The 144,179-nt window shown below is 43.1% G+C and overlaps 1 protein-coding gene across 1 annotated transcript; it reads left to right on the forward strand.

The window, feature by feature from the left end:
* The first annotated feature begins 43,742 nt into the window (after positions 1-43,742).
* LOC124789337 (UDP-glucosyltransferase 2-like) lies at positions 43,743-115,953 on the forward strand. Its single transcript, XM_047256656.1, has 7 exons — positions 43,743-43,810; positions 54,240-54,426; positions 61,014-61,201; positions 61,294-61,753; positions 94,010-94,232; positions 109,279-109,498; positions 115,427-115,953. The coding sequence occupies exons 2-7, from the start codon at positions 54,250-54,252 to the stop codon at positions 115,701-115,703; spliced, it is 1,545 nt and encodes a 514-aa protein (XP_047112612.1). The 5' UTR covers positions 43,743-43,810; positions 54,240-54,249; the 3' UTR covers positions 115,704-115,953.
* The last annotated feature ends 28,226 nt before the right edge of the window (positions 115,954-144,179 follow it).

Consider the following 144,179-nt stretch of genomic DNA (forward strand, 5'->3'; position numbering starts at 1 on the left):
TAACTTCAAACATTGTTGCATGTTAACAGTTTCTTAAGTCTGACAAAGCATACTAGAAATGTGAAGTGAAAAATTTTATGGCAAAGACTAAGTTAAAAAGCAGATTATCTTTCAATAAACGGTTTTACATGTGAAATGTGGTGCAATCCTTTACTCTTCATAGTACTCACAGTTTGATTTGAATGCAATTATCATGCGGTATACGTCGGTAAAGAATACTGGAATTTCTCTCAAGGTTAGCGTCTATGTTATATTTCTCTGAGCCAGCCGGCGCACGTGGCTGCCTGCGGTGCGAGTCATTGTCTGTCTCTTTGTTGGCGCGCGTCGTTATTGGGATTAGGAGACCTAACTTCTACAAATTCACCTTGTCGAGAGTGCCCTGCTCTGTTTGAATCTCGCCAGTTCTGATGGAATTCAGGTCTGTCGTTTTGTCGGTAGTTTACATAGTTTCTTGTTTGTCAGTCATGTGGTGGAGAATTTCTCCCGGAATCGTATCTGCGCGCTGAACTGTTGCGTCTGAAGTTATTCTGTCTCTCTTGATAATAATTGTTTTTGTTCCCATATTGTCTGTTTCTATGGTAATCTCTGTCATATTCATTACTACGGAAATGCGATCTTTTTCTGTAACTATTATTACTCTGCCAGTGGTTGTCGTATGGGTGGTGTCTGTTTTGGTCACGATTTGCGTTGTAAGAATAGACTTGTCGCGTCCAGTTATTGTTTCTGTCGTCACGGAATTGTAACGGATGTGACCTGTAGTGATTGTTTTCCTGTTTTCGCATCCCGCGACTGTCTGTGTCAATTTCTAATTCTTGTAAGAGTCCCTGAAAAGCTTCAATGTCGTCTTTGCAACGTCCTGCCAAAATAATATTTCTTAAATGTTCAGACAATTTCATTAAGCAAATGCAGATGAGTTCTGAAGGGGTGTATGGGTTTGAAAGATATTGATTCTTATGCAACATGTCTTCAAAATATTTGACAAGACTGGAAAATTCAGATTGTTCAAAGTGTTTCATCATCATGATGCTATGTTTTACTCGGTCTTGTGTAGCTTGAGACCAATATGCTGAGAGGAAGGCATGGTAAAATTCTCCTTCACTGTGACAATCGTGAATGACCGACCGCATTCTTACAGCTGGTTCATTCTCTAAGTAGGCACACATAAATTCTAATCTGTGTTCTAACGACCAGTTGGGAGGAAAACAATGAGAGAATTGATGGAGCCATGCTTGTGGATGAATGTCGTTGCCAGAATTCTTAAATGTTTTGAATTTACTGTAGTAATGAACAGCTTATAGTCAAAATCACCATGTCTGCGAGTCGCATATCAGTCATTGTTATGTCGTTTCGGTGGTTCCATCTCAAAATTCGGTGTACCTTGCCAATTTCTTTCATAATTTCCGAAGTGCCCTGTGTTATTATTTTGTGGCTGTTCAGTATTTCTATGTCCCTCTTCCCGTATTGGAGCGCGAGTGTCCTCTGAAATACGTAATTCTTGTATTACTTGTGTCAGCTGATCTTATACTTCCCGGATTTCTCTTTGGTGTCGCGTATTAATTTGATTCTGATTTTGTTTGAATTTCCTAATTTGTTCGCACTCTTCTGTGTCATTAAAGACTATCGGTTTTGTGTCATTCAGATTATCATCTACCTTCGTAGACAAATTATTTAGCTGATCCGAAAGTTCAACTACTTTCTCTGATAATGAATTAAATTCCTCCATGTGTCTTTCTACTGTGTCCTTTAAGTTTCCCTGAGTTTTTGGAAGTTGCGTAACCGAATCGGATGATGCAACTGAGTCAATTTTAGCTTGCAAGGTCTCATGATTTTCATGAACAATAGTTTGCAGTTCTTTTATGGCTGCTTCGTGATTCTGTAATGCATTTTCATGCCGCGAAAAAAATTGGTTGAAAATGCTCACAAATTTGTGTTTTTACGTCGTTACAGACTTTTTGACATTTCGATTCGATTTTATGTAACTCGGTAGTTAAATCTTCACGTGTTTGTTCAAGCGTGGTGTGAAGATTTTGTTCCATTGCGTCTAACTGTTGCTGTGTTGTCTCTGGTGTTGTTCCATTGTGTCTAACTTTTGAAGCTTTTGCTGTGTTTGTCTCTGGTGTTGTTCCATTGCGTCTAACTTTTGAAGCTTTTGCTGTGTTTGTCTCTGATTTTGTTCCATTTGTTGCATTAGCTGTAATAACAATGCATTAGTGTGTCGAATCTGTTCCTCTACGCTTTTCGGCAGTGCATTTGCACTGGCAACATTCACATTTTGACAAGCAGAAAATGTGTCTTGACTTACTTGAGAAAACGGTGAGGACGCAAAACCTGAATCTACAGTATTTGCAAAATTGTGTCCTGTCATTTCGGATTCCTGAGGCGAGCTCTTGCCGACCGATCAATCGATAATGCTTCCCTGTTCACTAATTGTTTCACTGCCTACGCCATTGTTTGCCGCCCGCTCCATTTCCCTATGCACAATTACCAAATTACTATGTTGAACATTAGTTAATTCATTACACGGTGGCGCTAACACACTGCTTTCGTCTTCACTGTCATTTCTCAGTTTACTTTGGAGTCTAGTATTACGTTTTTCACACGCCATTATTGTCACAATATTTCACACGACAACACAGAAAAACAAAATTTGAAGAGCAAAAATAAGAGAACACATTAACATAGCATTGAAAATAATATCTAGTTAATTGCAAGCGCAGCTGCGAAATACTTGCTGCAAATCTACATGCATGCCACAACTGTTTTACTGTACAACAATGAAAGACTGCAATTGCAAAGGAAATACTCTCTATAATTACGCGCTAGCAATAAACAAAATCTACACTAATTACACAAACTACAAGAAAAAAATCAGAAGATTCCAGGGAGGTATCCTCGGCTAAGAGTCGCCATATGAAACGTCCCCTTTGAAAAATTATACACGTGACTGGGCTTAAACTGACACACAATATTTTTAGCGCGACGCAATCTGACTTTCAATAATCCCTACAAAAGAATGGCCCTGACTAACATTAACCTATACGTTTCACAAATCGCTTACCTCACAAAAATCTTGGTTACTCGAACTACTGCAATACAGCGAGCGCCACTACTGCCAGCTAAATAAAAGATTCAAACTACGGAAGGCACTAACTACTGATAGGGATACTTAACAAATGAAAGATTTTTAATAGAGAACAAACAATGTATTTACCTTAATAGTCATCAAAAGTCATAATGTATATAGGAGTTCATAACATCCATTCTTACAAATATCAAAACTCCGCCATTTCTCTCCCCACATCCACCACTGCTGGCGGCTCACCTCCAACTGCGCAACGCTACGCGCTGTTCATATCCAGCTGCCCAACACTACAGTGGCAGACAACAATGCGAAACTAGCCATAGACTGCACACAGCACAGCCAGTGATTTTCATACAGAGTGCTACGTGGCGTTTCCAATATAAAAACTTAAACCGCCTACTTCCGGCTGTTCTCTTAGGCATCAAAATTCCGCACATTACCGGCCACGTACTCCTTGTCTCAGCACATGCACTCTGCTAGATCAGTCGCCTCTGCAGAACAGCCTTGGCGTGGCGCTGGGCATGCTAGGATTCGGCTCTACATCAAATTCACCTTACCTCATAGCAGTTCTAGGCGGCCAATTATCTCACCAAATATCCGTAACGTCATCTTCAGGCAAGGTGTCAGGTTCATGTCCATTGCATGTCATTATAGCCACTGGTCCACAAGCTCCCCTGCCATGCCTGCAAAGGCTATGTCAATTGCGTGCCTCCAGAAGGTGTGTCACGTAAGGTCATAGGGATGGATGTAGATGGTGTTGGGGGATAACACCGGTGGGCTGGAGGATGCAGTCATCACTACCTGGCATTGCCCATTTGTTCCATCTGCTGCCTTCATCGCCTTCACATCAGAGTGCTCTTGGTGTATTCTTGCAACCACCACATCCCTTGTGGAGTTCAACTGGAAACCGCTATCCTGGTTGACTAAGGCATTATGACCCCATACCTCCACTACCTCTTTGATTATTGAGTTCCAGATCCTGTTTGTCTGGCACAACACCTTGATCTGTTCAAAGTTAAACATACTACCTCCGTTGAAGCTGTGATATGCAACTGCAGATTTGTCCATTTGGCCAAGGCGAGTGTTTCTCACATGTTCTGCACAGTGCTGCCAAACACACTACTGAGACTGTGTAACGTATTATTTGCTACAGTCACAATTGATGCTATAGACGCCAGGTGTCCGTAGTCCTAATTTCTCTATCATTGAGCCAAGCATATTTTTTATCTTAGCCAAGAAATACAAAATGGTTCTGAGGCTATTTTTCTGCAAAGTTCTCGAAATGTTGGCCATGGGTGGGTCTGAGAAATGTTCAACAGAGATGCTGCAACTTAGTGAGTATACTCCTTGTCGCATATGTCTCGTGCTCTGCGCATCGAGGTAGTGAGTACGGATTTCCAATGCGCTGGATGGTGGCAGCTACTGGCATTTAGGTATATGTTCGTCTGAGTCTCTTTTCTGTAAACAGAGTGTCCCAGCGAGCCATCAGGTTTCTCACAAGTTATCTTCGTCGTGCAGCCACATCATGATGACCTTTGTTTCAGCCCTGCAGTTTCAAGAGCCATTTCCTCGAAGTGCTGCATATATACACTCCTGGAAATGGAAAAAGAACACATTGACGCCGGTGTGTCAGACCCACCATACTTGCTCCGGACACTGCGAGAGGGCTGTACAAGCAATGATCACACGCACGGCACAGCGGACACACCAGGAACCGCGGTGTTGGCCGTCGAATGGCGCTAGCTGCGCAGCATTTGTGCACCGCCGCCGTCAGTGTCAGCCAGTTTGCCGTGGCATACGGAGCTCCATCGCAGTCTTTAACACTGGTAGCATGCCGCGACAGCGTGGACGTGAACCGTATGTGCAGCTGACGGACTTTGAGCGAGGGCGTATAGTGGGCATGTGGGAGGCCGGGTGGACGTACCGCCGAATTGCTCAACACGTGGGGCGTGAGGTCTCCACAGTACATCGATGTTGTCGCCAGTGGTCGGCGGAAGGTGCACGTGCCCGTCGACCTACGACCGGACCGCAGCGACACACGGATGCACGCCAAGACCGTAGGATCCTACGCAGTGCCGTAGGGGACCGCACCGCCACTTCCCAGCAAATTAGGGACACTGTTGCTCCTGGGGTATCGGCGAGGACCATTCGCAACCGTCTCCATGAAGCTGGGCTACGGTCCCGCACACCGTTAGGCCGTCTTCCGCTCACGCCCCAACATCGTGCAGCCCGCCTCCAGTGGTGTCGCGACAGGCGTGAATGGAGGGACGAATGGAGACGTGTCGTCTTCAGCGATGAGAGTCGCTTCTGCCTTGGTGCCAATGATGGTCGTATGCGTGTTTGGCGCCGTGCAGGTGAGCGCCACAATCAGGACTGCATACGACCGAGGTACAGAGGGCCAACACCCGGCATCATGGTGTGGGGAGCGATCTCCTACACTGGCCGTACACCACTGGTGATCGTCGAGGGGACACTGAATAGTGCACGGTACATCCAAACCGTCATCGAACCCATCGTTCTACTATTCCTAGACCTGCAAGGGAACTTGCTGTTCCAACAGGACAATGCACGTCCGCATGTATCCCGTGCCACCCAACGTGCTCTAGAAGGTGTAAGTCAACTACCCTGGCCAGCAAGATCTCCGGATCTGTCCCCCATTGAGCATGTTTGGGACTGGATGAAGCGTCGTCTCACGCGGTCTGCACGTCCAGCACGAACGCTGGTCCAACTGAGGCGCCAGGTGGAAATGGCATGGCAAGCCGTTCCACAGGACTACATCCAGCATCTCTACGATCGTCTTCATGGGAGAATAGCAGCCTGCATTGCTGCGAAAGGTGGATATACACTGTACTAGTGCCGACATTGTGCATGCTCTGTTGCCTGTGTCTATGTGCCTGTGGTTCTGTCAGTGTGATCATGTGATGTATCTGACCCCAGGAATGTGTCAATAAAGTTTCCCCTTCCTGGGACAATGAATTCACGGTGTTCTTATTTCAATTTCCAGGAGTGTAGGTTTGGGATGCCTGGCGCTAAGGGTGATCATATGGTGCCTCTGTCTAACTGTTGGTAGAACTTTCCACCACACTGGAAGTAGGAGACAGTGAGTGTATGGCAGAACAGATGCTCGGTGTCTTGGTCAAAGTGGCTACTTAGTAATGTCAGGGAGTCCTTTAGAGGTACCAGTATGAAAAGGAAAGTTACATCAATTCTGACCAGGGGATCACCCTTCTCCAGGTATACTCCCTGAACCACCTTCACAAATTTCGTTTAGTTTTTGATGTGGTGTGAACAACCGTGGGAACAGTGACCCAGGAGATGTTGTAGTAGTGGCACCAAGTGTTTAGCTATCCCATGTGTTGGTGAATTTATCATGTGCACTATCGAGCATAGTGGAACTTCCTTTTTTGGGGTGGGGGCCATATAGCTGCGGCAGTAATGGCGGTCATGGGTACAGACTTCTGACCATATCCTTGTCCATTCCTTATTTTTTAGAACGAGACTGAGACGCTATTACAAGACCCAGCCTATAAGCAAGTCGAAAAAGTCATACACCAACGGGCCGCGCGGTTTGCGGCACCATGTCACGGACTGTGTGCCCCCTCCCGCTGGAAGTTTGAGTCCTCCCTCGGGCATGGGTTTGTGTGTTGTTCTTAGCATAAGTTAGTTTAAGTTGGTTTAAGTAGTCTGTAAGTCTAGGGACCGATGACCTAAGCAGTTTGGTCCCTTAGGCATTCATACACATTTGAACATTTTGAGCATCATACACCAACAGTGACAAGACTTTTGAAGGCGTGCAATTGACACAGTCATTGCGGACAAGGCAGAGCAATGGACAAGAACCTGATACTTTGCCTGAATTTAATGAGTGGGAAACTTCTCGAAACGTTGCTGTAGAACAACGTCTTGACTCAGCTAACAAGCTTTATGGTCAAGGAAGTATATGTTACAATGCGAGGATATAAATACCTCGCAGCCATCTTGGAGCGAACTGTCTGATTTTGGCGGGGCTAGGAGCTGAATAGATTCATTATGGAGAAGTCGTTGTGGTGAATTTTGTATGTGTGGAATGACAGTTGCTTCGTGAAAGTGTTGAAATTTTTATTATGTAAAAGTAGACTTATAACTTTTACGCATGTGTCACTAGCAAAAACTTACAAATATTTCCGGACTGTGAACTTTGAAGACCTTTTCGTCAGGATTCGACTCTGTAGTCTGAAATTGCACCACCGACCTTAGCGAGTGATTTACGGGACTTGTAATTTTTGCCAACTCGCAACTGAGGAACTTTAACTTGAATTTTAAGTGCGTGGGACTCGGAATTGTTGCGAGATTTTGGATTGCACGAGGTACTGCCTGGGTTTATTTAAGTTCTCGCATTGGCGTAATAACGTTCAGTACTGGCAATTTATAGACTTATTATTGTAACAAAAACAGGAAATAACTCCAATTTTTTTGATTAGCTTTATTCTGTGACTGTAGTGAACGCGCTTTCCGCAAATTCCTCCCTTCATTTAACTGAAAGTTCAGTATTTTGGTTGAGGATTTTAAGGCGAATGCGACGAGTAATTGGTTAGCCACTACACTTAACGTAACCAAGTTATAAAAGAATCCAGCCGTTCACGGTGTCTCAACTGGAACATTGATACGGTGATAATCTGCACAGTAATGCTGGGACTCTAAGCTAGTTCCGTTTTTTTTCTTTGAACATAAGCTTTTAAGGGACGGTTTCAATTCCTTTTTTTATTTATTTTTTACAAGTTAGTGTGTACTTGAATTGAACAGTCAAGTCGTCCATGTCAAAATTTTATCTGTTCAAGACCTATCTATTTTGCGCATAAAAAGTTATATTGGTGTGATATTGAACTATCAAAAGGATTTCCTTCGAATCAAGTACTGCATTCAGTACATTTACAAAACAGAAGACGCTAGGAAAGCAAATGAGGCAAAAACAAGGTTGTACATTCTGAACAAAACTTGGAAAAAAATTGAAAGGATTGGTCAATTTTATTTAAATGATTTGTCTAACGGTAAGTAATAAAGAAAATAATGAAATCAGTGGACGCCCATCTGAATAATGCACGAAATAATATACAGCAAATGAGGTGCATCAAATGCTTCTCTAAGCTATTTCATTTCTTACTTTTAGACAAATCATTTCGCAAAACATCTGAACGATTTTTTTAATCTTTCCTTTCATTTTCGTCATTGCTTCTTCGATGTTTAGAGTGGGCTGCTTCTGTGTTGGCAGCGCTGTGGAGCGCTTTGCATTGGATCTCTGACTGCGCTTTCTTTGTAAGAGACTCTGTGGCTGGTTGGACTCGTTGGAAATCGCAAGTAGTGTTGGGCAGTTGGAAGTTAGTCGCCAGCGGTGATGGAAGTACTGTTGGACAGTTGGAGGTGAACAGCCAGCAGTGATGGATGTTAGATGTTAGAATTTAGCATTGATGGAGAGTAGAGGTCTGAAGTGTTAGTGTAGGCTAACGATCTGTACAGGTTCGACTTGGAGACTGAATATTATTCATGATTATATACCTTTGTACTAGATCTCAATCACGATCTATATTCGTATCTGAGCTGGATGTCACATTATTAAGGTAAAAAAAAATACATTATTTGGTTTGCAACATCTTTCCTTTGCTAGCCACATGCCTAGTAGTAGTTAGTGGCTTTAGTAGTTAGAATATTTTATTTAGCTGGCAGTATTGACGCTCGCTGTATTGTAATAGTTCGCGTAATGAAGATATTTGTAAGTGCTTAATGAAATGTATAAGTTATTGTTAGGATTTCTTTTTAGTCGGGGCCATTCTTTTGAATTAATTATTTGAAGTCAGGTTATTCTTTTTTTGAGCAGTCAGATTGCGTTGCACTAGTATATTCTGGGTCAGTGTTGTCATGATAAGAAAAAGTAAAGAGAAAGTAGGCTCAGCACGTTCAGTTTTACTCAACTGTTTCAGAATCAAATAACTTAGAAGTTTCATCTTCTCAGTCATTCTGCAACTTAAGTACAGATTCACACATTTAAATAAAAAAGTTTCAATGTATAGGTTGAACTATATGGGCGAAAACCCTTATTTCTTTCTTATACCTTTCTTAAACCGAGTACTTCGTTCTTAGTTTTCCATTCTTATTGTTCGCTCTTGATTCTTGTAGATAGTGTACGTTACTGGTCCTTCCCTGTAGCTTATACCTATTATTCTGAGATTTTCGATGCACTAGGTCAACAAATCCTATGAAGTATCTTAATTTTTTATTCTGTATATTGTTCTTCTCAACATGTTGGATATATGAGCTGTTAAGCTGACGTGCTATAGTTTTCGCACTTTTCGGCAGACCTGCTCGTACAGCTTAACGCGCTAGCTTGTAAGACAGGGAGTCGAGACATATGCTTTAACTACCCCTCGGTCTGGTACATTGGTCAGAGTGCGGTTTTCAGACGTTTTCCCGCACTCGTTCAGTCGAATGTGCAATGTCCCACAATCATTGCTTCAGAAAATGTGGCACGCAAAAATTAAAATACCATAACACACAGAACAGCGTTTACACGACTCACAGGTGGATGGACCACACGACAGAAAGGCTATCCAGCCACGGGGTTATGTAATTCGAATTACATGAAATAAATCTGCCAAATCGTTAGCAGTCGACCCTGCACTATGGGCTGAGCGCACATACTGGCACATACAGAATCATAATGCCATCTAGGGACAGGTGATATTTAAGATAAGTATTAAAATAGCACTGATGATGTGTCATAACTATGAAGCAAATAATAAACACCCGCTGGACCCTGTTAAACTGTTAATAGGGTAGGATTCACAACAGAAAAGAAACTTTTCACCGTTCTCTTTGTTTATGGATGTAAATGAGTGAACTATTTAGTTTTCATTACAATGCTGTTCTTCCTGCTGCTAAAATTTCTGCAATTTTAAGCAAGTAAGCATTATTCTTGTCCTGTCACTGTAATAGACAGTCTGTTATGCTGTGAGGACTGGGTTATATTCACTCACCTGTAACGCGTTATTTCTTTCTGACTGTAATGCTGCACTCACGTATTGCGCAAATGTGATATAACATAGGAAAGTGAAGTGTAGAAATTTTACATTCAGTCTTGTGTGCGGTTGTTACAGGGTGTTTCAAAAATGACCGGTATATTTGAAACGGCAATACAAACTAAACGAGCAGCGATAGAAATACACCGTTTGTTGCAATATGCTTGGGACAACAGTACATTTTCAGGCAGACAAACTTTCGAAATTACAGTAGTTACAATTGTCAACAACAGATGGCGCTGCGGTCTGGGAAACTCTATAGTACGATATTTTCCACATACCCACCATGCGTAGCAATAATATGGCGTAGTCTCTGAATGAAATTACCCGAAACCTTTGACAACGTGTCTGGCGGAATGGCTTCACATGCAGATGAGATGTACTGCTTCAGCTGTTCAATTGTTTCTGGATTCTGGCGGTACACCCGGTCTTTCAAGTGTCCCCACAGAAAGAAGTCACAGGGGTTCATGTCTGGCGAATAGGGAGGCCAATCCACGCCGCCTCCTGTATGTTTCGGATAGCCCAAAGCAATCACACGATCATCGAAATATTCATTCAGGAAATTAAAGACGTCGGCCGTGCGATGTGGCCGGGCACCATCTTGCATAAACCACGAGGTGTTCGCAGTGTCGTCTAAGGCAGTTTGTACCGCCACAAATTCACGAAGAATGTCCAGATAGCGTGATGCAGTAATCGTTTCGGATCTGAAAAATGGGCCAATGATTCCTTTGGAAGAAATGGCGGCCCAGACCAGTACTTTTTGAGGATGCAGGGACGATGGGACTGCAACATGGGGCTTTTCGGTTCCCCATATGCGCCAGTTCTGTTTATTGACGAAGCCGTCCAGGTAAAAATAAGCTTCGTCAGTAAACCAAATGCTGCCCACATGCAAATCTCCGTCATCAATCCTGTGCACTATATCGTTAGTGAATGTCTCTCGTGCAGCAATGGTAGCGGCGCTGAGGGGTTGCCGCGTTTGAATTTTGTATGGATAGAGGTGTAAACTCTGGCGCATGAGACGATACGTGGACATTGGCGTCATTTGGACCGCAGCTGCAACACGGCGAACGGAAACCCGAGGCCGCTGTTGGATCACCTGCTGCACTAGCTGCGCGTTGCCCTCTGTGGTTGCCGTACGCGGTCGCCCTACCTTTCCAGCACGTTCATCTGTCACGTTCCCAGTTCGTTGAAAACTTCGTCTTGTTGCAACAACACTGTGTTCTAGGCGGTGGAATTCCAACAGTAGAAAAATCCTCTGTCGTAAGGAATAAACCATGTTGTCCACAGCACACTTGCACGTTGTGAACAGCACACGCTTACAGCAGAAAGACGACGTACAGAATGGCGCACCCACAGACTGCGTTGTCTTCTATATCTTTCACATCACTTGCAGCGCCATCTGTTGTTGAAAATTGTAACTACTGTAATTTCGAAAGTTTGTCCGCCTGAAAATGTACTGTTGTCCCAAGCATATTGCAACAAACGGTGTATTTCTATCGCTGCTCGTTTAGTTTGTATTGCCGTTTCAAATATACCGGTCATTTTTGAAACACCCTGTAACAGTGAACGAAACACGAAAATATATTTATCATTTGGGATATATGACGAGACAAAAGTAACTACGTAGTGCGAGAAGGCATCCAATAGCAAGTTTAAAGCTTTACAAGGCCTGGCAGCTGTATCGCTAGTTGCATCAAGCAACGATGATGTGAAGACGTTTCTGATTAACTGTCCTGAAAGTTAGACTTCGATAACTCACTTCCCACACAAAAAACTTCTGTTTAATTGTCCTTGGTTTTGCAGCCTTTCTCAGTTGTTGAGGAAGAACGTTTCTTCGAGTCCAGCATATTGCCTGCCGAGCAGCAAAATAATTTCTGTAAGTATGGCCCCAGCAGGATAGGAAAGGTACATGAATGCTGTACGAGAACTTACCTGTAGCTGAAACCGTCTGCTTGGCCAGAAACGTATAAAAATAATGTAAGTTATGTAGGTGTGGCAGCACAGTTCATAACAGAGTATTCTGAAATCCAGACAGTTTTGTTAGTGTTTGTCAATGGACGATCTCGTATGAGTGTCCATTTGGCGGAAGAAATCAGGAAGATTAATAAGCACTTAAACGTTTCAGATAAGCTTCTGGTCTTAATTACTGATAATGTGATGAACATTAAAAATGAGATAACAAATGAAGTCGAGTGGCAACATTTTGGGTGTAAACACCCAACAAGCTAAACCGGTGACAGAATACAGAAAGAGTGTTGTTTCTTTTTTCACATGCAGAATTTGAGGTACTTGAATACGTACTGCCGGTGAGAAAAACCTGGGTTTAAGTCCAAAGCAGCTCATTCAAGACGTTCCAGCGAGATGTAACTCCACTTATTATACGCCTCAGCGTTCAGAAAAACTGGCAGATGCTGCAAGAATAACTGCAACGCTAATAAAGAGATTCAAGTTTTACCAAAGAAGGAATTGATAAATTGCAAAGAACTGAATGGAATGTCTGAATCACTTGTAAAAAGTATGTGGCAGACAGTCGCGTTCTACTTCTTGCTGATGGTCTCGTGAATGTTTGTAAGAAAACATGAAATGAAAATTTCTCCATGGTGGTCCATAATGTGGTCACCATTCCTGGATAAAGAATGGATTAGACGAATGAAAGATATTGTTTATAAAACAAAAACTGCAGTGTCCGTTTTTTAGAACCCAGATTTAAGTTACTGGCTTGTATTGATAACGTTTCTCTCCATTCAACCACAACGCATAAATTAATGTCTTGCAAGAGAAGTTTTTCAAAAGCAATCTATGCAATAGATGGTGTCGCACTCACTTAAAGCCGCGCGGGATTAGCCGAGCGGTCTTAGGCACTGCAGTCATGGACCGACTGGTCCCGGCGGAGGTTCGAGTCCGCCCTCGGGCATGGGTGTGTGTGTTTGTTCTTAGGATAATTTAGGTTAAGTAGTGTGTCAGCTTAGGGATTGATGACCTTAGCAGTTAAGTCCCATAAGATTTCACACGCATTTGAACATTTTTTTGAACTCACTGAAGTAGAAAACATATTTAAAAGGTTCTTTTTTTTAAAATACGTACTCTTGTTTGTTGCAGGATGCATGAACACAGTGTTTAGTACTTCAATATATTTCTAATAAATCAAATTTCCAAATGATTTCTTTAACCAAATGATATATTTAGAAAACATTACTACAGTAACATTATGTATTTCACTTGTTTCACTATACTTTACGGCCCATGTGGAGTATATCACCTAGCAGGAACTGGAGCGTTGTAACCTATTGCTCGTAATTACTATTTCAGAGTATCCCTACTGCCATCTATCCTGCATTAGCAGCGCTATGGGACTACTCGACAGTTAGTTCCCGAGCATCGTCCGACGATTTCTGCGTTTCAGTTTCAATATTTAATTAGTTTTGAACAATAATTTAAAACCGTGTGCCACGTAACACCATTGCAAAGAAAAAAAAACTAAAAGCTCAGAAGCCATTACAAGTCCGCATGCCTTATTTCACCTCCATTGCACGTTCACTGTAAGCATATTTCTTACACTTCAGTAGCTTATTGGAATATGACAAGGCCACTTTCAAAAACACGTAGACTTAAAAATTAAACTTCGAAGGAAAGACTGACGCAAGCAGCAATCGGACATCTACGTAATTCGATGATGAGAGGTGAAACTTTGTGCTGGACCGGATCTCCTCCTTAACGTGAGCGGTTACCTTAACTTCCTTTTTTGAAAATTTATTTTATTTGTTAGATAATAGGAGGTAATAAGTGGTATTACATATGGTGTAACAAATAACAGACATAAACTTCATCTTTCTGTACAAAACAATCACGGACCGCGTCCGTCTTCGTGGGTGTGTTCCTCAAAATGGCTCTGAGCACTATGGGACTTAACTTCTGAGGTCATCAGTCCCCTAGAACTTAGAACTACTTAAACCTAACCAACGTAAGGACAGCACAACCATGCCCAAGGCAGGATTCGAACCTGCGACCGTACCGGTCACCCGGTTCCAGACTGTAGCGCCTAGAACCGCTCGGCCACCCCGGTCGGCTGTGTGTTCGTCGCCGATCCCGTTGTACCTCGTGTTGGAGCCACACACCTCTTCGCGTGTGACGATGAATCTTCTCTACTGTCTTAGTCCTTCTTGTTCGGAATCATCACAGGCAGTAATTACATTCTCCCAACTGGTACATCCCAAGTGCGTGTGGGATCAAGCAAAGCATTGCCTAAAAGATTAGCGTAATATGCTCGATATCTCTCTAGAATCACTGAGTGCCATTCTTGTAGCAAGACCCATGAGTCTAGCACATTCTTGCCGCCCTCTGGAAAGGGGTAAAGTTCAGTCATATCAAGATAATTCGACTTGCACCGGTGTGAACAACGGCCAACTATTATATTATGTAACTATAATATTAACGTTAACCTGCTGAAAACATACGTTATAAGAAATGTAGTAGCATTATAAAGTTTATAACTTAAATACGGCAACTAGTTACCAGTTGTGTTTAATTTATAATTCTTGTAATTATTATTTTTGGTGTTCCATCTTAGCTCTGGAGCAACGGCAGAAACCTGAAGCAAACTTTTGGAGCACACACGCCGTTGTACCAGGAGACAATCACGTCTCCAACCACTCCTACTTGCAGTGTGGAGGTGGGGAGAAGGCACTTCGTAAGGGAGGTGCTGGGCAGTTTCACTGAAGCGATAGTCTAAACAGGCAGGGCATATGCTAGAACAGGACATTTTCCGTTTCGAGAAAGCTGGAGAATGTGCTGGCCAGGTCAGCAGCTGAACATTTTCTGTATCGAGAGAGGCCCGTACAGGACCTGCAACATGCGGTCGTGCATTATCCTGCTGAAATGCAGGGTTTCGCAGGGATGGAATGAAGGGTAGAGCCACGGGTCGTAACAAATCTGAAATGTAACGTCCACTGTTCAAAGTGCCGTCAATGCGAACAAGAGGTGACCGAGACGTGTAACCAATGGCACCCCATACCATAACGCCGGGTGATACGCCAGTATGGCGATGACGAATATACGCTTCCAATGTGCGTACACCGCGATGTCGCCAAACACGGATGCAACCATCATGATGCTGTAAACAGAACCTGGATTCATCCGAAAAAATGACGTTTTGCCATTCGTGCACCCAGTTTCGTCGTTGAGTACACCATCGCAGCGCTCCTGTCTGTGATGCAGCGTCAAGGGTAACCGCAGTCACGGTCTCCGAGCTGATAGTCCATGCTGCTGCAAACGTCGTCGAACTGTTCGTGTAGATGGTTGTTGTCTCGCAAACATCCCAAGGTTTTGACTCAGGGCTCGAGACGTTGCTGCACGATCCGTTACAGCCATGCAGATAAGATGCCTGTCATCTCGACTGCTAGTGATACGAGGCCGTCGGGATCCAGCCCGGCGTTCCGTATTACCCTCCTGAACCCACCGATTCCATATTCTCCTAAGAGTCATTGGATCTTGACCAACGCGAGCAGCAATGTGGCGATACGATAAACCGCAATCGCGATAGGCAACAATCCGACCTTTATCAAAGTCGGAAACGTGATGGCACGCATTTCTCCTTCTTACACGCGGCATCACAACAAAGTTTCACCAGGCAACGCCGGTCAACTGCTGTTTGTGTATGAGAAATCGGTTGAAAAGTTTCCTCATGCAAGCACGTTGTAGGTGTCGCCACCGGCACCAACCTTGTGTGAATGCTCTAAAAAGATAATCATTTGCATATCACAGTATCTTCTTGCTGTCGGTTAAATTTGGCGTCTGTAACACGTCATCTTCGTGGTGTAAGTTAGTTGCTCAACACTGGGTTCAGCCGATAATTTATTTATCCTTGCACACGAAGGAGTGATTAAAAACATTATATCTATATCTATACGTATACTCCACAAAGTCACTGCCCAGTGCGTGACGGGTGGCACTTTTTACCCTTGTTGGTTATTCTCTCTTCTGCTCCACTCAAAAATGGAGCGAGGGAAAAATGATTGCACCTATTCCACTGTATGAGATCTAATACCCCTTATTTTGCCCTTACGTGAAATGAACTTTGGCGACAGTTGGACCATTTTACAGGTCTGTCACAAATGCCTGTTGCCAAAATATTCTCATTAACATTTTACGAAAAGAACGTCCTCTTCCTTCCAGCAAGTCCCATGTAGGCTCACAGAACATTCCCGTAGAACTACCGTACTGGTAAAACCGACCAGTAATACATCTATGAGCACGTCACTTAACTGTTTCCAAGGTTACCTTCAATCCCAGATAGTGCGTACTTCAAGCACTCGACTAGTATCCAGATACATGAGCAATAATCAATGTCAGGTTAGATAAATACTAAAGCAAATATGTACAAAGTTTCACTTTATAATTTGCAACATGGAGTTACACTTTTAAAAATTTGAAAATAAACTACGCTTGTATTTACACAGTATGTAAATTTAATTTCTTTTGGTATACAACATAGCTTAGAGTAAATAAATAACCTGGCAATTGGATAATCAGCTAGTCTGGTGAGCTCACGAATCATTTAGTAGACGATGTTGATTGCTGCCTGAGCTGCTCGAAAGAGCTCTGATATGTGTTCTTGAGCTCTGATATTAAATCTGCATCCCGATCATGCTACCTAATAACTGTCAGAGACCCCACATTTAATGTTGTGCAGTCTGTATATTAAAATGGATGTAAGACAAAGATGTAGTCTTTCACCGCTACCGTTCAGTCTATACATCGAAGCAATGACGGAAATAAAAGAAGGTTTCAGGATAATAGTATATCTACAACTACATCTACATCCATACTCTGCAAGCCACCTGACGGAGTGTACCTTGAGTATCTATATCGGGTCTCCGTTCTAATCCAGTCTCGTATCGTTCGTGGAAAGAAGGATTGTCGGTATGCTTATGTGTGGGCTCTAATCTCTCTGACTTTATCCTCATGGTCTCTTCGCGAGATATACGTAGGAGGGAGCAATATACTGCTTGACCCCTCGGTGAAAGTATGTTCGTGAAATTTCAGCAAAAGCCTGTACCGAGCTACTGAGCGTCTCTCTTGCAGAGTCTTCCACTGGAATTTATCTATCATCTCCGTAACGCTTTCACGATTACTAAATGATCCTGTAACGAAGCGCGCTGCTCTCCTTTGGATCTTCCCTGTCTCTTCTGTCAACCCTATCTGGTAAGGATCCCACACCGGTGAGCAGTATTCAAGCAGTGGGAGAACAAGTGTACTGCAACCTACTTCCTTCATTTTCGGATTGCATTTACTTAGGATTCTTCCAATGAGTCTCAGTCTGGCATCTGCTTGACCGGCGATTAATTTTATATGGTCATTCCATTTTAAATCACCCCTAATGCGTACTCCCAGATAATTGATGGAATTAACTGCTTCCAGTTGCTGACCTGCTATATTGTAGCTAAATGATGAAGGATCTTTCTTTTTATGTATTCGCAGCACGTTACATTTGTCTACATTGAGATTCAATTGCCATTCCCTGCACCAAGATTGGCTGAGTGGCTTTACTATCTTGAGTAAAAGCGGAGGAGGATTACAGGACGTGTTGAATGGAATGATCAGTCTAATGTGTACAGAATATGGCCTGAGAAGAATCGAAGAAAGATGAAAGTAATGAGTAGCAGCAGAAATGAGAACAATAAGAAACTTAACATCGGAATTGGAGATCAAGCAGTAGAAGTAGTTAAGAAATTCTGCTACCTAGGAAGCAAAATAACATATGATGGACGGATCAAGGAGGACATAAAAAGCACACTGGCACAGACGAAAAGGCCATTCCTGGCCAAGAGAAGTTTGAGGAAGACATTTCTGAGAATCTATTTTCGGCGCACATCATTGTATTGTAGTGAAACACGGATTGTGGGGTAACCTCAACAGAGCAGAATCGAAGCATCTGAGATGTGGTGCTACAGAAGCATGTTGAGAATTAGGTGGACTGATACGGAGGTGGAACGAGAAATATGGGACATACTAACGATAACAAAAGACAGGCTGACAGGACATGTGTTCAGACATCAAGGAATAACTTCAATGGTACTAGAGTGAGCTGTGGTGGGTAAAAACCGTACAGGAAGACAGAGTTTGGAATACATCCAGCAAATAATTGAGGACGTCGCTTGCAGCTGCTGCTCTGAGATGGGAAGTTTGGTACCCGGAGATAAATTCGCATCAGACCAGTCAGAAGACTGACGAGTCATAAAAAGAAGTCCGTATAGCCTGTGACGAAATATGTGAGATGCAAACAAACTAGTCTTTTGTCCGCAGCTCGTGGTCTCGCGGCAGCCTTCTCGCTTCCCGTGCACGGGGTCCCGGGTTCGATTCCCGGCGGGGTCAGGGATTTTCACCTGCTCCGAGATGACTGGGTGTTGTTGCGTCGTCTTCTTCATCATCATCATCATCATTCATCCCCATTACGGTCGGGGGAAGGCAATGACAAACCACCTCCGCTAGGGCCTTGCCTGGTACGGCGGTGCGGTTCTCATGAAATGATGATGATTAGGGCAACACAATACCCAGTCCCGGGAATCGAACCCGGGCCCTTAGGACTGACATTCTGTCGTGCTGACCACTCTGCTACCAGGGGCGGACAGTACTTCGATGTAAGCTCACTAAAAATATAAATTACCACTAAACGATGGAATGCGACTTGCACTGTCCATTGTAACAAGGAAACAAAATCAAAAACTGCCTAGTTACTGATTTATAATTTACATTTCGCAGTGTCGTTTAAGTCTTTTCTTACTTCGAAATTTGCTAAAACCTGTGAAAGAAGTAGTTACACTTCAGTGGCGCAACGTGGCGCAACCGGATTCAATATTCTAGTTACAGTTTTGCAGCATTATCACCAGCAGGTGGAGTAGATATAGGAAAGCGATAAGACATCTTCACTGTGGAATTGGTCACGTGTTACAATCACTGAGTGGTTACCGAAGAGCGATAACGGTGTGACATGGTGCCCTTTGCTCCACCAAACTACGACGCAGACATACCTCCCCAAGTTTGAATGGCGAATGTGATAACAGGGTCCTGATAACACCAACACGAAAGAAGTGCTGCGCACTCTATTCAACAGACTACTGTAATATGCACTCACTAGAGTTGGCAAACTACTGTAGGCTACTGTAGATTATGGTAAATCACCGTAGACTACGGTAATTTTCCTAGTAGCTTTGGTCTGTTAAGATATTAACGACATTACCTATGCTTTATGTGTTGCATACCTATCGGTCGCAGGTTCGAATCCTGCCTCGGGCATGGACGTGTGTGATGTCCTTAGGTTAGTTAGGTTTAAGTAGTTCTAAGTTCTAGGGGACTGGTGACCTCAGATGTTAAGTCCTGTAGTGCTCAGAGCCATTTTAAATGACAGCGGTGAACCGTTTAGAAACTGAGTGAGGATATATCGTGGGATTACTGCAAAAACGTGTTAAGTGCAGATTTCTTGATTTTTAGGTTATGTATGCAATCTGTGTCAGAAAATTAATATCTTTCGTCTGGAGAAACCAGGTAAGACTAGTTCTCATTCTAAGAAGTTCACCAGATGTGGCAGAAATCTGTGAAGTGCATGGTTAAATGTTCTATACAGCAAAAAATATTTAAGTACATTAAATGCTTTTCGTGAACTTTGTCGATAGGCTTCTTAAAATTATTTGAACAACAACAATCCATCAAGTGCACTTAATGGATTCCAGCAGAAAACCGCACACGATGGAAGTGAGATAAACTTTTTAAGTATATCGTTGTATGGTTATGATTCTTAGCTTCAGCTACCCGAAAAGTGATCTAAAGTTGGTGTAAAATAATATTACCATAAGTAAACAGTGTGACATCAATATTATTGTTCGTTATCTGAAAGATATCGAAGATTCACTGGAACGCCAAAGGAATTGGTACAGGGATGCGTATTCAAATCCAGAGATACGTAAACAGATAGAATACGGCGCTGCGGTCGGCAACGCCTATATAAGACAACATGTGTCTGGAGCGGTTGTTAGATTGGTTACTGCTACTACAATGTCAGGTTATCAAGATTTAAGTGAGTTTGATTGTGGTGTTATAGTCGGCGCAAGAGCGATGGGACACAACATCTCCGAGGTACCGATGAAGTGGGGATTTTCCCGTATGACCATTTCACGGGTGTAGCGGTACTGTGAATATCAGGAGTCCGGTAAAACATCAAATCTCCGACATCGCTCCAGCCGGAGAAAGATCCTGCAAGAAAAGGATCCTTTATTGTATGATTATATGATAGCGGAACAAACACTGGTAGCAGTTACTTCTGTAAAATATCTGGGAGTATATGTGCGGAACGATTTGAAGTGGAATGATGATATAAAATTAATTGTTGGTAAGGCGGGTGCCAGGTTGAGATTCATTGGGAGAGTCCTTAGAAAATGTAGTCCATCAACAAAGGAGGTGGCTTACAAAACACTCGTTCGACCTATACTTGAGTATTGCTCATCAGTGTGGGATCCGTATCAGATCGGGTTGACGGAGGAGATAGAAAAGATCCAAAGAAGAGCGGCGCGTTTCGTCACAGGGTTATTTGGTAACCGTGATAGCGTTACAGAGACGTTTAGCAAACTCAAGTGGCAGACTGCAAGAGAGGCGCTCTGCATTGCGGTGTAGCTTGCTCGCCAAGTTTCGAGAGGGTGCGTTTCTGGATGAGGTATCGAATATATTGCTTCCCCCTACTTATACCTCCCTAGGAGATCACGAATGTAAAATTAGAGAGATTCGAGCGCGCACGGAGGCTTTCAGACAGTCGTTCTTCCCGCGAACCACACGCGACTGGAACAGAAAAGGGAGGTAATGACAGTGGCACGTAAGGTGCCCTCCACCACACACCGTTGGGTGGCTTGCGAAGTATAAATGTAGGTGTAGATGTAGAACGAGAACTGAAGACAATCATTCAACGTGACAGAATTGCAACACTTCCGCAAACTGCTGCAGATTTCAGTGCTGGGTCATCAACAAGTGTCAGCGTGCGAACTATTCAACGAAACGTCATCGATATGGGCTTTTGGAGCCGAAGGCCCACTCGTGTACCCTTGATGACTGTACGACACAAAGCTTTACGCCTCTCCTGAGCCCGTCAGCACCGACATTGGTTTGTTGCTGGCTGGAAATATGTTGCCTGGTCGGACGAGTCTCGTTTCCAATTGTATCGAGCAGATGGACGTGTGCGGGTATGGAGACAACCTCATGAATCCGTAGACCTTGCATGTCAGCAGGGAACTGTTCAAGCTCGTGGATGCTCTGTAATGGTGTGGAGCGTGTGCAATTGGAGTGATATGGGACCCGTGATACGTCTAGATACGACTCTGACAGGTGACAAGTACATAAGCATCTTGTCTGATCACCTGCATCCATTCATGTGCATTGCGCGTTCCGACGAACTTGGGTACTTCCAATGCTCGTGGGGGCCCTACACAATATTACATAGGTGTACCAGTTTCTCTGGCTCTTCAGTATAAATTTTGTTAGTAGACTGTGGTAAATTTGTGTTTAGTATTATTCTCAACAGACAGCAACAAAGCTGGTGATTCATTGTTGGCCTCTAATAAAGTCAGATTACCTCAACAATGTGACATCAATGTTATTGTCGATTATTGTAACTGATGTGCATGAACAACTGAACACCCATTGCAGTAGAAGCTGCTGTGAGTTCAGTTAGTGCAGTAGCATTGTGCCAATTGCCTACAGTGATTTTTATTCTAAAAAATGTTTTCAAGAAGCGTCCTGCATGTGCCATAGCCCAATAAAATGATACACACAGAAGATGAAAGTTCAGATAAGCAATAAAATGATACTCGAAACATAAAACTTAATGCTTACGATACACTGACTTTTTAATATGCATGAAAGAATTTTATTTCTTTTTTTATTTTAAGGAAATGGATTTGAATCTTCAAGTGCATGAACTGGATGAAGATCAGATGATGCAAGCAGAGCATACGATGAAGACCCCACACACACAATGGCACAAGATAAATCAAAGTAGAAACTGTATCAGCAGAGCCCGAGGGAAGGAGGGGGGTAAGGCTCTGAATTTTCAAATTATTTAAGTGGTGCTCTGACATACCAATAATGCCAGAGTCAATATCTATAAGTAGTTCACCAACTATATGTCAAATACTTCTTATACTTTGCTAATTCTTTCACTATTTGGATACCTGACCTTGAAGGTGGTTCCTTTGTTAGAGATACTTCCTTTAAGCGGGGATATATATCAGCTGACTTCAGTCTAGAAGAGGAGTAGCTCTAACACCAACGACTTCAGGAATTTTCCCATGAGTGATCCCACCACCGCCCACTACGCTGTCACTTATAAGCTTTGCCAACCTCCCATTCCCATACCTGTTGAGGTGCAGGCCATGCCATGTCAAACCAGATCTATTGATAAACTCAACTGGTAGCACTGCAATATGAGCCATACCCTCCGCCATCAGTGTCTTCTCAAGACCCATGTTAACACTCCTAAGAGCAGCATTAAGATGAGGCCGATCATGACGCTGAAATTTCCAGGTAACCACCTACATCATATTCCCGGCCCTATCAAGACTATTCCCAGCTCCACCCACAGTCACTATCACACCCTCTTTCGTAAAATTCTTACATAATTCCCCTAAGTCAAGTCACCTGAGCCAACCCAGCATTAGGCTTCACAATGCTAGTGAACTGGTACTCACTCCCCAACACTTCCTGCAACTGCTGGCCTACACCTCTGGCATGTGAACTAGCTAACAGCAGAACCTTCTGCTTTCTATTTGAAACAGTAACTGTCTTAGGGTCCTTAACTAGTGAGGTCTGCTGTGCATTTCCTACACCTACAGCTACGAAAGGCTTCTCTCCTCTAAACTGTGACAATCGGTCAAGTCTACTGGTGATACGTATGGTACAACTGTCTGAATATCTCCTCCTCCTGGCTGCGTTCTAACCAACAGCCAGTTCCCATTCCCCAGCGACCTTCTCCCTCCTCGTTCTATCTAGTTTCTCCTCTGCACCTGCAGAGTACAAATCTTACGCTTCTCCTCCTCTATTAACTTATATCTGCTACAAATTCTGCATTTTCAGGAGAAGATCTCGCTTCCCCACTGCATTCCCCACAGTAAAAGTACTTTGAACAAATGTCACACCGTAACCCGCTACTCACAAATCTATGACGAGGTCCACACTTCTCACTCATGATGAAATGTTAATAATTACTGAAAAATCTAAAAGTCTACGTTTCTTAAGTTCAAGTACTACTGTAGGACGAGTTAAAGAAGTAACAATAGTGATCTCAAATTTCGCTGTCTATTAGAAAAGCAACTACTTCTATTAATACTACTAAACCACAACCAACACCAATATCACCAAAAGTTCACACAGTTTCTTATCTCAAAACCAAACATTCAAGCGTCCACTGCATCACTCAAAGAAATTAAACACGATGAGCGAAAGATTTCACAGAGAGAAATGCCGGCTGAAAACTACAGCACTAAATTTAATAAATGACTACTATGCACAAACAACTTTATAAAACACAGTGCGTGAAAGTTTCCGAAAGTTTATTAAACTATTATTTCACCAGAAACAGCATAAGACACGTTTGAAAACTACTAACTACTAAATTTAATAACGGATTAACAGTACACAAACAAATTTGTCAGCACTTGGATGGCTGCAACTGTACGCCACGAAATGCAAACACACTGCTGTTCATTCACTTTCTCCTGGCTGAATGTGTCAGGGGATCCTGCACTGAATATTCTGAGGTAAGGGTCCAGTTCTGCAATGAGCAGCACATATGAAGGATGTGTTTGTGAGCAGCTGCCCGAATGTCCATGTTGGTGACGCGACCTTGAAATTATACGTATCAAGGATGGTGGAACTCACTACCTGTAGCACTTTACCGTATTCGTCCGACTAGTTGGACGGCTGTACAGCACCGTACGCGGCCGACGAATCCGAAGACATAATAGCGACAATGGCACGCGTCCAGTGCACACGACCGAGTAGGCCGGCCGAAGTGGCCGAGCGGTTCTAGGCGCTACAGTCTGGAAACGCGCGACCGCTACGGTCGCAGGTTCGAATCCTGCCTCGGGCATGGATGTGTGTGATGTCCTTAGGTTAGTTAGGTTTAAGTAGTTCTAAGTTCTAGGGGACTGATGACCTCAGCAGTTAAGTCCCATAGTGTTCAGAGCCAGTTGAAACGACCGAGTAGGTGGCATACAGCCGTACACAGCCCGCTGACGGACGGATCCCAAAGAAATCGGATTGGTCGGACGTAGTTGTTGCAGGCGAGCGTCTTCTGTTGCTTATGACTGGATATGTTTCCCACTTCATTACTAGCTATGAACTACACTACTGGCCATTAAAATTGCTACACCACGAATATAACGTGCTACAGACGCGGAATTTAACCGACAGGAAGAAGATGCTGTGATATGCAAATGATTAGCTTTTCAGAGCATTCACACGAGGTTGGCGCCGGTGGGGACACCTACAACGTGCGACAATGAGGAAAGTTTCCAACCGATTTCTCGTACACAAACAGCAGTTGACCGGCGTTGCCTGGTGAAACGTTGTCGTGATGCCTCGTGTAAGGAGGAGAAATGCGTACCATCACGTTTCCGACTTTGATAAAGGTCGGATTGTAGCCTATCGCGATTGCGGTTTATCGTATCGCCACATTGATGCTCGCGTTTGTCGAAATCCAATGACTGTTAGCAGAATATGGAATCAGTGGGTTCAGGAGGGTAATACGGAACGCCATGCTGGATCCCAACGGCCTCGTATCACTAGCAGTCGAGATGACAGGCATCTTATCCGCATGGCTGTAACGGATCTTGCATCCACGTCTCGATCCTTGAGTCAACAGATGGGGACGTTTGCAAGGTAACAACCATCTGCACGAACAGTTCGACGACGTTCGCAGCAGCATGGACTATCAGTTCGGAGACCATGGTTGCGGTTACCCTTGACGCTGCGTCACAGACAGGAGCGCCTGCGATGGTGTACTCAACGACGAACCTGGGTGCACGAATGGCAAAACGTCATTTTTTCGGATGAATCCAGGTTCAGTTTACAGCATCATGATGGTCGCATCCGTGTTTGGCGACATCGCGGTGAACGCACATTGGAAGCGTATATTCGTCATCGCCATACTGGCGTTTCACCCGGCGTGATGGTATGGGGTGCCATTGGTTACACGTCTCGGTCACCGCTTGTTCGCATTGACGGCACTTTGAACAGTGGGCGTTACGTTTCAGATGTGTTAGGACCCGTGGCTCTAACCTTCATTCGATCCCTGCGAAACCCTTCCTTTTTGGCAGGATAATGCACGACCGCATGTTGCAGGTCCTGTACGGGCCTTTCTGGATACAGAAAATGTTCGACTGCTGTCCTGGCCAGCACATTCTCCAGATCTCTCACCAATTGTAAACGTCAGGGCAATGGTGGCCGAGCAACTGGTTCGTCATAATACGCCAGTCACTACTCTCGATGAGTTGTGGTATCGTGTTGAAACTGCATGGGCAGCTGTACCTGTACACGCCATCCAAGCTCTGTTTGACTCAATGCCGAGTCGTATCAAGAACGCTATTACGGCCAGAGGTGGTGGTTCTGGGTACTGATTTCTTAGGATCAATGCACCCAAATTGTGTGAAAATGTAATCACATGTCAGTTCTAGTATTATATATTTGTCCAATGAATACCCGTTTATCATCTTGCATTTCTTCTTGGTGTAGCAATTTTAATGGCCAGTAGTGTATTTACCAGGCCATTGATAATAATGAGATCAGTACTGGGACCAAGGAGAAAAATAAAGTAAAGCTCAAAGGCATTGCTTTCCTCGCTGTCCTTGAAGAGTCTTGTGTTTTTGCAGGTGGAACTTGAATTATTCGCTTGTAAAAGTTTATAAAGGTAGTCATGGTACTGGATGGCTTACAGTGGCTGTTGTTCGTTGTAAAGGTGTGGAGAGTGTTACTGACTTGTAAGACTTGTGGATGAGAGCAGGTCACTGCGGAATATGCAGGACAAAAGATATCACGTCGCCGACTTACAGAGGAAACTATAGTTCAAAGTTGCAGAGGACATGAGTGTGGAAGCTAAGTGAAAACGCTAATCAAGACGTAACGAAAAACACAATACTGTGTCATCAGATTTACTGAATATGTGACACTTACGTACAGAGTACATTCAATGAGTCTGTTTAAAAAAATTCAAGAAACTGTATTTGCAAACAAAACTGAGAAGATCCTAAAGACGCTACGTCTGTCAGATCGTCTTAGTGTGGCGTTGTGACGGTAGTAGCACAAATCTTGGAAAGTACACATTTTGTGATATTTTTCTATGAAATACTCTGTCCTTTTTGTACATCAAAGACAGATTGCAAGCACTCCATTCAATAAGACCGTTTAAATAAATGGTTCAAAAATGGCTCTGAGCACTATGCGACTTAACTTCTGAGGTCATCAGTCGCCTAGAAATTAGAACTAATTAAACCTAAATAACCTAAGAACATCACACACATCCATGCCCGAGGCAGGATTCGAAACTGCAACCGTAGCGGTCACTCGGTTCCAGACTGCAGCGCCTAGAATCGCACGGCCACTCGGGCCGGTCAGCTTCAGGAGGGGCAACGCTGATCATTCCTGCGGATTTTTTATCTGGAGCGTCGGGGGAGACTTCCAAGAGCTTATGTTGGTAGTTCTGCGATGATTTCAGATGGGAATCCTCAGCAAAAAAAGTTTTCTTCCATGAGGTCGAGGAGGATATTAGTGTTTAACGAAGTCATTAGAGACGGAGCACAAGCTCGGATTAGGGGAGCATGGAGAAGGAAATCAGCCGTGCCCTTTCGAAGGAACCATCCCGGCATTTGCCTTAAGCGATATATGGAAATCACGGAAAAACTAAATCAGGATTGCTGGACGCGGATTTGAACCGTCGTCTTCCCGAATGCGAGTCCAGTGTGCTAACCACTGCACTACCCCACTCGGTAGCGTTCTTCCACGGTAGTGTGCCGGTACTTCCGATTTCAACGCAATGGCTTCATTATTTACCGATTCACGACAACTTGTGACTTCCTTAAATGATGTGTTCAGCAGATATTAAAATTTCTTTGACTCCCACTATGCGATGGTCTTGTATCTAAGCGATATATCGAAGGGACCAGCATACAGATATAAACTGACATTTGTATAGAAAAGGATATGTTTATCCGACTTGTCAAATATCGACGAACTGCCCCATTATTGCTGTTGGAATTTTGCCTCCTGTGTGGATCCACGATTGGAAATATTATTAATCCAACAGTTAACCGTGTTTCTTTCCAGGTTTACACATTTTTTGCACTCCATGACTGCCACTGATGGTCGGAGTAGGAGCATTACTCGTGACAGGAACCTCTACACATGCCTGTGAAGTGTGATGGAAGATGCAATGGCCGGCTGCGGTGGCCGAGCGCTTCTAGGCCGAAGTGGCCGCGCGGTTCTGGCGCTGCAGTCTGGAACCGCGAGACCGCTACAGTCGCAGGTTCGAATCCTGCCTCGGACATGGATGTGTGTGATGTCCTTAGGTTAGTTCGGTTTAATTAGTTCTAAGTTCTAGGGGACTAATGACCTCAGCAGTTGAGTCCCATAGCGCTCAGAGCCATTTGAACCATTTGAACCGCGCGACTGCTACGTCGCAGGTTCGAATCCTGCCTCGGGCATGGATGTGTGTGATGTCCTTAGGTTAGTTAGGTGTAAGTAGTTCTAAGTTCTAGGGGACTGATGACCTAAGATGTTAAGTCCCATAGTGCTCAGAGCCATTTTTTTTAACCCAAGATATAATGCCTGCTAAGCTGAAGAAATGTCCAGGTGTGATGCAGGATGCAATGCCTGCTAAGCTGAAGAAATGTACAGAGGGCCATGTCGCAACAAGTGTCATCCTAGTTGGAAGAAATTTATCGCCACGGATATAAATTTGTGCAGAACATGAGCGTTCAAGCTGAAAGCAAAATGTATAATTTTTGGTCATAATGGTTGCTAGTAACCTTGGTCATTTTACAAATTAAGAAGAAAATAGAAGGAAATCTTGGTAAGCAGAGATGATACGCAAGACACTTAGTAATTCATTTAAACAAAAACTCAACAAAGGAATCATTATGCAAATGATGGTTTAAAGCAACGATATATGAACTAACTTCGTATATATACCTTTTAGCACTTTGATTTTACCTTGTTCATATGCAGAACAGGCGAAATAGGTTAGCTAATGTGATTCATTTGAACACGAGGATAGCAGAAACAGCGACCAGTAGTTATTTTCAGGAAAGAACTGGGTATTAAGTAAAGTGCTGGAAAAGCCATGCAACAAATCATAGAGCGTCCATACCTCTTCAATGGCTACAGGAAACCAGGAACGTAAATCCAAATAGCAAGACGCTAGCTTAAAAAGTCATACCTTACAATTTTTAATCACTGGAGCAGTTAGGACAACACACACTACACCAGACGTGCAAGGAATAGTTGAGATACAACAGTCTGTGGCGGACCTTAACTACGCGAACTTGGTCGGAGAAATTGCTTGTTATAAGTAATACAGATCTAGGAAAATCTACAATAAAAAAAGAAGGTACTGTAAAGATAATAGCTGCTTGATTCACCGTGAGCCGAGATAGCCCAACCGTGAACTCGAATTTAAACTTATTTCAGGCTATGGCCTCATCCTTGGACTCTCACATGGTATAATCCACCTGGATTTTCAGACAAAGCATACACTGAGAAATAGATATGTAGCCCCTAAGTGGCTCTAAACACATGTGATTCACCACACACACACACACACACACACACACACACACACACACACACAAACACAAAATCCCAAAATGGAACTATTAATTAAACATTTACCAAGGAAAACCGCCAAGTAGCCGTATGTGTTGTTATTTTCCTTAGTAAATAGGAGTATTTGACCGGCCGCTGTCCCGTATCCACAATGGATCAACAGAGATTAATTAAACGGTCTGCATACAAAAGGGACAGGCAAACTATTCGGCCACAAGTTAAAAAGGAGTGTGAAACACTATGAAAGTCCTCAACTCGACTATAGTACATCTAACTTACTTACGAAAATATCACAAAAGTGGAAAATTAAACCAGCAGTCTATATCAAAATAATAAATAAAACATGGTCTTCTTAGTACGAAACAGGAAACAAAAATCTCATTCAAGCATTTAGACAGTGCCCTGAGACACTCGCATTAGATACACCAGCTTCCAACTGCATGGTATCGTCTGCAGTAAATGATAGATCACCTTGACTGCTCGTGGTCACTGTATCGCTCTCCCGTTATGGGTCAGAGAGGTTTCCGAGCTACAGCTGTTGCCAACCTTGGCTGAATGTTTCCTGATAACTTCTCTGCCCAGCGACAACGTGTGCAAAACACTGAACAACACACACACGAGTCACTTTGAAACAATTGGTGGGACTACTAAAGATAGTTCGGATGGGATCTCAACTACGATTACTATGTTGAGAAAGGAAAAAAAGAATGGGAAAACATGAATTCCAAGTCCAGAAGAAACTAGTTATTTTCAGATGATGTCGATCTTTTCTGTCTTTATCGCGTGTGAGAGCTTATCTGTATGGTGTTACGAAAGCCGTTGACTCGCTAATAGCTAACGCACTTCAGATGGCTGACCAAGGCACTGGACAACGAACTATTCGCATAGTAGAATTTTAAAAATGTGCTCAATCGCTTAGGGGAAGCTTCTTGAATGAGCACACACGTCGACTCGCCAGTGAAATGCATCCTTAGAGGAACACAGTATGGAAGGTATGTGTGGGAGGTCCGTGTACCAAGCACTGAGGCTGAATGATTTTAAACCAAGAGTTCTGACAATGGTGTGAACTGTAATGAATAAACACAGACTGCAGATCATCAGCTTGGACGCTCCCTGTGAGCTCAAGTTGTTAAAATCTTCACGTCATGAAGAACAAAAGATTCGTTTCTGACTATTAGTTCCACGTCTCAAATTCCTCAGTTTTAGATCCTCTACCTTCTATATAATTCAGAAACAAAAGATTTGGCACAAGTCGTACATAGGATTTATCACAACCCTTGTTACGCACTTTTCGAGCCTGTAGTATCGACTAGTAGTTAAGATTTTTCATAGAAATATGGATCCATTTTTATCTTGCACGGAAAGCAAAACCTGCTCAATTTGACTGCCATCTTGCACTCCGACAAAACGCGGATGAGGTGATGTAACGCGATTTGGGAAACACGAATGATATGCTGGATTCCGTCTCCGATAATTCTGTCGTTTACGAGGTTAACCATAATCTTTCTGTTCTTTGTCTGAAAGATACTCTACACTCATACTAAACTAATTACATGTTAGTGCTCTGTGGTCATATATGAGTCCTTAAAGTGCGACTCTATCATATAGGAAAACCATCTATGAAATAATCCGAGAGCGATGTTGTTTTTCTGGTAGTATGGAATCGTATTGTTTCGGAATATGTGCTTCAGTGTTAAACTTTGGCTGCATAACCTATAAATGTATAATAAAAATTTTGAAACGTCCTGAATATATCTGACCTATTTCGAAAGAAGATCGCCCCACTGATAATATACCATATCTTTTTAGTCAAAATTCTGACACAACTGCTTTTTTATTGACAAATAATCAGCATTTTTGACTGAAATAAGTTCTGGAAACTACTTGTCTCAAACACAAAGCAATAGGAATCAAGCAGCTCAATGGGGAATGCATGAAAGAACATCAAATGTGCACATCATATCACTCACGTTTTCTCTGTCTTGCATAATTTTGTGTCTTAGCCACCAGACGTTTATTTGATATATACAAAAAATTGTGCAGAGGACAATAAAAAGATTTACAAAGTTGTTGATGCACTGCACTAATCGGGTAGCAGTAGAACCACTGATAAGAATGTTGCCAGGAAACATTCCAGTGTTAATTTTACTCTGAAGTGTTTCGATATTCAAAATATGTGGAAAGCAAAATATAATCATCGTCTACAACATACATATTTCATTTAATGTTTTATATAGTTAAGCCTCGTCCCCCATTTTGCCTACTCCCCCCCTCCCCGGCCCCCATTCTCTGTTTCTGTGGAATCTAGTAGCGATATTTCAGAATTACCTTTCCTCTCCATGCTTTAAGCGTAAATAATACTATTGTATGCAAAACAGAATCTTTGTCTGACACAAATGTAAATTCCTGAAAACGTTGGGATAAATGGCCTTGTTTTTAACTTTACTGTGATACACACATGAGTTGGGACTTTGATCCGTTGAGTATATAAATTATACAAATGAAGGCAGCGAGTGAGCATCTGAAGAGTCTGTTCGTACCTTTGCCACGTGTGCCGGGCGTGTTGTTTCCTACGGCAGAAGTCTAGTGACGATGTTGTGACTGGTCATTGCTTATGAGATAACAGCCACGATGTGAGGGAAGCATAATACTGTGGACGTATCTTGATCAGATGCAGTGGTACAATTGAAAGAGAAGTTTTTTTTTTATTGCTATGAAATGAACTACGTTTGCTGCTACTTAAGTGATCGATAGTCTGCAGACAACAAGCCTTTCATAGTGGTAGAAGTTGGGCGTGAAATCATGAGAGCCTATCTCCTGCCTGTATATAGTCCGTGAAACTGCCAATGAGTCCCAAGTGACTTCCGTGAGATCCACACTACTCTTGTTTCTCAGATAGCGTTTATGATGCAGAATATTTCCCAGAACTTGAATAATAAATTTGTGCTACTTGTCTTTAAGATTTCAGACGTGTTTTCCGTGTAATGGAACTAAATTGTGCCGTCAGGGAATCCAGTTCCCTTAAAAAGGGGAAAAAAATCCAGATTACTTTTTAGACCCTGGGTTCAAATTGTATGCTCAATATTTCGTTATTTTACTCTAAGACCCTGATACTGATGATTAATCGCATATAAACTGCGTAGAATATTTCTGGGGAACAGCTTTCCGGTAACGGCGAAATTACGCTTTGTTGGAAAGAAATTTCGTCATAAATATCCACATAATTTTTGATCACTAGTTTCATTGGCCTCTCTGCTATTTACCAATACTCTCGACAGTTTCATCTACATTTAGACATCAGCATCTATAAGACCGTCATGAAGTCCGTGTAGTGTGTAAAAATGAAGGCAGGAAGATAGGATTTTTACGTCCCGTCGACAAAGAGATCACATAGAGACACAGCACACGCTCGGATGATGGAAGGGTGGGGAGGGAAATCACCCGGGCCCTTTTAAAAGAACCATCCCGTCATTTGTCTGTCTTTTAGGGAATTCCCGGGAAGCCTGAATGTGGGTGGCCGCCAGAGATTTGAACAGTCGTCCTCCAGAATGAGGGTCCATTGTGCTAATCCTGCGCTCACTCGCTGGTCTCAAGTCCGACTCCAGTGGTAATTATAGTAAAATGGGGGCATGTTTGTGTGTGTGTGTTTTCTACGTTTCCTCCAAGCTACTAGACCGATTTCAACGAAACTTGGTACACATATTCCTTACTGTCAGACAACAATACTCTTGGGGTATGAACCACCTACCTATTATAGTTCAGGACATATGACGATATAAACAATGGGATTCATGAAAAACTCCCGCATCATGCTTGACGTTTAAATTTATTACTGCTTCGCGACTAACTCTACTCGCTATATATTTCGCAGACAGTATCCACACATGCCGCTGGATGTACCTATACAAAATTATGCATGAAATTTAAATACATTTATTCTTTTCTACTAACAAGGGTAGGTCGTGAGACGCGTCTGAGCGATTTGGCAAACTGAGTAAGTAGAATAAGGTACATGACTTTTTGAGGTTCCTAAAATATTTCGTCTGAGTGGGCCGCAGGAAAAGAGGAAACCCTCTCGAAAGTTATTTTGATTATTTACGTTATGATCGATGTTTGAATAACCATTTGCGCAGTTACTGGCTTGGAGCAGTCGGCAAGCTTACTGAGTGCCAATTTAGAGGCTCGAATTCGATTCCTGCTGCTAGCCTTTCTTTTTTTATTCATTGTATTTTATTCCTCACAATGATAAGCTATCAACTATAAAACTTAAATACTGTTTAACAGTTCAATTTGTATAGATAAAATTAATATATACAGCACACAATTAGTTACGAATACTTTAATTTGAATAGTGAATATAGTTAAACAGTTAATTTTCATAATTGGTTGAAGTTTTGAATGAAACCAATATTCTCGAAAATTCTAACAAGGAATTATCTGCTTTTTGCTTATTACAGCCAATTACATTACATTCTCTTAGATGATAATCGTCAAACAAACAATTGGAACTTGAATATTGTTCACATCATGCACATTTTATGGCAGCATTTTTTGAACGAGAACATTTTCCCGAAATATGGTGCAGTGAAAAGCATACTTCATTCACGTTTTTAAATGAGGCTCTTTCCTCAGTCAGTTTCGATCCATACCAAGCATACCGAATCATTGGGGTGAGAACAGGAGCACTCAGTTGACGTAGCGCTGTAATGTATTTTAATTGAACTCTTCCCATGACGGTAATTCTCGCTGTCATTGTAGCTAATCAGGGGGCACTTTGTAATCTTTTAATTAGATTTTTGACGTGACCACATTTGGGTGGAATGATCTTCACCGTGCACGTTACTTAGCCTTCCCCATTCCTGAATGTCTCATCATACACTGTCAAATCTGCTTGACTGTCCTACGAACCCACCAACGGAAGAAATTTATTGTTAACAACGTATGGTTTTAATGTTGTTTCCAAATATTTTGCACAAAGCTCTTTTGTTACTTTTCCTCACTTGCAGCAAGTAACGACGACATTATTTCATTCTTCTTCTAATTTTTGCACAATACCAGCAACTCGAGGACAAAATTTGCTTTCAGACTTTTGCATCCATAAAAATCCAAGGGATATGAGCTTCCCTGAAGCGGTCAAACCGTATTGTGCTGCGTAAGACGGTGTGGGTTTTTTACCGAAACGGTCTTCTCACCTTTGTAACTGAGTATCCTGTTGTACGTTGATTCATACTGGCATCCAGTTGGGTCAGTGTTAATTACAATAATCAGAGCTGCAGTTTGGAACTGTATGTCTCGTTTCTACACAAAACGTCTCTGCTGCTTCCATCGTTTCTTCCAAACTTGCAAGATTATTTTTGCTGACGAATTTGGTGGTTTTTCACTGTCTTACTGAAAGTTTGTGTTTGAAGGTTTTTACCCAGGTATCACCAACAATAAAATTTTCAGATAAATGTGGGAATGCGACCGCCATTGCCCATTGTTGTAATGTTCATAATAGTCTCATGCGTCCTGAAATTTTTCCCATGTTTCGGAGTAGATGAATGATTTTTGTCATTTATAATGTCACTTTGTTCTGTTTCTTCTCTCCAAATCTGGAGATACCTTTTCTTTAGTATTGGGAATCGTGATTTAAATGAAGGGAACTTCCACTCTGGATGAGCATCAGCCAAATCGATCACTTTCTTCTCATCACCCAGCGCACCACAACAGGAGAAGAATAATCGTCGCGATCGTAATCATCAAGGTTCGCGTCTGTACTTGAAAAAGGAACCTGTTATAAATAAAAAGGCGGCCGCTGTGGCCGACCGGTTGTAGGCACTTCAGTCCGGAACCGCGCGACCGCTACGGTCGCAGGTTCGAATCCTGCCTCGGGCATTGATGTGTGTGATGTCCTTAGGTTAGTATTTCTAAGTCTAGGGGACTGATGACCTCAGATGTAAAGTCCCATAGTGCTTAGAGCCATTTGAACCATTTGAACCGCGCGACTGCTACGTCGCAGGTTCGAATCCTGCCTCGGGCATGGATGTGTGTGATGTCCTTAGGTTAGTTAGGTGTAAGTAGTTCTAAGTTCTAGGGGACTGATGACCTAAGATGTTAAGTCCCATAGTGCTCAGAGCCATTTTTTTTAACCCAAGATATAATGCCTGCTAAGCTGAAGAAATGTCCAGGTGTGATGCAGGATGCAATGCCTGCTAAGCTGAAGAAATGTACAGAGGGCCATGTCGCAACAAGTGTCATCCTAGTTGGAAGAAATTTATCGCCACGGATATAAATTTGTGCAGAACATGAGCGTTCAAGCTGAAAGCAAAATGTATAATTTTTGGTCATAATGGTTGCTAGTAACCTTGGTCATTTTACAAATTAAGAAGAAAATAGAAGGAAATCTTGGTAAGCAGAGATGATACGCAAGACACTTAGTAATTCATTTAAACAAAAACTCAACAAAGGAATCATTATGCAAATGATGGTTTAAAGCAACGATATATGAGCTAACTTCGTATATATACCTTTTAACACTTTGATTTTACCTTGTTCATACGCAGAACAGGCGAAATAGCTTAGCTAATGTGACTCATTTGAACACGAGGATAGCAGAAACAGCGACCAGTAGTTATTTTCAGGAAAGAACTGGGTATTAAGTAAAGTGCTGGAAAAGCCATGCAACAAATCATAGAGCGTCCATACCTCTTCAATGGCTACAGGAAACCAGGAACGTAAATCCAAATAGCAAGACGCTAGCTTAAAAAGTCATACCTTACAATTTTTAATCACTGGAGCAGTTAGGACAACACACACTACACCAGACGTGCAAGGAATAGTTGAGATACAACAGTCTGTGGCGGACCTTAACTACGCGAACTTGGTCGGAGAAATTGCTTGTTATAAGTAATACAGATCTAGGAAAATCTACAATAAAAAAAGAAGGTACTGTAAAGATAATAGCTGCTTGATTCACCGTGAGCCGAGATAGCCCAACCGTGAACTCGAATTTAAACTTATTTCAGGCTATGGCCTCATCCTTGGACTCTCACATGGTATAATCCACCTGGATTTTCAGACAAAGCATATACAGAGAAATAGATATGTAGCCCCTAAGTGGCTCTAAACACATGTGTTTCACCACACACACACACACACACACACACACACACACACACACACACACACACAAACACAAAATCCCAAAATGGAACTATTAATTAAACATTTACCAAGGAAAACCGCCAAGTAGCCGTATATGTTGTTATTTTCCTTAGTAAATAGGAGTATTTGACCGGCCGCTGTCCCGTATCCACAATGGATCAACAGAGATTAATTAAACGGTCTGCATACAAAAGGGACAGGCAAACTATTCGGCCACAAGTTAAAAAGGAGTGTGAAACACTATGAAAGTCCTCAACTCGACTATAGTACATCTAACTTACTTACGAAAATATCACAAAAGTGGAAAATTAAACCAGCAGTCTATATCAAAATAATAAATAAAACATGGTCTTCTTAGTACGAAACAGGAAAAAAAATCTCATTCAAGCATTTAGACAGTGCCCTGAGACACTCGCATTAGATACACCAGCTTCTAACTGCATGGTATCGTCTGCAGTAAATGATAGATCACCTTGACTGCTCGTGGTCACTGTATCGCTCTCCCGTTATGGGTCAGAGAGGTTTCCGAGCTACAGCTGTTGCCAACCTTGGCTGAATGTTTCCTGATAACTTCTCTGCCCAGCGACAACGTGTGCAAAACACTGAACAACACACACACGAGTCACTTTGAAACAATTGGTGGGACTACTAAAGATAGTTCGGATGGGATCTCAACTACGATTACTATGTTGAGAAAGGAAAAAAAGAATGGGAAAACATGAATTCCAAGTCCAGAAGAAACTAGTTATTTTCAGATGATGTCGATCTTTTCTGTCTTTATCGCGTGTGAGAGCTTATCTGTATGGTGTTACGAAAGCCGTTGACTCGCTAATAGCTAACGCACTTCAGATGGCTGACCAAGGCACTGGACAACGAACTATTCGCATAGTAGAATTTTAAAAATGTGCTCAGTCGCTTAGGGGAAGCTTCTTGAATGAGCACACACGTCGACTCGCCAGTGAAATGCATCCTTAGAGGAACACAGTATGGAAGGTATGTGTGGGAGGTCCGTGTACCAAGCACTGAGGCTGAATGATTTTAAACCACGAGTTCTGACAATGGTGTGAACTGTAATGAATAAACACAGGCTGCAGATCATCACCTTGGACACTCCCTGTGAGCTCAAGTTGTTAAAATCTTCACGTCATGAAGAACAAAATATTCGTTTTTGACTATTAGTTCCACGTCTCAAATTCCTCAGTTTTAGATCCTCTACCATCTATATAATTCAGAAACAAAAGATTTGGCACAAGTCGTACATAGGATTTATCACAACCCTTGTTACGCACTTTTCGAGCCTGTAGTAGGGACTAGTAGTTAAGGTTTTTCATAGAAATATGAATCCATTTTTATCTTGCACGGAAAGCAAAACCTGCTCAATTTGACTGCCATCTTGCACACCGACAAAACGCGGATGAGGTGATGTAACGCGATTTGGGAAACACGAATGATATACGGGATTCCGTCTCCGATAATTCTATCGTTGACGTGTCGTTAACCATAATCTTTCTGTTTTTTGTCTGAAAGATACTCTACACTCATACTAAACTAATTACATGTTTGTGCTCTGTGGTCATATATGAGTCCTTAAAGTGGGACTCTATCATATACGAAAACTATCTATGAAATAATCCGAGAGCGATGTTGTTTCTCTGGTAATATGGAATCGTATTGTTTCGGAATATGTGCTTCAGTGTTAAACTTTGTCTGCATAACCTATAAATGTATAATAAAAATTTTGAAACGTCCTGAATATATCTGACCTATTTCGAAAGAAGATCGCCCCACTGATAATATACCATATCTTTTTAGTCAAAATTCTGACACAACTGCTTTTTTATTGACAAATAATCAGCATTTTTGACTGAAATAAGTTCTGGAAACTACTTGTCTCAAACACAAAGCAATAGGAATCAAGCAGCTCAATGGGGAATGCATGAAAGAACATCAAATGTGCACATCATATCACTCACGTTTTCTCTGTCTTGCATAATTTTGTGTCTTAGCCACCAGACGTTTATTTGATACATACAAAAAATTGTGCAGAGGACAATAAAAAGATTTACAAAGTTGTTGATGCACTGCACTAATCGGGTAGCAGTAGAACCACTGATAAGAATGTTGCCAGGAAACATTCCAGTGTTAATTTTACTCTGAAGTGTTTCGATATTCAAAATATGTGGAAAGCAAAATATAATCATCGTCTACAACATACATATTTCATTTAATGTTTTATATAGTTAAGCCTCGTCCCCCATTTTGCCTACTCCCCCCCTCCCCGGCCCCCATTCTCTGTTTCTGTGGAATCTAGTAGCGATATTTCAGAATTACCTTTCCTCTCCATGCTTTAAGCGTAAATAATACTATTGTATGCAAAACAGAATCTTTGTCTGACACAAATGTAAATTCCTGAAAACGTTGGGATAAATGGCCTTGTTTTTAACTTTACTGTGATACACACATGAGTTGGGACTTTGATCCGTTGAGTATATAAATTATACAAATGAAGGCAGCGAGTGAGCATCTGAAGAGTCTGTTCGTACCTTTGCCACGTGTGCCGGGCGTGTTGTTTCCTACGGCAGAAGTCTAGTGACGATGTTGTGACTGGTCATTGCTTATGAGATAACAGCCACGATGTGAGGGAAGCATAATACTGTGGACGTATCTTGATCAGATGCAGTGGTACAATTGAAAGAGAAGTTTTTTTTTTATTGCTATGAAATGAACTACGTTTGCTGCTACTTAAGTGATCGATAGTCTGCAGACAACAAGCCTTTCATAGTGGTAGAAGTTGGGCGTGAAATCATGAGAGCCTATCTCCTGCCTGTATATAGTCCGTGAAACTGCCAATGAGTCCCAAGTGACTTCCGTGAGATCCACACTACTCTTGTTTCTCAGATAGCGTTTATGATGCAGAATATTTCCCAGAACTTGAATAATAAATTTGTGCTACTTGTCTTTAAGATTTCAGACGTGTTTTCCGTGTAATGGAACTAAATTGTGCCGTCAGGGAATCCAGTTCCCTTAAAAAGGGGAAAAAATCCAGATTACTTTTTAGACCCTGGGTTCAAATTGTATGCTCAATATTTCGTTATTTTACTCTAAGACCCTGATACTGATGATTAATCGCATATAAACTGCGTAGAATATTTCTGGGGAACAGCTTTCCGGTAACGGCGAAATTACGCTTTGTTGGAAAGAAATTTCGTCATAAATATCCACATAATTTTTGATCACTAGTTTCATTGGCCTCTCTGCTATTTACCAATACTCTCGACAGTTTCATCTACATTTAGACATCAGCATCTATAAGACCGTCATGAAGTCCGTGTAATGTGTAAAAATGAAGGCAGGAAGATAGGATTTTTACGTCCCGTCGACAAAGAGATCACATAGAGACAGAGCACACGCTCGGATGATGGAAGGGTGGGGAGGGAAGTCACCCGGGCCCTTTTAAAAGAACCATCCCGTCATTTGTCTGTCGTTTAGGGAATTCCCGGGAAGCCTGAATGTGGGTGGCCGCCAGAGATTTGAACAGTCGTCCTCCAGAATGAGGGTCCATTGTGCTAATCCTGCGCTCACTCGCTGGTCTCAAGTCTGACTCCAGTGGTAATTATAGTAAAATGGGGGTATGTTTGTGTGTGTGTGTTTTCTACGTTTCCTCCAAGCTACTAGACCGATTTCAACGAAACTTGGTACACATATTCCTTACTGTCAAACAACAATACTCTTGGGGTATGAACCACCTACCTATTATAGTTCAGGACATATGACGATATAAACAATGGGATTCATGAAAAACTCCCGCATCATGCTTGACGTTTAAATTTATTACTGCTTCGCGACTAACTCTACTCGCTATATATTTCGCAGACAGTATCCACACATGCCGCTGGATGTACCTATACAAAATTATGCATGAAATTTAAATACATTTATTCTTTTCTACTAACAAGGGTAGGTCGTGAGACGCGTCTGAGCGATTTGGCAAACTGAGTAAGTAGAATAAGGTACATGACTTTTTGAGGTTCCTAAAATATTTCGTCTGAGTGGGCCGCAGGAAAAGAGGAAACCCTCTCGAAAGTTATTTTGATTATTTACGTTATGATCGATGTTTGAATAACCATTTGCGCAGTTACTGGCTTGGAGCAGTCGGCAAGCTTACTGAGCGCCAATTTAGAGGCTCGAATTCGATTCCTGCTGCTAGCCTTTGTTTTTTTATTCATCGTATTTTATTCCTCGCAATGATAAACTATCAACTATAAAACTTAAATACTGTTTAACAGTTCAATTTGTATAGATAAAATTAATATATACAGCACACAATTAGTTACGAATACTTTAATTTGAATAGTGAATATAGTTAAACAGTTAATTTTCATAATTGGTTGAAGTTTTGAATGAAACCAATATTCTCGAAAATTCTAACAAGGAATTATCTGCTTTTTGCTTATTACAGCCAATTACATTACATTCTCTTAGATGATAATCGTCAAACAAACAATTAGAACTTGAATATTGTTCACATCATGCACATTTTATGGCAGCATTTTTTGAACGAGAACATTTTCCCGAAATATGGTGCAGTGAAAAGCATACTTCATTCACGTTTTTAAATGAGGCTCTTTCCTCAGTCAGTTTCGATCCATACCAAGCATACCGAATCATTGGGGTGAGAACAGGAGCACTCAGTTGACGTAGCGCTGTAATGTATTTTAATTGAACTCTTCCCATGACGGTAATTCTCGCTGTCATTGTAGCTAATCAGGGGGCACTTTGTAATCTTTTAATTAGATTTTTGACGTGACCACATTTGGGTGGAATGATCTTCACCGTGCACGTTACTTAGCCTTCCCCATTCCTGAATGTCTCATCATACACTGTCAAATCTGCTTGACTGTCCTACGAACCCACCAACGGAAGAAATTTATTGTTAGCAACGTATGGTTTTAATGTTGTTTCCAAATATTTTGCACAAAGCTCTTTTGTTACTTTTCCTCACTTGCAGCAAGTAACGACGACATTATTTCATTCTTCTTCTAATTTTTGCACAATACCAGCAACTCGAGGACAAAATTTGCTTTCAGACTTTTGCATCCATAAAAATCCAAGGGATATGAGCTTCCCTGAAGCGGTCAAACCGTATTGTGCTGCGTAAGACGGTGTGGGTTTTTTACCGAAACGGTCTTCTCACCTTTGTAACTGAGTATCCTGTTGTACGTTGATTCATACTGGCATCCAGTTGGGTCAGTGTTAATTACAATAATCAGAGCTGCAGTTTGGAACTGTATGTCTCGTTTCTACACAAAACTTCTCTGCTGCTTCCATCGTTTCTTCCAAACTTGCAAGATTATTTTTGCTGACGAATTTGGTGGTTTTTCACTGTCTTACTGAAAGTTTGTGTTTGAAGGTTTTTACCCAGGTATCACCAACAATAAAATTTTCAGATAAATGTGGGAATGCGACCGCCATTGCCCATTGTTGTAATGTTCATAATAGTCTCATGCGTCCTGAAATTTTTCCCATGTTTCGGAGTAGATGAATGATTTTTGTCATTTATAATGTCACTTTGTTCTGTTTCTTCTCTCCAAATCTGGAGATACCTTTTCTTTAGTATTGGGAATCGTGATTTAAATGAAGGGAACTTCCACTCTGGATGAGCATCAGCCAAATCGATCACTTTCTTCTCATCACCCAGCGCACCACAACAGGAGAAGAATAATCGTCGCGATCGTAATCATCAAGGTTCGCGTCTGTACTTGAAAAAGGAACCTGTTATAAATAAAAAGGCGGCCGCTGTGGCCGACCGGTTGTAGGCACTTCAGTCCGGAACCGCGCGACCGCTACGGTCGCAGGTTCGAATCCTGCCTCGGGCATTGATGTGTGTGATGTCCTTAGGTTAGTATTTCTAAGTCTAGGGGACTGATGACCTCAGATGTAAAGTCCCATAGTGCTTAGAGCCATTTGAACCATTTTTGAACAAATAAAATGGGACTGCACACCGCAAAAGTGGATATTGCCACGGACAGAAACAGAGAATGGGAAAATACACATACCTCTTCATAAGGATTTCGTTATCAGATTCGGTATATAATATCAAATCTTTATCATTTTCTATTAAATTATTAGTTATGATTTCAATAACTTGCTCTGCAATTGCTTCACCTGTTGCTACAGGACCGACAGACGCGGAAGATTAGTCGGTTATCACGCCTTTTTCTTTATAAATTGAATAATCGTAACGAAAAGCAATGATTTTTTTTAAAATCTTCACTAAAAGTTTTAATTACGATGTATTCACCAGTCAGTTCTCCGATACAAAATTCTTGCTCGGTTTTCACTTCGATATAAAATAAGTTTTTATGAAAAATCACGCAGACACTTAGTGAAATACTGCTCACAACTGTAGAGACCATTACAGTAACTCGGTAAACTGTTGAAATCACAAACCGTCGAAATGAATTACTTAAAAACAATTTCTGTTTAACAAATAATGTTTGAGAGCGTTTGCTCTTCTCCTACGGTCCACTCAGGCGAAATACTTTAGGTACTTCAAAGGGTCATACACCTATTTCTACTCACATAATTTGACCAAAATCGGTGAGAGCCGTCCTGCGTCCTTCTATTGTAAGACACTCCCACAGTCAGCTCAACTTAAGGAAATCCCTGACACCTGGTAGAGCTTTTGACAGCTTTCAACTGCGAAGCTAAATGGATGTATGCGAAAACAATAGCCGTCTATGAAGAGCATTGCCACAGAAACATTTACAAAATCGCTTTGTAGGAACGCGAAGCAGCTGACCCAGCCTACAGTAGCTGTCCACGATCATCTCACACCGAGTCTACTGCAGAAGTACATACAAGGTTTTGTTTCTAGTAGAAAATCGGCAAAATAAATACCCGGACAGTGTCAGATTCGACAGCTAGTTATTGGTAAATGTGTAGATAAATGAGTCTCACATTCCATTAGACACTGAGGAAAGTTGTGGAATTTAAATGGAGACGTACTGTAAAGTCTGATGATCAAGACTTTAATCAGAGAAATGATGTAAAGACTAGTGTACAGGAACTCCACAACGCCACCAGCTCTGCTTGTCTTGCCAGGCAAAAATCAAGCGATGGAAATTTTTTTACACCACCAGGTTTCGGACCATTTAACACATTGTCTGCGGAGAAGAGTTAACACAGCTACAAGAGTTATGGATGTGCTTCAAAAAATTTGATTTACTGCGCAGATATGCGTTGTGCTATACCCCCTTGCTCTTGTTTTCGCTCATTGCTTCATCCACCATTTGCTTAGTACAGGTTAGAAATTTGCCCAGAGGCAGTGACGCCCCTCTTGCGTACTATTTCTCAATTCAGGCGTCAGAAGCGCGAGATCCACTTTTGCGAATCAGCTCTTGACCTCATGTATCTCCTTTTCAGTTGCAGTCCTCCTAATCGCTTTAGCACAGGCAGGTGGGTCAAATATAGCGTATTAAGTCAACCACGTCAAGGCAGATATTGCTGGGAAGAGCGGCATCGTACACTTGCGTAATGCGGCACCCGCCAAGGCCACTCCACCTCTGAGAGTGGCTTCAGCGCGCAGTGATAAAGATCGGTCAGTGCCGCTCCGAACCGCGAAGCAGACACTGCTCGAGAGTTGGACGGCAGCATCAGCAGTACCAGCGACAGCGCCACACACGTGCGTACTTTGTGTAGATACTTCAGTGGATTCCCGTTGTTGTTGTTGTGTTCTCTGGGACTGGTTCGATGCAGCTCTCCAGGCCAGCCCATAGGCACTAGCCCTCCTCCGCAAAGTTACTACAATCTACATTCACTTGAACCTGTTTACTGAAACCAAGCGTCTACAATTTTTATCCGTACGCTGCCGAAAATTGCTTTATTACCTGTGTTTTGATTTCTCATGCTGTGTCCTATCTATCTATCCCCTCTCTTATTCATATTGTAGTACAATCTTCTCTCCAAATGAATTCAGTATCTCTTCATCAGAGTCCGTTCTATACTATAACTCCGCCATTTTTTCCGCTTCCGAATGTACACTACTGCCCATTAAAATTGCTACACCAAGAAGAAATGCGGATGATAAACGGGTATTCATTGGGCAAATATTTTATACTAGAACTGACATGTGATTACATTTTCACGCAATTTGGGTGCATAGATCCTGAGAAATCACTACCCAGAACAACCACCTCTGGCCGTAATAACGGCCTTGATACGCCTGGGCATTGAGTCAAACAGAGCTTGGATGGCGTGTACAGGTACAGCTGCCCATGCAGCTTCAACACGATACCACAGTTCATCCAGGGTAGTGACTGGCGTATTCTGACGACCCGATTGCTCGGCCACCATTGACCAGACGTTTTCAATTGGTGAGAGATCTGGAGAATGTGCTGGCCAGGGCAGCAGTCGAACATTTTCTGTATCCAGAAGAGCCCGTACAGGACCTGCAACATGCGGTCGTGCATTTTCCTGCTGAGATGTAGGGTTTCTCAGGGATCGAATGAAGGGTAGAGCCACGGGTCGTAACACATCTGAAATCTAACGTCCGCTGATCAAAGTGCCGTCAATGCGAACAAGAGGTGACCGAAACGTGTTACCAATGGCACCCCATACCATCACGCCGGGTGACACGCCAGAATGGCGTTGACGAATACACGCTTCCAATGTGCGTTCACCGCGATGTCGCCAAACACGGATGCGACGATCGTGATGCTGTGAACAGAAACTGGATTCATCCGAAAAAATGACGTTTTGCCATTCGTGCACCCAGGTTCGTCGTTGAGTACACCATCGCAGGCCCTCCTGTCTGTGATGCAGCGTCAAGGGTAAGCGCAGCCATGGTCTCCGAGCTGATAGTCCATGCTGCTGCAAACGTCGTCGAACTGTTCCTGCAGATGGTTGTTGTCTTGCAGACATGCTTGTCTGTTGTGTCAGGGATCGAGACGTGGCTGCTCGATCCATTACAGCCATGCGGATAAGATGCCTGTCATCTCGACTGCTAGTGATACGAGGCCGTTGGGATCCAGCACCGCGTTCCATATTACCCTCCTGAACCCACCGATTCCATATTCTGTTAACAGGCATTGGATCTCGACCAACGCGAGCAGCAATGTGGCGATACGATAAACCTCAATCGCGATAGGCTACAATCCGACCTTTACCAGTGTCGGAAACGTGATGGTACGCATTTCTGCTCCTTACACGAGGCATCACAACAACGTTTCACCAGGCAACGCCGGTCAACTGCTGTTTGTGTATGAGAAATCGGTTGGAAACTTTCCTCATGTCAACACGTTGTAGGTGTCGCCACCGGCGCCAGCCTTGTGTAAATGCTCTGAAAAGCTAATCATTTGCATATCACAGCACCTTCTTCGTGACGGTTAAATTTCGTGTCTGTAGCACGTCATCTGCGTGGTGTAGCAATTTTAATGGCCAGTAGTGTACTTGTACGAGGGGGGTTCAGGAAGTAATGCAGCTCTTTTTCCTGAAAGCATGTTGGTTTTATTCGGGATTCCAATACAACATATTATACCTCACTTTTGGCTACAAAAGTCTATTTTTCAACGTAATCTCGGTTCGATACAACGGCCTTACGCCACATTAATGAGAGGGCCTGAATGCCCCAATGGTACCATTGTACTGGTTAACATCTGAGCCTCCTTACTGGTGGAGCAATAACCTCCCCATCATCCAATACTGCTATCAGTGGAGTGCTTCCTTCATTGGGCCAAACAGATGGACGTCGGAAGGTGCGAAATCCGAATTGCAGGGTGGATGAGGAAGAACAGTGCATTGAACTTTTGTGAGCTCGTCTCGGGTCCGCAGACTTGTGCGACGCCTTGTGTTGTCATGGAGAAGGAGGAGGTGTTTGCAGTTTTGTGGCGACGAACACGTTGAAAGCGTTTCTTCCATTTTCTGATGGTAGTCCAATATACTTCTGAGTTAATCGTTGCGCCATGATGGAGGACATCAAACGTAACAACCACTTCATATTCCCAGAAGCATGTCGCCGTGACTTTACCCGCCGAAGGTACGCCTTTGAACTTTTTCTTCGAACGAGAAGTGGTGTTGCACCACTCCATGGATTGCCGTTTTGTTTCCGGTTCAAAGTGATGGAGCCATGTCTTATAGCTTGTGACGATGTCAGACAAAAAATTGTCACAATGAGCCTCTTAACGGGCAAGAAACTGCGATCAGATGGTCCTTAGTTGCTTTTTATGGACTTATGTTAAGCGGCGAGCAAGGCAGCGGGCACACACCTGTCAGTACCCCAACTGGTGGACGAGTGTGTCAGCACTGTCGACAGAGGCGTCCAGTTGTGCAGCAGGGTGTTCAATTGTGATTCGTCTCTCACATGGAATGAGAGTGTCCGAACGTTCCAGCACCGCAGGACTCACAGCCGTATGCGGGAAGTCGAACAGGTTTGCGCGACCATATTGCGATGATGACAGACGTCTCGCCCAACGACTCACCGTGCTTTTGTTCAGTGCCAGGTCTCCGTAGACATTCTGCATGCGCCCTTGAATATATGAGATGCTCTGGTCTTTCGCCAAAAGAAACTCAGTGACAGCTCTCTGCTTGGAACGCACCTCCGTTACAGACGCCATTTTGAAGGCTACGTATAATGCTTCCATCTATCGGAACTTCATGAAATTATAGGGGCTGAAGCGGGACTACTCCACGGTGTCCCACAACAAATTCCGCATTTCTTCAACTGAAACTGGCAGAGAGAAAAAAGGTGCTACATTACTTACCGAACGCCCATCGTACATCCAACATTCTGAAGCAAAGCTTTCCCTAACTAGCCTGTCGTGAAAAACAAATTTTATGCCATAGTTTCAGAGTAACAAATAAGCTTTTCTTTCTGGAAACTGATTCTGCGTGCAGTTGCACAGAAGCTCCTGAAGAAACTATTCCTCTAGGGAGGTATCTAAGTCCTCTATGGCCGGCCGATGTGGCCGAGTGGTTCTAGGCGCTTCAGCCTGGAGCCGCGCGACCGCTACAGTCGCAGGTTCAAATCCTGCCTCGGGCATGGATATGTGTGATGTCCTTAAGTAGGTTTAAGTAGTTCTAAGTTCTAGGGGACTGATGACCTCAGATGTTAAGTCCCATAGCGCTCAGTGCCATTGAAGCATTTTCAAGGCCTCTATGATTCGTGCCCCGGTGTGTAGCGGCTTGCTTTTCAGTATCTAACTTCTCCACATTATTCTGAGTTCTCGAAATAAAATGAGGAACCGTTGTGTAATAGTAATCATTTCAGTACTCTCAGTTAATTAGCTTCAATTGCAAAATTCATTTCAGTCAAGTATATCGTTCTCGGAGTAGCAATTTTCAAAACAGTTATTTCATTTCTTGAAAAACCGTAAGAAATTGTTTCTCTAATGTGAAGAGGAGGGACAAATACCTTTCATACAATAGCCGAAAAGCTGTCCGAATCAGATTAATTGTGTGAGCGCAGGATAGATGTTGCGTCTTTAGTTTGTAAGACAGCACACCGTAAAGTGACGGATGTGGTTGTGTCCATGGGCAATGTCAGACCCAGAATTTTCGAATCTAACATCAATGAGAAGAAAAAAGCAGTTGTGTGTAGACATAATCGGAATACAACCTACATCGTTTAGCTAAATCTGCGGCCCTGTCTTCATTCGTCTTACGCTAGAGATAGCGGCATTTTATTCACTATCAAACTAATCAACGTAAAGTAGATGCACAAGATGAAAGGACGAAATATGAAGGGTGCTAGACACTTTATGAAATACAATCTATCTGTAGAAGTAAAGGGTTTCTGAAAAATCTATTGCAGCATGCCAAACAAGTCAACATCAGCAACATCTACATAAATGCAAGGAAACGTCCAACTATGATTACGGAGCTTAACCTCCTCCTTGACCTAGCGATTACAGAAGACTGTGGGCTATAAATATCAAATAATACTACTCAAACGTCACCTAAATACACTCTAAGAAAGACACACCGCGAAAGAGTTACGCAAACTGATTGCAAATTTATATTCATACAGGTATGGACGGAAAATGCAAAATTGCAAACAATGGCTGCCGATGGATGACTGTGTGACGCTGCAAACCAGTTCCGCCGCTCAGCTGGCAAGGACATGTCGACACCAGGGCATAAAGTCTTTGAGAATTTCATTCCGTGTACTCATTTGGACAGTAATTACGCCACGCAGACAGGGTCGTGAACAACATACATAGGTGTCAGCATTTGAGAGGAGATGTATAGTTGGTCTCAAAGAAGGCAGTTGGAATGATCGGCGAATCGATCAACATTTCAATAGGAGAGATGCCACTATATGTCGATGTTCGCAGGAATGGGTGAACCATGGCCGAACATAGCGTCAAGAAGAACGCAGTCGACCTAAAGAGACAAGAGAACGTGAAGACAGAAGAACGGTCAAACAAGGGCCGCTTGGCCTTATAGATCTTGGCCTCATCATACGAGAAACGCTTAGCGGTCGTGGTCTTTTGTACCTTTCTTTCTTCAGTCTCTACTCAAGACAGGGTGACCCCAAGAGCAGTTTACACACTTCGCAGGAGATAAGCAACCAAGTGCCTCACGGGCGGCCCTACAACTTTTGCCACAAGTGGTTTCTCTTTTACATCTTGCAGGAGTATACCCAAAGCACTGGCATTTTAAACAGCACACTGGTTTGGGGAAATAAGGCCATTCTCAAAGGCGAAGGAAACATAGCTTGATATGCTTGGGAAATTTTGTGCTGTTGAAAGTAAGTATAAAGGAGTCCGATTTCACTAGATCGCCATCCAGCGTTTTCACTGTGTTTTGCAAGTCAACAATACCATCTTGGGTCCTCCCATTCTTCGGTCCATTTCTAGGAATGTCAATGAGATACCTGCAAGTCACAACGCCTTTGTGTAGGTCAAGGTGTTGTGCGATTCTGTCTCTAAGGCATACTCTCCAACGAATCCAGCTTTTTGGAGGTTAGCTGCTTGTTGGGAATTACAAGTTTCCATCAACAGGTTCTCATTGCACAAGTGCTTAACTCACTTTAAAGAGACACAGGTTCCCTCTAAACCCTTTTGGATAAAGAATGACGAAATCTTCTCAAAACTACCCTCTTTCCACTTGACTAGTAAAAACACATTATGATCAGCAGCAAATATTCTGTTATTGTAAAAACCACAACTCTGAATATGTCCAGAATCAGGAAGACTGGCTACACAAGCCTTCTTGTTTGACTGGGTGTTGGTGTCTACCACTGGCCCACTCTCTCCACTGGGAGGAGGAAGAGAAAATTTCAAAGGATGCATCCCAGTCCCGTGAGCAGCTACGTAAATAAAAGTCCACCTAGACAAAGCTCCGTGTGTGTAGGTAGGCCTTATGCAACTGAGGTGCGGCAAGTTCAACAGGAGTTTCCTACTGTTCAATCTCAACAGCCATGCATCTTTTCAGCGCACAGTAGATATTCAGATTGAGGTGCTCTTATGGAGATTTTACTATCCTTGCGATCCCAGCAATCAAACTGAGACCCCCATTCACTGTGACGTACAACACTCCACAGCTGTGCCACATGGTGGTCGCTGAAGAATGACCAAAGCTTATGGTGACAGAGGACAGGCGGCCCTTACCAGTCCTCAGCTCAGGAACCTGGGGATAGCCAGGCCCACACCTAGCAAACGAATGCTGAGCCTCTGAGAACACGACAGAACATGAAAATCGAGCGATCGTCAGAGAGGTACTAATGGCCCCGGATCATCATTATTAACAATTCGACGTGCAACCGATGCTTCAGTGACCACAAATACCATTAATAGGGGCTCACAGAAAGGGGACTGAGCTCATAGCGCACCTTGCGCCGACCACCATTTACCTCTTGTGACACAGCATTTTGCAATGACTACTGCCGATGCCAGCCTCTATCCAACGTTCCGCCGCTACCATCCTACTGCGGAGAGCGTCACGTTTGACCTCAGATCCCAGAGTTCTGAGTCTTACAACTGCCTTCTCTCCAGGTGGGAGCTGGAATCGGCACTGTATGAGACTCATGATACTGCAGACAGTCACGATAAAATCCGGTACTGCATGCTTTGACAGTTGCAAACGTCGTCAAAGGAAATCCTCCTCGAATCTTTTAATCTTATATGGTAGACAGGTAACTTTCCCAACTTGTGGAGCGAGGCAATTCTGATACCTCTCCTCAAACCAGGAAAGGACCACACAAGTACCAGAAGTCGCTGTAGCGTCACCTTAATGAGCAGTATAGGGAAGATACTGGAGTGTCATCTGTTCTACTCCTTATCCACTCTCAATGTGGATTCCTGAGATTTTGGTCCACTGTCGACAACCTGACCCTTCAAGAGGCTGCTGTTCAGCAGGCTTTTGTATGTAAACATCACTTACTCGTCATATTCTCTGATATCAGTAACGTGTACGACTCTACTTGGAAAAACAGTATTCTCGAGCTACTCCATCAATGGGGACTTTGTGGCACCTCCCCATCTTAATACGGTGTTTTTTAGAACCTGAGTGGGTTACACACTGTCAGATCGTTTTGAGCAGGAGAATGGTGCCCCTCGGGGCAGTGTTTTAAGTGTTACCCTCTTTCCATATCCACCAAAGGCATCACATCTTCAGTTCAGTATGGAGTCCTGTACGGTGCTCCTTGTTTGTGGACGATTTTGCTATTTTCTGTTTCTCCTCCAGTGTCGCAACAGCGACCTATCAATTGCAACTTCCAGTGCAGAGCCTAGAGCAGTGGGCTTGAAATGGTTCAAATGGCTCTAGCACTATGGGACTTAACTTCTGAGGTCATCAGTCCCCTAGAACTTAAAACTACTTAAATCTAACTAACCTAAGGACATCACACACATCCATGCCCTAGGCAGGATTCGAACCTGCGACCGTAGCGGTCACGTGGTTCCAGACTGTAGCGGCTAGAACCGCTCGGCCACCCCGGCCGGCAGTGGGCTTGAAACATGGATTCTGCCTTCTGCAGAGATGTGTATGTGTATTCCTATTAATCATTCTCGTCGTATTTTCAATTTATCTGACTTCTGTATGGGGGACGCCATTCTACAGTTTAAAGACTCAGTGAGGTTTCTGGGACTTGTTTTTGACTCCAAACTGTCGTGGTTAGCACACCTGAGAGACCAAAAAGCCAGAACCCAGAAGGCACTAAATACTGTATATAAACCGCCTTAGCCACAGGTCTTAGGGAGCTGGCAGGACGCGTCTGCTCCAGCTTTATAGGGATTTTATACGTTCATGGCTACACTATGGCAGAATAGTGTATGGGTGAGTGAGGCCATCTTACCTGAAGATTATGGACACTATCCACCATTAGGGGATTAAGCTAGCCATAGCTGCTTTCAGGACCAGCCCTATGCCCAATCTCTGTGCTGAGGCTGGGGAATAGGCACTCACTATCCGGCGGCAACTACTCATGGTGCATCAGGCATGGAAGTTCCTCACAGCTATGACTTCACCTACATGTCGCTCTGCTTCTCGTCCACATTTGGAACACCTTTTCTCCATCGCCCGCGAGCAAGAATGCTGTTTGGTATCTGCGAGCAGAGTCACTTGGTGTGGAGCACGTACAGCCCCAAATCCAGGGCTTTAACCGCCTGCCACCATTCATACTGCTGAGGACGTGGGAAAATTTGGACATTTGTGGTAAGCTCCCATGGGACCAAACTGCTGAGGTCATCGGTCCCTAGGCTTACACACTACTTCATCTAAATCAAACTAACTTACGCTAATGGCAACACAAACACCTATGCCCGAGGGAGAACTGGAACCTCCGACGGGGGGAGCCGCGCGAACTGTGGCAAGGTGCCTTAGACTGTGCGGGTGCCCCGCGCGGTTGGCCCTGAGTAATTTCAGATTTATTGCAGTACTGGAGAGATTCCACTCCTGCAGATGTCTTTAATACTTTATTTTCTGCCATTTTGAGTGAGCGTGTCAACCGTATAGTTGGTTGCTATGTTGTTTTCCCTGAAAGAGTCCTCAAGATCCAATTGCCTCGAGACTTTACTGTATTCGACGCTGAACTGCATGCCATGTTGCGGGGGCACTGGAGCAGACGAGACATTCTTGAGTGCTAAATTCCTTTTCTGTCCCGGTTCTCCGAGTGCACCCAGCAGATAAAGTAGTCCAGAATATCTAGGATGTTCTTCTCCAACTGCTGTTAGGGAAGAAGATGAGGAGATGTCTTTCTGCTGGGTAACAGGGCACACAAGAACTGCGCCACAAGATGATTAGGGCACATGGGTATTGCGGTGAGCAAAAGGGCAGATGTAGCAGCCAAGGACGTGTGCAGTTACAAGTTCAGTGTACCATCTCCCTGCGTGCTCTCGCCTCGCCGTTGACATACAGTCTTGCGTCGATGAAAGGATGAGTGGCTGGAAGTGACAGACAGTAATCTCGTCTAGTAAAGCCCACAACGCCGGCGTCGCGTGCTTCTCTCCAGCCACGTCGACGGGGCGAGGTCCTCCTTACTCGTCTTCGGACAGGCCACAGCCCTATGATGCGTAGTTTCTTGCTCCGGCGTACAGACCACTGTGCGCCACATTTTATTAGACTGTGTTTTATTTTCCGACTAGCGGGCAGCTGCAGATTTGACGACAGATCTGCCCTCTATTTTAAGTAACGTTCAGACGAATCTGGTCAGAGTTTTAAGATTTTGTGATCTGTCCAAGTTATTTCTGAATAATTTAGGGAGATGTTCTTAACGTGTTAACAAGGTGACTGGCTCTCTCATTATTTTGTAAGTGATCAGCCAGTCACATTTCCCTGTGCCTCTCTTTTACTTTTAGCTCTTCTGTGGTTTTACCTCCCTTGTAATCACAGGTGTAGTACTTTTCATCCTTTCTGCGTTGTTTCAAGGCGTATGAGGTAGAGTGGTTGTCTTAGTGACGTAGTAGTGACGGCTTGAGTGCCGTTTTATAGGTTTCTTCGTCACTGTATGATAACAATTTTCATAACTTTATCCACATTCATTTCTTTTAGTATGCGTAAGGACGCTGATAACCTTGCTTTTGAGCGCCCGTAATCTCCAAAGATACACACACACTAATCTCGAAAGATACACACACACACACACACACACACACGTTGTGTCGTCTCTCTAGGTGGACGCTTCCTTCTTGACGCTGTGTTCGGTGTGGTTCACCCATTCCTGCCAACATAGCTCCCATTCAGATATCGGGCTCAACTACACGTCCTCTCTCGGATGATGACAACTGCGTTTATTGTTCAAGTGCCTGTCTGCGAGGCATAGTTACTGTCCAAATGAGTACACGGAATTAAATTCGCAAAAAATTTATACCCTGGTACCGATGTGTCCTCTATTTACCAAAATGTATAATTTTTCTGTCAATGCCCGTACACGCTCTAAGGCGCTGCAGTCATGGACTGTGCGGCTGCTCCCGGCAGAGGTTCGAGTCCTCCCTCGGGCATGGGTGTGTGTGTGTGTGTTTGTCCTTAGGATAATTTAGATTAAGTAGTGTGTAAGCTTAGGGACTAATGACCTTAGCAGTTAGGTCCCATAAGATTTCACATATTTCACATTTTCAGTACCCGTATGAATATCAGTTTGAGGCCGATTTGCGTAACTCCTTCATGGTGGGTACTTTTTTTTTTCTTAGAGTGTGCATTCAGTCATAAGACATTAATGTACCAGTATATGAAAAAGGAAATTGCACCAAGCCGGCCGCTGTGGCCGAGTGGTTCTAGGCGCTTCAGTCCGGAACCGCACTGCTGCTACGGTCGCAGGTTCGAATCCTGCCTCGGGCATGGACGTGGGTGATGTCCATAGGTTAGTTAGGTTTAAGTAATTCTAAATCCAGGGGACTGATGACCTCAGATGTTAAATCCCATAGTGCTTAGAGCCACTTGAACCATTTTTTATTTTTTTGTTTTTTGAAATTTCACCAAAATAGAACCGCAAGAAACGGCACAATTTACAGTGCACAGTGAGAAGCAATTTCGTTTCGTATTTAGCGGCAGTTTTCTGATACCTACCATGTAAAAAAGTGAGACCAAATGTACGAAAAAGAAACGCGATCTGTTGCGTTTCCGCAAAAGCTGCTAGAGGAAGAATGTCTAACGCGTTTGTTGTTTATTCTTCGCAGGGAGTGCACTATGAATGGCGCGCCGTTGGTCATCTTATTGCTCGCCGTGGGAGCTTCGGAGTGTGTCAAGATCTTGGCCGCTTCGCCCTTTCCCGCCATCAGCCATGTGTTGCCTATGAGGCATATAGTCTTGGAACTCGCTAGGAGGGGACACGACGTGACGTTCATCACACCAGATCCAATCAAAGTATGTACTTTCATTCTTGTCAATACATCACAAAAACGCCTGCCTTTTCTACGAATTATTTTACCTAATATTTGTTACACATCTATTTCCTTCCGAATTCATTAAAGGTGACCGGACCTGCACTAGAGAAATGCCGGGCAGTATCCTGAAACATATTGGAATTGTCAATAATGTTTCTTGAGTACCGACATACTGAACTTACGTTTACTTTAATTTCATTTGTAGCGCTGTAAATGCTCAAAAATAACCTTTCTGGGAGGTTAAATGTTCTTCAAAGCAAGTGGCAAGTAGAATCACAAAATCAGTTGTACAAACTAAGATAACACTTTACTTAGCAATAAGGTACACTGGCAACGACAGTGTTAAATCACATTCGTATTACGTATTGTAACATCCAGATGAAACTCACCAGTGTCAAAATCCATAGCGTTTCAAGGAAAAATAAGTTCTTACAGCAGCAAGGCAGAAAATGTGTAGAACGTAGGAAATAGACTGGAAAACAGAATCAAGATAATGAGGAAATTTCTATAACGATAAATAATGTGCCAAAAGGTAAATAAGTCCTAACATTTAAGGTCTTTTCATACTTTTTTGCTGCTAAATACAGCAATTTTAGGGCTTTAGGTGTTTAACACTTCCTTCGTGGCTATCCTACAGATCTCAAAAAGAGCGTTTGGAAACAAAAATGATAACTACAACCGCTGCTTAGTATTGCAGTTCGATTCTCCTAGAGTAAATTTCTAACTGGCATTTCAAGTAATTGTTGAAACTGCTTCATAATTTGCTTGGTAAATAAGCATGGAAGGTTCGAAGAGAATGACAGACGGTGAGAGATACTGCTGCCGAGGATTGCCAGCGATGCATCGTCCTTGTGTGGAGCCTTGAAAATGTCAACGTCTTCAGTTGGTAGCATTTGATTTTCAATTTCTACTAAGACACTACTGTTCAGACTTCGTACAATTATCCGTTTGCTTTTGTTAGGGATATATTAATATTCAACATAAAATCTACTTGTTTTATTACAAAGAAAACATTTGGTTAAATGACAGAAAATGGTTGTCGCCAATTTTAACAAGTAACAGGAGGTTCTCGGACATAGAGGTTCCGTTCTTTGCCATTATCATCGTGGGTGTGATATTTCGGAAGCCTTGGTACCAATACTGGAACATTCATACCTAAACTCTCAGCATCATTATTTTTTAAATGTGGATGACCATTGTACAGGGTGTATCACATATTGGTACAGGGGGCAGTCTGGTGAAAACTAGAAGAAAAGTTCCCACCTTGATAACGAATGGATCCTGATGCCGCCATGATTGCTCGAGGATTTACATCTACCCTCAAGTAAGTAATGCTCTTGTGACGACCTACATCACTGAATATGACACATTACTCCTCATAACTAAAACGGCCCATATTGCAAGAGATATTGGTTTTGGGACATGTAGCTATACCAAATTTTCTTCTAGTTTTGGCCAATTTACCTCCTGTAGGAACATGACATACTTTATTTTAAAATTTCCTGTCTATTCCTAGTTTCTACGTGGGATGTTTGGTGTTTTTCAAATAGGTTTCCTCGACACTTCAGTATTACGTATTTTGCTTCTGGCAGCATGGGGTGTCGAATGTTAGTAGATATGCACCACATGGCTATTTTGCTAGGGAATTAGCAGCGACAAACCTATCATTTGTATGTTGTTTCTGATGATTAGTTAATATGTCAATTATTCTCATTACCGAATGCACTGTTAGTACAAATGAATTTCTCACTGTGTGGAATCATTCAGATTTTGTGGATTAATACCTGTCAGGAAGGGCTGCTTATCCTTGCTGTGAGTTTAGTCGAAAAACTTTCCAGTTCCTTTCGGTTACTGACGTGTTACTATTTCGTACAATATGTACTCGTATGTCAGGAACTCATATGAAATTTACTCCTTCAAGCAGTGATAAAAAGTATCAAAGGTACACGAAATGCTGTCATCGGTTTATTAAAAGTGAAATTTTGTAGAAAAGCGTTGCAAACATAGCTAAACAAATAGGTCATCTGATTACATTAGGCAAATTTCGTTAGTAAATTTCCTCTCATGCAAATATGGTGCAGTAAACGTGGCTCAATGAAATAAATATATATAAACAAGCTCAGGTAAATCTCATTATACGCGGAATTTACATTCCGCGAAATCGCCGCGTTTGACGCATTCGCGAAAATCGAGACTCATTTTGTAATTAAAATATGGGGCCATGTTCTCATTTACTAACGTATTCAGTTTAAAATAGAGTTTCTTAGTGTTTTTACCAACAATAATACATCTTTTTGAAACGGATTTTAATGCAAAATTTATACACTTATAAATATAGCACTGAAGCACACAATAATATACTCTTTCGCAACCCTTTAGTTCCCTAGGATTTTGAGAGTGATACATCGTAAGAGGGTTTTAATTTGTAATCCCCTGCAACATTTCTTCCAAAATGAAGGCTGCATCTATCCTTGGCAGCCTTAAATCCCGGCAAAATTTTTCCTTCAATGGAAATGGACGTACAGCTACACATTCGTTTCCATAACAAGTCCGTTTCATCAAGACTGAAGACCTGCTTCGCGGTATAGTCTTCTTCTGCCACAAAGTCTTTAAACTCTTCTTAAATTCCTCGTCTCCAACTTTATCTACCTCAACCGTCTCTCCTGTGATTTAAGATTGTGAAAGCTAAAACGATGCTAAAGATGACCAAACCAAGCTGAGTCTGCCGAAAAGAGTGATGGGTAGTTCTCTTCTTTCGTTAAATCTCCGAACAAGCTCTTGGCTTTAGCTAGAATAGCAGTTCCAGAGTCGAGAGAGGCACTTGCTGTTGGCTGTGGTGCTCAGTCCAGTGACTTAGCATTTATTCCATGCTTTCCATCGCCTCCGAGCGAGATTTCATCACTCTAGTCACACTTAAGTTAATTGCACTTTGAGCACTTATTCGAACTGATTCCGCATTGTCACGAATAGTTCTCGCAGTGCGGTCACTACGTCACAAAGCACGCTGAATGTCAACAATACCTTCACATTTCTCATATCCATCTAAAACTTTCAACTTTGTTTCTAATGAATACGGCCTTCGTACACTCTTCCTCCCTCGATAGGAACACCTTATGCTTTTACCTAATGAACCGTGAATTTAATTTCAAAGAATATTCTTAAAAATTTACTTTATTTACTAGCGATTCATTAAGAACATTAACACATTTAATCACACTATGTGAGCGTGGAAGTAGTTGCCAGGGAGTAACTGATGAAATCAAAATGAAATCGCTTTTAAAAAATGGGAATTTTATTCCTAAAAGCTTTGTTTTTTTAAGAAACAGATTTAAAATAATGAGCACGAAGCTCCCTCTAAATATCAAGTATCAATTTATTCAGAGGCAGAAAGAAACAAATTTTTGAGTGTATGAGCTTTCGGGCTGAGATCCTTGCCGCTCCCTTTTGACACGTCCGTAGTCACGACCGCCGTCAACAACCTCTGAAAGACTACACAGGTGCAAATCTGCAACACACCAGATTACCTTAAAGCAAAAGTTTTAACAATTCACACAAGCATATAAACTATGCACCCCGTAGGAGGGATGGAACTGACACAAAACACTAAAATTAAAAGATCAACCTGCCACCGAAGGTGCAACTTGATTTTAACTTCTAAGAAAAGTCTTACGGTGGAAGGGTGGCAACTTTGTATGCTAAAATGACCATTTAAATAAAAGCCCATGAAATGCAATCTTACATAAAATTATACAAGGTTGGCCAAACATGCTCTACAGTACACATATACCGCCTCTCAAGATGACAGACAAGATAAAAACATTTTTCAGGAATTAGGCCGTTACACTTCAAGCAACAAATTCGTTAACACACCGAATCCGACAAACATGACAGAGGCAGCATTAACGTATGGCAGATTGACAGGGATATTACTGAACAACCCGAACCGCAGGTTTTTCTAACCCGCCCCCACTCCACAAGGGATAAACGGACAACCCAATTCATAAATAACAACCTTCCCGCGGGTGGGCAAACGGAGAAGAATGGTGGGACGAGCCCAAAACAAAGCGGCTGGTGACCTCACCAAGAAAACAAGTAGAATTTAACAAGTAAATGAAACAACATATCTTCAATCACTTAACTTCTAATAAACTGCGATGTCTGGCAAAGACCTGACGCCGCACCCCCAAAACGCTCTCCCGAACCGTCCGCTGCCAGCCGCTTCAACGGACGCAGCAAGTCGCGCTGATCTCCCGTCTCACGGCGTCGCAGCTCGCACCGGCCAGACCGATGTCGTGTGTCGCCTCCTGTTGCTCTCGTGTCGGCCGCGAAGCCACTATCCCTCGCTATACAGCGCGGCCCACTGGACTCACGTGGCGACCTCAAATGCTCCGACGCTCAACGCGGACAAGTCATCTGGTGCCTCAGTGCGCGACCGACCAACCGATCGATCGATCCAACCGCCAATGACCGTTGCCTGAGCGACTCGAGCAGACTGGCGGCCTAACGCGCAGACTCAGATGCAGGAACTCAGCCCCCAACCGAGCGACCACTCGTTGAGTTCTCTCACTGCGCCACAAATTCGGACGAGAGGCAGTCTAGCAAGCTGGGGACGAGAGACTGACCCAGACTGACCGACTGGCGAGCACATAGGGCCCCTTAAATGCACGTGAACAGGCAACCTTTCCCCTTTCCCACCAGAGTGAGACACCAAAGCTGGGATTGCCACAGCGGCGCCACCGCCTGAAACGGAGGGCGAGTGCTTCACACTACGCGCTGCGGCGCGCTCTTACAAAACAACAATTTTTACCACGGCTCACCTAACATTTTAAATACATATGCTGTCACGTGCAACTTCACAGCTCTACCGATCTGAAATGATGATTCATGTCTCGAAAAACACGACAGAAGATGCATCAACGCATTACTGCTTCCACGTACTGTTAACAGAAGGCAACGCTGGACTTAAAACTGAAATCGCATATTTGCGAAAACGCGGATAACGAATAATCGGCGAATAATGAATCCGCGTATATCGGGTTCTACCTGTAATTGATGTAATATGGTAGTCATGACCTTAATTTTTATTTCTTAGCCAGATATTTTTCCAGTTGAGAAAAATCTGTGAGTACGGCACTCGTGTAGTGCTTTCACTAAGTTTCCAGTCTAGCGTCGGCCTTACCATTGGTGTGATAAAAAACACTTACATTGTACGGGGCCACCCTCAACGCCACCGACAAAATTTTGACACTTATTCTGGCATATAGGAATAATTTGTATTTTTGTCCAAGAGATCCATGTTCTACGGTGGCTCGTTACAGAATAATTGGTTCTGGTCTGTCGTTTAACTGCTTTTATCTTTGTCCCTGTTTTGCACGGAAAATAGATGTATAAGAATACTAATGTCGGCGTTATGTAGTGTGTATCTCATCTGGAAACAAACTTGTTCCATTCACTCACGGTCCTCGCTGTTGACAACAGTAATGCCTAGTTTACTCTTCGCTTTGGACCTTGCTTTCACTAGTCCTCGGTTCTCTCTCAGGTTTTGCTATTCCTGCAGTATTAGTCGTACGTGACCAAGCAGTACGAGTATGGTTACTAATGAGGAGTTGGCAGAGATGCGAATCGTGTACGGTTTCACCGAATACAATGGAAAAGCGGCACGACGATGCTACGCTGAACTCTTCCGTTAGCGGTGGTACCCACGTCACATTATGTTTGCATCTGTGCTTAGTCTTCCACAAGCAACCTGACCCTTTCGTGTTGCCGCTCGGAGTGGCCGTGCGGTCTAGGGCGCCATGTCACGGATTGCGAGGCCCCTCCCGCCGGAGGTTCGAGTCCTCCCTCGGGCATGGGTGGGTGTGTTGTTCTCAGCATAAGTTAGTTTAAGTAGTGTGTAAAGTCTTGGAACCGATGACCTCAGCAGTTTGGTCCCTTAGGAATTTAAGCACATTTGAACAAATGGTTCAAATGGCTCTGAGCACTATGCGACTTAACTTCTGAGGTCATCAGTCGCCTAGAACTTTGAACTAATTAAACCTAACTAACCTAAGGACATCACACACATACATGCCCGAGGCAGGATTCGAACCTGGGACCGTAGCGGTCGCTCGGCTCCAGAACCGCACATTTGGACATTTGAACCTTCCGTGTTATGGTGATTTTTTCACATATCACAGGCTGCTTCGCCGTTGTGTTTTACCCTAAACGAAGGTACTTGAGATAACAAATGATGACTATGGGTTGGTGATGCCAAAATACTCAAAAAATATCCCTCAGCAACGTCCTACATTCCCTTTGTATACGGTATCACGCAGTTTCGTTTGCGCAATAGTACACTGGCTATCGCTTACAAATACTGTCAGACAGTATGCAGGGTGGAAACAGCGTTCTCACTGCGCATAGTCTCCCGTAGTAAATACCTGCACCCAGGTTGCCGGTCCACCACTGGGTAACTATGGGGTGCTGAGGCCACCAAACTTTATTTACGATTTTAAGTGTTCTAATCAACTGACTGCTAAGTATTGAATGGATGCCCGTTATTATTCCATTTAACTTTTTCGTTTACAGAAGCCTATAAAAAATTTGACGGAGATCGACATATCTCCGACGTATAAACACCTTAGGATGTCTGTCAGATGGATGGACCTCGCCATGCGTGACTGGAGCCCTATGGAGTTTGCGTCAGGCATACCAGGCCCCTCAGGTCCTCTCTGCGAAGATGGGCTTAACAGTCCAGAGATGATCAGCTTCTTGAAGTACGTGCACCACTGCAAATTACTTACTGCCAATACTCAATTGCTTCAGGACAGAAGACATGTAAGTACCTACTCACAAACTGCTGTTACAGGTCGGCGCAGAAGTTCGACCTGTACATCATGGAGAGGTCGTTGTTGCCGTGCTTCTACGGCGTGGCTCACGCAGTGGGTTCGCCACCGATGGTGGGGCTGGTGACCCTCGGAGCCTACCCTTACACCCACTGGACGCACGGTAACCCGGACAACCCAGCCTATTCACCCTGGTGGGCCCATCCTTATTCCGACCATTTGTCATTTTGGCAGAGGCTCTACAGCTCTTGCGTATGGTTCTACTTCAATTATCTGTGGTTCAATGTTGTGTTGCCGAAACACGACGCTATATTGAAGAATAATTTTGGTCCTGAAGTGCCGTCGATATTCGAACTGGAGAGAAATTTCAGTCTGATGCTCATCACGAACCACTTCACCCAAAGCTACCCCAGACCGAACCTTCCGAATTTCGTGGAAGTCACTGGGCTACACATCCAGCCAGATGTTAAACCTCTTCCCAAGGTACAGCATTTATATTACTATATACAGTGTGAAAATTTTAGTAGTCAATAACCTAATCGTGGCTTCAACTCACACAATGGATTCCATTGGCCTGTATTCCACTATGAGAACTATCAAGGTTTCAGAGTGAGTCGAACACTTGTAGATATTCAATCGGTAATTGGTGTTTCACAATGTTGTAAGCGAACCATACAAGTAACAGTCATCCCAAGGAGGCCTGTAGCCCTGTTAATGTCCCTACTCCTAAATCTTTTTCAGGTCTGCCATATCCAGGTCAAGACAGACAATGATGATTAGATTCCGCAGAGCTACCGTAATGTGGGGATGTTTGCTACGTTTCATCCGCCATGTCAAATAGTCCAACATATTTTCTGTGGCATTAAGATCGGATTATTTATGGGGACAGTCGAGATGCGATGAGGGCCTGCGTCGTCACCATTCAGAAATGTATGCATGTAACCCTCTACTACAGAAGAACAATCAATACTTTCACTGCGCGATAACAATGGTGAAGTCACTGATGACAGCGCCACTAAAGCACAGTTATTAGACACGGTTTCCTGAAACTCCTTCACCAAAGAAGACGAAGTAAATATTCCTGAATTCCAATCAAGAACAACTGCCAAGATGAGAAACAGAAGTAGATATTCTCAGTGTAGCAAAGCAGCTTAAATCACTTAACAAAGGCAAGGTCTCCGATCCAGATTGTATACCAGTTAGGTTTCTTTCAGAGTATGCTGATGCAATAGCTCCATTTTGATCAATTATATACATCCCCTCGCCCACAGAAAGTTCCGTACCTAAGACTGGAAAATTGCTCAAGTAACACCAATACCCAGAAAGGGAAATAGGAGTAATCCGCTGAATTACAGGCCCATATCACTAACGTCGATTTGCAGTAGGATTTTAGAACATATACTGTGTTCCAACATTATGAATTACATCTAAGAAAACGATTTATTGACATATAGTCAGCACGGATTTAGAAAACACCGCTCTTGTGAAACACAACTAGCTCTTTATACTCATGAAGTAACGAGTGCTATCTACAGGGGATGTCAAATTGATCCCATATTTTTAGATTTCCAGAAGGTTTTCGACACCGTTCCTCACAAGCGTCTTCTAACCAAACTGCGTGCCTACGGAATATCGCCTCAGTTGTGCAACTGGATTCGTGATTGTCTGTCAGAAAGATCACAGTACGTAGTAATGGACGGAAAGTCATTGAGTAAAACAGATGTAACATCCGGTGTTCCCCAAGGAAGTGTTATAGGCCCTCTATTGTTCCTGATCTATATTAACGACATAGGAGACTATCTGAGTCGCCGTCTTAGATTGTTTACAGATGATGCCGTCATTTACCGTCTTGTACAGTCATCAGATGACCAAAACGAATTGCGAAATGATTTAGATAAGATATCTGTATGGTGCGAAAAGTGGCAATTGACCCTGAATAAAGAAAAATGTGAAGTTATTCACATGAGTACTAAAAGAAATCCGATAAATTTCGATTACGCGATAACTGACATAAATCTTAAGGCTGTAAATTCAACTAAATACTTAGGGATTACAATTACAGATAACCTATATTGGAACGATCACATAGATAATGTTGTGGGTAGAGCAAACCAAAGACTGCGATTCATTGGCAGAACATTGAGAAGGTGCAACACATCTACAAAAGAAACTGCTTACATCACGCTTTTCCGCCCTATTCTGGAGTACTGATTGCTGTGCGGTGTGGGATCCGCATCAGGTGACGGATGTCATCGAAAAAGTTCAAAGAAGGGCGGCTCGTTTTGTATTATCGCGAAATAGGGGAGATATTGACACAGACAAGATACGTGAATTGGAGTGGCAATTATTAAAACAAAGGTGTTTTTCGTTGCGACGGGATCTTCTCATGAAATTTCAATCACCAATTTTCTCCTCCGACTACGAAAACATTCTGTTAGCACCCACCTACATAGGGAGAAATGATCATCACGATAAAATAAGAAAAATCAGGGCTCACAAAGAAAAAATTAAATGCTCGTTTTTCCCGCGTGCCGTTCTAGAGTGGAACGGTAGAGAGACAGCGTGAAGGTGGTTCAATGAACGCTCTGCCCCAGGATATCACAGAACCATCTGTGATTTGAACTTTCATCTCCACAAACTGCTTATTAAACGCCGCATTCGACTTTTGATGCACACAGAACGTAGTATAATTCGAATATTAAAATCGTCACTGTACCACACTACACTCTTCTTGTTAGCTATTGCCCAGTTTCTATGTTGCTTGGCCTATTTCACGCAGCGGCGAGCTGTAATGCCTGCAGTGTGACGTAGTGGTTGTCTGGTGTGCTGCAGGTCGATTTATTTGGTGATAAGGCTATGGTGGCTATTTTTCTATACTTTACACTTCTGGTTGGCGAGAACTTAAAAGAACCGTGTATCTGAAGTTGGGCGGGAAAGACTTCTACTGAGTTTTGTTACTCGTAAATTCATATAAAAATCCTTGGTTCGTTAGCGGGTGAAAATAGCTCGAAACTGTTAAATATTACGTTATCACGACTTCAAATGGATTTGTCACAGTGGTAAAATACTTTTAAACAACAAAATTTCATTAGCTGTGAATTGTTAAGTAAAATGCAAAATCATGACGTCGCTCCATGTCTTACTTACCGTCTTTCGTTTTGCGTCACTTAAATTGGGAGTTATCATAAAGATCAGAGCCATGTTCAATAATCACTTTCATGTAATTCACAGTAACGTAATCTACAAAGCTAAGTTTTAATTGCAAAACGATGTCAAATTTCAATAAATCATTTTACTGATTTGTTGATCTCTGTTATTCACTAACAGTTACTGAAAATCACTTCTTATATTACTACCATTGTTTTTTCAAGACTTAACGAACATCACTGACTGATCGTAGTTGCGTAAAATGAAAACTTATTTACCATTAAAAAATACCCAAATTACTGTTCAAATTACTAAACTGTTTGGTTAATTACTCTCTTGCATACAATTGAAACTTTAATCACCGTTACTTCTTTCAACGTAGCAAAAAGTTGCTCGCTGGTTAGTTATTTTAATTGACTTATTTCTTTTATAGGAAAACATTGCAGTTGCTTATCATTCATTACGGTTTCCTCAGGTTAGTAATAATGGATAAGATGGAAGCTACTTTGATAAATTGTCTTAGGTAGAACTGATAAGCAACGCTTCGAAATATTTTGCTATTATTTAGTCAGTAAATTAAGTGCGACGCTAGCTAGCCGTATGCAAGTCTAATCAAATAATTAGTCAGATCTTACTTAATGTTTTCACCGAGCGAGGTGGCGCAGTGGTTAGACACTGGACTCGCATTCGGGAGGACGACGGTTCAATCCCGCGTCCGGCCATCCTGATTTGGGTTTTCCGTGATTTCCCTAAATCGTTCCAGGCAAATGCCGGGATGGTTCCTTTCAAAGGGCACGGCCGACATCCTTTCCCGTCCTTCCCTAATCCGATGAGACCGATGACCTCGCTGTCTGGTCTCCTTCCCCAAACCAACCAACCAACCAACTTAATGTTTAGTCGTCGTCGGTTCATGTAAGGCATTGTTCGTTGACATTGTGTGGTATAGGCTCTTCTTACAACTACACAATAAATAAAACTGGACCCACAGCACAATTCACGTTAACTGGTTTCTCTAGAAGTGGCTGTACTGTACCTCATGTACTGTACTGTACTGTACCTTATACTGTGCCTGGCCACACCGAGCTTTTACATCTTTTAGTCCCGCTGCCTTACGACTATGTCTCAACACACGCGCCGCGTCACTACTGTCTCCACTGTTCTTTGTACGCGACTCCACTGTTTCACATCTGAACAGCGCTCTACACTAGAATGAAAAGCCAGTCCAAGTAGCAAATTTTTATTTTTTATTCATTCGATGACTAGTTTTGGGCCGAGACCCATTTTCACTTCATAACATAGTCGAAAATGGCATTTCCGGAAAAAAATGGCTCTAAGCACTATGGGACTTAACATATGAGGTCATCAGTCCCCTAGGCTTAGAACTACTTAAACCCAACCAACCTAAGGACAGCACAAACATCCAAGCCCGTGGCAGGATTCGAACCCGCGACCGCAGCAGCAGCGCGGTTCCGGACTGAAGCGCCTAGAACCGCTCGACCACAGCGGCCGGCGGCATTTCCGAATATGTCGAAAATGTGCAATGATCATTTACAGTGCATACAGATAACTATAGCGTTCTACACTGATTTGACGGAGCGCCCGCGCGATCAGCGACACTTCACTAGGCTCTTTGACAATAACTTATAACCCTGAATAACCCAGCGTGTGTACATACAGCCAGCTTTCATTTAATATTCTCTCAAATTTATAATATAAAAGCGTATAACATTTCAACATTTCATAACGAGAAAATATTATTTCAACTGCACAACATTTGCTTCACACAATAAACACATCGGAACATCAAAATCGCAACGAAAAAATTAGTAACCCATAGAGTTCTTGTGTTACACAGTGACCCCATTGAGCCTTAGCATTTCTCCTTTCAGATTTTCTAGACGTTCTAACATATGACATTCCAATTAGGCAACGTAAATGCTGTCGCCTACACGGACAGTAATTGGAATACCAACAGTCCATCGATATCACGGTATATATTTTCAGAAGAACAACGAATTCCAAACCAGCAGCAAGTCAGCCGCATCATTAGTGTTTTCCGTAGATTCTGATCAGTACGCGACGATATTTGTGAAATGATCTGACCGAGTCGCCAGACACAACCGTTAGGATGACGTGACGTGTTTCGCAGATGTGTGTATTTATTGGCAGGCGGAGCCCAGCAGTGGTTCGAGAACAACGAAGGGAAGCTCAGTAGCTGGGATAAATTCCAGTTCGAACTGAAGAGAACGCTTAGCGACGATCAGCAGCAAGTCAACAATTAAAGTCCAGCGCCCATCGTCAGGGAAAACGACACAGTTATACCAGGGTGGTTTGAAAAGTTCTCGGAATCACCACCAGAGGTCAGCGCCAGCGCAATGAGTTCTTCAAGTGACGTTCATTGCACTGTTGCATGTAAACACGTGCCTCGTCAGTGCTCTTGGTAGAGAGCTGTGGTAGTGACGTCTCTCTGTTGTTGTTTCTGCGTAGTGATTTGCGAAGATGGAAAAAATCGAGATTCGAGCAGTGATTAAGTACTTTCTAAAGAAAGGTATGAAGGGACATTCATGCCGGTTTCCAAATACACTGGGAGACTCTGCTCCTTCATATACAACTGTCGCCAAGTGAACAAATGAATTTAAATTTCGTCGGGGAGCTTAGATGATGATCCACACAGTGGTCGGCCAAGAATGTCACAAGTCCAGAAATCAATGCAAAAGTGCACAAAATGGTCATGGAGGATCGCCAATTGAAAGGGTGTGAAATTGCTCATGCTTACCAGACGTCATCTGAAAGGGTATATCATATTTTTACTGAAGAATTAGAAATGAAAAAAATTATCTGCAAGATGGGTGCCACGACTCTTGACGCTGGATCAAAAACGCATGAGAATGGCCATATTGGAACAATGTTTGGCCTGTTTTAGAAGAGATGAACAAGATTTTTTGCGCCGGTTTGTGACCACAGATGAAACTTGGGTCCACTACTATACCCTAGAGACAAAACAACAGTCAAAGCAGTGGAAACATGCTGATTTTCCGCCACCAAACAAAGCAAAGATAATTCCTTCGGTGGGAAATGTTATGGCATCAGTGTTCTGGAATGCAAAGGGGATCCTGTTTGCAGATTATCTCGCTGCTGGGCAAACAATTCCTGAAGAATATTACGCCAACCTCCTGGACCAACTGCAACAAAAGATACGCGAGAAAAGGCCAGGTTTAGCAAGGATGAAAGTCATCTTCCATCAGGACAATGTGCACCCTCACACATGTGGCGTTTCCATGGCAAAATTAGACGAACTAAGGTATGGATTGTTGCCACACCCGCCTTATTCATCTGATATGGCTCTATCAGACTTCCATTTCTTCCCAAAACTGAAAATTTTTCTTGGTGGACGAAGATTCACTTCAGACAAAGAGTTGAGAACTATTTTGCAGGCCTGTAGGAAACTCATTTTCGAGATGGGATCAACGCACTGGAACATAGTTGAACCAAGTGCATTAGTCTACAAGGAGACTATATTGAAAAATTAAAAAAAAGTGTCGATGATGTAAGTCCTTTTTCTCTATTTCATTCTGAGAACTTTTCAAACCACCCTAGTAAATGCAGAGTACTTTGGCCATATGACACGTTCTGCATCAAAATATGACAGAACCTGACAAAAGTAACACACTTGATGAAGGGAGTCGCGTAAGACGTGTACCCACTTGTCACAACAACCGAGTAATTCAACAAGTGGTGCCAGCACATCGGGAGCTTGCAAGAGAAAAAGAGTTGGACGGAACAAGTATGAGCGACTCCCTAATGTGGCCCTTTGGCAGTTGAGGAAGTGCACCGCTACCTCGTCTCTTTCATATGCCACGTAATGAGAGATGAAATACTGTATTTTATAGCAACAAGAACTGTCGGACAAACTAAGCAAGAAATAGCAGTCAAGAATGTCGACCCAGTACATCAGCAGGTTTTAGAGAATGTTGTATAAGAGATGTGTCGATCGTTAGCGCAAATCCTCGCCACCAGCCAAATGTGCAAGGAAAAATGGATTCGGCCAACCTGGACTTACGCCACAGCTATCAAACGACGACCCAGCACCCGACTACCACAAGTATGACCCGCTCCCCCACCATATATTACGCCCCACAGAAGAACAGACATTTGGAGGAGAGAGGAGAACAAGCCTGTGTGTTTCCACTATTGACACCCAGGACACGCTTGTAAGTTACACAGCCACTTGATTCAGTTAAATTAAGTGAGGCGACCATATATAGATAATAGCCACTCATCTAGCCTCTGAATTGAGGTAAGATAAATTAGGCGACCATCTTCGGAAAAGGATGCCAGTCACAAAGGTTTCAAGAAATCTCATCGACAACACTATTCACGGCCAACCCGTCTGCAGGCCAGTTGACTCACAGGCTTCATGTCAGGTGCTTATTGTCATCAACTATAGAAGACTATGTTCCATGACACAAAAGCGATTGTGCTGAAAGTCATAACTGAGAAATATGTCCACCCAACAGGACAGTGCAAGGTGAGAATAACTGTCAATGACAGAACACAGCCCTTCAAATTTCTCATTTTAACAGACTGTAGACATAAAGTTATTCTCATATGAGACTTCTTGCAGTCATAACAAGCACTCATAGACTGTAAGTAGTGAGGCAGAGCCGAAGCTAGGACAGCCTGCATTGTTGCCAAATTTATTCAAGGTGTTGCTCCCCCCACATCCCTCTCTCCCCCTGGTGGCAGATGTCGCAATGTCACATTTTCATGTCACCAGCTCTACTCCTCCCACTGCCCACTTACCCTCCCCTCCTAGGCTTCTCCCCTCCCCTCCCCCACAAGCCTTCCTCTCCCCCACTTCTACTCTCTCCACACCCACTTGTGAATTGGTGGGAAAAAAGCCTCAGTCTTGCTAAGCTGCTGGAGTAAAAGGATGTAAGGGAACGTTTTCATTTATTTACTTTATTTATTTTTGAGGGTGTTATCCTCCTGAAGAATTTCCTAAATTTTAGGTGGGGAAACCGAACTGAGAATTACCCTACAGCATGTGTGCTTGAAATTGGCGGTACGACAGAAAAACACCCACTAATCGTGAAAAAACAGTGCCCTATAGAAAACCGCTCTGAAAATTGCTCCAAAAACGATGAGTGAAACAAAACCATAAACTGGAATACACGTCGAAAATGCTTACTACAGAGGTTAACAGATAAAAAAACGCCCTGAAAATTACTGATTGCTACCACATCAGAGGTTATAAATGCTAATAACGCAATGCACACAACCACGACACACACCACTCTGAAATATGATCGCATGTTTAAAAAAATCACGCATGGAGTAGCATCTTCCAGCTGTGTGCACATGTCCAGCTGACTTCATGCCTCACTACTGACTGATGCCCAGGGCAAGGAGGCTGATATTACCACCACCTTGTGACAGAGTCAGGCAAGCACTACCTGAACTAGTGCATGGCCAGGGACAACTATCGTATCAGTCTGCTGTGGTACATAATGTGGTACCTACTCCCGTCTTTTGTCTCACTATGCGCTTGGAACCAGATAGGGGTGTCCCGCGCCATGAAGTCCTCCACTACCTGCTCATGGCTGCAGTGTCACAAATCGGTCGTGTGTTTGGGACTCCTTGCTGTGAGGCCCTCCATATCCCCCTTTGCTGCTGCCACAGGTGACTGCTCTTCTGATCTGTGTTTCCCAGATGTGTATCAATTATATCATGGAACTGGGACCTATACCTTTGTGTGGAACAGATCAAAATATTTCACTATCAAAGGCGATACCGATTTACCAACAACTCCTAGGAATGATTATGCCATTGCCCACCTCGCACAGGAACCAGAGGCACCCCAGGAAAGTATCCATCTACTTCCTTGGTGTGTGAAAACACGCAGTTTTGTCTGAAAAACGACAATTTATCTCGCTAGCGGTCTTCCTCAAAGGTTTGAAAGCCACACAGTAGAAGTCGGCAGCTCTGTGAGTTGTGACACTGCAGCCATGAGCAGGTAGTGGAGGACTTCATGGCGCGGGACACCCCTATCTGGTTCCAAGCACATAGTGAGACAAAAGACGGGAGTAGGTACCACATTGTGGACCACAGCAGACTGATACGATAGTTGTCCCTGGCCATGCACTAGTTCAGGTAGTGATGATGCAAATACGTGCATGCCTAGCATTTATCTGCAGACTTGTTCTAATTTGTTGGTCACTGTTCCTGCAATCCTATTGGCTGTTGTGAAAATAGTTTGGTGATCAGATTTCAAATATACCCTTGTCCTGTTGCAGTCACCCACATTCAACCTCTGTCTCCAGCTACTCTTATTTCGAGTTCTCGCCTCTAAGATGAAACGCTCATCATGAACATCTTCAACCTGCAGCAAATCTCAGCTGCAAACGCCTTAGGCTGGATGAAGGTGAACTACAGTGCAAGTACATACTTCCACCTTCAATGTGTGGTTGAGTTCGGAGTTAGGAACAAGCAGCTTTCGTGGAAACGACTGTTATCTCATCAGATTCAGTATCATGCATTAAACGAGTGTTATTTCATGTTAAGATATTCCAGATGAATTTCTCTGCACATTTTCAGCTTGTGTGTTACCCATGCTAAAGATACTCTTCAGTGCTTCCCACTGCTGAAACTTTTATGGTCGTTTGTCTGATTTAGTACCAAGCTGAATTATAGTAGCTCTCTCTTTCTCCTATCTGTGAGTCTGTGTGTGTATATGTGTTAAAACGATTTAAAATTATTTAGGAACAAGAAGCTCTCATTAAAAACAAATATGTTATTTTGCACCATGCAGCTGCATGTTTACGTATTTAGTATCTCTATTTTCGTTCGGATTTAGTAGTTCTATGTTTTCCAAGACTTTTTTTTTTTCTTTTCATTGCAACGTACATCCATGAAGTGCAGGAGCAGTTAATTCGTCAGCTGGAAGCTGAAAGAGAGGTGGTGGTTACACAACCTCAGGAATCGCCTCCTCCAGCCATGCTTCCACCGGCACATCAGTCCTGGAAGCACATAATTATATCATCTGCAAATCTTGTAGTACATTTACATTAGAAGAAGAGTGAGTTTACATTTCGTTTTTCTTGTTAAGTAAACTATCTGGACCAACTACATGTGGTTCTTCAGAGTTATCACAATTGAGAGTCACTCTCACAACCATCTTGTCAGGACACAGACATCAGGTTTCGTAGCAGTAGTATATTTTCTAAAAAAGTATGTTTGCAGTTCCAGTTGTTCTTGTTACAGCGGACATAGTCCAATGGCTCCATGAGATTGGCGAGATGTTGGAGAAGTTAGTGGAGCAGCAATAACTCCCAGAACCAAACTCGCCAGTGCCAGACTGAGTGGCGAAAGTGGCGGTGAGCAGGTTTACTGTAAACCCCAACCCTGGCAATGCCCAACTGGGATGTGGATGTCACAGATGCAGACATCTGGGAACAGATATCATCTTGGGCACATTACCAACTAGGTAATTATTGTATATAATCAATGTTCTTTCTCTCCTTGCAGTGTAGTAGTAGAATGAAGGTATACTTGTTCTCTCTCTCTTCATGGGCTACACCATTACAGTACACTGTGCCATGGGTGCAAAGGCAGATGGTAATGCCAACAACAAAACGCTGTCCCATTAGGCATGCCTCACCTAGCAGAACGAGACTTGCAGCAGCATGGGATGCAGCCACCTTCAATGACCCTATTCTTCCAACCTGCTCTGGCATCCATTGCGATGCTAACTCCTCTGGCTGGCAGAACACTGCCACCAGCTGGAGTAGCTGCATCGTCTAGCAGATCTGCATTGCCCCAGCCAGGCCACTCCCACTGACTGATGCAGGTTGAATCTCACCGCCTCCATCGCGCAGTCCTGCATTGCCCCATACCAGCTGTTCTTACTGGGGTAATGAAGGCTGCCAACAGCAACCCACCACTCATAGTGTTTCAGTGGTAGGCAGCAGCTTCTTCCCCTCTTCTAATAGTGATGGGCATCAGGTCAGTAACATCATGTCAGAGCTAAGCTATGTGGTTACTGCAGATGCTTTTGACGAGCGTATCTCATTGTCCAGGACTGAGAACCGATCAAGGGGGTACAATGACCCAACAGTGTTTCTGAACGCTTGCTTCCCCCTGCTGGAGAGAGAGATCACTCAGCTCGTCAGTCATCCACACTACCCCTCCATTACGAGCAGTGCAGTGCTGTGCTGCAAGCTCACACATCCCTCAAAACACAGTGGTGCTGTAGATGAGAGCAGCATCGTCTACATTTGGGGGAGAACCGATGGAGTGGTAACGCTAACGACCTCATTCGTTACGTGGATTAAAGATTTCACCTTGAGCGCAACAAGGTGCAATTTTTCCGAGGTGGAACATGGAGGGTCTGGTAAAGCACTCAGCAGAGTAATACACCTCGACATCCATATGTATGCCCACGATCCAGTCAATGGTGAGTCCAGTAATATCAAGCTTCCTGACAATATAGCTAACGAGAAGACATATATTAATGTCAAAAATGACGATGAATATTGCTTCGCATGGTCTCTCCCGGCTTGTAAGAAAAATTATAGGGCGCATCCAGAGTGCTTAACTCGATACAGTCAGACGTGATGATTGTGGATTTTATAACTAACGGTATCGAATTCCCTGTAAAATCCCAGGACGTTCCTGAATTTGAGGCACAGAATCGTGACATGTTGGTTCATATTTATAGTCTGGGCAGTTACAGTTCAAAAAGTATATTTTCGAACCATACTCTCAGATCCATCCATTTCTTTTTAATTTGCTTGTCAGTATAAAATACATATGAATATGCTTCTATTGTCAGATGAGAGAAATAAAGAGAAAAGTAATTATTATTACTGCATGGATTAGGGGCATGTCCCACCTTCTTTCCACCCAACTAAGTAATCCTGGCATCAGACTGTACTTTTGCTTAAGATGTGTCAGTGCTTTTTCCTCGAACGAGTTCTTAGTAAATCATCAAATTGACAGCTCAGCCAGGAAACCAGTACATGTTGTCATGCCCACTGAGGAATACAAAATCTTTAAGTTTAAGAATTCCTACCATCAGGAGCGTTGCCCTTTTGCAGTGTATGCTGACTTTGAGTGCCTCTTCGCTCCTGAGACCTACTGTGAAAGCGGCCTTACAGCCCCAAATACCACCTTCACCGAGAACACATATCGTATGGAGTAGTGTACTATGCAGTAGAGTACCAAGGTGTATGTTTATATGATTCAAGTCTTAGCAGCCATATGTTGGGAATAATCTTGCAATTTAGGTGCTCACTGAGTTGGAAAATCTTTCACGAGAGATTGATAAACTATGCAGCACCGAAATTTCCATGTCAGAGTCAAAGGAGAAGGATGATTTGTAAAAGAAGACAGGTGACTTTCATATCTAGAGGAAGCCATTAGATTGGAAAGCGGAAACTCCTCATAGGACAATTGTCATCTAATGGAGAAGTTCCAGAATGCCGCCCATAACACACGCAACTGGAAGTGTGAATTACCACCATGCATACCTGTATCTTTCCACAGTTTGAGTGGGTATGATCAAGGGCGTACCCAGGATCTGAACTGGGGGGGGGGGGGGGGGGCAGGTCATACTAGTCTCAGGAAACAAGGACTCGAGACAACATACAGCACTTCTTATTAAATAAAACAGTAAACCAGTGAAAAACTGCTTTTAATAAACATTTTAAATACAAGAATGCACTTGTACAATCCGAGAAAACATGCAGCATTTCTTATTAAATAAAACAGTAAACTAGTAAAAAAACTGCGAATATCTTCTAGGGGGGGAGGGGCCAGCCCCCCCCCCCTTCCCTCGCTGGGTACGCCCATGGGTATGATTCACGTTTTCTTGTTGAGCACTTGGACGATTGGATTGGACTGTTTGGGGGAAGAGACCAAACATAGAGGTCATCGGTCTCATCGGATTAGGGAAGGACGGGGAAGGAAGTTGGCCGTGCCCTTTCAAAGGAACCATCCCGGCATTTGCCTGGAGCGATTTAGGGAAATCACGGAAAACCTAAATCAGGATGGCCAGATGCGGGATAGAACCGTCGTCCTCCCGAATGCACTTGGACGATTTCGGTATGGAGAAAGATCAGATCAGTGTCCTGCCTGAGAGCGTTAAGAAGTACATTTCATTCTCCAGAAGAATGATGCCAAGAATTACTCTCCACTTCCTTGATACGCTACGTTTTATGCAGGCACCACTCCAGAAACTTGTTCAAATTCTGCCTCCGCAGAATATGCATACTACTCGAGCTGCTTATTCCGATGACATAAAGTTTCATCTTGTGACAAGGAAGGAGGTTTTCCCATATGAGTATCTGGATTGTATGGGAAAACTCAAAGAAACCAGACTGCTCAACACAACTGCATTCACCAGTAATCTTATAGACTATATCATATCAGATGCACAATACGTGCATGCTGTGCTTGTTTAGCAGAAGTTTTACATCCCAAATTTGGGAGAGTATGCAAAACTTTATGAGGTGCATTCAAGTTCTAAGGCCTCCGATTTTTTTTCTCCGGACTGGAAAGAGATACAAACATGCGCATTGTTTTATAATGAGGCCACGTTCATTGTCAATACGTCCCAGAGATGGCAGCACCGTATGGCAGATGGAATTTTACCGCCAGCGGCGAGAATGAGAACTGTTTTAAATACTTAAAATGGCGACGTTTTCCTTCCTTGAACAGCGTGCAATCATTCGTTTTCTGAATTTGCGTGGTGTGAAACCAATTGAAATTCATCGACAGTTGAAGGAGACATGTGTTGATGGAGTTATGCATGTGTCGAAAGTGCGTTCATGGGTGCGACAGTTTAATGAAGGCAGAACATTGTGTGACAACAAACTGAAACAACCTCGTGCTCGCACAAGCCGGTCTGACGACATGATCGAGAAAGTGGAGAGAATTGTTTTGGGGGATCGCCGAATGACTGTTGAACAGATCGCCTCCAGAGTTGGCATTTCTGTGGGTTCTGTGCACACAATCCTGCATGACGACCTGAAAATGCGAAAAGTGTCATCCAGGTGGGTGTCACGAATGCTGACGGACGACCACATGGCTGCCCGTGTGGCATGTTGCCAAGCAATGTTGACGTGCAACGACAGCATGAATGGGACTTTGTTTTCGTCGGTTGTGACAATGGATGAGACGTGGATGCCATTTTTCAATCCAGAAACAAAGCGCCAGTCAGCTCAATGGAAGCACACAGATTCACCGCCACCAAAAAAACTTCGGGTAACCGCCAGTGCTGAAAAAATGATGGTGTCCATGTTCTGGGACAGCGAGGGCGTAATCCTTACCCATTGCGTTCCAAAGGGCACTACGGTAACAGGTGCATCCTACGAAAATGTTTTGAAGAACAAATTCCTTCCTGCACTGCAACAAAAACGTCCGGGAAGGACTGCGCGTGTGCTGTTTCACCAAGACAACGCACCCGCACATCGAGCTAACGTTACGGTGGTGGTGGTGGTTAGTGTTTAACGTCCCGTCGACAACGAGGTCATTAGAGACGGAGCGCAAGTTCGGGTTAGGGAAAGATTGGGAAGGAAATCGGCCGTGCCCTTTGAAAGGAACCATCTCGGCATTCGCCTGAAACGATTTAGGGAAATCACGGAAAACTTAAATCAGGATGGCCGGAGACGGGATTGAACCGTCGTCCTCCCGAATGCGAGTCCAGTGTGCTAACCACTGCGCCACCTCGCTCGGTGCTAACGTTACGCAACAGTTTCTTCGTGGTAACAACTTTGAAGTGATTCCTCATGCTCCCTACTCACCTGACCTGGCTCCTAGTGACTTTTGGCTTTTCCAACAATGAAAGACACTTTCCGTGGCCGCACATTCACCAGCTGTGCTGCTATTGCCTCAGCGATTTTCCAGTGGTCAAAACAGACTCCTAAAGAAGCCTTCGGCGCTGCCATGGAATCATGGCGTCAGCGTTGTGAAAAATGTGTACGTCTGCAGGGCGATTACGTCGAGAAGTAACGCCAGTTTCATCGATTTCGGGTGAGTAGTTAATTAGAAAAAAAATCGGAGGCCTTAGAACTTGAATGCACCTCGTACATGGACATGGACGTGCAGTTGCTTTCCGTTGTTTTAGAGAATTTCTGGAGCGTATGCATGACCACCTTACGCTCTTAACTCTGCATTTTATTACACAGCACGAGGATCAGCCAATAGTTCGATGCTAACCATCGTTTTCTTGCGCATGACATCCCAAGACAATTAACGTGGTGATTTGTCAAGGACTCGTTCGAGGAAAATGCATTAGACATCTTAAGCAAAAGTACCATCTGTGGCCATGTTAACGCAATTGGGCGGAAAGGTGGGAAATGTCCCTAATACAGCGAAAATGATAATTACTTTTCTCCTTACTTTTCTCATATGAGAATAGAAGCATGTTCACATGTATTTTACCCTGACATACAAATTTTAAAAATATTGATGGGTCTGAGAGTATGGTTCGAAAATGTACAGTCATTTGAACTGCACTTGCCCAGGTTATAAATGTGAACCAATATGTCATGATTCTATGCCTCAAATTTAGGAACGTCCTGGGATTTTACAGGGAATTCAATACCGTTACAGTTATAAAAACCACAGACATCAATATTATGACTGTATTGAGTTAAGCACTCTGGATGCGCCTTATAATTTCTCTTACAAGCCAGGAGAGACCACGTGAAGCAATATTCATCGTCATTTTTGATATTAATAGATGTCTTCTCGTTAGCTGTATCGTCAGGAAGCTTGATATTGCTGGACCCACCATTGACTGGACGATATATATACATACGGATGTTGAGGTGTATTACTTGACTGTGTGCTTTATCAGAGCCTCATGTTCCACCTTGGAAAACTTGTCCCTTGTTGCACACACTGTGAAATCTTTTAGCCACATAGTGATTGAGGTGCTCCATTAGTTTTCCATTAGTTCTCCCCCAAATGTAGGTGATGTTGCTCTCATCTGTAACACCGCTGTGTTTTGAGGGATACGTGAGCTTCCAACACAGCGCTGCACTACAGTTATTGGAGGAGTAATCTGGATGATTGACAAGCTGAGGGATTTCTCTCTTCAGCAGGGGGAAGTAAGTGTTTAGAATCCCTATTGGGTCTTCATATACCCTACAGGGTTCCCAGCCCTGGAGAACGAGATACGCTCATTAACAGCAACCGCAATCATAAGATACTTTGGCTTCCTACCATTGAAACACTATGACTAGTGGTGTGTTGCTGTTGGCAGTCTTCATCATCCTAGCTGGAACAGCAGAACTGCGGCGATGCAGGTCTGTATGATGGTGGCGATGCATAACGATCTGCATAAGGCCAGTGGGATCAACCAGGCTGGTGCAATGTGAGTCTGCTGGATAGTACAGCTATCCCAACTCTAGATGCTCGTGGTGGTATTTTGGCAGCCAGAGGAGTTACCATCGCCATGGATGCCAGAGTGGGACATTAGAATGGGGGCGGTGGAGGTGACAGTGGAAGAGACAGCATTCCATGTGGCTGATCTAACTTTGCATCTGAGCCACAGTGCTCAGTGAGAGAGGGAGAGAATAACTCTATCTGCATGCTACCACTACTACTGAAACTACAGAAAGAACATGTGTTAAATATAGTAATTACTTAATTTCCAAGCTCCCAAGGTGATATCTCATTCTAGATATCTGCATCATATGGGACATGTGTAACCCAGTTGGACTTTGGGGGGATTGTGGTTCACAGTACCCGCCCTCCCCCCCCCCCCCACTCCCTCGCACACCATTTTCACCACCCAGCCTGGTATGAGCGAGTGGGATTCTGGGAGTTGTTGTTCATCCACTGACTGCTCCACCGCCTCACTACTCTCAGGGGCCACTGACCTGTGCCCACTATAACAAAAAAAAAAATGGAATTGGAAACTTCCTTTTCTAAAATATATGCTACCACTACTATTACTACAAAAACTGATTTCTATGTACTTACATCCAGTGGTGAATACAGAAAAATCTCAAGGAGGAGGCGCTAAAGATATCTTGAGCTACCTTTACTTTTACTGAACTAAAAATTAACCAAGTCATATGCATTCGATAGAGGGCCTATATAGTAACAATGGGTTTTTAGGAATCTTCTCGAAAGTAACTATTACCAGAGACATACACATCAATAGTTTCGCATATCTAACTCGTATTATGTTATTAGTGTGTGTGTGTGAATCATATGGGACTTAACTGCTAAGGTCATCAGTCCCTAAGCTGACACACTATTTAACCTAAATTATCCTAAGGACAAACACACACACCCATGCCCGAGGGAGGACTCGAACCTCTGCTGGGACCAGCTGTACAGTCCATGACTGCAGCACCTTAGACCGCAAGGCTAATCCCGCGTGGCATGTTATTAGTAAAAAATTGGTATGAGTCTCGTAATAATATTTTTACTGAGAAATTACTGTGAATTACTATTATTAATACTTCACAATCAAATGGTTCAAAGGGCTCTGAGCACTATGGGACTTAACTTCTGAGGTCATCAGTCCCCTAGAACTTAGAACTACTTAAACCTAACTAACCTAAGGACATTACACACATCCATGCCCGAGACAGGATTCGATCCTGCGACTGTAGCGGTCGCGCGGTTCCATACTGTAGTGCCTAGAACCGCTTGGCCACTCCGGCCGGCTACAATCAACTGAGCACTCTCACTGTTGACTACTCTTCATACATGCACTTGCTACAAGTAGGACTTTTAACTTAACCATTCTTCAGTCTTTATATTTCTGCTTCTGAATGTAAACCAACTTCCTATTCGGCGAATAGTCCGTATTTACGAGGACTGAATAAAAAGTAATGTCTCCACCTTCGTTAATTGGGTTTGGGTGGGAATATTTTAATAAATCAAACACAGAAATAATCCTTAGAATGTGATCTTTAATTACCAATATTCACTTTTCCACATAGTCAGCCAATTGCGTACATTTCTGCCAACGATGAACAAGTTTTCTGAAGTTGTCACGGAAGAAGTCGACACTGTTTCCACAACCACAGTCTCACAGTTCTCTCAACGTCTTCATCAGAAGCATAATGATATCCCCGCAGATCGCCTTCCATTATCGGGAACAGATGGAAGTCAGATGGTGCTAAATCTGGACTGTATGGAAGATGCCGTACGGTGGTGAGATTCAGTCTCTGAAGTTCTGCTGTGGTTTGGCATTGTCATGCTGCAGGAAAACATTTCCCTTTTCCTTCCAGATCCTTGTTAGTCGTCGTTTCACAGCATTGTGAAGTAGAGCTCTGAATTTATTGTTGTTCCACGATCAAGGAAATCAACATGGATAACACCATCTGCGTCCCAGAACACCATGATTTTTCCAGCTGAGGGCTGCGTCTTGAATTTCTTTTTCTGGGGCGAGTCTTTGTGTTGATATTCCATAGACTGATGTTTCGTCTCCGGGTGGTAATGGTGTACCCACGTTTCGTCTCCTGTCACAACTGAATGGGGAAAGGCGTCACCTTCATTCTCGTAACGAGAGAAGAGTTTCTGGCGATTTCAAGTCTTTGTGCTTTCATTTCAGGAGGCAGCATCTGGGGTACCCATCGTGCACAGATCTTCTGCTAGCCAAGCAAAGCAATAGTGTCAGGCACACGTTTCTGTGAAATGTCGATTGTGCTTGCAATTTCTCTCTGAGTGATACGACGATCGTCCTGAATCAATATGTCAACATTTTGCTTGTGAAACTCGGTGGCTGCTGTCACAGGACATTCAACTCTTTGTCACGCAGGTCAGATGTTCCCGTCTCAACGTCTTTAAACATACTCGCCCAACGACGCACAGTACTCACGTCAGCACGATGACCATAAACTGCTTTCATTCTCTGATGAATTTCCTTTGGGGTGACACCTTCTGCTGTCAAGAGTTCAATGACTTCACGTCGCTTAAATCGCACTGACCGACCGTCTGCGCAGGGTTCCGTACTTTACACTGTAACAACACAACCGTTCAATGCTAAGGCTTCCAGCCAACTGGAGCTGTCGAGAAGAGGCCACGGAACAAGCCAGTACCTGCCGTATACCAATGCTGCCAACTGTTGAAGAGTTACGAAGGTGGAGGCATTTCCTTTCAGTCAACCCTCGTATAACGCTACGTATCGAAGGTTCTCTGAACAAGAAAACAGTAGAATATTCACGACTTTTCTCGAACAAATGTTAGACAGAATAACGTATCGAGGTCACTCGAATGGCCGCGACTTTTCTCGTAGGTATGTGTTAGCTATCTATGTGCCAGACAGAAACGTATAAAATGCGATGACGCGGACACGCGTGCTGCATAAGACAGTACAATTGGTCCATAACTCGACTCAGTCGAGTCGACTGACGAAAGAAACGAACGAATAGCGTGCGAGGTGACTGGCGGAGGCGGCGCGGGTGCTAATGCGGGCGGCCCTTCAATGGGGAGGGGGGGGGGGGCGGGAGGGGCGGTGCGCCCCCCCCCCCCCCCTATGTATCCGCCACTGCTTACATGATGGTTTCGATGGAGAGTCCCCACTGTGATATCTCTCAACAGGCACAGGTATTTGGTCGAGATCGTGTACTGTAACAAGAAAAAAGAAATGTAAACTCATTCTTCTTCTAACGTAAATATACTAACAGATTTGAAGACAAAATAATTATGTGTCTACAGGGTTAACGTGCCAGTAGAAGGACCGCTGGAAGAGGCTGTTCCTGAGGTTGTGTAACGATCACTTCTGTTTCAGCTTCCAGCTGACGAATTAGTTGCTCCTACACTTCATGGATGTACACTGCAACTAAAAGAAAAAAAGACTTGGAGAACACAGAACTAGTAAATTCAAACGAGAATATAGAAATACTAATAGAAAAACATGTAGCTGCATGGTGGAAAATAACGTAGTTGTTTTAAACGATAGCTGCTTGTTGCTAAAGCATTTTAACACAGACACACATAGAGGCACTAGAATGCAACTTGATGTGTTACGACCCGTGGTTCTACCCTGCATTCGATCCCTGCCAAACCCTACATTTCAGCAGGATAATGCACGACCGCATGTTTCAGGTCCTGTACGGGCCTTTCTGGATACAGAAAATTTTCGACTGCTGCCCTGGCCAGCACATTCTCCAGATCTCTCACCAATTGAAAACGTCTGGTCTGGTCAATACGCCAGTCACGACTCTTGATGAACTGTGGTATTGTGTTGAAGCTGCATGGGCAGCTGTGCCTGTACACGCCATCCAAGCCCTGTTTGACTCAATGCCCAGGCGTATCAAGGCCGTTATTACGGCCAGAGGTGGTTGTTCTGGGTACTGATTTCTTCAGGATCTATGCACCCAAATTGCGTGAAAATGTACTCACATCTCAGTTCTAGTATAATATATTTGTCCAATGAATGCCCGTTTATCATCTGCATTTCTTCTTGGTGTAGCAATTTTAATGGCCAGTAGTGTATTTACAGGTGGTGGGGGTCTTTACTGTTTTGCGTATTGCATTAGCAGCAGTTTTAACCTTCAGCGCGATATCTCTCGGCAATTTCGTGGCATTTTTATATCTGTTAACATCCATAGCAAACTTTTTCTTCGATATTTTTCGATTTGTAGGTCAGTTTACGGTTTTGCTTCAATTATCGTTTTTAGAACAACTTCCAGAGCGTCTTTCATTGATGTATCGTTTGTGATATGTGGTTTTGTCTTTTGCTATCATCAGACAGTTTTCAAATCGTTTTTCTTCGAAGTGTCTCGGTGTGTAGGCCAGGCCATGTTTTTGTTTCAGTTATCGTTTTTAGAACAACTTCAGAGCCTTTTTCATTGATGATTTTTATGATACATGGTTTTGTTGTGTGGTATGATCAGACAGTCCGCATCTGGTAGCTGAGTGGTCAGCGCGACGGAATGTCATACCTAATGGCCCCGGCTCGAATCCCGGCTGTGTCGGAGATTTTCTCCGCTCAGGGACTGGATGTTGTGTTGTCCTTATGATTATCATTTAATCCCCATCGACACGCAAGTCGCCGAAGTGGTATCAACTCGAAAGACTTGCACCAGGCGAATGATCTACCCAATAGGTCGCCCTAGCCACACAGCATTTCCATTTCCACGATCAGACAATTTACAAATCATTTTTCTTCGAAGTTTTTCGATATGTAAGCCAGCGGATTGTTTTGTTTGAGTTATTATTTTCCAGAGGTATTGTTTTTTCTGAAATGGTGGGTGTTTTTTATCATAACGCAAATTTCAAGCACCAAGGCTGTGGGATAATTGTCAGTTCGGTTTCGCTGGCAGAAATTTAGAAAAATTTTTCAGCAGGATAATACCCCCAAAAATAAGTAAAGTAAATAAATACACCATCTTACATCCTTTTCTACAGCAGCTCAGCACAGACTGAGACTTTTTCCTGCCAGTTCACAAATGAGGAAGGGGCACGGAATTGGTGAGGGTTGGTGGAAAGTGGGGGAGGGTAGAGGAAGTGGGGGAGGGGGAGGAGGGGGGTGTCATCGACAGTGCGACATTTACCCATCTACGCTCCAGGGTGAGAGCAGAGACAACATCGTGAAGAAAATTGCCAAGCCGGCTGCAGTGGCCGAAAGGTTCTACGCACTTCAGTCTGGAACCGCGCGACCGCTACGATCGCAGGTGCGAATCCAGCCTCGGGCATGGATATGTGTGATGTCCTTAGCGTAGTTAGGTTTAAGTAGTACTAAGTTCTAGGGGACTGATAACCTGAGATGTTAAGTTCCGTAGTGCTCAAAGCCATTTGAACGATTTGAACCAAAATTGCCAATTCAGGCTGACCCAACTTTGACTTCGTCCTACTACTATTGTGGACGATCAGATCTCCAGAATGACGAGCCATTCCAACAAGCACACACAACAGAGACTGTACTAGAGTGTTGTTTGCCAATGGAGACGTTGTTACCCCACTGTTATCAACGAGACGAGCTCCTGCTGTCAATCGAAATGCTCAGTTAACTGTGAAACTTGTCGAGTGTTAAAAGCTACTCTGTCTCACAAAAGAAATTTACATGCCAGCGAAGATCGTAAGCATCGTAAGTAGTCAAGAAAAATTTTGGATCACTGACAGTCTGGAGGAGCAATAACTACAATAACTCATCCCTATAGGTATGTGCAGAGGGACAGCCAAAACAGTCCAGAAAGGTCACTTTGACGTCATCTACGAAGAATCGTGCTGCGCTAGAGATAAAGACAACGCAGAGGAGGAGACACTATGGTCCATGACTAACTGAGGAATAACGTTGGCCATTAAAGCAGTTCTGCGATAATTTTTCGGATTTTTTCAAATCTGGAGTAGATAAAAGATCAGGTGACTCATAGTAAAACGCCGTATCAGCATTGCGGATGAACGAGGGATAATCCGGGACAAAGTGGAGAAGTTCCTGCAAGATATCATTGAACATTCAGGGAGTTGTTGACCCTATCCTGTGATCCTTGTAAAGAAGAAGATTGATACGTGGCGTTTCCATGTCGGTAACAGACGACTGAACATAGTAATAAAGAAAGATATCCGTCCATTGTCGCACACTGGTGATACCCTACACTGCTTGAAAGTAGCGAAGTATTCGTCAACTATGGGCGTCCAGACAGGGTACCGATAAATCGAGGCTGACAAGTCTGATTGTGAACAGACTGCGTTCGTAACTGCTGACGGCGTTTATGTGTTTGAAGTTTTGTCGTTTTGACTGTGTAACGCTCCAGCTACCTTCGAACATGTAGTGAACAGCGTGTCTCGAGACATGGACGACGTGTCTGTGCTGTCTGGATGAGATTTCATTTGAAGATCACCTAAGCTGCCCGACAACCTTTTTGAAATACGTTTTATCTTTATGCCTACACCTGAACCTGAAAAATTGCCTCTTCGTCGTGCAGGAGATAAAAATCTTAGGGGGCCTAGTGAATGGCAATGGAGTCCAACCCACTCCAGAGAAAATAAAAGTAGCCTCACCTTTTCTGATTCCTCAACACATTCGTGATGTGAGAAGTTTTCTTGGAATGTGCCCGTATTACAGCGATTCATAAACGAATTTTATGTCAAGGAACTCCCCTTGCAATAACTACCACAGGGAGAAGTCAAATTTTCCTCGAACGATGTACAAGAAATATCTTCCTTGTCCTTAAGGAGGCGCTAAAATTTTGTGCAGTCCTAACATCGTACAACGAGAATGCTGAGACAGAACTTAACACCGATGCTATCGGTTATGGTATAAGTGCAGTTCAAGAAGGTGCTAGAAACTGTGATAGCTTATGCTTCCAGAGTATCTCAAAGTCTGGGATTTGCTAGTTTACAACCGAGAAGAGCATTTTGCAGTTGTTGGGATCATCAACAGGTTCCATCCTCCAGATGTATTTCGCAAACCATTCACTGTTGTGATGGGCCAACATTCTCAATACTGAGTGACTAGCCTGAAACGAGTTGTCTGGTCCTGAGGCTTCAAGAATAGGAGGACATCACTGTGGTACACAACGTTTGATGCAAACACAAAGAGGTCCACTGCCTTTAAAGGAATCATTTTGGCGAAACACTGCAGCGTGGATGAAATCTCAGTCATAGTTACATTAAATGATATTGTTGCTGAACAGAGGGGAGATCCAGCACTGATGAAAAGCAAAGAAGCTTTGAAGAAGGAGAAAAACCAATTAATAAACAGATCATTGTATAAGATGAAATACTAGCCAGAAATGATAAGAGAACAATGTTTTGACAACAGAGCCAATCAGCATGTTATCAGGTTTTCTTCATTTTTGAGGAAATGGTAATTTCAGCGGACAAAATATTACTCACCCCTTTCAAAGAACACAGGGGTCGCTTTGAATCGCTGTAGAACTGGTAGCACGTGGTCATACGACCCTCGTAACGCAAGTCATGGCTGTGCCAGTCGGCTGTATAGAATCAGCCCAGCACGTTGGTTTACATGGAAACGTAACACAATGGCGGTAAGGAGCTACCGCACTTGGACCTGCCCATGATCACATCATGAGCGAAGTTGACAGATTTATTGGTATATCAACGCGGGCTGTCCAGCATAACTGCAAGGAATGGTGTACCAATAGCAGCCAAGTAACACGCCGTAAGAACAGAAGATACTAATCCTAGGGATAGGAGGCCACAGTCACGTTTCGCTGTTTGAGAAGTATTCATTGTAGCTGACCTCAACACCCTGGTTTTAGATGTTGTCAAAGGTCCTCTGTACGACAGTGCGGGCAGATACTCGTGTTCTGATCTTGTTTCTACGTCCTCTTCACTACGAGTGTTGAATGTAGCCTGTCCCTTCGAAGTTTTGCGATCGTCGAGTTGGTTTTCAGTTTCCTTGAACCTCTCATAGTCACAAACATAAAAAAAGTGTTACCGCTAGAAGCTGTATTTCCAGGAGAGGCTGCTATGAGCAGTGTTGCATCGTTGGCCGGGCGTCAAATGTGAAGTCGAGGGTTGTAACCCTTCATAAAGAAGATTAAAGTGCAGAAACGTCGTCCCAATCCCCCGTATGAAGCCTACTACAGTCAAGAGGGGTGGAGCTGTGTTGCATACAGTTCCATATAATGGTTAGCGTTACACAATAGCATGCTGACGGTCGCCAGTTCAAACATCACCACAAGAATTTTTTGTTATTTACTATTTATCAGTGACAACAGGTTTCCTGCTGTTAATGAATGCAAGCCCTTCTCAATTTTTTCTAGAAGATCCTTGAAACACTTTATGTTTGTAACGTTGTTATAATTTGAAATATTCGATGTTTGTGTAAATAGCACCACTCCCCCGCTCAAGAGTTTAGTTCTGGTCCGGCTGTACGTTAGCGTTCGTAAAAAACATGCTTTCGTTTCTGTGTTGTGTGTTGCCGAGCGAATGTTGTGATGAAAAACGCATGCAGTGTACAAACTGAGTCGGTTGCCTTGCAAATTGCAATTGCTCACAGCGCCACATAAGGCTGATCGTATTGAGACGTCGTAGCCACACTCAGGTCCGGCTCCGAAAGCAGGGTCGTCAATGATATACGATTATCTGTAATACGTATAGCGCTGCTGCTGAATTGCTGGAATAAAACTGTAGTTTTGAGATTTGTGCAAACAACTACAGCTCTGAACAGTAAATGAACTTTCCTTCATGTCTGAATGACTAACAACAAATCGGAGTTCGCTAAAATTAGTTAAATACGTCCGAAGAAAAATGTGATAAATACATCAAACACTCACTCAGGCGGTCCCATTTGTCAACTCGTGTTGATGAGGCAATCCATTGTGACATTGTGGTATTGTTAATCACACATATATGCCTCCTCAACCCCTTTACTACGTGATTCGTTTAGATGCCAGTACGTTCCTCCTATGTTCCTCTTGTACTTCAGTGTCCTGAGGCAAATAATTCCTTTGCTAATGACAGTAAAATTATATTAGCTGAACACGACAAGAGTATTTCTGACAGAGAGGCAAATGAAACCCTCAAGGAACTGTACATTTGGTCAACATCCAAATAACTTACGTGGAACCTAAAGAAAACAAATACTCTAAATTACAGTTTGAAGAGCGAAAATGACAGTGTCAAATGAAAAATAGTGGTACCTCTATAGATTGCGTAATGAACAAAAAATTTCTAGGAATAAATACTACATGTCCTTTGAAGTAGTGAGAAATCACAAAGATACTGCCGCCCGGTGTGGCCAAGCGGTTTTAGGCGCTTCAGTCTGGAGCCGCGTGACCGCTCCGGTCGCAGGTTCGAATCCTGCCTCGGGCATGGATGTGTGTGATGTCCTTAGGTTAGTTAGGTTTAAGTAGTTCTAAGTTCTAGGGGACTGATGACCTCAGATGTTAAGTCCCATAGTGCTCATAGCCATTTGAACCATTTTGAACAAAGATATTTGTAAGCAATTTGCCAACAGCATGTTTTGCCCTCATAACCATGCCGTAAGAGTGTAACAGCCACTTTAGTTACATAGTATTCATATATCCAATTAACTCTTAGCTACAGGATTCTTTTCTGGAGAAAAATGCTCAAAGCATAAACACAGTTTTCGGGCAACGAAAAAGGCCCATTAGGATAAGAATCAAAACTATTGATTGGATTTATTGTAAAGATCTTTTGAAAAGAGTGGGGAATTTAAGTACAACGCTGAGCACATTTACCAACCATTTATGTACATAACAAATCTCCACAACAGCTGCACAAACGGCTCTGGCTATAACAAAAGCACTAAACTTAGACATTTACCAAGAAAGGATAAACATGAAACTCTAATCAGAACTTTTTACCAAGGAACTGCCGTAGAAGAAGCAATAGTCTAGAAAAACGCACTCATGTTACCGGTAAAGTGAATCCGTATTACCACTAAGCTTCACATACACTGAAGCACCAAAGAAACTGTTATAGGCACGCGTTTTCAAATACAGAGACATGTAAACAGGCAGAATACAGCACTGGGGTCGGCAACGTCTAAATAAAACAACAAATGTCTGGCGCAGTTGTTAGATCGGTTACTGCTGCTACAATGGCAGGTTATCAAGATTTAATTGAGTTTGAACGTGGTGTTATAGTCGGCGCAAGAGCGATGGGGCGCAGCATCTCCGAGGTAGCGATGGAGTGAGGATTTTTCGTTACGCCCATTTCACGAGTGTACTGTGAATATCAGGAATCGGGAAAAACATCAAATCTCCGACATCGCTGCGGCCGGAAAAAGATTCTGCAAGAATGGGACCAACGACGACTGAAGAGAATCGTTCAACGTGACATAAGTGCAACCCTTCCGCAAATTGACAAAATGCCTATTGGCTTCTGTCTCGGGTTCTTCGGCCGACGTTCATCTAATGATTTTTCTGACGTTTCGCCAGCACGAGTGGCTGGCATTCTGAAAGCTTCGCCCTCCATTGCCGGTATGGAGGGTGAAGCTTTGACAATGCCAGCCACTCGTGCTGGCGAAACGTCAGAAAAATCATTAGATGAACGTCGGCCGAAGAACCCGAGACAGAAGCCAATAGGCAGTTTGTCAACAAGTGGCGACGAAAGCCTTAACAATTTTGTACTTCCGCAAATTGCTACAGATTTCAGTGCTGAGCTATCAACAAATGTCACCCTGCGAACCATTCAACGAAAAATCATCTCTGTGGGCTTTAGGAGCCGAAGATCCGGTCGTATACCTCCGATGGCTGCACGACACAAAGCTTTACGCCTCTCCTGGGCCAGTCAACACTGACATTGGACTGTTGATGACTGGAAACAAAATGGTTCAAATGGCTCTGAGCAGTGTGAGACTTAATTTCTGAGCTCATCAGTCCCCTAGAACTTAGAAGTACTTAAACCTAACTAACCTAAGGACATCACACACATCCATGCCCGAGGCAGGATTCGAACCTGCGACCGTAACGGTCGTGCGGTTCCAGACTGTAGCGCCTAGAACCGCTCGGCCACCACGGCCGGCTGACTGGAAACATGTTGCCTGGTTGGATCAATATCGTTTCAAATTGTATCGAGCGGATGGACGTGTACGGGTGTGGAGACAACCTCATGAATCCAAATCCAGTCTGATCACCTGATCCATTCACGTCCATTGTGCATTCCGATGGACTTGGACAATTCCAGCAGGACAATGCGACACCCCACATGTCCAGAATTACTACACAGTGGCTTCAGGAACACTCTTCCGAGGTTAAACACTTCTGATGGCCACCAGACTTCCCAGACATGAACATTATTGAGCATATCTGGGATTCCTTGCAACGTGCTGTTCAGGGGAGATCTCCACTCCCTCTTAGTCTTACGGATTTATGGACAGCCCTGCGGGATTCATGGTGTCAATTGCCTTCATTATTGCTTCAGATATTAGTCGAGGTCATGCCACGGCGTGTCACGGCTCTTCTGTGCGCTTATGAAGGCCCTACACGATATTAGACAGTGTACAAGTTTCTTTCGCACCTCAGTGTATATGTTCCTGTACTGACGAACACTGAGGCACCCCATTGCATATAGACTGCCAACTAAATCACTCGAGCTTAATCCGATAGAAAATGTCTGGGACACTTTGGAAACAGCGGTTGAAACGCAGCAGTCCGTACCCCAGCAGTGCGCTAGTTCAACAGGATCTAAAAATCACCAAGGCTTGCCGCTGGAGCCGAGCGGTTCTAGGCGCTTCAGTCCGGAACCGCGCTTCTGCTACGGTCGCAGGTTCGAATCCTGCCTCGGGCATGGATGTGTGTGATGTCCTTAGGTTAGTTAGGTGTAAGTAGTCCTAAGTCTAGGGGACTGATGACCTCAGATGTTAAGTCCCATAGTGCTTAGAGCAATTCGAGCCATTTTAATCACCAAGGAGTAGCTTCAGCTCACTATGACAAACCTGATAAAACGTTGGAGTCTCTCGCATACCGAAATGGGACCATTATCAAGACTAGAGTTAGTGATACTCGATATTAGTGTCAAGTTCCAGCCTAATGAGAATAAAGTTTTCTTTCAACACCAAACCAGCTGTAATGGCGTGTGGCAGCTAAATTATTTGGCTCTTGGTTGTCTAGGGGAGCCACAACACGCACCCGCACTCTGTCGCACCAAAGTACAAGGTTTCTGTTTCTAACATCTGTGTTTATTAAAATACATGAAGTAGGGACTCAGTATCTCGATGCTACATCCAAGAATTTACTTGATGTTCCGTTTAATCAACAGAACTCGGCAATAAATACCGGCAATCTACACTCCTGGAAATTGAAATAAGAACACCGTGAATTCATTGTCCCAGGAAGGGGAAACTTTATTGACACATTCCTGGGGTCAGATACATCACATGATCACACTGACAGAACCACAGGCACATAGACACTGGCAACAGAGCATGCACAATGTCGGCACTAGTACAGTGTATATCCACCTTTCGCAGCAATGCAGGCTGCTATTCTCCCATGGAGACGATCGTAGAAATGCTGGATGTAGTCCTGTGGAACGGCTTGCCATGCCATTTCCACCTGGCGCCTCAGTTGGACCAGCGTTCGTGCTGGACGTGCAGACCGCGTGAGACGACGTTTCATCCAGTCCCAAACATGCTCAATGGGGGACAGATCCGGAGATATTGCTGGCCAGGGTAGTTGACTTACACCTTCTAGAGCACGTTGGGTGGCACGGGATACATGCGGACGTGCATTGTCCTGTTGGAACAGCAAGTTCCCTTGCCGGTCTAGGAATGGTAGAACGATGAGTTCGATGACGGTTTGGATGTACCGTGTACTATTCAGTGTCCCCTCGACGATCACCAGTGGTGTACGGCCAGTGTAGGAGATCGCTCCCCACACCATGATGCCGGGTGTTGGCCCTGTGTGCCTCGGTCGTATGCAGTCCTGATTGTGGCGCTCACCTGCACGGCGTCAAACACGCATACGACCATCATTGGCACCAAGGCAGAAGCGACTCTCATCGCTGAAGACGACACGTCTCCATTCGTCCCTCCATTCACGCCTGTCGCGACACCACTGGAGGCGGGCTGCACGATGTTGGGGCGTGAGCGGAAGACGGCCTAACGGTGTGCGGGACCGTAGCCCAGCTTCATGGAGACGGTTGCGAATGGTCCTCGCCGATACCCCAGGAGCAACAGTGTCCCTAATTTGCTGGGAAGTGGCGGTGCGGTCCCCTACGGCACTGCGTAGGATCCTACGGTCTTGGCGTGCATCCGTGCGTCGGTGCGGTCCGGTCCCAGGTCGACGGGCACGTGCACCTTCCGCCGACCACTGGCGACAACATCGATGTACTGTGGAGACCTCACGCCCCACGTGTTGAGCAGTTCGGCGGTACGTCCATCCGGCCTCCCGCATGCCCACTATACGCCCTCGCTCAAAGTCCGTCAACTGCACATACGGTTCACGTCCACGCTGTCGCGGCATGCTACCAGTGTTAAAGACTGCGATGGAGCTCCGTATGCCACGGCAAACTGGCTGACACTGACGGCGGCGGTGCACAAATGCTGCGCAGCTAGCGCCATTCGACGGCCAACACCGCGGTTCCTGGTGTGTCCGCTGTGCCGTGCGTGTGATCATTGCTTGTACAGCCCTCTCGTAGTGTCCGGAGCAAGTATGGTGGGTCTGACACACCGGTGTCAATGTGTTCTTTTTTCCATTTCCAGGAGTGTATTTCAGAGAGTGTACATGTGTATCTAGAGTAGCATAATACTCAGAGAGGGTGGCCGCCTTTCAGATTCAGGCTGTTGTGTTTTGCCGAAGAATTGCTCAGATTTCAACACTATAAACTAAACTGAAGACTATCATCAACTAACTAGTAAAGATCGGAGTTCCGACTGTTCACTCTTAGTCGCTGAAGTTCGGCGCCACTGCACAAACATTCTATGTTCAAAGCGGTATGCCACATGAATAATGTAGAGTTTTGTACCACTGCTGACGTATCTAACTCTGAAGCTTGCACTTCCGCGCCGAATGGTACAAAATACAACACTGCGGCACTGCAGCCGCCAGTAGTCTGACTACTTTACTTTCACTGAACTTCTCGGGCAAACTAAGCGCCAAACCTATTCAGGTAGACCATGGTTGACATACTCTGTCGCATTTCGCGCACCCAATACCTATAAACCCACATCACCATTCTGCCTCCAAATCCCAGCGTCTGCCATCCATGTAGAGAAAAATAATGATAAGAACTACTTCTTATAACCTAATTAAAACTGCTTGCATCACACTGTGCCGCTTTCAAAAACGCACCCACTGATACTCAACACACAGGTGTTTCTCTTTACTGTTCGGCCAAAGCAAATTTTTGTCAAAGCTTTCTTGTCGTAGGTTACTATACTAGCATTAATTTAAAACAAACAATGAAAACTATCAATGAGCTCATTCATTTCCAATAGATTTTTCCTGCCCTTTCCCCTGGTTATGGCAAAATTTCACTAGTTATTACGGAATATGAGAATTAATTATATCTAAGACTTAACATTCTACTAATTCTGCAAAATAAGCATTGCCCAGTTCATTGATTGGTACAAATTGTTTAAGATTATTTTCTAGGATGCTGTCTAGTTTCCTGTGGTGATTTGTTGTTATCCTAAAATCAATTACTCGACTATAATTAAAACTATATCAAATAAACGCTTGAATTTTGAATATTATCAGACTTTTCGTATGTAATTCAGTAGTACATGAAGCACATCATGGAATTACGTCTTCGATAAAGCTGTGATAATTTTTCTACGAGTGTTATTAGTTTTAAACTAAATGTTCAAATGTGCTGTTTACTTTTGTCACGACTGTCTCACTCTGTGCGTCAGTCCCTATATACCCAAGACGCCACTTCACCTCCTAATCCCGTATTTCTAGCGCCCACGTACAGAATGGAAGGCGCTCCTGCTTTGAACAATTTGTATTTTTTTTATCACTGTCGAACGGTGTTATCGCCTTTTAAATTTTCCTTATAGTAATGACAGTATGACGATATTATAACAACAGACAAACACCGTTTGACCATATCTTGAAGTCCCGCTGGTACCGACCGGCCGCCGTGTCATCCTCAGACCTTAGTCAAAATGGCTCTGAGCACTATACGACTTAACTTCGGAGGTCATCAGTCGCCTAGAACTTAGAACTAATTAAACCTAACTAACCTAAGGACATCACACACATCCATGCCCGAGGCAGGATTCGAACCTGCACCCGTAGCAGTCGCTCGGCTCCAGACTGTAGCGCCCAGAACCGCACGGCCACTCCGGCCGGCAGACCTTAGTCGTCACTGGATGCGGATACGGATAAGCATGTGGTCAGAACACCGCTCTCCCGTCCACTGTCAGTTTTCGTGACCGGAGCAGCTACTTCTCAATCAAGTGGCTCCTCAACTGACCTCACAAAGGCTGGGTGCCCCCCCCCCCTCCCCTTCCCACCCCACCCCCCTTGCCAACAACATTTGGCAGACCTGGACGGTGACCCATCCAAGTGCTAGCCAAGCCCGACAGCGCTTTACTTCGGTGATCTGACGGAAACCGTTGGCATGGCGACTTTATACTATTGGGATGTTGAAACTGTGGCAGTCTGGCAGCACCCAGGGGCAGCCATTGGCCTCGGTTTTCGACAGCAAACAGTTTGGGATGCACACAGTTATGTCATGTCTCAATCCCCCCATTTCATAATGATCATCAACGTCCGTCAATTCAGTGACATGGTGATGTGGCCCTTTCGAGTCGGCCTGCTATGTAGGATCCCTGCAGATTCTTCCATTTCTCCTGATATTGAGATTACCACTACCAGTTCACTCCAGTTGTCTTTTTCAAGTCTCTGCCCCATCTGCCCAGTTGTCTTCCCCTTGGTCTTTTTTGATAAATTTGGCTCCAATCTACCCCTTATTTTGACCACATGCCATCTTTTCCCCGAGCCACATTACCAGCTTATATCCTCCATAATAGAGTGAACACATTTTGATCCTGTGACATGTTTAAGTATTGCTCTATCCATGGCAACAGGAGGGATATCTCCAACATGACAGCATACCACTATTGTCTATTTTTTTAATGGGCAGTCACAAAGCCAGGCCATACGACTAATTGATCTTCTTGATCGTTCTATAACTTCCATTTCACTCAGAACATGCAGTGTGTTTCACCGACAGGAAATTCAGTACTGGCTGGATCAGGCCACTGAAGGTGTTATCTACTTTAGCCTGGGTACCAATGTACTGAGTAGCGCAATGCCACCAGAAAAGCGACGGGCTTTCCTCGACGCCTTCTCCCAGCTGCCGCAGAGAGTGCTCTGGAAATGGGAGGAGGACGACACGACAGACCTGCCACCTAACGTCAAACTGTCCAAGTGGTTGCCACAACAGTCTGTACTTGGTATGTCGTATTTTTATATCATAGTATTTTATTACTGCTATTATTATTATTGTTGTTTTTGTTCTCATGTTCATGAAGAACCCCTGTGAATTAGTGTTTCTAGTGGAATTTGGTATCTATGTACTTACAGCTATTTGCGACTGGAGGAATGTATCACTGATGAAATTTAATTGCATGGTCGCTGGAGAGTCTGGTAGCAGTAACACTGTGCAGTGACGTTAATCTCCGTGAAAAGCATCAATATACATTATTTATTTATTTATTTACTGTGTATTTAGCCTGACTATATTAGGGCCTTAAGGCCCTCTCTTACATCTGGAAAGGCACAACATACACAAAAAATATTGCATAACAATCACAATAATAATAAATTTCACTATTAATAGAAAATAATAATAGGCAATAATAATAATAATAATAATAATAATAATAATAATAATAATAATAGTAACACCAGTAATGATGATAAAATAATGGTGGTATTAAGAATGATATTGATTATTATTATTATACAACAAATTCAATAATAATAATAATAATATTGTGCATTATTAATAAAAGTAAAAATTGACAATAATAACAGTAACAGTGATTACAATAATAAAATAATCGAGACAGAAATAATGTTGAATAATGTAGCAGTTTTGAAGCCTTGTTCGGAATTATAGAAGTGCAAGGAATAATGAAAGAGGAAGAGATCGAAGTGAAAGTGACAATGGGTGTTAGGAAAAGGGAGGATTTCAGTAGAGAACTCTACAGGCGAGGGAAGGGAAAAGTGGTGGGGGAGGGAGAGGTGACGAAAGTGAGCTACTGACAAATATGCGAAAGAGGTTGCTACTGCAGTATAAGGTGGGCCATTAGCTATCTTTTGAAGTTCGAAAGGATTTTAATTTCACCAATATTTCGAAAAGGATTGTTTCAGAGTAGGTTCCTGATACAGAAAATGATTCAGAAAACATAGTAGTGTCATGTGATTGTACAGAGACAATTTTACTTTGCGAGAACGAGTGTTTCTACTGTATTGTTCAGATACTAGTGTAAGGGTTGAAGCTAAATAAGAAAGAGTACAATGCTTGAGAAGCGATAGAGCAAACACATGGTATGATAATCTCTACGCTTCTAGCCACGTAGCCACGATAATTGTTCGTAGGCAGGAGTGATAGGATCGAATTAGCTTACGTCACAAACGTGTTGCACACAACCATTCATCCAACCGGCATGAACTCTAATACGAAAGTCCTTGGAGAGTACCATCACCATACTCAAAGATGGAGAGTATTAGTTACTCTGCGAGTAGCTTTGTAATCTCGATAGGAAATCACTTTTGGATACATCGTGGGAGCAGACAGTAATCAATGTTATTACTAACAATTACTATTAAAATCAGTCTTGATCACAAATTTATTTATTCTGGTAACCGGTTTCCACCACGCCTGTGTCATCTTCAGACCTACAAGTCAAATACAAAATCTGGTGAGAGGGCTACATACATTAAAGAAAATTATATAAAACTACAAAGTTATAAAACGATGAATTACCAAAATGCTCTATGAGCAGGAGCCTCCTCCTGGTGGTAAATCACTGCCAGATAGAGCAGTGCACGACTTACTTACATGCTGCTGCCTGCTGACAAATCTTTGGAATGGCGTCTATACTTACCATGGCAAGCAGTAGCTTCCAAATGGTTCTCCAACAGGCCCAGAGAGGGCAACCCATGTACTGCCGAAACGATTTTTATTTATCTCATAGGTTTAATATATTTACATATTTTACCTGGCAATAGCTGTTGAACCATCTAAGTTCCATGTAATTTTATTTTTCATTCTTGCTATTGTTCTTTTAATTACGAAATTTTACGTTGTTATTTGACTTTTAACCTACTGGTTAGCGATGACATCATTCTGTCAAAAGTGGGCGGAGCCTCCTGTATATAAGTAAGACGTACACTGCTCTATCTAGCAGTGATTTACCACCAGAAGGACGCTCCTGATCATCCAGCATTTTGGTAATTCATCGTTTTATAACTTTGTAGTTTTATATAATTTTCTTTGGTGTATGTAGCCATCTGATCAGATTTTGTACTTGACTTGTAGGTCTGAATGTGACTACAGGCGTGATCGAAATCGGTTACCAGAATAAATAAATTTGTGATCAAGACTGATTTTAATAGTAACTATCGATAGGAAACGCTTTTTTATAATTTCTGTAGCGAATGAAGTGAAGATGATGCCTTCTTACAGAATGCAGTTGGGTGTTCAGTTCAGTCTAAATGACGGTCAGTATCTTCGTAGAAATAGATAAGGTTATTTCTATGCTATTTAGGATTAAGACTGAAAGAGATTCTCTGAACTGAGGTGTAATAAGTCTTTTTTCAACAACTAAGACTGCCTGCATTTTAGATAGGTTAAGTTTCAAATATATGTTCTGCGCCCACCCTTGTAAAGAAAGGAAGTCAGTATTTATGTGCTCGATGGCTGTGCTCAGGTTTGTTGGGCTTACACCTAAGTGTAACTGAAGGCCGTCAGCATATAAACGGTATATCAAATGGGAGATAATAGGCGACACATGTGTAACATATAATGAGAAAAGTAATGGGCCCAATATGGATCCTTTTGGGACCACTGTACTACATTCCTCGATCGTAACCACTTTGTTCCGATCATTAACTCTGTTAGTGGGATGTAGGGTATGAGTGGAATCATTGTATTGCACTTGAAGAAAATTGTTTACTTAATAATTTAGCCAATACAATATGAAAGTTGACAGTGTCGAAAGCTTTTCTGAAATTCAAAATGGTCACAATAGCCGCCTGTTGTTTGGCCATAGCTGGTTTCAGTTCGTCAGTCACTTTTAGAAGAACGATAGTGGTGCTGCTGTTTTTTTCCGGAAAACAGACTGGTACTCACCCAGAATGTTATTTGATGTTAAATAATTTGTAAACTATTTTGTTAACAATAAACATTTTGCAGATTGACGAGATGTTTTTGTTGTGCACCATGACACTGCCAGTCCTACTTCTACGTTCAGATACATACTCTGTAAACAACTATGATGTGCATGGTAGAGGGCACTTTGCATGGTTCATCATGTTATGAATTATGCCATTACTTTCACTTGTGGATCGCGTGAACAATGGTTGCCTGAATTCATATTTGTTTTATGTAATTAGTCTAATTTTGTCTTCAGAATCCCCGTGGAAGCACTGCATAGGAGGCTGAAGAATATCTCTAGATTATTCGCTGGAATAACTGGTGGCTATCTATTCCACGTTTCCATGACGCTCAAACTAACCTGTGACCCTTTACGCCTACCTTCTTTGTATGTGATCTTACGCACTTGAGCAGTCTTGGAGGATGGGTTCCACGATTGTTTTGTAAGCAGTCTCCCTTTTAGACTGTTGGCATTTCCCTAGTATCCTACGAATGAGACGAAGTCTGCTGCCTCGTTTAATTACGACTGAGAATATGAGGTCGTTCCATTTCATATGCCTACAAATTGTTACACCCAGGTATTCGTATGAGTTTACTGATCCCAACTGTGACCCACTGACATTGCAGTCATGAGGTACTATTTTCTTGTTCATATGAGGGCCACATTTTAAATTTCTGGACATTTAAGACAAGTAGCCAATATCTGAACCACTCTGAAATTTTAGTATGTCTTTACTGGATATTTGTGCAGCCTTTCTGAGACATTTCCACAGTAGTTACCTACATAGCCTGCAGAAGGGCTATGTAAGAATCAACATATTTTAGGAGGTGGTGTCCCATAGCTCTTATATATTTGAAAAATGTCGCATTGCCGCCTTGAGCTGCTGCTAAAATACTTCTATTTATACAACCTGTCGCCTCTGTCTGATATGAATCTCTCCACCGTGCTAAGGCCGATTACAGTTTTAACATCAACATGTGCACTCCCTACCACAGTTTTTATGGACTGGCTACGTAATTCATATGACGATTTGACAACAGGTGTATTATTCGTGGTTTAATCACCAATCGATCATGATCTAATACGTTAGCTAATACGATGCTGTGAATACTTTCATGAACCTGATGACGGTTAGACGACTGAAAATAGTTGTATAAGTTAAGTATTTTACGAGCAGCTCAAGGTGGTAACGCGACATTTTTCAAGTAACTACACTCCTGGAAATGGAAAAAAGAACACATTGACACCGGTGTGTCAGACCCACCATACTTGCTCCGGACACTGCGAGAAGGCTGTACAAGCAATGATCCCACGCACGGCACAGCGGACACACCAGGAACCGCGGTGTTGGCCGTCGAATGGCGCTAGTTGCGCAGCATTTGTGCACCGCCGCCGTCAGTGTCAGCCAGTTTGCCGTGGCATACGGAGCTCCATCGCAGTCTTTAACACTGGTAGCATGCCGCGACAGCGTGGACGTGAACCGTATGTGCAGTTGACGGACTTTGAGCGAGGGCGTATAGTGGGCATGCGGGAGGCCGGGTGGACGTACCGCCGAATTGCTCAACACGTGGGGCGTGAGGTCTCCACAGTACATCGATGTTGTCGCCAGTGGTCGGCGGAAGGTGCACGTGCCCGTCGACCTGGGACCGGACCGCAGCGACGCACGGATGCACGCCAAGACCGTAGGATCCTACGCAGTGCCGTAGGGGACCGCACCACCACTTCCCAGCAAATTAGGGACACTGTTGCTCCTGGGGTATCGGCGAGGACCATTCGCAACCGTCTCCATGAAGCTGGGCTACGGTCCCGCACACCGTTAGACCGTCTTCCGCTCACGCCCCAACATCGTGCAGCCCGCCTCCAGTGGTGTCGCGACAGGCGTGAATGGAGGGACGAATGGAGACGTGTCGTCTTCAGCGATGAGAGTCGCTTCTACCTTGGTGCCAATGATGGTCGTATGCGTGTTTGGCGCCGTGCAGGTGAGCGCCACAATCAGGACTGCATACGACCGAGGCACACAGGGCCAACACCCGGCATCATGGTGTGGGGAGCGATCTCCTACACTGGTCGTACACCACTGGTGATCGTCGAGGGGACACTGAATAGTGCACGGTACATCCAAACCGTCATCGAACCCATCGTTCTACCATTCCTAGACCGGCAAGGGAACTTGCTGTTCCAACAGGACAATGCACGTCCGCATGTATCCCGTGCCACCCAACGTGCTATAGAAGGTGTAAGTCAACTACTCTGGCCAGCAAGATCTCCGGATCTGTCCCCCATTGAGCATGTTTGGGACTGGATGAAGCACCGTCTCACGCGGTCTGCACGTCCAGCACGAACGCTGGTCCAACTGAGGCGCCAGGTGGAAATGGCATGGCAAGCCGTTCCACAGGACTACATCCAGCATCTCTACGATCGTCTCCATGGGAGAATAGCAGCCTGCATTGCTGCGAAAGGTGGATATACACTGTACTAGTGCCGACATTGTGCATGCTCTGTTGCCTGTGTCTATGTGCCTGTGGTTCTGTCAGTGTGATCATGTGATGTATCTGACCCCAGGAATATGTCAATAAGGTTTCCCCTTCCTGGGACAATGAATTCACGGTGTTCTTATTTCAATTTCCAGGAGTGTATTAGTATTGTCTGCCACGTCATAAATGCAAAGGTAAACAACAAGGATCCGAACCCATTTCCTTGGGATATGCGTGAAGTCATTTCTATTTCCGTTGATGTCTCTGTACCTAAAATAATACACTACTGGCCATTAAAATTGTTACACCAAGAAGAAATGCAGATGATAAACGGGTATTCATTGGACAAATATACTAGAACTGACATATGATTACACTTTCACGCAATTTGGGTGCATAGATCCTGAGAAATCAGTACCCAGAACAACCACCTCTGGCCGTAGTAACGTCCTTGATACTCCTGGGCATTGAGTCAAACAGAGTTTGGATGGTGTGTACAGGTACAGCTGCCCATGCAGTTTCAACACGATACCACATTTCAACAAGAGTAGTGACTGGCGTATTGTGACGAACCAGTTGCTCGGTCACCATTGACGAGACGTTTTCAATTGGTGAGAGATCTGGAGAATGTGCTGGCCAGGGCAGCAGTCGAACATCTTCTGTACCCAGAAAGGCCCGTACAGGACCTGCAACATGCTGTCGTGCATTATCCTGCTGAAATGTAGGGTTTCGCAGGGATCGAATGAAGGGTAGACCCACCGGTCGTAACACAATGCGAACAAGAGGTGACCGAAACGTGTAACCAATGGCACCCCATACTATCACGCGCGGGTGATACGGCAGTATGGCGATGACGAATACACGCTTCCAATGTGCGTTCACCGCGATGTCGACAAACACGATTGCGACCATCATGATGCTGTAAACAGAACCTGGATTCATCCGTAAAAATGACGTTCCGCCATTCGTGCAACCAGGTTCGCCATTGAGTACGCCATCGCAGGGGCTCCTGTCTGTGATGCAGCGTGAAGAGTAACCACAGCCATGATCTCCGAGCTGATAGTCCGTGCTGCTGCAAACGTCGTCGAACTGTTCGTGCAGATGGTTGTTGTCTTGCAAACGTCCCCATGTGTTGACTCAGGGATCGAGACGTGGCTGCACGATCCGTTAGAGCCATGCTGATAAGATGTCTGTCATCACGACTGCTAGTGGTACGAGGCCGTTGGGATCCAGCACGGCGGTCCGTATTACCCTCCTGACCCCACCGATTCCATATTCTGCTAACAGTCATGGGATCTCGACGAACGCGAGCAGCAGTGTCGCGATAGGATAAACCGCAATCGCGATAGGTTACAATCCGACCTTTATCAAAGTCGGAAACGTGATGATACGCATTTCTGCTCCTTACAAGAGGCATCACAACAATGTTTCACCAGGCAACGCCGGTCAACTGCTGTTTGTGTATGAGAAATCGGTTGGAAACTTTCCTCATGTCAGCACGTTATAGGTGTCGCCACCGGCGCCCAACTTGTGTGAATGCTCTGAAAAGCTAGTCATTTGCATATCACAGCATCTTCTTCCTTTCGGTTAAATTTCGTGTCAGTAGCACGTCATCTTCGTGGTGTAGCTATTTTAATGGCCAGTAGTGTATATCGTCGCCCCTACCAATAAATCTAAAAAACCCAGGCACCAATTTTGTTCGATATTCCACATATCCGTACTTTTTTTTTTTTTTTAAGAAAACGTTGGTGTAGTATCGGATTAAATGCTTTTCGGAAGTCAGGAAATCCTACGTCCACTTGACTGGCTTCATCAATGGTCTTCAGGATGTTACCTGAGACAACAGGAAGTTGGCTTTCGCACTACTGATCTTTTAGGAATCCATGTTGATTGCCGTGGAGGAGGTCATTCTGTTCGAGTTACCTCGTTGTGTTTGAGCTCAGAAGATGGACGTCAATCAGAATGGACGGTAGTTTTGTTGGTCGCTTGTGCTGAAAACAGATACTAGCTTGCAGTGTAACCCGTGGTCATGTATTCTGAACTGGGAAATAGTGATTCCCGCGGTGTGGTTCCAGCTAGATATGGAATAATGGGTAGCTTTCCGCTACAGCTTCGTATGCATTTCGGGTTGTTACTATTCCCTTGACAAGTGAAAATTACATCATTGGATGAACAGATTGTGAAAGCTTTAGGAGTTTGAGGGAAGATATTTTATCCCAGAAGACACTCGTGTCAGTACCATCATCTGTCTCCAAAGGCTTACCATTCACAGCAGCACAGACATTCTGTCAAAGAAAGGCTGTCGTTGTAGGACGGTGGGATGACGGCTGTGCTGTAGGAGGAAATGGGAAACATTTCGAAAGATGTAATACTTCCATCATTCGGGTAATAATGTAGAAGGAAGAATGGTGTGTAACGCTCCATCGTTGCTAAACGCTTTAAGAACAAGATTGAGGAACAAAATACGCCGTTTCCGCTTCGAAAGGACCGTGCAGGAGTTTTTACCTTGCTCATTTTAGAACAAAAACCTGAAATGACAACCTAGATAGCCGAATAGGGGTTTGAAACGCATTATTTCAAAGTTCGAGTACTGCAACAGAAGTACGCAAAGAGGTCCAATATTTATCAGCGATTTATTACATCGTTAACACTTATGCTAAGATTAACAACAGTTAATTATAAATGATAACCGCTTTGCACTGTCATGGAATTAGGACTTTGTAGATCACCATATCAGTCCGCAGCTCGTGGTCTTGCGGTAGCGTTCTCGCTTCCCACGCACGAGGTCCCGGGTTCCATTCCCGGCGGGGTCAGGGATTTTTCCCTGCCTCAAGATGACTGGATGTTGTGTGTTGTCTCCATCATCATTCATCCCCATTACGGTCGGAGGAAGGCAATGGCAAACCACCTCCGCTAGGACCTTGCCTAGTCGTCGGTGGGGGTCCCATAGTGCTCAGAACCATTTGAACCACTTTTTTTAAATACTTCGATAGAAGATGGGATCATTACTCGGTAAATGCAATTTTCTGTTTTTAAAGCATCTCTTCTGAACTTTTCTGACAAGGGGAGCACATAATAATAATCAATGACCAAATACTTCACAACCCATCTATGCCCTGACTAGTACCCTTGCGCTCTATGAGTTGAATCTCGAACAGTACGGGATACGTGTCGTTTGTACGGCGCCAAAAGCTTCCTGGATGATGGGGCATCTCACATCACCAGCGACCTTGCGGCCAAGAAATTCGATACGTGTAGTGATACCGATATCCGTATCCACACAGTAGTTACAAAGGGGGCTACCATCGCAGGAACGCATACTGCATACTGCGTGGGTCAGCGAGGCACAACTCAGCAGAACACACTTGTTCACGACACAGCTGTGGACAAAGGCATCGTTCCCTACGCTCCTCGGAGTATGGGACATCATCATCATCAGATCACTATATTAGAGGTCAGCTTCATCATCTAGTGGATAATGTTAGTGGCTTCTCTGAGGTCCTGATTTCAACTCCTTGTGACCGCAAGGTATTTTTATGAAGTGAAATGGTCTGCAATGTGGTCTCCTGGGCATCGTGACGTCATATGAAGAACTGTATTGATACAAAAACTATCACAATGACACCCAGACCTTCGAAACTGCATCGATTCCGACGGTTTTCACCAGGCTGCCAGTACCAGAAATTTATGTACAAAAATTTGTTTTTACGCAGAATAGTCATAGGAGTTGGTTGGTTGTTTGGGGAAGGAGACCAGACAGCGTGGTCACCGGTCTCATCGGATTAGGGGAGAAGTCGGCCGTGCCCTTTCAGAGGAACCATCCCGGCATTTGCCTGGAATGATTCAGGGAAATCACGGAAAACCTAAATCAGGATGGCCGGACGCGGGATTGAACCGTCGTCCTCCCGAATGCGAGTCCAGTGTCTAACCAGTCATAGGAGTAAGATTTCTTTTACATTATCAGTAGCATTAACTTTAAACATTAGGTGCATTCCCCTGCGGTGACTATGGCAAGCAACACTTAATGCGGAACATAGGGAGCTAAATTACTAATTAATTTTTGACTAATTCTCTAAATCTATCTTGCTCTTATAGTTTCCTTGTCCTCTGACAGCATGATTCGTATTTGACGTTCAGATGAGTACGCACTCTCTGAATAAGAGAAATGAAGAAAAAGATTTAATGTAGTGTTCATAATGCCATTACCGAGTATAATTATCTGGGAAGAATACTCTTCGCCTGCGGTAAGTGCTGGGTAGAGTGTAATCAATGAATCTGCATGGCGAAAGGATTAGTGTTCGTATTTTCATTTCACACTTCCATGCCACATCATACTTCCTACCTCAACAGAAAAGTTTTATTATTTGCAGTTGTGGTAACAAAGTGCAACGCTTCGAAGGAACTGTCAGAAAGCATAAAAAATTCATTGGTGCTACAAGAAATTTATGCTTTTTTAACATCAGTCTTCAAACTGCTTTGATGCGACCCTTCATGGCCCCCTCTCCTGCGCTAACCTCTTCATCTCAGAGCAGCACTTTCACACAACATCCTCAGTTATTTGTTACATACATTCCAATCTCCGTCTTCTACGACAGTATTCACTCTCTACAGCTACACCTTGCTCCGTGGAAGTTATTTCATAATATCTTAACACGACGGCGTGCTGTAAAATAATGCCCCCGAATTTTATTTTGTCAAAACTCTTAAGGTGTTTTTAATGAAACAAACATTGTTAACATTCTACATCTTCATTCTTCATGTCTACATATATATTTGTTTCTCAAAATAGTCGCCCTGGCGGGGAACACATTTCTCCCAACGGGAGACCAGTTTGTTGAGATCGTCACCGTAGAATATTTGACAGTGTTGACGGAACACAACCTCACCTCTGCTTGCACCGTTTCGTCACTATCAAAGTAAAGTCCACGAAGGTGTTCTTTAAGTTATGGAAACAGATGAAAATCGGATGGGCCAAGTCGGGACTCATGGTCGATGATCATTGACAGTAAACGCAAGGCGTCGGACTGTTACAGATGTACACAACTGGCCATTAAAATTGCTACACCGCGAAGATGACGTGCTACAGACACGACAATTAACCGACAGGAAGAGGATCCTCTGATATGCAAATGATTAGCTCACCTACAACGTGCCGACATGAGGAAAGTTCCCAACCGATTTCTCATACACAAACAGCAGTTGACGGCGTTGCCTGGTGAAACGTTATTGTGATGCCTCGTGTAAGGAGGAGAAATTCGTACCATCACGTTTCCGACTTTGATAAAGGTCGGGTTGTAGCCTGTCGCGACATTGCCGCTCGCGATGGTCGAGATCCAATGACTGTTAGCAGAATATGGAATCGGTGGCTTCAGGAGGGTAATACGGAACGCCATACTGGATCCCAACAGCCTCGTATCACTAGCAGTCGAGATGACAGTCATCTTATCCACATGGCTGTTCAGGCACGTCTCGATCCCTGAGTCAACACATGGGGACGTTTGCAAGACAACAACCATCTGCACGAACAGTTCGACGACGTTTGCAGCAACATGGACTATCAGCTCGGAGACCGTGGCTGTGATTACCCTTGACGCTGCATCACAGACAGGAGCGCCTGGGATGGTGTACTCAATGACGAACCTTGGTGCACAGATGGCAAAACGTTATTTTTTCGGATGAATCCAGGGTCTGTTTACAGCATCATCATGGTCGCATCCATGTTTGGCGACATCGCGGTGAGCGCTCATTGGAAGCGTGTATTCGTCATCGCCATACTGGCGTATCACCCGGCGTGGTGGTATGGGGTGCCATTGGTTACACGTCTCGGTCACCTCTTGTTCGCATTGACGGAACTTTGAACAGTGGGCGTTACATTTCAGATGTGTACGACCCGTGGCTCTACCCTTCATTCGATCCTTGCGAAACCCTACATTTCAGCAGGATAATGCACGACCCCACGTTGCAGGTCCTGTACGGGTCTTTCTGGATACAGAAAATGTTCGACTGCTGCCCTGGCCAGCACATTCTCCAGATCTCTCACCAATTGCAAATGTCTGGTCAATGGTAGCCGAGCAACTGGCTCGCCACAATACGCCAGTCACTACTCTTGATGAACTGTGGTATCGGGTTGAAGCTGCATGGGCAGCTGTACCTGTACACGCCATCCAAGCTCTATTTGACTCAATGCCCAGGCGCATCAAGGTCGCTATTACGGCCAGAGGTGGTTGTTCTGGGTACTGATTTGTAGGATCTATGCACCCAAAGTGCATGAAAATGTAATTACATGTCAGTTCAAGTATAATATATTTGTCCAATGAACACCCGTTTATCATCTGCATTTCTTCTTGGTGTAGCAATTTTAATGGTCTGTAGTGTAGCAGCCCTCGTGTTTGTTATGCCATTGTCATGCTGCATTGTCATGTGCACGAACTCTTCGATTTGACACTCGATTACAGCAGGCAGTTTCGCACGCACCGACAAGTTACATTACACCCCGCCATGTCCGCCTGCTTAGCTGGGTGGTAACGTGCTCGCCTCCAATGCAAGCGGGCCTGGGTTCGATTCCCGGCCAGGTTGGGGATTTTCTCCGCTCGTGGACTGGGTGTTGTGTTGTCCTCATCATCATTTCTTCCTCATCACCAGCGCGCAAGTCGTCCAGTGTGGCGTCGAATGAAATAAGACTTGTACTTGGCGGCCGAACTTCCCCGAATAGGGGCCTCCCGGCCAACGATGCCATACGCTCGTTTCCATTTTTACCCCGCCATGTTAGATGCTACAATTCGGATCCCTCTGGCGGTAGAGGGTTCCAAATATGTACACATGAAGAATAAAGATGTAGAATACTAATAACTTTTGTTTTATTTAAAAAACCTTAAGAGATTTCACGTAAAAAGCTCCGAGGCTTTACTTTTCAGCACCCCTTCGTACATATCTATCGTTAACATTTTATACAATTTGTGATGTGGCAGTGATCTGAGCTAGCACCGACCACGCTCATGTCTTGCTAGGTATGTAACGTAACTAAGTCAGTAGATTAAAAGAAGAAATGGTAGTTGAACATATCTTTAACGTGAGCTCTGTCAAACTTGATACTGATTGCAATCCAGATAGTAATACGACCTCTGGATTCGTAGATACCTCAATTTTAATTCCCTGGAGCGAGCGACAGCCACGTCCCACCCTAGTAGCGCTGAGGGCCGCTGAGATCCCAGTAAAATGGCAATCACCCATGGCAACGGCAGAACGAAACATAGGGTGGGAGGGTTCTGGGGTCTTGATGCAAGGTTCCTACAGACGCAGACTGTGAGGTGAGACACCCATTAGCAACGAGCAGTTGAACTCATCTCAAGTCCTGAAGGATGGAAGAAGGAAAAATAACCCATCCAGAAAAACACATTTCTAAGACGTATCATGGTCTCAAAGTTATTTCCAGTAGTGTTACTAGAAATTTGACGTCTGAGGAATCAGTGTAACACATAATAACACCAAAAGTGTGAAAATTAGGAAAACAGATGCACCTGACGTCACAATAGGCAGGAAATTTATAAGTGTGGGTGACAGACCATTGTTTAAGGCAGAACGCTTTTGTTGTCGGCCGAGGCACGATCTGTGGCTGATAAAAATTCAACCTCAGTGGCGCAATAGACTTTGTAATCGTTCATCTTATGTTGACAAATTGATAGTACGAACAGTCGCATTGGCAGTGACTTTAACCCTAAAAAATTTTCCAGAAAAACAATAATCGTTAATTACATCAATGCACGTGTACTACCAACTTTATTATTGCCACGAAAAAAGACATAAATTTTTGGGGTAAGTGTAACGGAAAAATTTGAAACATTTATGGAATCGGGTACAAAAATTTATTAAAAACAATAAATACTTTTTTCAAAGTCTTAAATTATTAAGTAACTGACTCGGTTACAATATATTCAAAAGGCGCGCATATAATACCCTCTCTCCCTCCGCTTCCCCTCCCCCCCCCCCCCCCTCACACACACACCACAAACATGTACACACGCCCATAGATATTGGGAGGGTTAACCGGCGTTTTGAAATAATTCGGATTAGGCTACAGACTTAGACGTCGGAAGCGTAGATGACCAAACTTATGTCATGGTGTTTTCATCTGTCACCTTGTTGATGAAAAGTAGACTGACGACTTTTGGTCACGAGTGTGTGGCTCAGTTTTTATTGCCTTAGAGGATATTGTGCGTGCCGACCGGAGTGGCCGAGCGGTTCTAGGCGCTCCAGTCTGGAACCGTGAGACCGCTACGGTCGCAGGTTCGAATCCTGCTTCGGGCATGGATGTGTGTGATGTCCTTAGGTTGGTTAGGTTTAAGTAGTCCTAAGTTCTAGGGGACTGATGACCTCAGCAGTTAAGTCCCATAGTGCTCAGAGCCATTTGAACCACCATTGATATTGTGCGTCTTGTTGCCAAGCAGATTCAGAACTGTCGTGTAGTTTCGTTTTACGAATCCTGCGTGGCAGCAGCGTCATTATTGTAATCTCATAAGGGAGTCGAATCGCTAGAGAGTTATATCTGGAAGTGTTGCCGGACAATCAGAATTGGCGTCTACGTGTAAGGTCCTGGAATGCTGGTGCACGGCAATTGTAGCTTTGCGTTTATTTTTTTTTTTTGTTTTTTTTTGTTATTAAAGTACACCACACTAATCACAGGACATAGGGTCTCAAGAACATAATGCGTTTTTACTAGAGTAGATTCATTTGATGATCTATGAACGTCTTCCTGAATTGTGTTCTGTTCATGCTAAGAGTAATTATGTCACACCAGTTGGGGTGCAGCATAAGAACGAATGCAGACCAGGCAACGTAAAGCAGGTTTCAACAGGTGAAGGGCGCGAACACTCAACCAAAAGATACGTTTCAGATATCACTCCAACACACATCCCTGTTATTCCTCTGAACAGACTTGCAGACAGTTCGTTCTAACACTTGTTCATGTGGGTTGTTGGGCTTATTCCTCCTATCTGTTTAAATAGATGTACTAATTATTAACAGTTACATAATGTAAAAGGTTTCAGATTAGTGTAGTTCTTATCCTAAGAATTAATAATAACTAATAATTAATAGGACTATTCCCTAAGAAGAACAAAGATTGGGTGGTTCTTCACCATGTTTATAGCAGCAGCAAGCCATGCACAACTTTAAATCTTGTTATTAAAGGTTAATAGATAGATTTATTTTGTGTAATTACTGTAACTGTTTGTTAATATATTCAAAGAAAATATTTCATCTTTTGCCACAGTTTCTCATCGCGAAGAACTTTTACTGTTTCTGACGTGCCCTAAAACCCAAACAACGACAGTGGGGGTTAGATTATTTAGCTGATCTTTAATTTTTCTCCTTCTGTTCCATTTCTGAGAATTTGAACCATTAAGGAAAAAACACCCCCATATTCTTCTGCAACATTTGGTACTGCATTATACCCGTGCAATTTTTGGTAACTAGTTTATTCTTCTGTGAAAATTTGTTCTAAAATCTCTAACGTATTTTGCTGGGCTTCATTTGTGTCTCACTTGATCAGTGGCTAGGACAACTCAACAGATTTTTTTCTCTTCATAGTTTGATGATTACAGTGATATCTTGCTGTTAATAACGTATTTGAATGATATCCACAGCACATCCTAACGTGAAGGTCTTCATCACCCAAGGCGGCCTGCAGAGTTTCAATGAAGCCACGTACTATGGTGTCCCTTTAATTGGGATTCCATTCATGGGAGACCAGCACTACAACGTTGAAAAAATGGTAACTGCCGAAATTGGCTACAGACTGCAGTTTCGGCATGTCACGAAGGATACTGTTTTAGAGGCTATACGAACGGTTCTTGAGAATCCCAGGTAAGGAATTTTTCTTTCGGATTATCCATTATTATAGTAGTGATATGTAGTGGATGAAATAATACAAATGCTACAAATAACGCAACTCATGATTTGGGTGATTTAATTATGGTCTCTGTTGAAATTCGGATCTAGTTTATTTATTTCCAAAAAAAGTATAGACATGATAAGACACACAGCACAAATATAATGATGCACTAAACAAGTTTAAAGTGCTGCACTCCCTGCTGTTATATGGTTTTGTCGTCTCATCACTAGTGCTCGGATTTATATGCACTGAAAAGTAGGAATATATACATGCATCTATGCATTAAAAATCTGATAAACATGCTCCAAAAACATTATAATAGCATAACAAATAAAATTTATTATTGCAACTTCCTCACATCTTTCAATTCTCCTAAAGTAATCTGACTGTACAATTATTCTTAAAACATTATTTAACAAAGTTAATATTTATTACTGTCTGTTTGTCTCTTTCTCTCAGTCTATTTTAGCATCAATTACTTTTATTGCAATAAACAAATATTTTTCACAATTTTCTGGAAGAAATGATTTCCTTCTGTCACTTAAAATGTTTTTATACGAAGAGAAAGATCTCTCTACATCACACGAAGTCACAGGACAGTACCAAAAAGACGCTATGTCACTTACAGAATAACCATTAAGCTGTTTTCCAGATTCTCCTTGTAACACCTTAGTCACATCCCGAAGAAACATTAAACCTGGATTCCTTGCTTCAGTTTTCTCAATTCTGTTCCGAAGACATTTTCCTATTTCTCCTGGTTTGTCTCCGACGACAGCTGTTTCGTAGACCTCAAGGGGAGAAAGTAGAGGCATTGCTTTTCTTCCAAACGTGTGTTTGTGGCTTGGAGTTTACTGAAATAGGTCCTAATAAACACTAATTTACTCTGGAGACTCTTCTCATTGCAAGCACTAATTGCAGCTGGGATATTTGCTGCTTTGTTTCTGTCCATCACGTCCAGCACCTCTCCACGTCTTCTAAATGCTCACTGTAATACAGAGCTGCTTCTATCCATGATCCCCACCTCGTGAAAATCGGCTGTGGGGGGTAAACGAATACTTGGCATCATTTCAGTAAATAATTTTACTCTTGATGGCGCCTTCACAAACACTTTTTTCACAGAGGAAATTAAGACGTTTACTTCTGGGAAATACGCTCGAATTTCTTCAGCCAGTCGGTGAAGAGCATGTGCTAAACAAGTTATGTGAACTGCCTTGGGATAAAATACCTGCAAAGCTTTAGCAGCATTAATCATATATGCTGCCACATCTGCAACTATCACCAGGAGTTTTTCCTCGTTTTCTTTAGTGGGCCACAAAACGCGTAATGCATCACGAACAACCGTAGCAATAGTAGAATGTTTTTTTTTTTTTTTTCAAGTACTCTGGAGACACTGAGATGAGGTGTTCCTGGTTCAGATTCCGCCATTTTTCCGATGACAACGTTGACAATATATCTCCCACATGAGTTAGTCGTTTCATCTACAGATAACCACACGTTTGAATCCCCAATATCATCTTTGATTTCTTGTATTATCCGAAAAGAATTATTTTATTGAAAATTTGTAAAGAACAACTTTTTGAAAAGTTTTAATGAAACTTAAATGGAAGGTGGGGGATATGGGGGTAGCTGACAAGCAAACTAATTTCATTAAATAAAAGTTTAAACTTACCTCTTCGTAAACTCTGCCAAGATAGTTTTTCCTTATTGTTGATTCATCATGAACTTTTCGTTTGGTATATTTTTTCGAGGAACCCTTGAGATTATACATTATTTAATTTATTGAAAGGGATGTTGGCTGAAACTAAAGATTTGCAGAGATCTTACGAAAAATTATCATTGCCATCATTTCCACTTCCGCTTGCAGAAAATGCTGCTGGTAAGGTTGTCTGGATGTTAGAATATTTTTATTAGCAACATTTCTATAAACAGCTTTTTTTAAACGTTGTGTAATCTGGAATGTTTTATCACAGGGCACCTATAACAATGGTATAAAAATAATGTGAGTTTATTTTCGTTAAGTAAAAAACTAACTCGAAAATCACATTAATTTTTAACTTTGAGAAAGCAAAAAAAGAACTTACAAGCTTCTCACACACTTGGCACATTACTACATTTCCATTTGTTGTTAGAGTAGGATTTCCATCAATCCACTGTAGAAGTAAATAAGCTTTACTGTTCTTCTCCTTCGGCATTGTGGTAATATGGTCTCCTCCTGCGCACACTTCAGAAATCACGAAGAACAGCACACTAATTACTGATTTATTGGTAGCTAACAATGGAGCTTTTTCATTCTTGGAAATGTCATTGTTGCCGCCGGCGGCTTCGCTTGTTACAAGATACAAACCGTACTGACTTTTATGACGCGATGGCCGACCGAACTATAAAGGCTTGCCGCATGATTGTTGATCGCTATTTAGTTTTTGTTAAGCTGTCGAGAGACATATTTTTATAGTACAGGAACCGATCATTGCTAATTGCTATGTTCGCCTCATTTTTAGGCGCCCTTTTACGGATTTGTAAATATGACAGAGAAGTAATACTTCACAAACAGAGCAATAAAAGAGAAATTTGCTCAGGTCTTACTCTTCTTCTTAAACTATTGTGGTGAAATACTTGTATTTCAAACATCATTGCTGCAAAAGTAAAATATATGCATAAATATGCAAAAGTTATTTATATATGCAATAACCCTTTAAATATGCATTTATATGCACCATCATGCAAATATGCAAAAATGCTAGCTCTAGTCATCATGCACTACAATAAGTCACCACCACATAGAAAGTAAGTGGTTCAATTAGTATTACACTTTTACGTGGTTTTTGGTTAAAAACAAAATCGTTTGGTGTCGTTATTTATCCTATTGTTACCAGCTTTCCAACAAGTCGTTTGTTACACGTTACATCAGCAACGCAAGTTTAGGTCATTCTCTCTACTTTCAGCATCGACAATACCTTCCTCTGTGCTTGTAAGTGTGCTTCTTTCCAAATTAAAAAATTTTTATGTTTGTCTATTTTACATTGTATCAGCAATTAGAAGTTTGCACGCATGTTCCTAGGTCTCATTTACTGGCTTATATTCTATTTGATTTAATGAAACCTGCTTTGTTTCTGTTCTTTAAGTATTTCTTCTCTGCCCTCTTTTGCACAGTCTCCAATTATACCAGCAAATTTTATGTAATCCTGTAGTAATGTATTTTCTTTCTACTACAGGTTACTTTCATTTTCTAAATTTGTTTCTAACAAGTTACTGTTTCAGTGCGTTGCTTGTTTCCTTCTTCAGCTGGTCGTTATCTAACAGCATTAACTTCATAAACCAAATGTTAAATTTGGTCTTCCCTTGTAAAAGAAATATATTCATTGCTTTCACAGACTGTGTGATTTTATAGTTATTTGTAGTTTCAAAAAGCTTTATTTTTGGATGAAGTGCAATGTTGCTGTTGTTGTCGGGACTACATTTTGTCTGAGCAATCACTACCCCTTGATTAAGCTATCGTTCAGGCAAAACGAATGCGCTTTAGCGTTGTCTAACGCACTAATTATGAGTCAGAGATCCCATGTTCATATACTTAAATTGATTGTCTATATCCAACATCACAAAAATTCTGCACTTGTTTCTGAAACGCCCGGTATATAGACAGTTACATAAACATTGTATGTAATAGAAGATGGAGAAACAAGGCTTATATATGTATAATTTAAGTACAAATGGATTATAAAACTTATGTTGTGCAATGGAAAAGCAATGTCTAAATGGCGAACGTGGTGGATATAAAGTGATACCGCAAGTCTCTAGAGTAACGGAAGGTTCCAAATGATTTGAAAAGAGCACAGGTAGTCTTAGTCTTCAAGAATGGTCGTCGAGCAGATGCGCATAACTATAGACCTATATCTCTGACGTCGATCTGTTGTAGAATTTTAGAAAATGTTTTTTGCTCGCGTATCATGTCGTTTCTGGAAACCCAGAATCTACTCTGTAGGAATCAACATGGATTCCGGAAACAGCGATCGTGTGAGACCCAACTCGCTTTATTTGTTCATGAGACCCAGAAAATATTAGATACAGGCCCCCAGGTAGATGCCATTTTCCTTGACTGCCGGAAGGCGTTCGATACAGTTCCGCACTGTCGCCTGATAAACAAAGTAAGAACCTACGGAATATCAGACCAGCTGTGTGGCTGGATTGAAGAGTTTTTAGCAAACAGAACACAACATGTTGTTCTCAATGGAGAGACGTCTACAGACGTTAAAGTAACCTCTGGCGTGCCACAGGGGAGTGTTATGGGACCATTGCTTTTCACAATATATATAAATGACCTAGCAGATAATGTCGGAAGTTCCATGTGGCTTTTCGCGGATGATGCTGTAGTATACAGAGAACTTGCAGCATTAGAAAATTGCAGCGAAATGCAGGAAGATCTGCAGCGGATAGGCACTTGGTGCAGGGAGTGGCAACTGACCCTTAACATAGACAAATGTAATACATTGCGAATACATAGAAAGAAGGATCCTTTATTGTATGATTATATGATAGCGGAACAAACACTGGTAGCAGTTACTTCTGTAAAATATCTGGGAGTGTGCGTGCAGAACGATTTGAAGTGGAATGATCATATAAAATTAATTGTTGGTAAGGCGGGTACCAGGTTGAGATTCATTGGGAAAGTCCTTAGAAAATGTAGTCCATCAACAAAGGAGGTGGCTTAAAAAACACTCGGTCGACCTATACTTGAGTATTTGTCACCAGTGTGGGATCCGTACCAGGTCGGATTGACGGAGGAGGTAGAGAAGATGCAAAGAAGAGCGGCGCGTTTCGTCACAGGGTTATTTGGTAAGCGTGATAGCGTTACGGAGATGTTTAGCAAACTCAAGTGGCAGACTCTGCAAGAGAGGCGCCATGCATCGCGATGTGTAGCTAGCTGTCCAGGTTTCGAGAGGGTGCGTTTCTGGATGAGGTATCGAATATATTGCTTCCCCCTACTTATACCTCCCGAGGAGATCACGAATGTAAAATTAGAGAGATTCGACCGCGCGCAGAGGCTTTCCGGCAGTCGTTCTTCCCGCGAACCATACGCGACTGGAACAGGAAAGAGAGGTAACGACGGTGGCATGTAAAGTGCCCTCCGCCACACACCGTTGGGTGGCTTACGGAGTATAAATGTAGATGTAGATATGTGCAAAGTTATGTGTCAAGAACACAAACATTATATAATTCATCACATTATAATTATTCTTTTAAGGGTATTTAAATTTTGACAGAGTTCAAAATTCCAAATTCTGTGTTTTACAGGTAAAAGGCTACAAATATTTTCTTAGATTTAAGAAAATCTTAGAAATAGTTGCAGTAGATGGAGCATCAATTCAAATGTACAGTTACTCATCTAGTGTGGAAAAATTGAACAATAGCAAACTAAAGAGGCCATTAGCTTGCACTTTTAGCATTTTGACATTGCTTCTCCATGGCATAATGTACGTTTCACAATCTGTCTATACTTAAATTGTACATATGTAAACCTTGTTTTTTCATCTTCTATTATATGCAACGATTTATGTTATATTTATAGCAATTTCCAGAAACACTTGAATTGGCCTAACATAAATGCCAAAACAGGTAGTGGAGTCAGTAAAGTTCTCAGCTCCATTTGGAGCAAGCTTTCATAAATTGAGATGGATATAAATTAAAAGTATGTTAGTAAGCCCCCAGATTCAACTGTGCCTTGTATTTTACTGAGGTGTCATGGATTCCTTGTGAAATATTTTGAAAGTCTCTTGATTTTGCTTACAAATAACATGAAATACTACATGTAATAATAACCTATTCGTTGTCTTTGTGCTTTGAAAGAACTGCATTGTGTCCACTTGCCCTCAATATGTGCTAATTGTATGATATGATGTCAACAGTTACCATGAAAACATGAAGAGGTTGTCAGCAATATACCGTGATCACCAGGCACAGTCGTTGCCACAAGCCATCTGGTGGATAGAATATGTATTGCGGCACCATGGAGCTCCACATCTGCGAAGCGCTGCCATGGATCTCACTTGGTACCAGTTGCTGCTGCTAGATGTCACTGCCTTCCTACTGGCCATCACTACAGTTGCTGCTGTTATGTTGCACTCACTGGCTAGCTATCTAATGTCTCACATATTTAAGACAAAAAAACACAAGACACAATGATGAACGACTTTTCATTAGCATTAAAGGACTGAAGCAACATTCATAACTGTCTTCCTTTGGCTACATCAAAAACAATGTCTTATGGCACTGTACACACAAGATGATATGTCTCGGCATTTATCATTGTTTTTGTTCATGCGTGTTAACTGTAAGTGCCCACAAATTGAAACATTATGTGAGGAGATAGGAGGGGCACATCACATTTAGTTACAAGTGGACACATATATACTAAGACATCGCCTTCCAAATTAAAAACTGAATTTTCTATATTTCATGTGTGCTCACAAAATATAGTATATTTATTTTTATAATGTACAGTTTGTTTGTAAACAATGAGTACGAGTTACAAAACGGGAAGCAGAAAAAATCGATTTCATTTACTGTTGATACCTGACAAGCATTGCATTAACACTGAAGGAAGTAGGTATGGTCATTGGTTGGAAAGTTAAAGATGACAGATGAAAATGTAAGTGTCCTGGCTGTTATCCACAGCTGCACTTGCATGTCAATAGTTTTGTTATGATCAGTGATGGTGAGTAAGCAAGCTAGTAACTTATAAACGTCTGTGTATGTGGTGCTGCAGAGACATATGTATAAAATTTCTATGCAGTGTCAGTATGAAATTACCTAATGAATATGTTTGAATTATTTTACTGTATGTCCAATCTGAAAGAATCTACTGTATTTCGAATTATATTGAATAATTGCTCAATACATTACATTCGTAAAAAAGTAGAGTTCTTAGGGCTTCCTCTCGCTCACCTAGAGCTGGATGTCAGATTTTGCCACAGATCAACACGTAACATCCGTTTCTTCCTTCCATATCACTCCATTGTAGTGCCTAGATTTTTCATCTGTCCCCCTAAAATAACTAATTTATGATTAAAATATCAGTTAATAAATAGATCATAACGAAATGCAGCCTCTCCAAAAGCCTCCCGTGTTCCACATGTAAAGGTACGATGTCTCTCTGTCTGTCGCACATGCTTCAAATCATGCTGTAATTGTGAGTTTCCAAGCACCACAGAAGCTGTAAGAGAGGCTTGATGCTCAGCAACTAAAATGAGATGGGCTTGCGATTGTTGTAATGTCTCTGTAACTCTTAAGGCTGTCTGCCATTCCACATCAAAATTCAGTTGCACATGAGAGTGCCCCTAAGTTCGCTGGATTTCAGTAACTTTCGCAGATCAAACTCTCTTAGAACTATGCGCTAAATCAGACATGTTTGCTAGGCTCACTACAATTGTTTTAAATATGGTTATCAGGCTTAGCATCAGGTTTTGTTGCTGTAACTCCACAAAATCTTTCCAGCTATGCCAGGTGGTGTAACAACTCAATATCATAAATCGCACATGTAGCAACATTGGATTTACACTGTCACGTTATAATCTATAAAGTATTAACACTAAGAGTCGCCGACCACCACACTATTGTTGTCTGCATCCCGCTCGCGTATATCATATCGGAAAATGTTAATAATACTGAAAAAAAAACAGAACTTTCTACAGTAGCTTCTGTCCTTCCTCAGAGGCCAAGCTAACTCCATACCAGATTTTATCAGAATCGCTTCATCGGTAGAGTCATGTAAAGGAAACAATCAGAATTACCTTCGCCTTTGATAATGTTGTTATTAGTATGGAAGTATGGATTAAACGCATTGAGAACTGGATCAGCATAGTACTGATTAGTTTGATTTATATTATGTAAAACATATTAGCCAATAAAAACATTTTCACAATAACGATAAAAGTTCATGAGTGAAAGAGTAATAGCCTTTTCAGAGAGTAAATATTTTTCCGTAATTCGTCTAATATTCTACAAATCAATTAATATATCGTACTAAAAACACTGTAAAGCAGCGTATGTTCTTCCTCAGGGTTCAAGCTATCTCATACCAATTTCATGGACATTAGTTCAGTGATGTAGTCGCGAAAACGTAAGACACATGATTTCTTTCCCATTTATAATATTAATATGGAAGTGAGGATTGGTATGGATTAAGCACGTTCAGGACTGTATAAACATTGATTATAGTTGTTACTTCCGGCTGCGATCGCATATCAGTTTAATTAAATGAAATGTGCCTATATCTTTATTGGCCAGGAGAACCCGGTGGGGATTTTTGGGGGATTGGTGCAAGTCTTTTTATTTGACGCCACTTCGGCGATTTGGGAGTCTATGATGATAAAATAATGATGAAAAGAACAGACACATTCACTTGCAAGCAGAAAAATACGACGCGGCTGGGAATTGAACCCATGCACCCATGAATGTGAGACAGCAATGGTAACTGGATGACCACGAGCTGTTTATGCAAATCTGAACACAACAAAGAATTTATAAGAGACACATGTTCCTCAGTGGCTAATATGTGACGAGTTTGTGTCTGATATTAGTATGGAAGTATTGACCAAGCATGTAGAGGATTTTCTTTATTGTGTTGAATCGTACCATGCAGAACACATCAAATAATAAGAAATATTTTAACAAATCTGATGAAGTACGAAAGACAAAGTGTAAACGCCTTTTTCAAAGTGTAATTATCGTTCCATATTTCATGTTATATTCTTCAAATTAGTAAGTGTGTTGTAATATTCACTTTCTAAAATACCGTATGTTCTTCCTCAGCAGTTGAACCATCTCCACGCCAAATTTCCTCCATATCGCTTGAGCTATTTGGTCGTGAAAGCATAACAGACAGCGTTATAATATTAATATGGGTTAATTATTGTATAAGTAACTGGCTGTTGAATTACACTATATGCAACCTTTATGGATTGAACGGTTTGCTGTATGCACTACATTCCCATTCTTTTTGGCACCAACTCTGCTTTGGAGACCGAACCTGTCAGCTTAGGAATGGCGTCACACACCTTAGGCTATGCCTCTAGCAGTAACTTAGTCTCAAGTGGAGTCATAGAGCTACAACTGCTTCGCTAAATGATAAACACTATGTGCTACATTTTGCTATGAGGCTCCATCTGATACAAATAAAGCCACCAAAAATTATTTTTTACCAATGAAACAAAGTTCATGTCTTTATTTTTTATATTGTATCAGGTGTAAAATATTGAGTAAGGCATTGCAGTTCTTGTGGTATTAAGAAGAATAATGCAATGTTCCTTCGGACGTGCATGTATGTCCAAACGAAGACACTGCTGCGACTACAGCCATTATGAAATACAGGAACTGTATTGGCAGCTGCGAATGACAACAACCATCAGCTGTGTAAGTGAATGAGACAATAACAATTTGTCGAGTGCCGGTCCATTACTAATCTTCGCTGTAGTCATTCCCTTATTCAGCTGACGATTGTATGTACTCCCAACTGTGAATATATTTTATGTGTATTATAGTGAGTTCTGTAGCACTCTAGTTTCATTTGAAATGGTTCAGTTTTTACTCGATAACGATTTATATAATATTGTAAAAAAACACAATTACACCTTGTAGTTTTAAATAATTACGAAAAATTAATTGCAAACTTCATAAAAGTGCAAGATTATGGCTCAAAAGGATTACAAAACAATTTTTAAGTGCCAAACCTGCAGCTGCATTTTATGACAGAACCAAATACCAATAAATCATAGTCAATAAAACTGTTAGAATAACAAAACGATCTACAGTTATCTGAATTCCATTAACAGCTTACCTGTTAAAGATGTTAAAGGAAACATACTATAATGCTCTTTCAAGAAACTATGTGCAGGACACTATTATAAGACAAATAGGTACTGGATGTCATATGGCCAGTCATTTTATAACACTTATCGCACAAAGCTAAATAATGACAGAAGTGAAAAGTTTCCTTTAATTTACGTCTATGGTCGCAAACTTATTGTTACCAGATTACCGGTTTCGGTCTTTAATGACCATCATCAGATCTGCAGCAAAAATGGGAAAAACATCAATAAATAAACTGTATACAGCTTAACAACAATACATTGACCATAATGAAAAGTAGTACTGACAAAATTTACATTTGTGTGCTTTAAATACACTACTGGAAATTGAAATAAGAACACCGTGAATTCATTGTCCCAGGAAGGGGAAACTTTATTGACACATTCCTGGGGTCAGATACATCACATGATCACACTGACAGAACCACAGGCACATAGACACAGGCAACAGAGCATGCACAATGTCGGCACTAGTACAGTGTATATCCACCTTTCGCAGCAATGCAGGCTGCTATTCTCCCATGGAGACGATCGTAGAGATGCTGGATGTAGTCCTGTGGAACGGCTTGCCATGCCATTTCCACCTGGCGCCTCAGTTGGACCAGCGTTCGTGCTGGACGTGCAGACCGCGTGAGACGACGCTTCATCCAGTCCCAAACATGCTCAATGGGGGACAAATCCGGAGATCTTGCTGGCCAGGGTAGTTGACTTACACCTTCTAGAGCACGTTGGGTGGCACGGGATACATGCGGTCTAGGAATGGTAGAACGATGGGTTCAATGACGGTTTGGATGTACCGTGCAGTATTCAGTGTCCCCTCGACGATCACCAGTGGTGTACGGCCAGTGTAGGAGATCGCTCCCCACACCATGATGCCGGGTGTTGGCCCTGTGTGCCTCGGTCGTATGCAGTCCTGATTGTGGCGCTCACCTGCACGGCGCCAAACACGCATACGACCATCATTGGCACCAAGGCAGAAGCGACTCTCATCGCTGAAGACGACACGTCTCCATTCGTCCCTCCATTCACGCCTGTCGCGACACCACTGGAGGCGGGCTGCACGATGTTGAGGCGTGAGCGGAAGACGGCCTAACGGTGTGCGGGACCGTAGCCCAGCTTCATGGAGACGGTTGCGAATGGTCCTCGCCGATACCCCAGGAGCAACAGTGTCCCTAATTTGCTGGGAAGTGGCGGTGCGGTCCCCTACGGCACTGCGTAGGATCCTACGGTCTTGGCGTGCATCCGTGCGTCGCTGCGGTCCGGTCCCAGGTCGACGGGCACGTGCACCTTCCGCCGACCACTGGCGACAACATCGATGTACTGTGGAGACCTCACGCCCCACGTGTTGAGCAATTCGGCGGTACGTCCACCCGGCCTCCCGCATGCCCACTATACGCCCTCGCTCAAAGTCCGTCAACTGCACATACGGTTCACGTCCACGCTGTCGCGGCATGCTACCAGTGTTAAAGACTGCGATGGAGCTCCGTATGCCACGGCAAACTGGCTGACACTGACGGCGGCGGTGCACAAATGCTGCGCAGCTAGCGCCATTCGACGGCCAACACCGCGGTTCCTGGTGTGTCGCTGTGCCGTGCGTGTGATCATTGCTTGTACAGCCCCCTCGCAGTGTCCGGAGCAAGTATGGTGGGTCTGACACACCGGTGTCAATGTGTTCTTTTTTCCATTTCCAGGAGTGTATGAAGAGGCATACCTGTTTCATAAAAACTAAGTCCTAATGTACTGCAGCCATAGTGGCATAGTCAACTGTTAAATGCGGAATCAGCACCAGCATCGTCAAATACATATAAATAACATCACATACACGAGTCATGTTGTCAGCTGTACTACTGTTTAAAACAATCTGCCGTACAGTAGCCACAAGTTGCTTGTACTGTAAGTTCACCAGATGTTGCTAATGTCGGTATACGAGTTTTCAATAATTAATTGAAACAGCGAAAATAAAGGGGGATACAATAGTTGAAGTCTGTAATAAGCTTATAACGTATAAAAGGCATTACAATAATAAAAAGCAATAAAAAGAAGAACACGACCTAAGTATTGATATAGCTTATAAAACTACGAATTTGGTTCAACAGCATGCATCCATTGATATAGCTTATAAAACTACGAATTTGGTTCAACAGCATGCATCCAAACTCAAGCATTAGTTACCTACCAAGCGTGCTATCCGCATGGGAAGACAAGCAAAGAACTGTTAACATAATATTGCAACACCGTTATTAGACATCCACTGAGGTAGTTGATTGTGAAGGGTGGATCGAACTCAGAAGGCTGAAGTAGGCCCAGCCTATGGTGAGAGTGTGTGATGATATGAGTGAATGGCTGTTAGATGCCAGCTGAGGCGCTACTGAAATAAAGGGAGTCCCACATAAAACCTGTATATGTCACATACCAGTTAATCATCTCTAATTGAATTGCTTGTGAAGTGGCAACAGTGTCTCAAAAGCGGGCTACACAGTATTTTATCGGAAAATCGAGTGTACCTGTGTGTGTTTGGGCGTCAGCTGTTGTGAGAAGCACGCGTTGTTGAGTAGTTACAGAAAGAGGGGTGTTTTGGGCTACAACAGCGAATTGATACTGTGGAATGGTACATAAAGGCAGGCTCCATCAAAGAATGCAAAGAAATGTCTCAAGCAAGTTATCTTGGTAGGAAACTCCCAACGACTAACACTACTCATGATCTGTACAGGAAATTCAGAATGTGCAGAGGAACAGGCGATTGACAGTGGGGACCCCTGAAACTACACACAGAAAATGTATGGACATTATGAGAGGTCCCTGCAAGTTTGTAGGGAGGTTATTTTATATCTGTGCACAATTAACAGATGCAGAGAAGCTCTAAGCAGTATTCCAATAAGATGGAGCAATCGATCAATATCAAACGAAAGTATAGCCCACTCAGAAACGTGTTCCCTGAAGACATACTTGTCAGTAGAGGCCGCTGGCGCCCCAAGGCCCTGGACTTAAGATCGTGTCCTTTTTATTTATGGAGCACACTAAAAAGCAGTGTGTATGCTGAAAATCCTCGCACAATAGACGATCATAAACGGAACTTTAGTAGAGAAATTAACAATATCGCACCTGCAGAATTATGGTATATTGCTGGTAACTGCACGTGAAGATAGCTATGCCTGTGTGCCCATGGCTACCACTTCCAGCATCTCTTATAAACAGGTAACTATATTTTTTGTAACGTCACGATGAACAATTATGTTTTAGATAGTTGATTTTATCCATATCTCAGTACTGAGACATGGTGTTTTTTGTGGGACACCTGTACTTTTGACAACATAAGCATTTACTACTAAGAGTACAACAGTAACTCAGGCATCACTCCAGGTAGCCACTGCTCATAGGTCGGAAGTAACCAGGGTGTGCTGCTGTAAGTGTGTGGCCAGCTCTGTCGCAGCAGTGACAACAGAGATGGTGCAAGGCCACTGACTTTGTAGTACGTAAACTGTACACCAGCTGCACTGCCTAATGGTAGCCAAACATCTTGGCACAATGTGCGCTGATGCACACCAGATCATGCCGTGCCCCCCAAAACGGGAGCAGCAACCTGCAGGAGCAGAAGCAGGCGCCATGATGTCTCCTTGGCCTTGCGACCGTGAAAGACCAGCTGCACATATATTGGCTTGTACTATAGACCACCAGGAGGCCCGCTGGTTAGAAGGCGCTAAGTCCCCCACATTATATGCAGCACTAACAGCAGCGCTGTGGCTGACAGCAGGCAGTTCCCTACAAGATTGTAGACAGCTAGATGAGTAGATGGCAGACCGAAATGGGGCCCTCCTTGTAGCTGGATGCTGGCAGACAGAGATATGTCAAGCTGAAACTGAGGAATATTTATATGGTCCTGGCGAGTGGTTTATTATGTTACTGTACTGGTTTCTTTAAATCAGTCCATAACGGAGCTATGGTCTGGACATGTGGAAATCAGGCCACCCACATTGTGGTTGCTCCATCTTTCTGTTGTGTCTGTACCTTGTCGTCTCAGGTCACTTAATCTGGTTATAGTATGAAGGAGCTGTGTTGATGGTGCAACCATAACATCACCATTAGCCAGCCAGTGTGGCCGTGCGTTTCTAGGCGCTTCAGTCTGGAACCACGCTGCTGCTACGGTCGCAGGTTCGAATCCTGCCTCGGGCATGGATGTGTGTGATGTCCTTAGGTTGGTTAGGTTTAAGTAGTTCTAAGTTCTAGGGGACTGATGACCTTAGATGTTGAGTCCCATAGTGCTCAGAGCCATTTGAACCATTTGAACATCACCATTGTTACATGAAGTTGTAACTAAATGCCCTCATACATCACTACTGTTACACTAAATTGTAACATATTACCCCTTGCATTACTGTTGTTGTATGAAATAGTAACAAATAGCACCATGCTTCGCCAGTGTTATACGAAATGGTATCAAATTGCTCCATACATCACTACTGTTACACATAATTGTATCAAAGATCCCTTTCTGTCGCTGACTAGGCAAGTGCAGACTTGTTACAACAAGTTATTTCTTGTTCCAACAAGGATAAGTAATAAGTCAGCAAGTTGAGGCTTGTCAATGCCCACAAGTCAAGACTTGTTCTGACAAGCGAAATGTTTAGTCAGAAAGTTGAGACTGCTCGCTGAGTATATGTACAAAACCCAGCATAATTCCCCCTGATGTCACACAGTTGCACGGAGGAGGGCAGTAACATGTATGAATGTGTTATGTAAGAAAGGCTTAGTTAAGATGTGAACATTTCCTTAGTCGACAGTCTCAACTTGCTGATTAAGCGTTTTGCTTGTTAGAACCAGTCTTGACTTCCTGGCATCGACAACTCTCAGCTTGCTGACTAATCACACTTGCTTGCTGGAACAATTTTCATCTTGTCAGAATAAGTTCAAAATGGTTCAAATGACTCTGAGCACTATGGGACTTAACTTCTGAGGTCATCAGTCCCCTAAAACGTAGAACTACTTAAACCTAACTAACCTAAGGACAGCATACATATCCATGCCCAAGGCAGGATTCGAACCTGCGACTGTAGCGGTCGCGCGGTTCCCGAATGTAGTGCCTAGAACCACTCGTCCACCCTAGCTGGCTCAGAATAAGTCTCAACCCGCTTAGTCAGTGATGTATGGGGCAATTCATTAAATTTTTGTGGAACATTGCTAATGTATGGGGCAATATCTCACAATTTTGTGTATGGTGCAATATCTCACAATTTTGTGTAATGCTGAGGATCTATGGGGTATCTGTTAAAATTTCGTGTAAAAATGGTGATTTATGGGAGAATTTATTATATTTTAGTGTAACAGTAGTAGTGTATGTGTGCATTTCATTACAATTCATGTAACAATGGTGATGTACGGGGAGGCAATTTATTAACATGACGTTTGATGCTTATGACTGTTGTGTTCTGGTGTACCTAATATATATTGTCAGCACACTATTTTCCTTCATTGTTTAATAAACCCATTAATTTAGTACTGGTAGTGACCACGATTCGAGAAGTGCCAGTAATCTTGTCTACTGGCCATTATTAATCCAATAGTATCCATCATGTGCTCCAGGTAATGATAGTCATCACGATAGGGATAATCGCAATCATCACATCATCTGACCATCATTGTCCCAATAGGGTCCAACTTGCATTCTGGATAATGGGAATCACCACAACTGGAGTAATGGCAGTCAAGCACACACCAACAGACAACTTCTGGTGTTAGATTACTATATGGGATCCAGCTGCTGATGAGCATTGGCGAGTTATGGCACATACACTGTAACCATGCTTTTAGGATATGGTGCAATTTGTTGCAATTTCTTTTGATGCTGATATGTAACACTGTGATCTATGAGACAGTTTATTACACAATCATGTGACATGGTGACAAGTGGGGTAATTTGCTACAACTTCTTGCAATAATGTAATTTATGGATTAATTTGTTACAATTTGGCTGTAATGAAGTGAAGTTCAGGGCAATTTGTTACAATTTTATCGCAAATGTGACAATGTATTGAGAAATTTCTTACAACATGACAATGTATTGGGCAATTTGCAATAATTTTGCTGCAAATGATGATGTTAACATTTGTTTTTGTAAAATGAAGATGTGGTACTATAAGCTAGCATTTTCAGCAGAAGAAACAATATTTGTATCTCAATAAAAGTTAATATCCTAACATGGAGTTGCTGTGATATTTGGATGACTTTGAGAACTAGTAGTTTCTTATCTATGTGGATGTATATAATTACTGTTCAGTATACTATTTCATCGAAGAGTCATGTAGTCTTCAATGCATGACAGAATAAGCCAGTCTTGACAAGTTCACTTTACATTAGGCAAGCAGTAGTGCCACGCGTTTTTTTTTTTTGTTTCAATGTTAGAGAACAAATATTTAAATATTTTCTTGAAAAACACAGAGAATTTTTGGTTTATTTAAAGTGTGGTACAATAATCGAACTATGCTCACTGCCTAGTGCAGCTAAAGCTGCAAGTTACATCAGTAGTACTAATATATAAGCCATGCATATCTTTATATTGTTATAGGACAATTAAGTTAAGGACAGAAGTACCAATTGTGTTGTGTACTTCAAATCTTTATGTATTTTGACAAACTGTTATTTTAGTACGAAAATTTAATTATTGTTCGTGAACAAACATCTTTTGTTATACTTGCTTATTATAATATGTGATATGTGTGTGTGTTTTGTACTTGAAATCTTTATGTATTTTGACAAACAATTTTATTTTGGTGCAAAGGACATATTTTTGAGGCATGGAACTTCCCTCTTTGTGTAGCTTACACTCATTGCCCTTGACAATGCTTTGTTTATGTTTCATTTGGCACATTAGGAAGTCATACTTGTGTATTACTGAAGTGTGTATTTTAAGTGATAACACAAATTGAGGATCTCATTAAAATGCATCATGTATTGTGTGGTTGTTTTTGGTTATACGTGAGAAAATGTGATGTCAGTGAGTAAAAATGCTGTCACAGGTACGTTGAAGATAAAAATCAATAACAAGGATGTATTAGACAGTCAATAACGTTAATTGTATTTTTGTTGATACATTATCCTCTTCCATCCTAAAACAGTGTTTGGTCAGTTCGTTTTTGTACTACCAGTAACATACCCACCCTTACACCTAAGATAATGTATCAACTATTAATGCATAATGTAAATTTAGCTGAACATGTCACTGTGTTTTGCACAATGATAGGACATTTCAGATTTGGAAATAGTGCTAGGGCACTTAATTTGAGAGTTGACATTCATATTTTAGGAGTCGTGTGTAAGATACAGAAAAATTGTATTCTTCCAGGAGTTTCCACGTTAATTTAGCTAGCAAGTGTTTGATAGATGTGTGTTAGATGTGTAAATCCTACAGGTTACACCTTTTATGTATTCTTGGGATGAATTTTGGATGATGAAACACTAGAAGTTTCACGTTTTACATATTTTGACAGAAGTTTTGAATATGGAAAGAACATACTGACTTTTGAGATAAAATTTGTGTGTGTTGCTGATGGAGCTTATGTATTTTGACTCATTTTTAATAGGTCTTTATTAGTCTGTTTGGTACAAATTTTCTATTGATTTGAAACTAACTTCCCCATTACTAGATAGTTGAACGTTTCATCATAACTCAGAATTTGATGACAGTGAGACATTAGCTAGCTTTCGCGCCTGGTGTGTGGTGGAGGGTACTTTCTTTTTCCTCCTACCTATTTGTTAGCCACAAATTTTGCAGTTGATTTCAAACTAACTTCCTGATTAGTTAGATATCTGAAACAAATATATGACAGTTCAATACTAACTCGCTTTCTTGTGTGGTGTGTGGGGCACTGTCTTTGCTTTTGTGTCTGTCTCTCTGTTCAGTACAAATTTTGCAAATGATTTTAAACTAACTTCCCAAGGAGCCAGAGATCTCAGACTTTCAGTATACCTCAGAAATGTGTGAAAACACAATACTAACTCGACTTCTTGTCTGCTGTGTGACTAAGTGTACTTTGTTTATTACTGCTCTTTCCCCTTTTTCTGTTCCAGTCGGGAATGTTTTATGGTAAGGAGTGCTGGTAAGTTTCTTTGTGAGCATGATTCTCTCTGACTTTTGGCTTCACGTAATAGGAAGCAATATATAGGTTGGCTCAGATTAAAGAGAAGCTGTAATAAAACTGAAATTTACCCGTAATCACATCAGAATGTTGTAAATCGACTGAAAAGTTTCGGAGACACACAAGATCACAAAGCAGGAGATAATCCTTTAAATAAAAAACTTCATAGTATAGCAAGTATTTAAAATTGACTAAATGTGTGTAATAATTTCTCCTATCACCATACGCATTCCTAATCCATAGTGATAGTCTCGAAAATTTGTGCTTCTAAAATTTTAACAGCTGTCATAGTACTTGCAATATCTGAAGCAGTTGTAAGGAGTGCAGTCAGTAACTGTCATTGAGAAAAATCGCACAACAGTTCATATCATTCCAGTGAAAATTGTTTCTGACTTAGGTGAATTATTCATGGAGCAATTATCTAGTGCATGCACCCACGTTTTTCGTTTTCAGTTTTACAACTTGTAGCTGCTAAAAAATTATGAGCACAAATTTTGAGTATCATCTGTATGTGGCTAAAATTTGTATGGGACAAGGAGGAATTATTTTAAACTTTTCAGTACGTTTTAAAAAGTCTCATATTAAAATAAGTTTTTTATGTACATAGTTATTTGATAAAAGACACTATTAGACATGAAAATACTGCAAATTACGCGTTGTACATATGTTTGCAGACATTTAAGATGTCCAAATAATATTATGTCAGTTGGTATAACCATTGTGTATGTATGTGTGTGTGTGTGTGTGTGTGTGTGTGTGTGTGTGTGTGTGTGTGTGTGTGTGTGTGTGTGTGTGTATCTATGCGTGTGAGTGTGAGGGTGTATGTGTGTGAGCATATTTATTTCTCGCTCATATTTTAAATGTGGGAATACTGTATGTTTAACGTCATTATCTTTTTGACCTGGTTATATATGCTGATATATTTTTGATAAATAATGCAGACAACTTGAATGTGAAAGCGTTTGATTTGGGGCTGCATTGTGGCTTAACAGCAAGTGTGGTTGGTACAGCGACTGAACTATGCTTGTTGTCAAATGCTGCTTAACCCATGAGGTAGATCACCACTGCTAAGTTACACCCATATTATCAATTTCTTTACGTATTTTTGATAAATAGTCGAATACTATTGATCATTATGTCAACTGACATAAAATTCACATCGTTCGGATACTTTTGTAGACGACGTCAATTTATGTTATCAAACATGGCTTTGAATGTCTCACCACAGTGACATCAACCCATTTCGGATTGTGACATCATTGCTATACCCCTTTTTTAGACAATGAACACATATGAAGTCATTGGAGTTCAAGGGAGGTCAAAGTGTTCCCGAAGCTCCCAAAACCATCCTGGCAACTTTTCCCGATGTGTAGTGTAGTTACTTTTCTCGATCGAATTCTATGAAGACATCAGTGGCTCACACATCAAACTATCAAAGTGAATGGTACGACGAGGACTGCATTTGTATGCCAAAAAGCATTTTTTAGGCACGGATACTGTAAAAAACCGTTACTATACAAGCATCCTCTGTCAGAATCACTGACAATAACAATGGCGTGTATTAGAAATAATAGGAGGTAACACCAGTATTCAGGGCAAAAAATATGCAGTAGCCGCTATTCCCGCCTTGGCCTCTTTGACCTACCTTTCCCTACAGAAAAACACTTTGGGTTGATGCATAAGTTCGTAGCGTTTTTCCATAAGTTTAACAAACACAGCAGATACACATAACAGAGACTTTAGTCATCAATAATACACTCCTGGAAATGGAAAAAAGAACACATTGACACCGGTGTGTCAGACCCACCATACTTGCTCCAGACACTGCGAGAGGGCTGTACAAGTAATGATCACACGCACGGCACAGCGGACACACCAGGAACCGCGGTGTTGGCCGTCGAATGGCGCTAGCTGCGCAGCATTTGTGCACCGCCGCCGTCAGTGTCAGCCAGTTTGCCGTGGCATACGGAGCTCCATCGCAGTCTTTAACACTTGTAGCATGCCGCGACAGCGTGGACGTGAACCGTATGTGCAGTTGACGGACTTTGAGCGAGGGCGTATAGTGGGCATGCTGGAGGCCGGGTGGACGTACCGCCGAATTGCTCAACACGTGGGGCGTGAGGTCTCCACAGTACATCGATGTTGTCGCCAGTGGTCGGCGGAAGGTGCACGTGCCCGTCAACCTGGGACCGGACCACAGCGACGCACGGATGCACGCCAAGACCGTAGGATCCTACGCAGTGCCGTAGGGGACCGCACCGCCACTTCCCAGCAAATTAGGGACACTGTTGCTCCTGGGGTATCGGCGAGGACCATTCGCAACCGTCTCCATGAAGCTGGGCTACGGTCCCGCACACCGTTAGGCCGTCTTCCGCTCACGCCCCAACATCGTGCAGCCCGCCTCCAGTGGTGTCGCGACAGGCGTGAATGGAGGGACGAATGGAGACGTGTCGTCTTCAGCGATGAGAGTCGCTTCTGCCTTGGTGCCAATGATGGTCGTATGCGTGTTTGGCGCCGTGCAGGTGAGCGCCACAATCAGGGCTGCATACGACCGAGGCACACAGGGCCAGCACCCGGCATCATGGTGTGGGGAGCGATCTCCTACACTGGCCGTACACCGCTGGTGATCGTCGAGGGGACACTGAATAGTGCACGGTACATCCAAACCGTCATCGAACCCATCGTTCTACCATTCCTAGACCGGCAAGGGAACTTGCTGTTCCAACAGGACAATGCACGTCCGCATGTATCCCGTGCCACCCAACGTGCTCTAGAAGGTGTAAGTCAACTACCCTGGCCAGCAAGATCTCCGGATCTGTCCCCCATTGAGCATGTTTGGGAATGGATGAAGCGTCGTCTCACGCGGTCTGCACGTCCAGCACGAACGCTGGTCCAACTGAGGCGCCAAGTGGAAATGGCATGGCAAGCCGTTCCACAGGACTACATCCAGCATCTCTACGATCGTCTCCATGGGAGAATAGCAGCCTGCATTGCTGCGAAAGGTGGATATACACTGTACTAGTGCCGACATTGTGCATGCTCTGTTGCCTGTGTCTATGTGCCTGTGGTTCTGTCAGTGAGATCATGTGATGTATCTGACCCCAGGAATGTGTCAATAAAGTTTCCCCTTCCTGGGACAATGAATTCACGGTGTTCTTATTTCAATTTCCAGGAGTGTATATTCTCCTTCACTATGTACAACAGCCTGCCAACGCTGGGGTGGTCATTTTGAACACAACCTGTGGTGGTCAATTGTCTCGTAACTGGTCAGAATCCACATAACTAATATATGCACTTGGGTTGCTCTTTAGTGTATGCTGCCATAGGTATTGTACAAGTGTTGGAGTAGCAACTTTTCAAAATGCAGTATGTCGTAAACGAGTCGCACTAGAAACCTGCAATAAACACCTCTGAAACTCTATTTCATCGTACTTCTCGTTTCTTAAGGTCAGTAGTCCTTCTTCCATATAAAAAGTATATGTTGGCACAAAAAACACATTTTATACGTATTGTTACATCTGTAGTAGGGTATGGGGGGTACAAACACATTTTTTCATGCTGGTCGCATACATTCAGGGGCAAACATATATTCAGGAGCAAACCTATTGTTATGCTAATTGATTTATAACCTCCAGGGGGCTGATTAATAACCCCTGGAGATGATCCATTTTTCTGAGGAAACCTCACCCCCCGCTCCTCCTTATCCCTCCCCCCTCTTGGAAATCCCCAATCCTCCACCCTCCCCCTTGCTGACACAAGCCCACTTTTGATACCAAATGATTTGACTAATTAATTAAATTATTCAATTAATTAACCCATTCCCCTCCTGGGATATCCCCCTGCCCTCCCCTCCCATCCTTCACTTCCCCCTCCCTATAAAAAATTCGCTGGGGAGTCGCTCAGTCTCTGCAGAGCTGTTGGTGTTGAATGTGCAAGTATTACCCTCTCCGGCAACTACATGTCCTAATTATGTAATTCCACTTCTGCTAGTTGGAGGTGTTGTCTTGTTGGAAAATTTTCTAATATGTTCTCACCTTGACATGCAGAGATCAATCGAGCTAGTGCACAATGCCACTCCTCGTTCCCTGCCTCACCACCCCTCCCAGAAAAAGTTAGTGGGAAAAGCCGCTATGCTCCTGGACTGGAAGGATCCCACAACAGGATATTCAACTACATTGCAGAAGGTATAATAATATATTCTTTATTTATAAAATTCAATTGGAAGGAAAAGCACATCATTCTCTTCTGTTTATTTAAATTTGATAGATGCAGGTCTTGTAAAATTCCTTGGAATGAACTGATTAAGTACGTAAATATATGGTTTTTTTATTGTACAAGGAATTCTGTCATGAAATGAATGTCAGCGTAACTCACTACACGTTATTACACTGTTAAAAAACTTGCAATCATGTCTTCGCACTGACCACAGAGCAGAGCCGCCAGGAGCCCCAGCGGTCACATCATTGTGTCTCAGCGTGCCTATGCACTTGCCACTTCATCTTGATTACTCCACACGTCACTGGCGCTATCTGGTGGAGGACTGGAGGTCTTCATGTGCATCAACACCTCCCAAGTGGCTACTTTCTGTCGAACAATGGATTAGGTGGTGGCAACCCTTTGATATTTGATACCTATGAAACCACCACCACTCCGTCTCAGGTGGCTATTTTCTGTTTGTGAGTGAATCAATATGTACTAACACACACAGACCAAGATGTTCCCCCACCCTCCCCACCCCCCATGTAGACCTCGCGCTGATAGTTGGTATATCCCACTGTTCTCGTGTTTCTGGCACAACAGAAACGTGTAGCTCAGGGAACAAAGACATTCCGGAAGAACTACATAGAGTCTGTCAACTGCCACAAGAAACAACACTAACCTCTCGCTTGTCCTGAACAAAGTAGCGGATACCTGGAAAACACCCAGACCTTCTGAAAACGCTGGACTGTGGAAGTCTTAGAAATAGGTCCCCAGTCTATCAGATTGATTGAATAACTAATTAACTTGGTACCGTCTGTGTGGGACAGTTTTTCCTTTCATCCTGTTGGTGGATACTAGGACTGGTATATGTGGTGGGGAAATCTGGGAGTTCCAAATCCTACTCTTCCCCATTCCAGATTTTTTCCTTGCACCCTAGTCGTGGATACTGGTACATATGGGTCGTTTGGCAGGAAATCTACTATACTGGAGGTGTTTGAGAATTTAAAATTTCAACTCAGTTGCACTATGTCCTTAAACAATTCGCAGGACACGGGGCTGAGGTTTGACTGGAGTGTACTCGCAATACCACTATTGGAAACAATTAATGAGTCGGGAATTTGATGTTACTATTGGTTTTTAAAGCAAACAAACGTATGATTAATGCATAATGGAGCTCCAGGTGCAAGGAGCTTGAAACATTTTACATAAATCAATTGTGGTACTGATTCTGTAGAATCGTTGTCGTGTTTGGATTCCATGCTATGAAGATACTGGGAAGAGGATCACAGGATATAAACACACACTCCTGGGGCTACACAGTTCTGCACTTAAGCATACTAGAATGTTAAAGAAGTGTGATTCCCGATATATTAGTCATAGGACTAACTGATATGGGCACACATTCATAAAGAAGAATAATACAGTTGCGGTATGTGTTACAAGCAAATTTAATTTACGTGGCGAGAAGTGATGTCATGATCACGTGAGCAGAAGTGACATAAAAACGGTAAAATTACGGAAATTGACGGAAAGTATGCATAAATTGAGGAACAATACGCCACATTCGGGGAAATTGAGGGAGAATGAGGGAGTACTTATATGTCTGCCTGGTGCAGAAAAATTCTTGTACATGGGAACGAATATGTGCCAGCAAGAGGAATACAAGAAAAAAATGGAAATAAAAGCACTGGGACCCATGGGAACCATAATGTGATCATGGACAACGATAAGATGGCTGGAATAGGCTGTTTGATATAAATGACCTACAAATATAGATTAATAAATTTATAAATGTCAGATCACAAGCTCAGGCATGACACCAAAGTTATTGGCAACCACATTATAGATTTTTACAAAGTGTCCTTAGCTAAAGAGCGTTGTAGCTTGGGAACTGCAATATACAACTACAAAATGGATCGTGTGTTTGACTCTGTGCAAGATTCTTTATGTTTTTTAAAATCTAACAAACAATATTTACAATATGCTTCTCCATACTCACTATCAATCACAGGCATGCAGTGTCAGCTAACGAATGCCTTATGGAACATTGCTGCATGGTTTTTAACCACATTCTGGTGTATGTCCATTGAAGTAATAGGGATACATACAAGTTGACTGATGTCTTTGATGCTTTCCTGGAAAAGCGAACCATATGCCTTTAAACTGACATGCATCTGCGTTGTAGGATAATAGAGTAGATGGAGTAATCTATTGAGAGGTGTTGTATCGAAGTATGATTTAACGATGGACTGATGACGCATTCTACAGAAAGGGAGATGTTGCGGCAGGTCATTTATCACACACTTAACAATTTTTTCCTTTGTTCTCTCGGGGTGTTGTATTCAGATACAATTGCCTGTTCTCTGAGTGACATAGAGCACTATCTATCCGGAATCCTTAACAACAAACCACTCCGTACTGCAGTCAGCAGAGGACTTCCAACGAATGTGTGATGAATCATGTTCACCAAACCGATAAAAAACCTATTTCGGCATCCTCCTCAAGACAAATGAAGATGCAGTGCAAAGTACTACATTCTCATGCCGCATCTTGGACGTGTATAAAGTCTTCAGTTTCATAACTGCGGTTGTGGCGGCAGCACCGTTCTGTGACCCGGCCTTTTGTCTCGCTCGGTCCACGCGGTCGCGCCACGGCTCCTCACTGGAGTGTACACCCTCCGGGATCGGTGACCGAGCCGTGCCGCCAGTGCAACGCGCATGTGTAGACGGACGTTAGCGAAGTATATTATTTGTCATTTATTGTAACGGTAGGAAAAATAAATGTTTCCTGTCCAGAAACCGCTTTAGTCGTTTATTGTCACAAAGCCTCCCCCTTGAGCATAGTGCGTGGGCGCGGCGATAAAGCCGGTTCACTGTACGTGAGCGACCGTAAGCGGGGAAACCACACGTTCCCGCTTCACGATGATTCTAAGCTAGTGACAGAGATTTTTGAGGTACTGCAATCCCAGTTCCACGAAGGGGTAACTCATTTCGAAATGGAGGGCAGAGTGCTAGAGCTTTGAATCTCCAACTTTATCCTACGAACGTGAGAATACTTTGTGACTCTCATCCACATAGGGGAAGTTGACAAATCATAATAAAATATCACCAAATGTATGAAGTGTTTGAGCTAAGGAACGTAACTTTTGTACCTCCCCTCTGCTGGTGGCTGTTTTCTGCTCTAAGAAACAGTGATGTAGGCAATGTAACAGGTTTCGTAATATGCCCACATGTATATGACATTCGCAAAGTAATGTAGGGAGTGGTTTAGCAATGGTACAGAAATTGAGAACTGTGCTGCAATGTCATCAGCAAAAAGTATCACGAGATCGCTACAATGAGACGTCTTGTTGACGTGCCAACTCATGGAGAGTAGTGGTTCGGACCTCAGGGAACTGAGTAAAATGCATTGAAATTACGGAAAACCAGGTAAAATTACGAAAATTGATAGAAAATACGTTAAACTGATGAAAATAGAAAATGTGGAGAGATGATGCTACTCACATACCCGTCTGATTGTATGAAAATCATTCCATTCCTCCCGATATGAGAGTGACAAACGATGGTGCATACTATTCATGCTCTATGGGTTTAAGTCCTCCAGAATACGCCCTTATTCCACATGTTATTATGCACTGCAAGTAATAAAAGTGAAAGGCCAGTGTTCAAAGATTTGGGGATCAGGACGACTACCGCCTAGGACACAGAAAAACGATCATATATTTGGGTGATAATGCGCACCACCAATCAGTGGTATGGGTTTTTGTGGCGGCGTTCGTAGCGACAAACAATTCGCTGTAGAAACGGCTTACGAAGTCACCGCCACACTTTTAATAGCGGGCCGACCGGTCCGCTGGAACAGTGAACAGAAAGATGAAAACCCAAACACTCAGATTAAATAAAAGTCGGTACTTATCTTTATTCACGAAGATACAGAAACACAATAGTGAACTCCGTGTCTACAGAGATCTGTCTAGTTAGAGTCGGAGCGGCTAGGTCAGCATCGGCTGACGACAAACAACAACTCTGCTGCGATGAACACGCAACTGACTAGCAAGTACACAATTCGGTGGCGAGTATACAACTGAGCGGCGAATACACAACTGTCCTAGCGCTCGCGACTCCAGCGCTTAAGAAGCCAGAAGCCAGCGGTGGCGCGCGCAGACTTGCGGCGATTTCCTGTATCGCTGGCGCTGCTTATGCGGACGGCGTCCGGACTTTGATGCTGCCAACCTTTTGGCAGCGGGCTCGGGTGGCATTACTGGCTAGGACATAACATGGGTCTTTTCGAAAACAGAGGACTATGAGATCTGCTTTCCCATCAATGTGGAAGATGAGATTATTTGCAGAGCTCATCACCTTCGGTTAACTGTTTGGAAATGCTCCACAGTGCCGCAAACTCTTCCAGTTTCCCTATACAGAGATTTCTTCCACATTTTTGTCAACAAGAAACACCGTCTCTGTCTTTTATTTCAATCACTTTGTGTGTTGTGGCAAGAGCTTGGTTTACACCATGTGATGTTCAGCTTTATGTGAGAGTCAATGGATCAAAACATGTTAATATCGGTTTAGTACCTGACACGGATCTCAAAGTCATGATTGAAGAAAAGAATATATGGTTGTGTATGTAGTCATATACTACTTCGATGTCTAACGGCAAAAACAATGTATCAAACTGATTATGAAGCCGAAGCCCCTATTGTGATTGATAGTCTGTGGGATATGGTCTTCCTCTAGGACAGGCGACAAAACTTCGCACAGGTCTGCGGAAGTGACTTCGATCACTGGTCACTTGCTCCAACGAACCAATACATGTATATTCACTGCGATTGGCATATGTGGTCGACGTCAATATGCAAACAGTATCTGTTTCCGATATATCGGAAGAAAGAGGCATGGTGCAATCTTATTGAGTTCTCTATCAGGTGACGTTAGTAAAGATTTTATGATTAATAGTTTTATTCCGTTGAATGTTACAATAATAACGAGGAGAGGGAGAGAAGGAGAGAGAGGGAGAGAGAGAGAGAGAGAGAGAGAGAGAGAGAGAGAGAGACTCGAAGACCATTACACTGTCGTATTTCTAGCGTGGTAATCACAGGAACACGATAAAGTGGATAAGGACATGTACAGGAGGATATTTATAAACTGTCATTCGGTATAGATGAATTATGTGTGTTACGCTTCTGAATTTCTTTGTGCACTGTAAGTAGTATGCTATTTTTCTCGTTGTGATAGCTCTCTACCTAGTCAGTGACGAATGGCGGACTAACTGTGGAACAGTGCTGTCGGAATATGATGGGATTTCGAGGGAATTAGTAGGGGTCTGTGACTTGTCTGTGGTATCAGTTCTTCCCGCTCTGGCAAACGCCAGCTATCGTGCAAGAACGTACGTAACGTAAATAAAAGATGCGAGGGCTTTTTAATTGTAAATTACACCTTCATTATTGGACAAATACATGTTAACGACAATGTAGCGCGAAGGTTTTTGCTACTGGGGAGCTGTCGTAGGCCGTGTAAAGCAACACCCAGGTGGTGTGAGAGTGGACATACCATCATTTGTCGGATACTATACACCTACAAATGATAATCATGCCACTTGTCGAGATGCTGTTGGGATGTAAAGCTACTGTGGTTACTGTTCCGACGTATCGCCAGACGTGTGTGGGAAGTGATCAGACTACAATTCCTATAAAAAACTGTGTACGTCTACTCGTAACGGGAGGATAGATATGACGTGGTGAATTGTGATTTCAACGTACTGAGGAGTGTATCCGACCGTAAGGGGTGACAGACTCAAAAAATTGGTTCAAATGGCTCTAAGCACTATGGGACTTAACATCTGAGGTCATCAGCCCCCAAGGCTTAGAACTACTTAAACCTAAGGACAGCACACAGATCCATGCCCGAGGCAGGATTCTAACCTATGACCGTAGGAGCAGCGCGGTGCCAGCCTGAAGCACCTAGAACCGCTCGTCCACAGTGGCCGGCTGACAGACTCATTTCGTGAACACCTGCACAATATACTAATTCAAGGGCTCAACTGGACTGCTATAGTGTACAAACAGGGCAAGCAATACGGCTGTAAACAAGAGAATACACAGACCGTCCTCTCATCGGCTCCTCTAAGCAAATCCTTGTAGGTTCTTTGTCGCACTATCAACTGTTACGATTATTACAGTACACCAAGCCATATCAGTGATGTTTATTCAATTCTTTCGTCCGCAGGAGCGCTGTTGATTGTCACCTAGTGCCAGACGCCTGTGCTTTACAACACTTTTATGAGAGAGTCTTGGCGGGATATAGCACCTTCCGGACGTGCTGACTGAAAAATCTGCAGTCTATTCTTGAACCTGATTGGCTGGAAGACTTAAATATGAAATAATTTCCTAGAACTGAGGAGAATCGAGACACCTACATAGTGTGTGTGTGTGGATATACCATAACTGTTTGGACACTATACAAATACAAACGATAATCGAAAATGTGTAAGTGTTGGAGTGCAAAGTTGCTGTGGTTAGCGTTCCAACATGTGCAAAGAAGATGACTATGTCTGATCATAAGGGAGGTATAGATTCGACATGGAAAACTGCATTTTTAGTGCATCCATAGCCTTAAGGGAGATGAAACATTTTACGTGGAAAATTATGTCCAGTGATAAGAAGGATACCGATTTATGTGGGAATTGATGTTTCCAGAGCCGCAGTCGTCAGGAGGAGGTATTTCTAATACTTCACTCATTGTCGAATGTCACCAGATTCTCACTACGATCGTAATATTTAATTGTAATTATACTGCCGGCCGGAGTGGCCATGCGGTTCTGGGCGCTACAGTCTGGAACCGAGCGACCGCTACGGTCGCAGGTTCGAATCCTGCCTCGGGCACGGATGTGTGTGATGTCCTTAGGTCAGTTAGGTTTAAGTAGTTCTAAGTTCTAGGGGACTGATGACCTCAGAAGTTAAGTCGCATAGTGCTCAGAGCGATTGTAATTATACTGACAAATATGAGGCTGGTTTCCTTGACGTCCAGCTGCGTGGCGGAGGTAGCTGGTAACCGGAACAAATGGAGATTTCAGGCTTATGGCGCGAGCCGCTGCTGAGCCTCCTGAACAGGTCAGGCCAGGGTACAGCGGCAACCAGCGCTACGCGATCTCTTGCGTGTGGACATCATGATATGAGAGCGCCTGATGTACAATTGTTCCAGTGATCTCCAACGTCTAACCATGGCAACTATTACTATGGAATGGAACGTGGTTTAAGTGTATGGTGTCTACTGCTTCTTAATAGAGTTCAGTGGACTCTGTCGTGCAGCGGAAATGATGGAGTGGTATTCATTGTTATTACTATCCTACGATGTGGTAGACCCTTCCTCCCCCTCCTCCTCCTCCTCCTCCTCCTCCTCCTCCTCGTTCTTCACCCTGATGTACTTGAGAAACCAACTTACGGATTCTATAGTGATTTAAAAACCAACAGCAGCATCATATTCCCGATTGATGAATTTATTGTTTCTGGTAATGGTACTGCAAGCACACTCCAGTCAAATCCCAGCCCCATCTCCTGCAAATTGTGTAAGGACATAGTGCAACTGAATTAAAATTTTAAATTCTCAGATACCTCCAACATAATGGACTTTCTGCCAAATAAGCCACCTACATGACATGAGGAAAAAATCTCGAATTGGGAAGAGTAGGGTTTGGAAACTGGGCAGGTGTGGGATCAAATCCCAGATTTCCCCACCACATATACCAGTCATAGTATCCACCAATAGGATGAAAGGAAAAACTATCCCACAAAGAGGACATCAAGTTAATTAATTATTCAATCAATCTGTTAGGGTGGGGGACCTATTTTCAAGACGTCCGCAGCCCAGCATTTTCAAAAGGGCTGGGGATTCCCCAGGTATCCGCTACTTTGAGCAGGACAGCGGTGGCGTCAGTGTGGTCTCTGGTGGCACATGACAGACGCTACTTATTTCTTCTGAAATACCATTGTTCTATGTGCTACAGGTTTCTATAGTGCCAGAAGCATAAGAACACTGCGATATACCTACCACCAGCGCAGTGCGAGGTCTGCATGACAGGTGTGGGGAGGGAGAGTTGGGGGGAATATCTTCGTCTGTGTGTGTTTGCACACTTTGGTTCACTCACAAACAGAAAGTAGTCACTTGAGAGAGAGTGGTGATGGTTTCATAGGTATCAAATCTCAGAGGGCTCCTGCCACCTGATGCCTCATTCAGCAGGGGCTGACACATGTGTAGACCTCCAATTCCGTCCTGGCTGGCGGTAGTGGTCTATGGTGTGACCACAGTGAAGCGATCGGCACGTGGGCACACTAAGATGCAATTTCCTGGCCGGAGCAGCCCCCAGCAAGTCTCCCTGTGGCAGGTATGAAGACACAATTGCAGTTTTTTCAGCAAAAACAGAAAAAAATGGCTCTGAGCACTATGGGACTTAACTTCTGAGGTCATCAGTCCCCTAGAACTTAGAACTACTTAAACCTAACTAACCTTAAGGACATCACACACATCCATGCCCGAGGCAGGATTCGAACCTGCGACCATAGCAGTAGCGCACTTCCAGACTGTAGTGCCTAGTTTTTTCAACAGTGTGATGAGCATAGTTGACATTGGTTTCGTGATGGTGTTCCTTGTGTGATGGGAAAAATCTATTTAAATGTTTTATAACTTCTTTTTGATGTATTTTACAAAACCTTCATGTTCCAAAATTAACTAAACAACAGTGAATGATGAGCTTTTCCTGCCAAATAAAGAGATCCAACCCCTGCAAATTGAATTTTATAAGTAAAGAATATATATAATTATACCCTCTGAAATGGAGTTGAATTCCTGTCATGGGATCCTTACAGTCCAATAGCACAGTGATTTTCCCCCCAGTTTTTTCTGGGGTGTGTTCGGGAGGGAGGGGGCGAGGGATGGGTAGTGGGTTGTGTCCTCTGGTGGTGGTATTGCGCACTAGTTCATTCGACCCCTGCATGTCAAGGCGAGCACAAACGCAAATGTTTTCCAACAAGACAACACCCCCAATCTGCAGCAGTGTGATTACATAATCGGTACATGTAGTTGCTGGACGTGGTAATATTTGCACCTTCCACACCAACAGCTCTGCACAGAGTGAGTGATTTTCTCGCCAATTTTTTTCCAGATGGGGAGGGGGGAAGTGGGGTGAGGATGGCTGAGGGATTTTCTAAGAGGGGAAGGTGGTAACTGATTGATAACTTTAATTAATTAGCCAATTAATGTGATACCAAAAGTGTGTGTATATCAGCAAGGAGGAGAGGGGTGGGTTGGGGATTTCCCAGAAGGATGGGAAGGTGTTGTGGGGTTTCTCAGAAGATGGATTATCCTTGTGGGGTCACAAGTCAACCCCCAGGGTGTCAGAAATCAATTATCACGACAATAGGTTTGCTCCTGAACGTATTTTTGCTCCTGAATATGTGCAACCTGCACACACAAATTTTGTGCCCTTTAGCCCCCTTACCCTACTACTTACGTCTGTTGATTGGCTAACAGTATGGGACCCTGATACGAATGTATTTTGTGAAAACTGCACATTAATGCCTTTTCAATTTCCACAATATTTGCAGTGCAAGTTTTAGGTCATTTACCCTGTACATACAGATGACTCAATAACAGAAGTAGAGTGCTGTGACATTACAAGAGGTGTCTCTGCTAAGCAATTGTATTTTAAAACAGAGTATTTGGTTGAGGGATAGTTGGCTGAAATGCTGCCAAGCAGCATTTGGGCCATGTAAACAGACGGTTCGCTTTGCTTTACCCTTACACCTGGATAGGTGGCTAAAAGCATTTTATGAGGGTTTGCACTTTAATAGGCAACTATTAACGTACAACTTATACAAGATACATATAAGTTTCGAAGTTTTACTGTCCTTCGAAGTAGTCACCAGCATTGTGCTTAACCTGTTACCAGCAATGTGGAACTCGTGGATACCCATAGCAGTGCCAGTTAAGTTCGTAGTTCGAGGGAGTTGTTTATTTCCCAACGAATCTCTGTAACTGTTCTGTAGTGAAGTGCATGAAGTGCTTACATCAATTTAGGAACCAAGTTGAAGCCACAAGGGCTTAAGTCGGGGAACTTTGGTGGATGGTATAGCACTTCCCAGCACTATTGACAGAACAAATCAGTCATAACTTGGGCCATATGCACCTGTAAAATGATGGGCAGGTCCTGTTCGTTTTTGGAACACGGCCTGAGACAACCTTAAACAAAGCAGCGGCAACACTTTATGCAGGACCCACCTGTCATTTTCGAGGACAATGCTCGGGTTCGTGTAGCGCAAGTTGTGACCGGTTTGTTCGATCGATACAGTTGAAAAGTTCTGTATGACACCACACCCCTCGGTCTTCAGCTCCTGTGACTTTAGCTTGATTCCTAAATTGATGTAAGCACATCATGGCATTCGCTTCTGAAATGTTACAGAGATTTGTTGGTCAATAGACCGCTCCACTCGAATTATTAACACGACTGGCGCTGATAAGAGTGTCTTACAGCATAAATTTCGACAGCAACGGATTTTACACAATGCTGGTCACTACTTTTAAGGACAGTGAAACTTCAAAATGTGAATCTACTTTGCATAAGTTGTAAATAAATGGTTGTTACTATTAGAGTTTCAACCCTCATATGCACATCCACGTACGAGTACGTGCACAGAGGGCGATTGCCCAGTGCATGGCGGAGGACATCATGTACCACAGCTTGTCATCCTCTTTTTAGTTCCACTATTTTAGTTCCAGTGCGGGAAAAATGATGCTAATGTTTCTGTTTACGAACCGTAATCTCCCTTTCTTAGCCCTTACCGTCTCTACCAGAGAATCATTCGGCACTTCGTCCCAAGTGCTGTCTAAACTTCCTCAAAAGCGTTTCGGTAAAAGTACGTCTTTGACGATGGAAGGCAGACCCCCAATTCGTTTGTAACAGGTAAATTAAGTACACAGGCGACTGGTTTTGAGTTTCTCACTTACGTTGAGGACTTTTTTATTTTGTACTCCCAAATTTACTAAGGCCAAAGGAACACGATGTTAACGTTTCATGGCGCAACGTGGCGCAACCGTAGACAGTGTTCTATTTATGGTGTTGGACTTTCAGCACGAGAAGATGGCGTAGATACAAAATAAAGCGATGAGGTATCTTCACCATGAGCCATGTTGCACATTAGAAGAACTGACTGATTACCTAACGGCGATAACGGTGCGACACGCGCAATTCATTCCTAGGCGCTGACATAACTGCCCACGTGTGAAACTGTTCGCGACAGACGAAGGTGATAACAGGCTCCTAACAACACCAACACGGAAACAGTGACACGCAACTACAGTGGGAGACTCCTAGCGGCGACTTCTGGAAACTCACAGCTCACTCGCTGTATGTAGGACGCTTCTACCAAAACTCTTCTTTCTTGCAGGTACCACCGTATCAGCCATGCACAGGGCGAAGTCGAGGTCTAGCCACAAAAGTTAGGAGATCGTTCAGGATGTTTTCTGAGTAATTTAGTGTAGGGAAATGGCATCCATCCCTGCTCTATTCGTGAATGATACCTGGAACATTCTTCCACCTCTCCAAAGTGCATGTATTATGGCTTCAGCATCACATTTTACTGGACGGTTTTGGAATTCCAGGTCGCTCTGCGATATGGTATAAGAGGCTGGTGTTCCTCGTGTGCTCGTTGTAAATTGATAACGTAATAATTATTTATTATATTTGGTACACCTACAATCTTTGTTCTTGCGAAAGTACTGTCACATCAATGAAAATGCCTCCAACAAGCAGTCGCCAAAAATGTACAAAACAAAACATAGAGTAATGCAATAATCTGCAAATGCAAAACTTCCTGATGTGGAAAAGACTCCAGAATAGCGCCATTGTGTCTCTTTCACTGCATGCAATGAACTCATACGTGAGGTGAATATGGGCCACCTCTTTATCAGCAAACCTGTACAAGCAGTCATACTTCGGCATCAGTGCTAACATTCAACTGACAGTACCTAGGCGCTTCAGTCCGTAACCGCGCAGCTACTACGGTCGCAGGTTCGAATCCTGCCTCAGGCATGGATGTGTGTGATGTCCTTACGTTAGTTAGTTTTAAGTAATTCCAAGTCTAGGGGACTGATGACCTCATATGTTAAGTCCCATTGTGCGTAGAGCCATTTGATTCTTGACAGTACCTAGAAAACAAATTCGAGACGGAATCGAGCTTTACTGAATGCAAACATGATGGCGGAAAGTAAAGCAGGCATTTCTGTTGTCAGCAGTTAATACCGTGAGTGAATGGACAAGTTTGTTTTTGGACAAGACACGTAGCCATACCATCCAGATTTGCACTGTTGTGCATGTGTTTTCAGTGTAATATACAGTGGATACAAAGACGCATGTTGTCTGAATGACTCTGTAACTGGCCATGGGTGAGTATGGGTACCTTACACCAAAATACT

Source organism: Schistocerca piceifrons, chromosome 3 (assembly GCF_021461385.2).
Source record: "Schistocerca piceifrons isolate TAMUIC-IGC-003096 chromosome 3, iqSchPice1.1, whole genome shotgun sequence".
NCBI lineage: Eukaryota > Metazoa > Arthropoda > Insecta > Orthoptera > Acrididae > Schistocerca > Schistocerca piceifrons.

Excerpts from the sequence above, each read along its gene's own strand:
- LOC124789337 (XM_047256656.1), top strand. The coding sequence starts at position 54,250 with ATGAATGGCGCGCCGTTGGTCATCTTATTGCTCGCCGTGGGAGCTTCG. Across the intron at positions 61,202-61,293 it reads GAGATGATCAGCTTCTTGAA|GTCGGCGCAGAAGTTCGACC; the intron begins GTACGTGCACCA and ends CTGCTGTTACAG. Across the intron at positions 109,499-115,426 it reads ACGGTTCTTGAGAATCCCAG|TTACCATGAAAACATGAAGA; the intron begins GTAAGGAATTTT and ends TGATGTCAACAG.